At 33.5% G+C, this 115,844-nt stretch overlaps 13 protein-coding genes across 45 annotated transcripts in view; 6 read left to right on the forward strand and 7 right to left on the reverse strand.

Moving 5' to 3' along the window:
- The window catches only part of LOC128197860 (uncharacterized), a 2,355-nt gene extending 1,551 nt beyond the window's left edge, over nucleotides 1-804 (forward strand). Inside the window, exon 3 of the mRNA XM_052880691.1 lies at nucleotides 1-804. This exon is cut by the window's left edge and continues 17 nt beyond it. Within this exon, the coding sequence (XP_052736651.1) occupies nucleotides 1-804 (804 nt within the window).
- Nucleotides 805-15,701: 14,897 nt separating this feature from the next.
- On the reverse strand, nucleotides 15,702-20,668 carry LOC108336295 (uncharacterized). Its single transcript, XM_017572696.2, has 3 exons — nucleotides 20,347-20,668; nucleotides 17,222-17,549; nucleotides 15,702-16,103 (listed from the first exon to the last, which is right to left on the reverse strand). Exons 1-3 carry the CDS (start codon nucleotides 20,492-20,494, stop codon nucleotides 15,893-15,895), a joined length of 687 nt encoding a protein of 228 aa, XP_017428185.1. The 5' UTR covers nucleotides 20,495-20,668; the 3' UTR covers nucleotides 15,702-15,892.
- A 12,317-nt stretch (nucleotides 20,669-32,985) lies between these two features.
- LOC108338270 (alcohol dehydrogenase-like 7) lies at nucleotides 32,986-36,611 on the forward strand. The gene is made up of 10 exons (XM_017575049.2): nucleotides 32,986-33,282; nucleotides 33,424-33,560; nucleotides 33,955-33,992; nucleotides 34,560-34,885; nucleotides 35,026-35,108; nucleotides 35,195-35,270; nucleotides 35,377-35,441; nucleotides 35,530-35,625; nucleotides 35,925-36,089; nucleotides 36,209-36,611. Exons 1-10 carry the CDS (start codon nucleotides 33,231-33,233, stop codon nucleotides 36,323-36,325), a joined length of 1,155 nt encoding a protein of 384 aa, XP_017430538.1. The 5' UTR covers nucleotides 32,986-33,230; the 3' UTR covers nucleotides 36,326-36,611.
- Nucleotides 36,612-36,692: 81 nt separating this feature from the next.
- On the reverse strand, nucleotides 36,693-38,322 carry LOC108338269 (geranylgeranyl diphosphate reductase, chloroplastic-like). Its single transcript, XM_017575048.2, has one exon. The coding sequence runs from the start codon at nucleotides 38,124-38,126 to the stop codon at nucleotides 36,780-36,782; it is 1,347 nt and encodes a 448-aa protein (XP_017430537.1). The 5' UTR covers nucleotides 38,127-38,322; the 3' UTR covers nucleotides 36,693-36,779.
- Nucleotides 38,323-38,464: 142 nt separating this feature from the next.
- Nucleotides 38,465-43,555, reverse strand: LOC108338271 (GDSL esterase/lipase At1g71250-like). 2 transcript variants are annotated; one of them, XM_052880477.1, is made up of 4 exons: nucleotides 43,394-43,555; nucleotides 40,131-40,330; nucleotides 38,835-39,490; nucleotides 38,465-38,738 (listed from the first exon to the last, which is right to left on the reverse strand). In XM_052880477.1, the coding sequence occupies exons 3-4, from the start codon at nucleotides 39,370-39,372 to the stop codon at nucleotides 38,506-38,508; spliced, it is 771 nt and encodes a 256-aa protein (XP_052736437.1). In that variant the 5' UTR covers nucleotides 39,373-39,490; nucleotides 40,131-40,330; nucleotides 43,394-43,555; the 3' UTR covers nucleotides 38,465-38,505. The 2 variants fall into 2 exon arrangements, with proteins under 2 accessions (XP_052736437.1, XP_017430539.1); XM_017575050.2 differs by lacking the exons at nucleotides 40,131-40,330; nucleotides 43,394-43,555 and having other exon boundaries at nucleotides 38,835-39,978.
- LOC108336186 (F-box/WD-40 repeat-containing protein At5g21040) lies at nucleotides 41,247-43,400 on the reverse strand. The gene has a single exon (XM_017572525.2). It carries the CDS (start codon nucleotides 43,134-43,136, stop codon nucleotides 41,445-41,447), a length of 1,692 nt encoding a protein of 563 aa, XP_017428014.1. The 5' UTR covers nucleotides 43,137-43,400; the 3' UTR covers nucleotides 41,247-41,444.
- Nucleotides 43,556-48,749: 5,194 nt separating the features above from the next.
- On the reverse strand, nucleotides 48,750-53,948 carry LOC108343127 (phosphoenolpyruvate carboxylase-like). Of its 24 annotated transcripts, none has more exons than XR_008250573.1 (9): nucleotides 52,959-53,948; nucleotides 51,374-51,440; nucleotides 51,106-51,182; nucleotides 50,956-51,019; nucleotides 50,685-50,765; nucleotides 50,476-50,599; nucleotides 50,289-50,356; nucleotides 49,396-50,175; nucleotides 48,750-49,144 (listed from the first exon to the last, which is right to left on the reverse strand). XR_008250573.1 is itself a non-coding variant. In XM_052880478.1 (3 exons), the coding sequence occupies exons 1-3, from the start codon at nucleotides 53,225-53,227 to the stop codon at nucleotides 50,551-50,553; spliced, it is 405 nt and encodes a 134-aa protein (XP_052736438.1). In that variant the 5' UTR covers nucleotides 53,228-53,946; the 3' UTR covers nucleotides 50,469-50,550. The 24 variants fall into 24 exon arrangements, 1 of the variants encoding a protein (XP_052736438.1); XR_008250564.1 differs by having other exon boundaries at nucleotides 50,472-50,599; XR_008250565.1 differs by having other exon boundaries at nucleotides 50,472-50,599; nucleotides 50,948-51,019.
- Nucleotides 53,949-57,214: 3,266 nt separating this feature from the next.
- LOC108337884 (uncharacterized) lies at nucleotides 57,215-58,595 on the forward strand. Its single transcript, XM_017574480.2, has one exon. The coding sequence runs from the start codon at nucleotides 57,322-57,324 to the stop codon at nucleotides 58,534-58,536; it is 1,215 nt and encodes a 404-aa protein (XP_017429969.2). The 5' UTR covers nucleotides 57,215-57,321; the 3' UTR covers nucleotides 58,537-58,595.
- Nucleotides 58,596-60,265: 1,670 nt separating this feature from the next.
- Nucleotides 60,266-75,709, forward strand: LOC108338109 (protein FAR1-RELATED SEQUENCE 3). Of its 8 annotated transcripts, XR_008250580.1 has the most exons (7): nucleotides 60,281-60,503; nucleotides 61,019-63,293; nucleotides 63,391-63,480; nucleotides 65,783-65,934; nucleotides 69,136-69,285; nucleotides 74,937-75,053; nucleotides 75,232-75,250. XR_008250580.1 is itself a non-coding variant. In XM_017574818.2 (6 exons), exons 2-6 carry the CDS (start codon nucleotides 61,050-61,052, stop codon nucleotides 75,277-75,279), a joined length of 2,649 nt encoding a protein of 882 aa, XP_017430307.2. In that variant the 5' UTR covers nucleotides 60,285-60,503; nucleotides 61,019-61,049; the 3' UTR covers nucleotides 75,280-75,709. The 8 variants fall into 8 exon arrangements, 6 of the variants coding, with proteins under 6 accessions (XP_052736440.1, XP_052736439.1, XP_052736443.1 ...); XR_008250581.1 differs by lacking the exon at nucleotides 65,783-65,934 and having other exon boundaries at nucleotides 60,282-60,503; nucleotides 63,391-63,488; XM_017574818.2 differs by lacking the exon at nucleotides 65,783-65,934 and having other exon boundaries at nucleotides 60,285-60,503; nucleotides 75,232-75,709.
- Nucleotides 75,710-76,045: 336 nt separating this feature from the next.
- Nucleotides 76,046-77,796, reverse strand: LOC108338110 (UDP-glycosyltransferase 92A1). The gene has a single exon (XM_017574819.2). It carries the CDS (start codon nucleotides 77,688-77,690, stop codon nucleotides 76,221-76,223), a length of 1,470 nt encoding a protein of 489 aa, XP_017430308.1. The 5' UTR covers nucleotides 77,691-77,796; the 3' UTR covers nucleotides 76,046-76,220.
- Nucleotides 77,797-95,356: 17,560 nt separating this feature from the next.
- LOC108337669 (UDP-glycosyltransferase 92A1) lies at nucleotides 95,357-97,282 on the reverse strand. Its single transcript, XM_017574240.2, has one exon. It carries the CDS (start codon nucleotides 97,073-97,075, stop codon nucleotides 95,504-95,506), a length of 1,572 nt encoding a protein of 523 aa, XP_017429729.1. The 5' UTR covers nucleotides 97,076-97,282; the 3' UTR covers nucleotides 95,357-95,503.
- Nucleotides 97,283-99,490: 2,208 nt separating this feature from the next.
- Nucleotides 99,491-100,966, forward strand: LOC108336541 (UDP-glycosyltransferase 92A1). The gene has a single exon (XM_017573019.1). The coding sequence runs from the start codon at nucleotides 99,491-99,493 to the stop codon at nucleotides 100,964-100,966; it is 1,476 nt and encodes a 491-aa protein (XP_017428508.1).
- A 2,766-nt stretch (nucleotides 100,967-103,732) lies between these two features.
- LOC108337072 (very-long-chain enoyl-CoA reductase) lies at nucleotides 103,733-106,745 on the forward strand. 2 transcript variants are annotated; one of them, XM_017573514.2, is made up of 5 exons: nucleotides 103,733-103,891; nucleotides 104,262-104,383; nucleotides 104,592-104,631; nucleotides 105,468-106,219; nucleotides 106,461-106,745. In XM_017573514.2, exons 2-5 carry the CDS (start codon nucleotides 104,315-104,317, stop codon nucleotides 106,527-106,529), a joined length of 930 nt encoding a protein of 309 aa, XP_017429003.1. In that variant the 5' UTR covers nucleotides 103,733-103,891; nucleotides 104,262-104,314; the 3' UTR covers nucleotides 106,530-106,745. The 2 variants fall into 2 exon arrangements, with proteins under 2 accessions (XP_017429003.1, XP_017429005.1); XM_017573516.2 differs by lacking the exon at nucleotides 103,733-103,891 and adding an exon at nucleotides 103,972-103,995.
- Nucleotides 106,746-115,844: the final 9,099 nt, after the last annotated feature.

Below are 115,844 nucleotides of genomic sequence, written 5' to 3' on the forward strand. Positions count from 1 at the left end.
GTAACGCTCGGTCAGCTAAAAGAAGATATTATGGAGGGCGCGTCTTGCTTCTTGATCATGACGCATGAAGACCGAGAGAGTGCGGATGAGAATTTTGAGCGTTCGTCCAATAAGTGCACTGAAGGACGAACGGTTGTGGACGAATTCCAGGATGTCTTTCCAGAAGAGATCCCTGGACTACCTCCTATGCGTGAGGTTGAATTCACCATTGATCTGGTGACCACAGCAGCCCCTATATCTGTTCAACCGTACCGTATGGCGCCTGCAGAGTTGGTCGAACTCAAAAAGCAGATTGAGGAACTAATGGAGAAGCAATTCATAAGACCAAGCGTGTCACCATGGGGAGCGCCTGTGCTCTTAGTAAAGAAGAAGGATGGCAGCTCTCGGTTATGCATAGACTACAGGCAATTGAACAAGCTAACCATCAAGAACAAATACCCGTTGCCAAGGATTGACGACTTGTTGGATCAACTGCATGGGGCAACGGTGTTCTCTAAGATTGATTTGCGCTCGGGATATCACCAAATCAGGGTGAAGGAGGACGACATCCAAAAGACCGCATTCAGGTCGCGTTATGGACACTACGAGTATGTAGTGATGCCATTTGGAGTAACGAACGCTCCTGCAGTATTCATGGATTATATGAATCGCATCTTCCGGCCATACCTGGACAAATTTGTGGTCGTTTTTATAGATGATATTCTCATCTACTCTAAGACGCAAGCTGAACATGAAGAACACTTGAGGGCAGTGCTGAGCGTGTTGAGGGAAAAGGAATTGTATGCCAAACTGTCCAAGTGTTAATTCTGGATGAAGGAGGTGCAATTTCTGGGACATATTGTGTCCGCTGGAGGGATCTCGGTAGATCCAGCAAAGGTACGAGCGGTTAGGGATTGGGAACATCCGCGTTCAGTCACGGAGGTGAGAAGCTTCGTTGGTCTTGCGGGCTACTATAGACGTTTCATAGAGGGATTCGCCAAGATAGTGGCTCCACTTACCCAATTGACTAGAAAGGATCAGCCGTTCGCATGGACTGATCTGTGTGAAGAGCGTTTCCAGGAACTGAAAGTGAAGTTGACGAGCGCCCCTGTACTAGTTATTTCGGACACGTCTAAACCGTTTGAAGTCTATTGCGACGCTTCTCATCAAGGTCTGGGTTGTGTTTTGATGCAAGAGAAGCGAGCGGTAGCGTATGCGTCTCGGCAGTTGAGGATTCACGAGAGGAATTACCCAACGCACGACCTGGAGTTGGCAGCGGTCGTTTTTGCGCTGAAGATCTGGAGACATTTCTTGTATGGATCCACGTTCCAAGTCTTCAGTGATCACAAGAGTCTCAAGTATCTCTTTGATCAGAAGGAGTTGAATATGAGACAAAGGAGGTGGCTTGAGTTCTTGAAGGATTATGATTTCGAGCTGCTCTATCATCCAGGAAAAGCAAACGTGGTAGCGGACGCTCTAAGCAGAAAAGTGGTGTATATGTCGTCTATGATGGTACGCGAGCTGAGCTTGGTGGAGAGTTTCAGAGATCTAAGGTTACAGTTTGAGTTAGAACCGAACCGCATCAAGTGTTGTAACCTTAGAATATCTAGCAACGTGTTCGACCGAATCTGGATGAAACAACGGGAGGATGAAAAGCTATTGGAGATTTTAAGCGCGCTCGGTACGGATCAGGCCAAACATTTCAACGCTGGAACGGACGGCATGTTACGTTACATGGGTCGGACGTGCATTCCTAATGACGGCGAGCTGAAGCGGATCATACTGGAGGAAGCGCATCATAGCCGTCTTAGCATACACCCCGGTATGACTAAGATGTATCAAGACCTCCGGAAATCATTTTGGTGGCCTGGAATGAAGAGTGATATAGCTCGTTTTGTGACATCTTGCTTGACCTGTCAGCGTGCAAAGGCTGAACACCTAAGATCAGGTGGATTACTTCAACCATTGGAGATTCCAGAATGGAAGTGGGATAGCATCTCCATGGATTTCGTGACTCATCTACCACGAACGGTTAGGAATCATGACTCAATCTGGGTGATCGTGGACAGACTAACGAAGAGCGCCCATTTCCTGCCCGTGAACTTGAAGATGTCAATGACCAACCTAGCCAAGTTATATATCAAGGAGATCGTTCGTCTTCATGGAGTGCCTTCAAGCATCATTTCTGACCGAGACACGAGATTCACATCTCGGTTTTGGCAATCATTACAAGGCGAGTTGGGGAGCAGGCTGCAGATGAGTTCAGCATATCATCCGCAAACGGACGGCCAATCCGAACGTACTATCCAGACGCTAGAAGATTTATTGAGGACGTGCGTCCTAGACCACTTAGGCGCATGGGATGAGGTCTTGCCACTGGTGGAGTTCACGTACAACAATAGTTTCCAGTCTAGCATTGGAATGGCGCCGTTTGAAGCTCTCTATGGGCGGAAATGCCGAACTCCACTTTGCTGGTTCCAAGAGGGAGAGAACGTACTAACTGGACCTGAACTCATCCAGCAAACAACCGAGAAGGTTAAGTTGATCCAAGATAGATTGAGGACGTCTTTGAGCAGGCAGAAATCCTATGCGGATAGAAGAAGAAGACCATTGGAGTTTGCTGCAGGAGACCATGTGTTCTTGAGACTCAATCCGATCACTGGAGTAGGCAGAGTCGTTCGTCCAAAGAAGCTGTCCCCCAAGTTCATAGGGCCGTACCAGATTTTGAAGAAGATTGGACCAGTAGCCTATGAGCTTGCCTTACCTCCTCAGCTATCAAACCTGCATCCGGTCTTCCATGTGTCTCAACTTAGGAAGTATATAGCCAATCCCTCTCATGTCTTAGAACTGGAAGATATTCAACTTCAACCGAACCGAACGCTGGAGTTGCAACCCGTCCGCATTGAAGATGTGCGCACCAAGCTATACAAGAAAAAGAACATTCGATTAGTGAAGGTGGTGTGGGATGCCAAGACTGGAGATTCAACGTGGGAAGTGGAGAGTGCAATGAGGGACTTGTATCCGCAGCTATTCACGGGTAAGTTCTAAATTTTCGAGGACGAAAATTTTTGTAGATAGGGAGAATGTGAGACCCATAATAATTAGCCTCAATTAATCCTGACACCTCACCATTAATGCACGCCACGTCATTTCCAGCCATTAAAAATCCACTCTCTAATCTGATCCCATTCCTCTCAGACGTGCACGAAGAACCACGCCCATCATTTCTCTGAACCATTTAAAACGCACTAAACTCTGCATGCAAGCATGCCACTTGTCACTTTGGAAGTTTCTGAAATCAGAATGGGGGTTGCAGGTGTCCGAAAATGAGACGCTCGCTCGTCTGGAATTGGAAGGAACAAAAGTAATTTTTGAAAACCCTTCCGCTCACCTGCACCATTCATCCTCTTCCTCAGAACTCACCCTTTCAACTTCTCCAACCTCTCTCTAAAACCAGTAAACTTCTCTCTACTGCAACTCCTCATTTCCTTCTCCGATTTCAATTTCAGAACCGTAGGAACGTTCATCCGGCTGTGGTCTTCCTTTGGAACCGAACTGAACTGGAATCTAAGCTGGTAAGTTTTCCTTTCTACACGTCGTCTCCTCTGGTTTCATGCGAACCCTGGTTTTGGTTGCATGCATGAGTTCTAGGTCTGAATTATGTTGATTTTTGGTGTCTTAGATTTACGTGGGAACTGTTGAGCGAAACCTGGGTGTAAGACGTGGTTAGAGGAAACCCTAAAATCTTGTTATTGGAAGTACACTGCTATCCAGGTAAGGGAAGCTTACATATATTTAAATTTATACGTGTATGAGTGTATGAAAGCATGATGTGGGTTGTCTGTATGAAATTTCTGTATACGTGTTTTTCTGGATCTGCATGAACGAACCCTGTTGTGCTGTTATGGATGTTTGCTGATATGATTTCTGGGTTGTTGAACTGCATGCTGGTTGAAACGTATGAGTGATGGAAGAATACTATAATGTATGAATTGTTAATATGTTGATTTTTGAATATGAATTAATCTGGAAGTGAAAGTATAAAGTTCATCGATTTGAGATTCATTTGAAGTATAAAGTATAAGTTAAATTGTTGAAATCTGGAAAATTGTTAAGGTTGAGAAATCTGCACTTAAATCATGTCTTTGATAAATGACGCTCGTCACTGTACGGTCTTAAACCGTTCGGTTTCCTCTTAAAATAACTTAGAATGGATTCCTTCATTTGGAAAGAATTCTGCTCGTGAACGAGCGTCCCTGTTTGGATCTTTGAGAGCGTTCGACCTTATGTCGAGCGTTCGTCCGTTAGAGCGTTCGACCTCATGTCGAGCGTTCGTCCGTTAGAGCGTTCGACCTCATGTCGAGCGTTCGTCTGTGAGAGCGTTCGACCTCATGTCGAGCGTTCGTCTGTGAGAGCGTTCGTCTTTGAGAGCGTTCGACCTTATGTCGAGCGTTCGTCTGTGAGAGCGTTCGTCCGTTAGAGCGTTCGACCTCATGTCGAGCGTTCGTCTGTGAGAGCGTTCGACCTCATGTCGAGCGTTCGTCTTTGATAGCGTTCGACCTCATATCGAGCGTTCGTCTTTAATATCGTTCGGCCTTATATCGAACGATCGTTCTAAATCGCGCAAGGTCTCCTATCAAGCGCTCGTACAACTGAATAAGTATTTGATTTTAAACAGCGTTCGTCCTGAATTTGAAATAGCGTTCGTCCTGATCTCAAATAGCGTTCGTCTATACAGTTAATTAACGTTCGTCTTTTAGAGAAGTGTAATTGAGAATGAAAATGTGATGTTGAGGAAATTATAAAATGGACGAATCATATATGAGGTGAAATTATGATATTGATATTTGAACGAGCGTTCCAAGGAGGAACGACTCTGATTTCTATTGGATATGAAATTTGGTAAAGTATGACTGTGGATCAGTTAAGACTCGCTGTCCATCCTGATGTTCCGTGATACGCCTCTTCAAGTAGAAGGGGGTATTCATGTGTGGGAACGGCAGGAGGTCCTTAGTCCATAAGTTAACATGGGCGACGTAAGAACGGACTTACCTCGAGTGGCAGCTGTTTGGTGTATCCCAGTTACTACATCACTCGGGTGCAAGGACGCTTGTAACTACACAGATTCATACAGTCCGGACGGTCGGTCTAGCATTAGTATATTTATGTTTGATTGATGTTATGCGTATATGAGTTGATTGTATGATGGTTTGAATAAAAATGTTGAAGTATAAATTTAAATTACGTAAGCTTACCCTTTCGTTTTTCCATTGTGTTGTCCACTGTCCATGTACGTTCGTCCTGTCTTGCAATGATCATCCGTTGTGGATGTGAGCAGATGGTGGTGCATCCCTTGAAGAAATGCTGGAAGAAGAAAATTTGGACGATGCCAATCTGGTGGAAGTTGAAGTAAAGGCCGAGCCTTAGAGCGCTCGTAGATGTTAGGTTGTAGATGTTAGCTCATTTTTGGACGTTCGGTTACTTTTGTAAAACCGTTCGTTCTGATTTATTTTCCTGTTTCTCTGAAACGCTCGTTATTTTGTACTGTAGCCGTTCGGCTTTGACCCTTGAACTCTGTTTAATCTTAAAGACTGTTTACTGTACTGTTAATTGTAATTAATCCTGATTTATGGTAATTATGGTATTTTGGGATGTTACATTATAAAAATATGTTTAGTATAGTTTAACGTAAGTGTGTGAAATAAAAGGAAATATCATAATTAAATTTAAGTTAGGATCATGTTATATTATTTAAATTATTATATGATGTATAATGAGAACACTAAAAAAGAAAGTTAAGATGGCCTAAATAGTTTTCTTGTCTAACAAAGTGGTTATGCTAGTTTAATAAGGAATAACTTTTTTTTAAGTTGTTAAAAAGACAAAAATTAAAACAACAAAATAATGCTTGGTAGAGAAAATGAAAGAGACCAGATGAATGACAAAGATGCAAGGAGTTCGACAACGACTTCTTATTTTAATTTGATCACTTTTTCTTTGTCATTTTGTCATTTTTTTTTTATAGAAGTAGCTTACTCTCTTGAGGTTAAATATAATTAATCTCATATTAATGTAATTCTTTCTTTATGATAGAAATTTTTATGTTTTCTCTTTGTGTTCTATGTTATATAGTTGATCACTTATGTCTTTTTTATCGAAACATTAAAATGTTTTTAGGATTTGATTTTAAAACTGAACAACTTAGAGATTTGATGGTAGAATCTTTAGATCATTCTAAACATTTATCCTTAATGTAATTATTATATAAAAAAATTTAAGGAATTAATATTTTCACATCAATATTTAAAACTTGGCTCTCAATAATTAAGATAAGTTGTAGTGTGAATGTTGGGATTATATTGAAGATATATTGTTTAGAAACTTTCTCATTAAATTGAGTTTATGAAATTCAACCTTGAATGCTTTTATGTTTTAGTGTGAATTATATATAAGAATTTGTATGAGCTAAACACATAAAATCTTTAAAAATTATATTTAAACTTTTTCAATTAAAAAGTTAATATTTTTTATTTTTGAGTTAAATATATTTTTAATCCTTTAACTTTTGGTGAAAATTGGAAATAGTCTCTTTTTAAAACTTTTGGTATAATTTAGTTCCCACACTATTAGAAATATGTGTATTTAGTCCTTTGAATTAAATTTTCTTAGGTTTATTTGATGTTTCAAACACATTTTATTATAACATTTAACTTGTTTATACCATTTCACATATTTTCGCTTCAAAGTTAACTAAGAAATACATTTAAAATATCAAATAAACTTAATAACATTTGGTTAAAAGGACTAATTCCACGCAATTCTTAAGACAGAGACTAAATTGGTACAAAGTTTTGAAGAGAGACTAATTTTCATTTTCAATGAGAGTTATGGAACTAAAAATATATTTAATCCTTTATTTTTTTATATAATGAATTATAAATAAATCTTAAAGAAAAATCAATTTCTAGCATGAAAAATAATTAAATAATTATTTTAAAATAATATAGTAATCAATATATAAAAAATATTATTAGGAAATGATGGTTATAAATGAAATTGTAACCATATAAACTTTTAATAACAATGTAATTACTTTTATTATAATCATATCTCTTTAAATCAATCTGTTAGTTTATCTTTAAGAATAAAGAGGTTATACAATTCTAAAAAGAGTGAATTGATAAAACAACGTTTAACAAAAATTAATTAGTTTTTTCATGATTTTTCTCGATTCATTTAACAACAAAATTTTAGAAGCAATTTCAGAAGAATTTTAAAGACTCTTGAATACTAAGAAATGGAGAGAACACTTAAAAAAGATTTAGAAAAGCATCAAGATTTTTATACTGTTTTTATTATCTTAAACATACATTATTATTGAAAATCCACAAAGTTAGATACACTTTACCACAAATAATATTTAACACAAAGAATGTGTATTTTTATTTTTAAAACTCATCATGAACACCCAAGTGTTAAAATCTACTACACCAACACATTAAACTTCTGTACAAAATTCAATCAATTAAAATCAAGAATTGGAGAAATATCAACTAAAATTCAAATAGGAGGTATTTACTGATATTTAGCTTCTAAAGGGGGGTCTCGTTTTCTCATTTTGCACAATTGACAATTTTATTTATTTTATTATTATTTTTTCTTAGAAATGTTTTTCTTAACATAACGATATTGAAAGACGTTGTACTCAATAAATCATAATAACTTAAAAAGATAAGTAACTCAGTACTACACATGCTTAGAAGTTGAACAGTAGTACAAATAAAGTATTAATATACTATCAAATTACTAATACAAAATTTTGATGCTGTGAAGGTTGATGTGTTTATCAATAGTAACATATTTGTGAATTACTTTTCTACTCAAGATAATTGTATTTATACTCTGTTTGTAATTGAATTACATATTATAGGTTGATTAAAATTATTTAATTTAAAAAAATTAAGGGATATAATATGAAATTAATTTTTTATGATAAGAATTGAAATTGGATATTATAAAAACTAAACTTTATTCAATTTAACATTATTAGGAATACTCGTTGGATTGGGTTAGCCTATAACTCAATCCAACCTGATTTAATTAAGTTCAATTTTATCTATAATTGGGTTAAATATGATTTAACTGCACTCAAAATCTAACTTTTAAAAAAAAAGTGTTATTTTTTTAATTAGAATGATATTTGAAAATTATAACTTTTAACAAAAAAGAAATGGAATTTTTTTTCAAAATAATAACTCAATTGACCCAACTCAATTAAATGGTTTAATATTGGTTTGAATTTAACATAAAAAGTGCATAAACTTAATTTAGTTCTATCCAACTCAATATTTCCTTAATAACTTGAGCAATGGGTTTGTTTAAATCTTACTTTGCAAACATCCCTAAAAATTATATATGGTCAACCATTAAAAATTATTGTTGTTGGAGATCTCAAACATTAACTATAGATAAAATAAATTTAAAATATATAAGTAGGTGCAAACTTTACCTAATAAACTGATTGATTTAACAGGGTTAAGTTAAATTTAATTATCACTTCTTAACATGGTATTAAGGCCATGAATTAGAGCTTATCTTAATAAGATTTGTTATTTATTAGACTTAATATGTCATCTGCTATCGAGATGAGTTTACAATATATATGTGGAGGCAAACCTCATATTGGGTTAAATTAGACTTAAATTAACTTTTTTATAACTTTTAACTAAAAGTAGAATTTTTTTTAAAATAATAACTTAATTAACTCTATTTAATTAAAATGGTTAAACACGAGTTGACTTTAACATAAAAAAATTATAAACTCAATCAAACTCAATCCAACCCATTATTTTCTCAGCATGTTGAGTAACGAGTTTGTTTAAATCTTACTTTACAAACATGCCTAAAAATTAGATATGGTCTATGACACAAAATTATTATTATATGATTTTTAACTTAATTATTTTAAATTTTAATACATTTTTTACATATCTCTATATATAATTTGTTACTAAAAGGAAACTTTAAAGTATTTATAAGAACACGTAGGTATGCTTCTACAATAAAATGATTTTTTTTAGCATTTATGTACTTTTGCACCGCTTCCGAAAGTTGGAAGGTGAAGACAGTTTAATCATCCAAATCAAACAAATGAATATTTATATCTATTCTAAAGTTTTGCCATATGTTTTTTGAGGATTAGTAGTTTGTTGAACGAGACAAAAGAAAAAAAAAAGAAAAAAAATTGCACATATATATATAAAGGAATATTTAAAACTGAAAAGAAGAAAACATTCAATTGTATGAGAAGGAGAACATGAGAAATGCATAAAGAGATACATTCCTATCGAGAACTAAAAGCATACATAATTGTAATCAAAGACATTTTAACATTATTAATCCAAAGAAAAGATGTACAACATAGCATTCAAATGCATAATGAAAGATCTAAAATTTTCTTATCTGTATTATCTTTTTCATGTTGGAGGGTAGAAAGTGGATGCTCCTCATCCTTAAAAAGAAGTAACTCTTGCAATTGCTTTCCTTTTGGCCTTTTTGAAGCACTTGCTATGCTCTCAATGTCTTCAAATTCACACAAGGGTCGTTTCATTGCTCTCTCACGACTTAAATCTTTCATGCCATGAAAAATGGTGTTTGTGAAAACCCTATTAGGGTTTGAATGGTTTAACATTAAGGGGTTATTATTCCTTTGATGATATAGAGAAGTTGTTCCATGAAGCTGACTTGAAAAACCACTTTTTTCACCTTGTAAACCAACATCACTCAATGTTAATTTCTTATTTGAGTGTGATGGAAAACCTAAACCCCACCTTTTACCATATGAACTTGATGTCATTAATGATGCATTTGTCGCGCTGTTGAAGGACAAACCATAACCTCCCATCGATTCAGTCTTCGAATCTACAACATTGTTAATTTTGTTGGTAATTTTCATCATTTCATCCCAAAACTTAGATTCAAATCAAATTAAAAAAAAAAACTAGACCCAAGACTTTAATGAAGGTTTAAACATATTTCAATCTATAAAAAAAATTGGAGTAAATTTGTTTTTGTCTCTGAAATTCAAATGTAATTTGAAAAAAAAAAACTCATTTAAGTTGTTTGGTCTCAAATAACTTGACTATAGATTATATATAAATCATTTATCGACAAACGTTTTACCGTGAGTTTGTTTTTCAACGTTGGGAGAAAAAACATTGGGACGACGTTGTAACAAGGTTTTTCTTTATATTAATTACAAAGGCTAAAAATACAATTTTTATATTCGAGATTTAACTAAAAATTGGAGAATTAAAACCATATTTATATTAGAAAAAAAAATTGGTGTACCTTGCAGAAAATTTTTAATTGGGTGTATTTGTGAAGGAGGACTCAGAAAACTACGATAACCAAATTTCAACATTTGATCATATTTTGTTGTTGGTGTTCTTGATGCATGAATGTTGATATTTCTGCTTGAAGAAGATGCATAAGGAACCATAGATTGAGTTTTGACATCTTCAACACCTACATTAAACACATAAAAATAAATTCATAATCTTTAACACAATACAAGACTTATGAACTTTATTATGAAAATATGAAAATTAATAAAAAAAATTAAAATTTGTACCTTGCATGAAATTGATGAGACGAGGATAATTGTTAGATCTGGGTTGAGGTGCCTCTGAATTAACTCCAAGAGATTGATATTTATTGTTTCCATTCTTTTGAACCATTTCTCTCTTGGGAGACAAAAAGTGATTCATCATGAATGTGAAAAAAAAACAAAAAATTTAGAGAAAAAAACTCAGAAAGAGTTATTTTATTATGAAAAATAATTTGCAGGATTATCTCTTATTTATATTACAATGTTCTTTTAAAACATATACAAAAGGAAATTAAATTCTTACTCTTTACTCATTTATTTGCTTATTTGATAGACAAACTATCAAAGGAATAACAAAACGCGTACTTGGTTAATCTCGAATTCAATAAAGTTGGAATTAATTATAATAAAAAGAGAAAGACTTCAGAGGATAATTAACTGATTATCGATAATTTGCTAATTAGTAGTTGTAAGTGTATTCCCGTAAAATGCAACAATTCATTATACATAAGTTAGATCCAATATAGTGATATTAGATTCTTTCTGAATAAGGATGCAAAATAAATAAATAATTAATTAAATATATAGGGCAAAAAAAATTAAAGAATATTATGAGTGCATGAATTTTTCAAGTTTTATTTATTATATATTTAATTATATTTTATGTGGTAAATGTTTTAAAGTGACAATAGAAAAAAGTTGGAGTAACACAACAATAAAATTTTATACATATACAATATATGTAAGAAAGGAAAAAAAATACAAAAACACTTATATATAAAAAATAAATATTGGAAAATATTTTTGAGATATCCTATAAAAAAACATTCAAAATATTTATTATTCAACCAACATAAAAATAATGACTTGTTGACTATGCAGTTGACTAAAGTAATGGGATAGACTTTGTGTTATTGATACAATTTTTTAATATAATTTATGATTTAACACATGTGTTTGTAGATATAATTACATTTATCTCTAAACAATACGATATTATTTTTTAAGTAATATCGTTCATTTTTCTCCTTATATGATTAAAAAAAATTGTTAGTAGACCATCAAGAAACTATTAAAGAAATTCATTTTTAATAATCTTTTGTCTAAAATGGAAAAAATTAAAGACGAGTATATTAAGTTTTTATAGTTTGATTTAAATTACTCTTTTCCTTGAATATTAATTTAATGTTTTAGACAGCATATGCTATCGATTACATAACATTTATGATTTTAATTATTTATTTGACTATTTATAGTAAAAAATCAACTTCCTATATCACATGCATTAATAAAATATATTAATAAAGGTATCAGATTAGATTAAATGTTATCATATTTGATTTGATAATACTATTAATGTTGATTTTATATCATATTTAATCATACTTCAATTAATAACACATAACAAAAAACTTATTCATATGAAAAATACATTAAAAACATTAAACACTAAATTAATATTTGTCCTCAAGTCTATTATTTTATTCACTGCTTTAAAATATATTTCTAAGCAACAAAAAAAAAGATAATGAATATGTTTTATGAATAATAAATAGAGCTAACGATTTTTAAATTCATAATTAAATTTAAAATATAGCATAACAGTTTACATAAAACAATATAGAATTTAAGTTAAACGATACTATGATAATATGTTCTTAAAAAATTTTCAAATTTATTTTATAATAATAATAGTAATAGCATGAATATGATTGAATATTTATTGGTATCAAGTTTTGTAATAACTATGTGTATTTTTTTATATTTGAAATAGATACATATTGCACTAATATATATTTCAACTTTTATATTTTAAAACATGTTTTATATAATAATTTTGTCAATTTATATTACACTTTGGATTAAAAGTCTCAGTTTATAGAATACTTTTTAAATATTAAAAATCACTTCATATTTTTAGTGTATAATTTGATTTTCATATATGTATTAAATACGGTAACGGTGATTAATACACTTTTCATATACATATAATAATATGAAATCGTAAATTTAATTATTGAAGTGAATCAATTAATATTGAAATTAATAAAATTATATGAATTTATAATAATACTAAAATTAATTATGTATCATACTTAATAAATATAAAAATTAATAAAATATAATAAAAATATTAATTTATTGAAACAATGAAGTATTGACATTAATTAATAACATTAATTAAATATCATGTTTTATTAATATAACAATTAATAAATAAGACAATAATATTAACTTATATAAATACTGATTTAATAGCATTGATTACTTTGATGTGTGGATGCCGGTACAACTGTCAAACTATGTGCCTTATCCAAAACAAGGCAACATCAATTTCCATAGTATTTTATGCTTAACAAGGTAGATTAAGATATATATTTTATATTAATATATATTTCAAGTTTTATAGTCGTGGCAGAGTGTATGAGGGGTCTTGCACTACAATTTTTTTATTTTACATTGTGAGTTAATATGTTAATAAAAAAATAATTTTAATATGTTTTATATATTTGACATTTTCCAAGTTTTTTGGTATATTTATAAAAATATTATCAACATTATCAATAGATTTTTGTTAAGATCCATCACTGTTTATAGTATAAAATATGATCAAAATAATAGTTTATCGATAAAAGTATGAATATATTATATTAAAATACATATTAAATTTTCAAATTTAAAATACACTTTACTTTCAAAACGATAATGAAATTAAAAAAAAAACTTGTAATGTGTCATTTAAAATAAAATATATAGGTATTAATTGTTATTATTTATTCAAATCTAATAATTTAATATACATGGACTGAAAAAGTAATAAATTTAATTAATGCATTTGCCTAATTAAAATTAACCAATATACTCTATTTATAAATATTATTAATGTTAATTATCAATAATACTTAGTAAATACAATAATTAATTCATTAAATATATTTTTAATTTTATGCATACTACATTAAGACTTTTTTAATAAAATAGATTAAGTGTTTCATTTAAATAGATTTGACCAATATTGAAAATGAGATAAATTTTCTTTACTATTTTATATAATATTAATTAAATTTTATATATTAAATTTTTAAGATCGTGTGATACTTCACACTACAAGCAAGCTGCAACACTTACTCGTTCTTCTACTTCGCTTCAAAGTTATCATTTCAATTGCATTTGTGTTTGTAGAGATAGTTTATTGATTTGTCATTGACTCACTCTGGCTGATCGAGTTCACGGCTCGTCTCGCATTTCCGCCGGGTCACAATCAGCTTTGCCTTAGGATTCGTCATTCTACAAATGTTACGACCACTGTCGTTGAACAAGTCGGTGCCTCCACCTAGAACCTAAGTCATCAAGATACCCAAGGATCAAGTCCATTGCGTTTCTCTGGCTGAGAATGCCCGTTGATACGACCAATACACTCACCGGAAGCATCGCTGGAGCCGATGTTGTTGCTGAGATTATTATTCATTGTGTATATTTTAAATAGCCTTAATATTTATTTTGGTCCCTAATTTTGGTAGGTGTGTTCAAAGTGATCTTATCTTTGTTCAGATGTATAAAGTTGTTCCATATTTTGTAAAAATGGTTCAAGTTCTTGCTTACGGTGTTAAAAACGCTAAAGGTGTAATTGTCCTAGTCAAAAGTGAATAAGTTGTCTAGTTATTGAGTGCATGACACGCTAAGGTCAATTGAAATATAAATTTTAAAAATAAAAGTTAATATAGTGAAAAAGTTATAATAGAGGATAAATGAAACTACATTTAGGTTAGAACCAATTCGCGATTTGGGGTTAAAGAATATGCTGAAATTGATCTTGAAATTGGGTTCCTGGTTTGCTAAAGGTGCATTTGAAAGAATCTTGTCTGCCTGATCCACCAGATCACAAGGGCTAATCGGCTAGAACCGCAACCCGTTTCAGCATTCATAATCTCCCTTTCTTCATCAATTCAACCACAACAAAAGAGAGAAGGAAACCTACTGCACTTTCCTCGCCTCGATGTTAGTGTAGAAGCTGGACGTGATCGCCAATGTTGCTACATCTTTTCCAAGGCGCGTAGTTGACCAAGAGCTCCACCAAAGTTACTAATGACCCTTTTTCTCAATTATTGTTCAACCTTCTTCCTCCTCTTTGAATGAATTTTTTCTGGTTATGAGTGTTTGAGGTGAAGAAGAAGACAACGAGGGGGTGATGGTTGTCAAAATGTTGGAAGAGAGTTGATATTTCTGATTTTTTTTAATTGCAAATTGATAATTAGGGTTTTTTATTTTGCACATAATTTTGTAAATTATGAATTAGGATTCTGATTTTGAAAAATGTAATTAAGGATTCTAATTTTACACATGATTTTTCATTAACCTTCTCCTTCTACCCAATTCCACATACCTTGTCAAGTCAATTCATCTTAAACCGTTTTTATAAAATGAGACATAAATTACATAAATAGTTGCATTTATTGATACGCCATGAGTCTGAGATTTATTTGGTTTTGCATTAGACTGACTGTTTTTATTATAAATGTTTTCAGTTTAGTATGTTTTTGCTTAAGAAAAAACATCAACTTTTTATTATTGACTTAAAATTATTAAAATTATATATTTGGTGAATTTTGTTTATAACTTTATACTATTACTCAAGTTTACCTTCACAATAACTTCTTTAATATTCCCAATTAAGCATTAAACTTTACCTTTTCTACATTCAGATTGGAAATCATTTATTAAATGGCACTTTCTTTGTATCAGACAGACTTGGCATATTTGGTGAGGTAAAATATCGAAAACATGCTTTATTTTCTTTTATTGAGGAACAAAACAAATATTTACAAATTGAAGACCAAGACCATAATACATTAAATTTTAAGTTCTAAAATGGCTTCGTATATACCAAAGTGAGGCTCTAAAATTACGTTGACGAGACTTTGTTGAAAACAATAAAATAAATAAATTATAAAGATTTAAAATAAAAACAAGTAAAACGAATCAGTACTGATAAAAAAAATGTTTATCTCAATTATAAAAACATTTTGATTTCAATACAAGGTTTAAAAGCACAAGTCAGAGGACAGTGAAAGTGAAATTGGGGAGTGGTCATTCTTTCAGAACTAGACTAAACTAATTGATAATTTGAATATTCATTAACTTCTCACAGTAAACTCAGTATACAAACACTTAAACTTGACCAAGGTGATCAATTCTCCTGAACAGAAACATCTGTTTTCCTTCTTTTCTTTTCCTTCTACTACAAGATGAAAACACCACCTTGACGATGCTCAAAAACATGTAATTACAAAACATTTATAGATCTCAAAAGGAAATAATCTTCCTATGTGAGTGCTGCTCTCCAATCGAAATCACGTCTCCATGATCATGATCATGGAAAAGTAGGGTCAAGACTCCAACTAAACAAAGCACTGAACCAACAAGAAGTTTGTCATACCGCTCCACCCAGTGAAACTTCAGCTGACTGGCTCCGTAAAACGACAATGCTACCAGCGAAGTCATCACAGTTATTGTGCTGTAAATGCGACAAGGGTGAAGCTTGGTAAAAGTAATGAATATTTGAACATTTTTTTAACTTGATTGGCATCTAAACCAAACTAGCACCAGACCTGATTAAGATATTATGGATCCTAAAAGAATTTTTTATTGCAGAACAGCATTAGAAATTATGACAAAAGACCGCAATCTTATTAGAAGCCTTAGCATACATTGTTATAAGAAATGGTTTGCAAGATGTCATGTTATTATAACTTGACATTCCATGTATTTCCATGCATTTTAAGCAAATGTTCAAGCCATGGAGATTTTGTTGTCGGATTCCAGACTAAGCAGTCCAACCAGTTTTAACCATTAATTGTTCACTTGTTCAATTATAATTCAGTCTCAAAACTGATTTGACAGTCAAACATCTTATGTTATGACCTGTTAAAATCACTTAACCTGGTTTAACCTAACCTCCTGTTCACATGTCCTAAAAAGTTGTATAAATTTTATAATGTTTCATGGGAATTACAACTTAAAACTCAAGTATTTCCTAACGCTGTTGGCAAATGTTCAAGCAACCCAATTGGTCTAACCATGAGTTGTCACTTGTCTGATTATAATTCAATCTCAAAACTGAGGTGGTGGTCAAACAACTTCAGACAACTTTAAATCACTCGACCTGGTTTAATCAATTTACTTTTCCTAAAAGCTTTTTTGAATTTTATAATGTTTCATGTAAATTATTCTAACGATGTCCTAAAGATTCAACCAGCTAGTTAAAACAGATCAACATGAACTCGAATCTCCGTAATCCCAACCTAGCACTTTTTTGGTTCACTTTTAATAACATTGAATAGAATGTATTTCATTAGCTTCTCAATTGTGAAAACACATTTTCATGATCGCGAAGTAAAAAATTTCTTGGGGACCTTTGCTTTATTCGATGTCAACGTCAACATCAGAATTTTTAACATTGATAATCATTGATACCGTTTTCCAATAAATAACATATCACTTTAAATAACAATAGGTCAACAAAGATCCACGAAACATGCATATGGAAGCAGAAGACGAGTATACACATTTGAAAACAAAGCATAAAATAGCAGGACGGAAAAAATCCTATTGTTTGAGGCAATTAACTCATACCTGAACAATAGTACTACGATGGCAAGCACCATCATGGAAGATGAATTTCCAACTGCGAGAAATACTGGGAGAGTTGTAGCACAAGGAGACAAAGCGGGAACAAGAATAAGTCCAGCTACAGCCATTTTCTCCATTGGTTGGTTGTGTGAATGACTATGGCCACCCTTTCCCGTCAGAAACAACAGTATATAACTACCACCCAGAAATACAAGCAAAAGTGAAGCAACCTTATGCACTGTTTCTTCACCAGCAATAGTGTTCGCCATGGTAATTGCCGTTATACCAAGCAGTGAAGTGGATATTACATGCAAAATTGCTCCAAGAGCAGCTGCATGAAACAAAATGAATACGGTTAAAAACCTTTATCAACAGAATCCTAGAACAGTCAGCTAAGTCTTACTATAAATATAAAGGTAAAATCAAACAACATAATAAGCTACACAAAAGTAAGAATACCACGATGCCAATTGCTCTAGAAGTCCAGATATGAAAGGCATTTGAATGGGATTCCAAAACAACTTTCCAATTCTTATATTAATAAATAGTCCTTGATCATGACAAGGAAAACGCCCATTTTAAGTCATGTGAGCACAATGATCCAGCATCAAATGCAGCCATAAACAAAAATATAATTAAATGACCTCATGCGTGACCCAGCCTTCTCAGCTGCATTTTCCAGACAGCAAGCCGGATTCTTCTGTATACAATCTCTATTGCACCGTTTTCCCCTTTTGTTGCTTCTTTTCTATTGCTCTGTTTACCCACTCAATGTCCAGCAGGCTGGGAAATGGGAACCAACTCTCTTGTCAAGTACGTTCTCTTTTCTTATAATTTTTCTGTGTTTTGCTGTTTGTAATTCATTTAGAAGAAAATTCCTGGTTATTTGGTTTCTGGTGTTGTTGTTGACTTTGTTTTGTGCTCTGTTTTTCTATATATAAAGAACAGCAATTTTTGTTTCTGAATTCACATTTGATTTTCTTTTCTTTTTGTTCTTATGATTTCTAGCATTCTGGCCCATTCCCTTTTTTGAACTCCGAATTTTTTTAAAGAATTTATGATTCAAATTGCTCTATCAGTAACGAAGATAGGTAAAAAGAAATTTTTGCAATCACTGGTTGAAGATGAGAGTGTCAACTTTACCATCCATTACATCCAGCAAGTCATTTTCCAAATCCTTAGTTCTTTTACAGCTATCCAAGAATTGATCTTGATAATGAAGCGACAGAAGGCACTTTATAAATGCAATGGTAAGTTTAGTTAAACTGGAGAAATCATAGGCAAGACTTTAAATAGATGATAATGTATAAGATAGCCAAATTGCAAGTAGTCATAATAAAAATGCTCCTAGTAAGTGAATGTTCATTTTTTCAAATTTAAGCAATAAGAAAAAAACCCATGTAAATACTAATGCAAATGACGTTTGCACTAAAGTTGAGTACGGATCACATATACCAAATTTGTAAAGACTTTCCATTACTGAGCTTGACTTGTAGTTTGCCATAATGTGAATATGTAGGTTAATATTAAATGATTTAAATTTATAAAATTTAGTATATAACATTACGAAACTAACATTCTTTTTTTTTTAAACTGTAATATAGTTTATTCAAATAAGAAGTAGGATTGAGCATAAAATGTTGCAAGACTCACGTAAGAGATCTATCAAGGATATCACAAACTCCAGGTAAAAATCAATCAGTATTTGCTAACAGCAATGAAACAACGTGACAACAACAATTATAATACTTATAAGAAATATGGAATATAATCCACTTAGGAGAAATCAGCGTAAAAGTGACTGAGAATGACAATGGCAGCTCAGAGAAAGGAGTAAAGAGTCCATGTCCGCCTACCCTTTTCCCCAACCTTATATGTCAAATATATCACACATAGTCAGCAGCATATTTTCAGTTAGTCTCTCTCTCTCTGTTGATTGTTTTCATCCCTCATTATTCGGATCAGCAACCACGCATCCCATTGTTTCAACCAAATCATTTTTACCAGCTGAACTGCTGTAGCTGCTGCTATTTTCAGTCATAAAAACTTGGTTTGTATTGAGTATAATATAACCAAGCTAAAGAACACTTTGAATGTCATGGTGTAATTGATCTCATTCTCTTGAATTATATTGATGATAGCAACAAGCGGTTAGTGAGAGAAAAGGGTGGAGATGGCAAAGATGCAGAAGATGATTTGATCTTTAACATGATACCACGACTTAGAAAGAATCTATAAATGCAACTAGCGCTGGTAAGCCTTTAACCTACCCTAGGCAGCAAACAAGATTGAAGCGGGCAGCTACATTTAAGCTTGCAAGCACTAGGGTAAAGGGAAAAGAGGTGATAATAAAACTCCAGTTGATGAAAATGATAATAAAATAGACTTAAATCTTTAAGAGGATGATTGAAGATTCCAATTAACAACTTCTATTGGAATGTAATGTTTTAATTACTTCAAACCTTAGACACTTAAACTTGCTTATTACCTTATTTTTGTTGCTGTACTTGTTAGTTTTCTTAAAACATACAAATCTTATTGTTAATTATGAATTATGAATATTTCCTAAATTTGACTTCTTCTGTTTTACTTTATCTACAGCACTGCTATAATTAATTATCTAATATCAACATAAAAGCTCAACAACATTAATCTCCCCATCTTGCTATCACATTTCTGCTCGACCTCTTCAAATATCTGAGATTCAATGATTGTTAATTAAGTTCCAAACACATATAAGACAAGGAAATGAACAAATACACACAAACGCACAGAAAAGCGGGAAAATATGTAGCACTTCAGAAAGCCGTATGCATTCAGATTCCAGATAATACCATCCAAAGGGAAAAGAGGATAAGGAAACTCAATCGCATCACTAGATTTCACCTTTATACAACTCATTTATGAGAACAAATTTGTCCTCGTCCCATTCACTCTACTCGCATCCAAACAAGCAAACGCCGCAACAGAACAGTGCTAAAGAAAACCGCAATCCCTAAACCCTAACGAAGTTTCGCGTACCATACACAACAAAAAAACATGCCAAAAGAAAACAATGAACTAAAATAAAAATGTCGGTGACCTAAGTTGCGCAATTAAAGAGAAGAGTGATGGAAGGAAGAACGTACTGACGATAAGAGTTGTGGAAAGAGTCCATTTCTGCGCGCGACCTACAATGGAGAAAGGAAGCCAGTGAGTGGGAATGAAGGAATGGAGGAGCGAGACGGTGGCGATTCCGCCGATGGTGGACAGATCTTCAGCGGTGAAGCCACCCATTGCCCACGAAAATAGAGAATCGATCGTTCAGATCTGTTGTGGAACTCTACAAGCATGCAAGCACTGTTTCCGATTGGGATGAGAATAACTAAATCTGAATAAAATGGCGAAAAAAGGTGGGAAAATTCATTCTATATCTATCGGAATAAAATATTGCAGTTTATTTTGAAAAATAAATCATTTGTGGGTACAATAGTGCTATATTACTTCAACCTTATTTTTGAATTATATTACTAGAGGAAAATAAGAAGAAGAAAATAAATTTATTTAAATTTAAAATAAAAGTTGAAATATATTCTTTTTACTATTTTAATTTTTTTTTTATAATAATAAATGTAAATATTAATTCGAATATGTAAGGACAGAGAAAAAATCATATTTTTAACAACACTTTAACATCATCTAAGTGGTATTCTGTTATTGGTTTAGGTTACTGTTTATAATTATTATTATTGATTATAAAGTAATTTTATACCAATCACATAATGATACATATATAATATTAAAATATTATTAAGAAAATATTGTTAAAGTATCATTTTAAAATTTTAAAATTCAGTTTAATGCAAAATTTGGTAAATAAATGTATTAGAATTTAAAATCTGGTTATGTGAACATAGGAGTGAGATTCAGTTTGAGTATTCAGTGGATTGGAAAATTCGATTGAGTTTTAAAAATTCGGTAAATGTGTACCGGATTTAAACACGTTATCTTCTATTAATTACAATTTCGTGAATTTTACTGATATGAGAGTAAGATACATATAGTACTATAGAGAACAGATACGCACCTGTACGAACTCCTTCTTAAGGAAAAGAACGAGAAGGAAAGTTTATTGAATGATGGAAACAGTGCATTGCACTTGGTTAGCAGCGAGGCTTGGAGGTTACAACCATTGGCTCATTCCTGGGGCAAAGTTGCGAATGCAGTGGGAAATTAGGTGGTACTTAAGTGCACTATAGTTGTTAATTTGTCATACTTCATTTACATATATAATATGGTCTTCTTCCTGTTAAATTTTTAGTACAATTATTGATTAACAATTTATAAATTTGTATTCTTATTTCTCTCACCTCTTCATTATAATCATTTTTATTTTATTATATATATATATATATATTCATTTATATGATAAAAGAAATTTATACATAATAATACATGTGAGTAAAAAATGTAGTTTGTTAAAAAATTGATGTTACCTTTTTTTTTCACAATACAACAAGAACTACAAGACTCTAAAAGATAAAGATACAAGATTCTAAAAGACAAAGAGTAAATGAACAAAACATCCCAATCATGTTCCATGGTAATGGCACTCTTAGCTACCATGGCCTTTGCCATATCCACCACTGTCCTTAGCGGCTTGCAAAAGTGCACTAGCACCCCAATCACAGAAAAACATGGTAGTGCTAATGTCTTTGTGATGTTATCATTGATTGTTTTGTGTTGTTTCGTGGTTGGTGTTGTTCCTCTCCATACTCACGGGCTTAAGGAACAAGATTTTAACAAAGATCTACCTTGTTGATGTTATGAATGAATTACATGTGGCTACACAATATGTATTTGTAGAATAATACATAATAAAAATATCTAATAATCAGGATTTAATCATCCCAATTTTTTAGATTAGTAATGCTTAATTCTCTATAAATTTGTAAGAGGTGATTACATTCTAACACTCTCTCTTAAGTTGGAGCATACATGTCATATGTATCAAACATGTTACAAATGTACTCAATTCGAAGGCCTTTAAGGGACTTGATGAACATGTATGTGAGTTGATTGTTAGAGTTGATAAAATCAGTAGTAATTTCTCCCTAGATCACATTTTCTCTAACAAAGTGACAATAAATTTCAATGTGTTTGGTTCTTTCATGGAAAATCGTGTTTGATGCAAGGTGCAACTTGATTATTACAAATAAGCTTTGTTTCATGGATGTGGTTTGGTTGCAAAAATCAACGACAAGTGCATCGGTCGCAACATAGTAAGTTATAAATATTGTTATCTCCCAAGGGACTTTTGCAACACCCAACAACTCTTGCATTCTAACTCACTTAAACCACAAAGTTCACAAAAAACTCTTTTTGGTATTTTTATCAAACAGTTGGTGTGAAAGGAAATGTAACATAGAGTATTTACAATTTGTTAAGACTAGAGTTCATTCACTTCACTCTCATGCATTCACAAACATTTCAATTTCATATTCATGTCAAAAACAACTTACAATCATACTCAAATCCTACCCCTAGTGACTTTGAGCCTATGATAACTTATCAAGTTTCAATTCATTGAATCTTCAACAATCAAACATGCATTAAGTTTAAGAGTCTTAAGATTACTAATGAATCAAGTTATATTACTAGGTACATACATACATTAATTAGGCATTCAATTTTAAGTCTAGATTCCAAAGATATTTTCCAACACCTCAAGAATCACACATCAAGCATGAGAGCAATCCATATCAAAGATTGAACATGGAATTGAATACTAACATGAATTGGAAAAGCATATACCATTAATAGCACAAAATTACACAAGAGTTGCATGTTTTACAACTAATCTCAACAAATAAGAATGGTCTTTCATGGTGGAGAACTTAGAGTTCTACAAGTAGGAGAGATAAGGAAGAAATGGAAACTAAAAAGAAGATGCAAGCCCTCTCCTAAGGTTCTTGACAATTGTTCCATGCTCTAATTGTGCCTCCCCTTCGCGTCAATGCCTCCAACTCATAGCTCATCTCCCTCATCAACCTTAAGAAGGAGAAAACGTTGTGGGTGAAGATTAAAGATCCAAGGAGGAGTGAGAGAGCTTCCCAACACCTCAAACAACCTTCAAGGACCTCTCTCAGTCATTCTAAGTCGAGAGTGAAGTGTGGGAGGAAGAAAATTTTTCAAAGCTCGCGATATACATGTTTAAATACCCCATTTTGACATTTCAGCAATGTCCATATTAGCACCGCTCAACGCAATAGCAGTTAAAATGTGAAAGGGGTTCTTTATCAAACTATTGCTTAGGGTAATTTCACACAGCTCAACCCTAATGCTACTAGACCAGGTGGCGTTCAACGCCAAACTCCTTTGTAGCATTGGTTGCTCTTTGACTTTGCAGCACTAGGCGTGATTTTGGAGCTACTTAGTGTAGGTATTTGCTCCAAAATGATCAATTATTGTCTAAATCATACTCCCTTGAGTTCTAGCTTGTTATCCTCCACCATAAAAGCTTCATATTCACTTATTTTACACTTACGAACTAGGAGATTAGAAATGGAACAAGCATAAAACAACTAAAAAAAATACAAAATATAGTAAACATAAAAATAAAACAAGATTAAAGCTAGAAAAGAATTAATTTATTCATTATAATAGATACATAGAAATAGATAAAAATTGATATTATCATAAGTTCTCTATTTCTCCACCATAGTTTGTTCTCACCACTCAACAATGTAGTAAAGGTCACCACATTGAGTATATATGTACTATTATGAACAATTTTTATCTTTTCAATTTTAATGAACAAGAGAATATTAATTTAAAAATTCAACTTCAACATTTTAGTGGTTATGTTACTAATCAACTTCAATTTTTATCTTTTCAATTTTAGTGAACAAGAGAAGATTAATTTAAAAATTCAACTTCAGCATTTTAGTGCTGATGTTACTAATCATCCATATTTGAATAATTTATCGTGCATTCTTTATTAATGGTAGGAAAGTCAAATACATTTTGATTGATTGATCACTTAATTTATCTTATTTTAAATCTCCTTTTCTTACATCTATAAAAAAAAAGATATATTTATAAAATAAAACTTGCAAAACAATATTACAAAATAAAATGATTTTTTTTACTAAAACTATTGTTATTTGTAACATCCCAAAATACAACAATAACTACAAATTAGAATTAATTACATTAATCAATTAAACAAAGTAGTCTTACATTAAAACCGGGTTCAAAAAGCCGAACGGCTTAAAATACAGAAACCAAAATACAAAACAGCAGAGATAAGAAGAGTCAGGGACGAACGGTTTTACAAAACCAAATAACCGAACGTTCACTAATAAGACTAAACAATTCAAAACTAAACAAACGAGCGCGCTAGAGTTATGCCTTTACTTCCACATCTACGAGGCTCGCATCTTCCAAATTTTCTTCTTCCAGCACCTCTTCAAGTAGCTTACTTCCATCTGCTCCCATCCACACGGATGATCATCGCGAAGACGAGACGGACGTACTAGGACGAGGGACAACACAAGGAAAAACGAAGGGTAAGCTTATGTAATTTAATTCATACCTTAACATAAAAATTCAACAATTCAAACACTCGAATATTTCAACATGAATAATCATCCAAAAACTATTACTAGACGGACCGTCCGGACTGTATGAATCTGTGTAGCTACAGGTGTCCTTTGCACCCGGGTGATGTAGTAACTGGAATAATCACATCAACTGCCACCCGAGGTTAGCCCTATCCAAAGTACCCCTAAGGACTCGGACCTCCTACCTTTCCCACACATGACCTATCATCCTCTAAGTGAGGATGAGTACTCACGGAACATCAGGATGGACAGCCAGCATTAGCATGCCCACAGTCATACTTTACAAAATTCCATATTCATATTCATCCATACAGGAGTCGTTCCTCCCTGGAACGCTCGTTCAAAATCCATAATCATTATTTCATCTCATATATTGTTCGTTCATTACCATTCTTCACTTTAACCTCATTTTTATCTTCCATTACAATTTCATAAAATAACGAGCATTCAACCCTCTTCATAACGAGGACGAACGTGAAAAAAAACGAGATCGATAACTCCTCGTTTCAGAACCGAATGAAACCGACACATCATATTTACCGAACGTCATTTTCTATTCGAATCAGTTGAATGAACTGACTCTAGGAAGATCGGATCCTTACTCAGAGAGTAATTTAAATAGGAAATATTTAGGCCGAATCCAAAGAGATAAAGACTCCTCAATACGAATAGATGACTATACCGAGAACAATTTATTTTATAGACGCCGACTGTCAGTCAATGACCGAACGCGGTATACTGATTTATAGAAATTTGGACGAACGCTATTTCTATCCATTTGGTATTTTAATACTAGGACGAGCGTTCGGTATAAGACCGAGCGCCACTCATAACGAACGCTTTGGGTCGAGACCCATCGCAAACTTGTACTCACAATAGAATTAGAAATAAAGATAATATGAGAGGGTGAAGATAGAATAAAAAAAATGACTAAGTGTCCAATTATGTTTTCAAGCTTCTCAATTCCTCACACAACACTCGAGATGTCTACGTTTGGCCGAACGCTCAAACGTAGCACTAATAAAAGAGGGCGTTTGTCCTCAACTAGGATTTCTTCCGAATGAAAGAATCCCATACCAAATCATTTTCACTGGAGAACCGAACGGTTAAAGACCGTCCAGTAACGTACGTACACAATCATAAGTGAAATTTCTTATCATACTCAATATTATCACATTTCAATTTTTAACATATAGTCTCACTCATTTTCAATCATACCGTATTCAAATAATCATATCTTATATCATCAAATCACAAAAATTTCATACATTTCATACATCATAACATAACATCATAAATTTTCATATCAATTCAACGAACGTTCATGTAACACATAGTCATATAAATTAAATTAATAAGCTTCCCTTACCCGGATTTGTGACTGAAACATTTTACACGTAAGAATTGTGGCTCGTCCAGCTACCGTTTTCTACCCGTAACGGTCACTTAACTCTTCCAATCAAATCTAACCATGAGAAAAAAAGAAATACTAAGAACTTAACCCTTCATGCAACAAGAATTTGGCTTTGCATGAGACAGAAAACGTTCGACGAAGAAGAGAAACTTACCAGTTTCAGAATCTGGAACTGTTCGGTCCAGATTGTAGCTTACTACACCGGAAGTTCACCTACGGTTTCTGAAATGGGATCGGAGAAAGGAGTGGTGAGTTACAGTAGAGAGAAGATAGGGTTTTCTAGAGAGAAGGAGGAGAAATGGAAGGTCCGAGTTTTGGGGAAGAAGAAGGAGCGTGCATGAGAGTGGAAGAGTTTTTTGAAAATCCATTTTATTCTCCCCACGTCCACACGAACGTGCGTCTCTTCTGTCGACACCTACACCCCCATTACTGACTTCCATTCTTTCCTGGTGACACTTGGCGTGAGTTGCAGAGTTATGGAAGTGCGTTTTTAATGCACTGCAGAAGGGTTTGACGAGTAATTAAAGAGGATGTGACAGGTGATTAATAGTGTTTGTTTTCCAAGATCTTACATTATTTATATTAAAAAATAAATAATGGTATTCTAATTTAAATATTAACAAGGTCCAATATTTTAAAATTATTTGCATTAAATAAACGACTGTAAATTTTAGTTCTAACTTAATTATTGATGATTTTAAAAATTAATAGTAACTTTAAAAATTAAAAAAAATAATAATAAAAATTCTTTAAATATATATAATTTATTTTATAACTAGAACTAAATTAAATTAGGGTTAAATATGTTTTTATTCCCTAAACTATTGTTCGTTTTTGGTTTTCGTCCCTCTTCCAAAGTAAGGTACAATTTAGTCCTCATTCTTCTCGAAACGTTCGTTTTAGTCCTCGAAAACTAAATACTGTTTGAAAATTTGGTCCTCATTTAGCAACAAATGAGGACTAAAACCAAAGTTTCGAGGACTAAAACGAACGTTTCGAAAAGAATGAGGACCAAATTGTACCTTACTTTGAAAAAGGGACGAAAATCAGAAACGACCAATAGTTTAGGGACTAAAAACATATTTAACCCATTAAATTATATACACATTTTTCTTGTATTAACAACCATAAATAAATATATAAATTTTAAAATTTAACCATTGGAAAACATTGGTCAAAATCTGCTTAGGATCATAAAACTCAGTTTCATTAAATAATACTTACATTAAAAAACAAATACCTGATAACTTTATTTTTAATTTAATTATTAATGAATTAAAAAATTATTTATATTAAAAGAAATAATTGTAGATTTGAATTTTAATTCAACTATTGACAAGTTGAACCATTTGAAAGAAAAAAGGACAACTCTTTATGTATATGTAGTTTTTTTAATAATTATAATTATATTAAATTATGTATTTTTTTTAGTAACAGTAAATAAATATATAACTTTTAAACATTATTTTAACCGTGCAAAAAATCATTGGTTGGTCGAAATCTGTTAAATCATAAACCTCTGTTTCATTATATAAAATATATTTTTTGTAACCTTATAACACACTTGCTACTGACATTCTGTGATAAAAGTTATGTCTAAAGAAGATCTGTTACATCACTGTGCAACTTGTATTTTATCTCTCTCTGTTTTTAGTTGTTATAATGTCCTATGTAACACGTTACAACAAGAGACATAAATGAATGACATGTGAAGACATAAGTGCTTGTCACCTATTCAACCACTTCTCTTCTAAACATATGTTTTTTTGGGCTGTTTCTTACATCTAAGCCGTTCATTGTTACGAAGCTACAACATGTTAAAAGTGAGTCGCGACATTCGGGTTGACCCGTTAATTTGGTGGATGTATTTAATATTTTAATTAGTGTCGTCAAAATGGATTGAAATCTCTGAGTTAATTTGGCTCATCATGAGTTTGAATCGGATTGGATTAGAAAAAAATGTAAATTTTTTTATACAAGTCAATTTTGACCCGGCTTATTAAGAACTCAGCTCACACGGATTGAACCTATGGTGGATCGGGTTGGCTCACCAACCCACCTATTTTTTTTAATTAAATTAAATTAATTATTCAAATTTTATTATTTTTTATTAAAATCAAATTAATTAAATTAATTATTCAAAATGCACAACTTTTATTTAATAGTAAAGCCTTTCATGCTGCTATCTTTCCAAAAGTTCTCCTTTGCAAATAAAACCCTAAGATTATAGATTTGATAATATTATAAATGGAGATAAAGAAAAACATGCTTCAAGAGAGTATTCTAATTTAATATATGGATAATATTATAGATTGGATAATTCAGGAATATATCATTTGTTTTATCTTATTTTCAGACATATCTACAAGCATAATAGTTTTATCTTGTGTTATATATTTTTGTTAACGGCTATATGTAGTTTCTTGATCAAACGGTTGTGTATGTCTCATTAAACTAAATTGGCAAAATTTTATGCTTGATAGCTTATAATATATATAATAATATATTTCTTTTGTTTCATTTTTTTATATCAATTGATCCAATTATTACTGTTTCAATTTGATCGATCAAAGTAACATGTTATAAGAATTTGAGAAGAAAATGGTGAAAAAAAAAGTTAATTAAGTGAGCCAATGAGCCAATCTGTTTAACTCACCAACCCGTGGTGGGTTGGGTCAGATTCGAATTTTTTCAGCTCACTAATAAATGAGTCAGGTTGGGTTGGCTCACTAAGTAGTCAACCCGTGATGGATTGAGTTGGGTTGGGCCGAGTTACCCGTTTTGATAGCTCTAATTTTAATGTGGCATTTACCCGCATGTGAAAGATAAGCTCGGAGGTTGATTTTTTTTTTCAAATTTAATTTGAAAGATTTAGTTTTGATATTATATTAATTCAAAGATATAAGTAATAAGATTGTAATTTAAATTATTAATAGTTATAACGAAATTTAATTATTAACTATAATATAATAATTTAATATCTAAATATAATAATATTTTAAATTTATTTAAAAAAATTATTAATTAACTCGTAATATTTTAAATTTATTTAAAAAATATATTTATATGATTAAATAATAAAAAAATATGAATTGACTCGTAAGTTTGTTTACCACAAGATAAAATAGGGTATTTAACTTGTTTTAGTAGGATAGACCAACTTGATCTATTTTATTTTTTTTATAAGTGATGATCGAGTCAAAATAGATTGAATTAACTTGTTTTACAACTTACACAAAAATATGTTTAGTTAATAAAAAAATAGAATATGAAATATGGGCGTTACTATATTGTTTTTTTATTATGATTTACTTGCAAAATTAGACATTTGTATATTTGTTTACTTATAAATATGTATGAAGGTTGTTTATTGTAATGGTTAGTAACCGTTTTTTTATATACACGTTTCATTATAAATTTTACTCTTATTAATATAAATATTTTTAGAAATATATTTTGTATATGTTTATTAACATTGTTATTATAATAATAATTAAAATAATTACTTTTATTTTTATTTTTTCATAAACAAAAATAGATATACATGTAAGAAGAGACATGTATTATCACTTATATATTTAAATTCTCTGTTAATGATAAAAAAATTAAGATAATTTTAACTTATTAAATATACTTAATTAGTAATTTATAATTATTTGTTGATTTATGATTTATTTTATAAATTAACTAAGCACTATGGGTTTGGATGAGGTTGGTTAAAAAAATATAAAATTTTAATACGGACTAATTTTGAATTCGATTCACTAAGAATTTAATTTACTTGAGTTAAACTATAGTAAATTGGATTGACCCACCTAGATTGAACCTGCCGGATTAACTCTCATTAACTCATATAATTATTACTTTGTGTTATAATAATATTTAATATTATTAATTAATATTTTTTTTATTATATCGTAATTGGAGATAAAGAATATGGACTTATCCATTTAACAATGTTATTTGTTTTGTTTTTTTATTTACTTTTAGATTGTACTTGTAATTAAAAATAATTTTGATATATATTGTATTTTATTTATTTGTTTCGGGAAGTTAATATTATTTTTAACTGAGATTTATTTATATTTGAATTAGAAAAAAAATTATTATTTTTTAAAATTGAAATAAAAAACTTGTAATTAAACAATTTAACTCGTGGTAGATTATGTAAGATTTAAAATTTTTTAACTTGATAAATAAACTGAATTAAATTAATTTACTAATTAGTTAACCTGTGATACTATCACCCGTACTAATATTTATATGATATAAATAGAGTACGTTGTATGGTTAAATCAATATTAATAGCATTAGAAAATGATTATACGCCAATGTTTAAATTTTTATGTCTTTTTAGTTTTTTTTTTCTTCCATTTCTCCTTCTTCTTCAAGGGTTCTCTGCTGTGGCTGTTACTTTAATAGAAATGTCTTTTTGTTCCAGGCCACCTATATTCAATACCTTTAGTAGAAATGTAATATTAGAAAGAATTTAAAGTGGAAAGTGACTGATGATGTTTATCTAATTTAGTATTTTAGTGATTGAAACCACAAGGAGGTTATCCATTTTAAGAATGTGAACACTAAAAACATGAATACTAGGATAAAGCAAAAAGGTGTGATATGAATGGTTGCAGAGAATAGAAGACTTTTAAGCACATCTACGCTACCATTCTGACAAGATACCATAAAACCTATGTTTCTTCATTCGACCATAGAAAAAGGGAAACAATACGTGGCTCATCTGGATGCCTTAAGATAAGGGAAATGTTAGGCCAATGAAATGACTCAAGCCAACACGTTTTAATATGGAATGACAAGGTACCACAACTTTACATTCATTCATTTGACACAACAAAAAAATATATTACAAAAAAAGTGAATTTTTATTTAAAAGAAAAAATGATACCAAATGTGAAAAATTTGTATATATTAAAATATCATTTTTCCGTTTAAAAATTTCAAAATTTTCATTTTTATAATTTTAAATGCATTTAAATGTATTAAATTCAAACCAATCTTACTTACTACAAATTGTTTATTCTTTGGATGGATTGTTTTAGATAGGCAATTTAAATTTAGAAAATTTTAAATTATATTTGGAGGAATAAAGTATTTTAATTGCCATTAAATCTAAAAAATAGTTAAATATTAAATAATAATTAATAATTTAAAAGTGTTAACATTGATGATGCCTTTAATTATTATTAATTGATATTATTTTTTTTTCAAGATTGTTTTAATTTATATTTGTATAAGTTTTGTTCCGTTAATATTAACTATGATTTTAAACTGATATGATTAAGATTACTTTTACAATGATATTTTGATATTTTCGTTAGTTTTTTTAATCAATAAATTTTCCTAAGTTCACATTGATAAAAAAAATGTAATCCTAAATAATGTTAGCCGAAACCTTTCTTAATTGACATCTCAATGTTTAGGTTGTAGTCAAAGTAATGACACATCCATTAAAATCAAGTTAAAAAACATGAATTAATAATATATAATAATATAATATATTAAAAAATAGTTTTAATAAAAAAAATCAATATAATATTATATAATTAATAAATGTTATCTTAATTGAAGAGACAATATTACTCAATGGTATGAAAATTAAAATTAAAATAAATAAAAACACATAAATTAAATTATTATTAAGAGAATAACACTCAAATATTAATATGTTAGGACCTAATAGTAATAACAAAAAAATTTATAAAAAAAATTAATTAAATCACGTATTGACACATGTCGTAAGTCAAACTTTTAACTTATCTCTTTAGATGAAATTTAAAATTATTTTACATTAAAAAATCCAATTAATATAATGAAATTTTAAAATGCAAATATCTTTAAAAAAATTTAACAAATTTGGCATCAAATATTCCTAATATTTTATAAAAATGAATTATGATATTAAAATCATACGTCAAATAGAAAGCTCTTGATATAAACTTTACTGACTTTTAAAGATAGTTGATTTCGTGTAGATGTTGGTAATACAGCAAATGCCAAACATGATGTTACGAATCAAGTTGTGAGTTGGCGAGTAACCCATTTTTCATATATCAATGCACCAATCAATGGTCTAAATCTACACAATATTTAAATTTAAATACTAAAATAACTTAAAAATATTATTACTGATGATAGTTTTAATTAATATTATGATATTATTCTTTTTTTCAAAGCTTGTTAATTTTTTTTTAAATTTATATATGTAAAACTTTTGTCAATTAATCTTAATCGTGATTGTTTTCAATGAATTTGAATCACGATTATTTAAACTGATATTGATTAAGAAATTTTTTATGATAATATTTAAAAACAGATTAAATAAAAAAACGATTAAATGTAAAGAAACGAATAAAATTAATAAAACAATTATTTTAAATTAAAAAGCTTTTATTTAAAAGATAAACTTGAAAACATACGTAGATACCGGAAAATCTTCGTATACCTGACGAATCAACTAAACTCAAGTTAAGTAACAAATGAAGAGAAAACAAGTGAATTTAAACCTATGAAGAATGTTGACTTCTTACATTTTTTGAGATGAAATTTAAAACTATCTAACATTAAATAACCCAATTAATATAATAAAATTCTACAATTTTAATTTCATAAAAAAAGAAATCCAAATTTGGCATGAAACATTCCTAATCTTATATGAAAATGAATTATCTTATCAAACTTCTCGGTCAAACACAAAGCTATTAAGATATAAAGTTCAAAGATTTTCAAAGACGATTGATTTCGTCTAGATGTCGGTAACTATAGCAAATGTCAAACATGATGTTAGGAATCAAAACATAAGTTGAAGAGTATTATCAACCCTTATCCTAAGCCTCTTCCCTCCCAATCAATGCTATATATTAATGCATACAATTAGTCATTTTCCCTCAGCACGCACTGCTTAAATTTCAGTGATCATTTCCCAACTTTTTGCTGCACTTATTAACTCATTATCTTGATTTTGCTTCTGATCGCCATGGCAGGTAATCTACCAACAGCAACTGAAGGACGCCCCTTGAAATGTAAAGGTATGCCAAGCCATGATTCATGGAAACAAAGTTTCTATATGCTGTCTTTTATTACTTTTTCAGAGAGTTTTATTACATGTTTCAAGATTAGTTTTTATGCTTCATTTGTATAAAACTGTGTTCTTTATTTGCAAACTGTAGCTGCGATTTGCCGCAAGCCTGGCTCTCCACTGACTATTGAGGAGATCATTGTAGCACCTCCATTGCCTCGTGAAGCAAGGATTCGTGTTATATGCACTTCTCTCTGTCATACCGATGTTACATTTTGGAATATGCAGGTTGCCATCATGTTCTTTTCCTTTGTATGATTCTTTATGTCAGAGATTCATCTTTACCTCGTGACAGAGATAAAATCAATCTTACAGTATATAACTGAAGCAAAAATCTTATTTTACTTACAAAAGAGACACAACAGAATTTGTTATTGCTGTAATTGAGTCATGAGTATCTGTTACTTTCTTTTTCATTATTCTTATGATGTTTCTTTCTGGTGTTTGGGATGTTCTTGAATTTCACAACAGAAAGATTCTTCTTAGTCAATGTCTTCCCTTAACCATTTTTTATTTATTCTATCATTCTTTTGATCTGTATTACCTTTTCTTTCTCTTTTGCCAAAGTGGAACTTCTTAATGGGTTTTTTGAATAACTTTTTTGTTTCTGTGTCTTTTGAAGGACCCTTCTCCAAGAATCTTGGGTCATGAGGCTGTTGGGTGAGTGTATGCCTTTTACTCTTTTTGATTCCATAATATTATTTACTGGATAAAGTTACACATGCATAAGGTAAAAAGGAATTCAGTATTCATTTATGCATGTATTGTTAATTTGTATGATCTTTCTGTATTATGAGCAAAAACTTTTTGTGCTTTTAATATATCAGTGTTTGGTCAAACATTACTGCCGTCCTTAATCCGTAGTCCTTACAAAAATGGTTTATATTTTCTATTCCTTATTTCGGTTCTTTTGTGGTGTTACACGTGGAAAAATTGTTTAGGAAGTAGCTAATTTTCTAAACAAAATCCCTTGAGGAAGGATCTGGCAGCTATAAGGCTGATTTTAGTTTTCAGATTTTTAGTATGGATTCAATAAAAAAGCAAAGCATGTCTGCAATATTTCTCCACATGATTTAACAGCAGTAATATAAACATTGCTTTAAGAAAAAATTCTATGACTAATCATATTTATTTTTGCTACCATGAACCATTTTATCTGTTCTGCAAGTTTCATTTAATGCTATTGAAGTGAATGCTGATGTTCCAGCCACTATTGACATGATCCAGGGTTGTGGAAAGTGTTGGAGAGGGTGTAACTGAACTTGCAAAAGGAGATTTGGTTGTCCCAATTTTCTTAGCTGATTGTGGGGAGTGTTTAGATTGCAAATCAAGCAGGAGCAATCTTTGTTCAAATTTTCCTTTTCAGTTCTCTCCTTGGATGCCTAGAGATGGCACATCAAGATTCAAGGATTCAAAAGGAGAGATCATACAGCATTTCATGTTTGTTTCTAGTTTTAGTGAGTACACTGTGATTGACACTGCCCATCTAACCAAAGTTGACCTACCAATACCACCCAAGCTGGCATGCCTACTTGGCTGTGGAATATCAACTGGTAATTTCCTAAACTATTCAAACATTAAATAAATTTCCTAAACAGTTACATAATATAAATTAGTCAGAATATCTGGTCACAAATAAAGGTTTTAACAACATTCATCTAATTCAATATTTTGATTAAACTTCCCCTTTTAGGAGTAGGTGCTGCTTGGAAATCTGCGGGTGTGGAGCCAGGCTCTACAGTAGCAATTTTTGGGCTGGGAAGTATTGGATTAGCTGTAAGGATTCCACTTAAATTTGTTTTGTTTGTTTAGTGGTTTATTTATAGTACTGAAAAGCTCATTGCAAGTGAATGGTTTCGTAGGTTGCTGAGGGAGCTAGAATTTGTGGAGCAACTAAGATTATAGGTGTGGATATCAACCCAGAGAAATATGAAGTTGGTAATGCTTTATGTGCTTAATAAGAATGTTTAGATAAGTTTTTCTGTGTTATTGTTGTGATCAAATTATGTAACTGATTCTGAGTTTGTTTCTTTGATCTACTCAGGAAAAAAGTTTGGAGTCACTGACTTTGTCCATTCTGGAGAAAGCAAAGACAAAACTGTGAGCCAGGTCCACCCTCTTCTTGGGTCCAATCTTTGTTTAATTCAACAGCCTTAAGTCTTGAAATTTCCTTCTCTCATGAGTGGTTGTTTAGCAGATAATCATGGAGATGACTGATGGGGGAGCAGACTATTGTTTCGAATGTGTTGGCAAGGCGTCACTGATGGAAGATGCATACGCTTCTAGTAGAAGGGTCTCTCCCCTTTTCTCTCTCTATCCCTCATCCTCTATCTATCTAATTCTCAATCATGCATTGCACTATGGTTTATAAGCAGACAGAAATATGCGATAAAAGCAGTAACTGCATTATAATTTTCAAGAATCATTGTAGCAAAAAGCTTGAAACTCAGCTAAAAGTAGCACTAGTAATAGTGTTCTTTTTGTACCAAATAACTTGAAAATCCACTAGCAGTAGCACTTGCACTTAGAATAGTTTTGAAGAATAAATCATGAAAACTTGTTGAATGTTGTTAACTACTACTTTTCCAACAGGCTTGGGGAAAAACGGTAGTTGTCGGATTGGACAAGCCAGGATCCAAGTTGAGCCTTGACTGTGGTGAAGTACTGCTCAGTGAGAAGACACTCAGGGGATGCTTATTTGGAGGACTCAAACCTAAGACTGATGTACCTACTCTCATGAAACGCTACTTGGATAAGGTACTATGTGCAACATCTTATACTTTTTTTTAAAGTCTATGTGCTCTTTATCTACTCTGTTAATATATTATGTAAAAATAATAGTGCCATGATGAAAAGTTGATCTGTATTGCCAACAGGAACTGAATCTGGATGAGTTTGTCACACATGAGGTGCAGTTTCAGGATATCAACAAAGCTTTTGATTTGTTGATTGAAGGAAAGAGTCTCCGATGTGTGATCTGGATGGACAAGTGAAGTTAGACACTGCTCTTATTGTCTTGGGATGAAAACAAGTTCAGTGTAAAAGCAGTTGATTGATTCATCAATGCTTCCAACTACTCTTGGTGACATAATCATGCAATAAATATTATCTAAATTCCATTCCAAAAAACAAAATAAACAAGGCTAGGCTGCAATCATCGTTCATTACGAAGGTTGCTGCATCAAATATGTGTGTTCGTTAGAAGGTCAAATCAAATATTACATCAGTAAAGTTTGTAAACCTTCTGTTACTTAATTCAAATTTGTATCTTTCTTTGAATCTTGTTATGTGCCTATTTTTTGTTTGCAGTTTTATTTCTTAGATTTTGTAAGAGTTTGTAATCTTTATTTAATCAGACGAGTTTTTTTTTTTCAATTTTGGTCCACTAGAATCATAATACAACATGCAACAAAAAATCATAGAATGATAGAAAACAGATATAAAGAATCATAGAATGAATCTGTTCATGCGAGTTTCCACAACTTTAGACCTAACCATGGTGCCAATGGTGTTGATGAGAAGCTTAGCATCTTCCCAGGGTGTGCCAGGCGCCAACTTCTTATACAAGTAGCTCTCAAACGTCATACGTTGAACGTACTCGTCCCCACATAGCTCCACCAGAGCCTCCCTGCACGCGTTACTACCGTAGAAAACCCTCTGCAACAGATCCAAAAACCTAAACGTCATAGCATACTCCGCGTCCCACGGCTTCAGGTACTCCCTCCTAAGATCACTCTCGTCGATCATCCTCTCCCCACCCTCCGAAGCCTTTACGACACCGTTTCCACACATGCGACCCGATTTCGCCGCAAAATAGATACCCTCACCCGAACACTTCGTCACGTACCCTGCAGCGTCGCCTACGAGTGCCACGCGTCCCTTCACCCGAACCGGACGAGGGTGCTCCGGAATAGGGTGCGCTTCCACTTTGATCACTTTCCCACCGTTGATCTTCGGCATCACTCTTTCTCTGATCCCGCGCTGGTACACCTTAATATCTTTCTTTGCACGTACCGTACCAGTCCCCACTGCCACGTGGTCGCACTTGGGAAAAACCCACCCGTAGAAATCTGGCGACACGTCGCCACCCACGTACATCTCCGCGAGATTTTCATAGTACACCATTTTCTCGTCCGGTAATTTGATACGTTCCTGGAACGCGATGGCGCAGGCGTAGTCACCGGCGCCGATCGACCTCGCCACTCGACTGTTGGCGCCGTCGGCGCCAATCACGACGTCGACCGCGAGCGAGCGCCGGGAGGAGCCGTTGGCTGTGTAGTGGATTGTGTAGGGTGCGGCTGGCGCCGTCGGGAGGTCGAGGCCTGTAACGAGGCCGGCGACCGCGGTAGCGCCAGCGGAGTGCGCGCGGGAGCGGAGGAACGAGTCGAGGACCTCGCGGCGGACCATGGCGATGAACTCGTGCGGCTTTAGGGTTTTGCCGAAGTCAACGGCGATGTTGGAGGGGGAGAAGATGCGCATTTGCGTCACTTGACGGTCTATGAGGTGGTGAGGGATGTTGAACTCTTCCAGCATGCAGAGAGGAATGGCGCCACCGCATGGCTTCGCGACGGACGGGGGGTTGCGTTCGAAGAGGAACGTTTCAACGCCGCCGGAAGCTAGCGCCTCCGCGGCCGAGGATCCGGCGGGACCGCCACCTATCACTGCCGCTCGGAGCTTTCGGCCGGAGATGGATTTGGAAGCTGAGACGGTGAAGGATTTGAAGTAAGGTTTGCGTTTTGAGGTTGGAATGGAGAATGAAGGTAAACAAAAACTAGTTTGAATTTTGGCAGCCATGGAGAATGACGAAATGAGTTTGGATTTTGAATTTGGAATCAGTACCTGTGAAATAGGAATTAGGGTTTATCACTTTACTCCTCCTCCAAGAATATAATATTTTAATACATAATGCATACTTTAAATCGATTTCAGAGAAAGATACAAATGATGTTAGCACCAGATTCCATCATGGTATGGCATTGTAATAAAAAATTGTTTTCAAGATATACTGTACTATTTCTTTATCTTTCCACTGCATGTGGGGTTAGCATCAGCTTTGCAAGTTGTGTTTGATATTTTACTGCTATGCATGTGTTCAAACAGAGTGTATATATTACAGCTACTTCTAAGTGTTCTGAAACTTCAGTAAATTTTATAACATGATCAATAGGAAATGCTAGACTTTGATGCTAGCTAGTTCATGGATACTGATAGGGCGACAAAGATCAGGAATTGGTTGGCCAGACCAGGCTGCATCAGCTAGGATTTTGTTAACTGCTTGTGTAGGGTTAAACAAATCCCACCAAACATGAGTTGAAGCTTGATCACAGGCCATGTCCATGGAGATGCACCCTATCATGGCACCATTCATACCAAGTCCGCAACATGCACTCTTCACGTCTTCAAAACCTGTATAAAGAACACTTGGTATAATTGTTTTAAGATGCTAAACATTCAGCACAGGAAAATCTTCAGTGCAAAGTTATCAAGGGGTGGAAAACATACCATAAAGCCTTGGCTCGTTGATAATCTCCATCATTCCATTGTATACATCACAGAACACCATCTGAGCATCAGGAAATTCTGTATTGAGCTTGTCTATTTGTTCGTCCAGCAATCTATTGTATTCGAAGATCATGTCATTGACATGTTCCACACAACCGTTTTCGTTAGAATCTGCTGCTGATGACGTACTATTCAACTCCCAGACCATACGAGGTGTGCATCCCAAAGGCAGGACTCCCAAACATGTGATTTTCCTTGCATTAGCATTATAAAGATACCTCGCAGCATTTGCCATCTGGTTGACCAAAATGGTAGCAAAATATTCGGCTCCGCGCTGCAACGTGTGGTTGGAACTGGAAGAGTTGTGGAGGAATAGCTCAATGTAATCTTCTTTGCCAAAGGAGAGGAAAAAGATGGAGGATTTTGTAAGTTGAAGAGCAGTGTCCTCAGTCAGCTGCAGTTGCAACAGCTGCATAGTTTCAGAAACCTGGCGTAGTTGTTGGTTGAGAGACTGGTGACTGTAGCTTCCTTGATTCATGATTTTAGCTTGTGTTGATCCGAAATTGAGACCACCGAGAACCTCCTCCAGAGATCCATTTTGACCATAAAATGGCCGGATTGATGTGAATCCAATCTTCTCAGCTGCAACAGTGTGACTCCGGTACATAAATTATTAGTATTGATTGGATTATGGAGGTGAAACTGTGACCATTAAAACCTCCTAAATAAGTTCTGTCTAAGGAAATATGGTTTCATTTCCCTCCATATGACTTGTTTGTTAGAATCATTAAGATAAGAGTTCTTTTATCTTGTAAAAGACAGGTTTAGAATCTTACTATTTCATACATTTTGAATATTCATTGATTCTTATTCGGATGAGTTTTAAATGAGTTTATGTGTGTGCATTTGTGCATTTTTATCGTATATACCATTCAATTATCCATGTTTTTCTTCTTCTTTTTCATCAATTCTCAAGAAAAAATAAAAAAAGTCATGCGAAATTTAAAAAGAAGAGATTGTTTTGAATGACTTTCATATTTTTAATTGTACTTCAACCTTATTATTTGATAGAATTACTATTTATAATTTGAATCTTGATTTGATCTATTTAATACAATTACTACATATAATTTGAATCTTGATTTGATCCCAGATAATCCTGTTTAAAAAAGAAAGGTTATTTCAAATTATAACTTGTTGTGTGTTAAGTATGTGGAATCTCATTTGGTTCTTAAATTACAAATCCATAGTGTAGTGATAGTATAGTGATAAGGAAAAAGAAAGATAGAAAAATACCAAGAAGTTGAGGAAGAAGAGTGGCATCAGAGCCGTTACATGGATACAAAGAGAGACGACCATGAAGCAAGGGATAGAACAGGGTGTTGTCTCCACAGTCAACAGAGGAATCTCCTAGCACATACAATGCCGATACATCTGAGTAGTTGTTCTCATTAGCAGGGGCATTTGCTATGTCTGGGTGCTGCCCATGAACTGTCCTGAGAATGCCAATTACAGCAGCAACAACAATAAACATTCTCATACTACTTCTCTCTCTCCACTCAAATTGATTTCACATTTGTTGTAAATAAAAAACTGTTTTGCTGCAATACCATGTTAGTGTTGCAACTAAACCATTCAGGTTAAGGGAACTTATTTGATCGAATTTTCTAGTGTAGCAAGGATTACACAAGAAAGTTGCAAACTAAAAACTTACGTTTTTCTAAAAAGCTTTCCTATTTGATTATAGACGAGGGAATATAACTTCCTTCATAACACAATGTTGTGAAATGGAAGATTGGACATTTTTCTCCCTTAATGAAATATCACATTTTTCCCATTTCTCAACAACCTTCGTCATCCAATTTATGTTTTCATCCTCTCTCTCTATTTTTTTTTTATTTGCAGAAGGTTAAAACAAAAACATAATCAGTAATAGTACTTTGAAAATTAATGAAAAAAAAACTTCTAGAAACCCAATGCAAATTTGTCCAAATTCAAATTAAGCTTCCGGAGACATGGTCAATATGCTTTATCTAGGAAAATGTCTTTTTGAAAATATAACTTGTGATTAGTTCATTTTAAATATACAAACCAATAAAATAGTAACACATAATCTATTGTTAAAAAATTATTAAAAAAAATTGTTAACATGTCATAATTCATATATAATTGCATTCTTTTGTCCTTCCTTATTGTATAATTATTTTTTACGGTTGCAAATATTGTCTACATGATTGGCACGATATGGCATATCACAAGATTGGAAATATTGGGCCTAAAAAAATGGATTCGGAGAGTAATGATTATATCCATGAACCAGTATTATCCAAGAATATAAATGACTATACCTGTGCAACTGCTTTCATCTATCAGTTTCTTAGAACTCTCAAGAAAGAATAAATCGATGGTCGATACGAGCTATCAAACACACAGAATTCTAATATATGGAAGTAATCACTAGCTACAGACACTACTAATATTATAGTAGTAGAGATAAACATAAAATTGGTCAATTTACCTGCTTGGAACTAAAATATCGTATACATGAATTTTGTAAAAAAAAAGGACAGTTGGTGCAAGTAAAGCAAATCAGATGACCATAGTCAGTATCTATGTTTTAAGCTTTCCGCTGATCCCACGTTTATTGGGCCAGATACAAGTGACAGAATTCTTCTTGGCAGCAACTGAACACTGATCAGTCCGACCACTTTTACTGTTAAGCTCTGTTTGGAGCTTCCGACGCCTCATTCTGTTCTCTAATCGTATTCCTCTTAATGTGCGGACTCTGCGCTCAATTTCCAGAGCTTCAGTGAAATTCCATATCCTGATAACACCTTCTTCGCCTCCACACACAATTCGATCAGCTCCTATACCCACAGAGAAAAGATTGATTTTAAATCCATGCAACATCCTCTGTGGAGGCTCAGCTACGTCTCCATCCAAATGCTTTACCTTTGAAACCCTCTTCCCCGGAGCTCGTTTGTGAGTCCTCAACAGGTTCCTCACATCAATAAGAGCTAGCTTGCCGTCACTTGATGCTGAAACAAGCCATGGAAATTCAAAGGCAAGGGAATACACAGCAGCAGAGTGAGGAACCCAAGTAGAAACATGACAAGCTTTACACTCGTAACCATCACTTACAATCTCATACACGTGAATTGCACCATCTTCACCTCCAGTAAAAAGAAAGTCCCCAGTATGGCTCCGCGCCAAAGCATAAGTGTTACCAACATGAGCATTATGAACGATGGTCATCAAATCCCCACTACTAGTATCCCAAACATACACATCTGAACCTGATGTGCTGGCCACACTAGTATCATGAGGGACAAGTGCCCAGACCCAGTCACTATGCCTCAGCACTGCAATACACTTCATTGAAAGACGGTCCCACACTCGAACAGTAGTGTCCCATGAACCACTGTAAATCCTTGTCAAATCTAAAGCAAGGGAAGTTATAGGACCTTCGTGTCCCCAAAGTCGAACCTCAGTATTTTGATTCTGTGAGGCTCTAAGCTCAAACAGGTGTGGCAGTCCTTCTACAGCCCTCCAACAATGAATAAATCCATCAGTGCCGCCAGCAACCAATAGTTTTCTATCCGCTGCAACGGCTCGAATGGTGCAGCCAAGGGATCTTGATGAAGCAATCGACAACCCATTCTCCATGTCCCACATCCTCACAACAGAATCATACCCAGAGGTAAATATGAGCTTCGAAGAAGCCAATAGGAAAATAGTTCTAACTGCCTCAGTGTGACCAAACAACACTTCCATACTATATCGTCCCATAAAAGTCTTACTCCTAAACTCCCTTTCCATGAAAATTTCCTTCCATGACTTATCATCATCCACAACCAAGGAGGTTGTTGGAAGCCCCCATCTTTCACAATAGAATTGCTTCCAAGCATGGTGCTCAAATGCAACTCTTTGAAAAATCGTCGAGACACACGAAACAATGCCCAGATCTTTGGGGTCAAGGCAATTCAAAATCTCAGATATTAACGCCGGAGGAAGGTCAGTGATGGATAAACCACGATCTAAAACCACATCACCGGGAATTGATGATTGGCTCAAAGCACTGACCGGAGCTTTGATTCCCTTCTTAGAATTAATCTTGTATGCTCCCTTAAGCTTCACACCCTTCCCAGGTTTGCTATCTGGAAAAAGATCTTTGGTTGCTACTCCTTCGGTTAAGGATTTGGAACTAATCTGATTAGTTTCAATTGTGTCTATGCCTGGATTTGCTACAAATTGTGCAAAATTTTGAGAAACCTCAGTCCTATTTGGGCACTCAAATTCCATAAAAAATGCGGATCCTACTCTATGAATGAAAAGGGTTGAAAGCTCAAACCCCAGTGACGTAACAAATGCAAAATTCCCAAATCGAAAACAAGGAAAACACTAAATCGAGAACCCTAAAGTTACCCTAAGCTGAGAAACAATCGGTGACCAAATTATGGGTACAGGAATCCTAATTTTGAAAAAATAATTGGGGAAAAATAAGAATGATTGAAAGGAGCAAAAAGGGTATAAAGGATAAAAGAACAGGAAAGGAATACCTTGAGAATAGTGGTGAAGCAAAGTGCAAGAAGAGATTGAGATAAGAAAATGAAATTGGGATTAGGGTTTGTGTGGTTAAGTCTGAGACTACAAAGAATCGAAATGAGATGGACAGGATCGGAGAAAAGAATATCCAACACAATATTATTATAAAAATAAAAATTTTATTTACTTATTCTTTACGAGACTTTTTCAACTTTTTATAACATGACTAAAACACTTTTCCTTTTGCCTGAGGGGTAACGTGGAATCTAGGTGGCTGCATGTGGGAAAGAGTATAACACTTCAAACATAAATAAATAGTAAATGGTAATGTCACCTAAATACATGTAATGTAATATATATATATATATATATATATATATATATATATATATATAAAATAGAGAAAATATATTTAAACACAAATTTTTTTAATAATATTTTAACATAGTTAATAAATTTGACAATAATTTATTATTTATTTATTATTATATTGATGTATTCTAAACTTAATAAAAAAACATTCCAATTCGATTATTACTTTTCTTCAGTACAAGTGATAGAATCTTGCGTACAAACCACTTAATCAATCGAGAGCTTATCCTTCGGTAAGGAACGCTTTCGTAGCTTTCACATGAGCCTTTCTGACCTAGGGAACGCTTTCGTAATTCCTAGTATCCGTCACTCGATGAGGAACGCTTTCGTAGCTCTCACTTGAGTCTCTTTGACCTAGGAAACGTTTTAAGTGAACTCCTAGAGTTTGTCGCTCGGTAGAAAAACTCTCACCCGAGTCTCTTCGACCGAACAATCTCGCTTGCTTGGTCGTCCGACCTTATAACCTAAGTTATTTTGATATTAGCTTTCTAACATCATAAGTGAGAGTTGGTTTGATTGACTAAAATTTTTTTACAGTTCAAATTCGAATTGTTATTTTTCTTCAGTGTAGATAATAGGATCTTGCATACAATCCATTTGGCCAACTTTAAGCAACCGCTCAGTGAGGAATGTAAGATCCTTGAAAATATTTGTTAGATACTAGAAAAAAAAATAGTGAATAGTAAATTGTGAATAGTAAAAAGTGAATAGTAAAAAAAATTTATTTTTGGAAAGGATAAGTGTTACACGTAGCTTTGAGATCAGAATTCACCAATTTGCAAATAAAAAATTATTTTTGTAATAGTAAAATAAATAAAAAAATGAATAGTAAAAATGAATAGTAAATTTTTTTACTATAAATAGCCAAGGGGGGGAGGCTGGAAATTTACACCAAAATTCTAGAGAAATTGTGATGAGAAGAGAGTTGGAGTAAATTCTAATTAAAGAGGGGAAATTCTGGAAGTTTCCGGAGAACGGTTTGAGAAGAGGAAACTAAGTCTGGAATAGAGGTAAGGGGAGCTAACTTTGAGTATTTCCTTTGTATTATCTTGAGTCTTGAATATGCTATATTTTGCTTTTGTCTGATCTTAAATCTTGAATATGGAGTATTTTGTTTCTGTATGATCTTGAATTTAAATAAGAGTATGCTTTTGTGTTGATATCCAAGTGTGATAGTTGTAAAATGTGATGTTGATTATGTTATGCCATTTGTATGTTATTAGTTGTTTATTTTTGTATTTTGGAAGGATTAGAAATTGTCTAACCGGCTCTGCCAGATTCAATTTCTTGTTTCCCCAAACATTTTATTGCTTTCCTTATTTATTTTTATTGTATTTTGGAAGGATTAGAAGTTGTCTAACCGGCTCTGCCAGATTCAACTTTTTGTTTCCCCAAACTATTTATTGCTTTACTTATTTATTTTTGGAAGGATTAGAAGTTGTCTAACCGGCTCTGCCAGATTCAACTTCTTGTTTCCCCAAACATGTTAATGTTCGTGTTATTTAATTATATTGTATTTTTGGATGGATTAGAAGTTGTCTAACCGGCTCTGCCAGATTCAACTTCTTGTTTCCCCAAACATGTTAATGTTTGTGTTATTTAATTATATTGTATTTTTGGATGGATTAGAAGTTGTCTAACCGGCTCTGCCAGATTCAACTTCTTGTTTCCCCAGAAATTTTATTGTCTTATCTATTTTTTTTATTGCATCTTTATGGAAGGATGAGAAGTTGTCTAACCGGCTCTGCCAGATTCAACTTCTTGTTTCCCCTGAATTTTTATATTAATATTATTTTGATGGTAAGGGCAACTAATTATTTTTGTATGAATTTATAAATATACGAATGTTGAACTGGTGTTCTCTTGCGAAACTGTTTTATGACTTTTATTATATTGGGAGTTATAACTGAAACTGTTAAATTGTACATGTTGAGATGCGATGAATTTATTGAATGAGTTTGTTGGCTGAAATTGATCTTGTTGGAAGGTCTGGAGTAAGGGTTCTGTAATTGCTTATATATGAGTATTAAATAGATATACAGATACTGTTTGAGGTTGTTGTGAGAGGAAGTAAAAAAAATATTAAAATTAGGCATTTTAGATTTAGAGCATAAGACAACAAGGTAGATAAATTAAATAAATAAATTGATTAATTATTGAGGGCCTCCCTTTGTTGGTAGGATAGAGGAACCTTAAAAACCTGAGTTGGCACATCCCTGATCATAGAGCAGCCCTGGCCTGGTCCAGTCAGTTGTGACTAGTCATATGTGCTGGCGTCGAAGGTGAGTTTGATGCGTTCAGACATCTGGGTCCTCTCCGGTGACCAATTGGAGTAAAGAAAAATCTCTACTAGGATGAAAATAAAATAAAACAAGTTGATTGTAGATGCATAATATTATCATGGTAAAAATTTCATATATATTTTATTTATTATTACATTGAGCCCAGACTTTAATATGTAGTTCCTACGATATGTTGATATATTTTGGTTGATCCATGATCTTTGTTTGGTGAAAATATGTTGAGTTATACTCGTTATGGGCAAAATATGTTTATAATATGAAGCATAATATATGGTAATATGTTTAATTTATTGATACCAAAACGGGTTATTATGAATTCTTGATTAAAGAATGAACATGATTGAGTTAGGTGGATAAGAGGGTATGAATTGTTGGTTTTATGAAATGTTGGAGTGGATATGAGAAATCGTTACTTATGAAATGATGTTTACTACCGGGAGTAGTATGTTCGAGTTATACCATGAGAGTTTGGTATGAGCAAAGTAACACCTGAGGTTTATGAAAGCAGGCAGAAAGTGGTCTGACCATAAGGCTTTGACATAAACATATGATTCGTAAGTTATATAGAAGCAGGCAGAGAGGGGTCTGACCATAAGGCTTCAGAAAGTAAGACATAGTATATAAGTGAGGCTTAAGAAAGCAGGCAGAGAGCGGTCTGACCATAAGGCTTCATGAGTAAGCATGGTACACTTGTAAGATTTATGGAAATGGGAAAGATGACTTTGATAATGATGAATTAATGACATCGGAATAATGATATTTTATCAATTGCAGAAATACATGATTATAATATTTTTATTACAAGTTTAATGATTTTATGATAAGGTGGGCTTACCCTTATTTGTTTGTACTATGATCATATAACTCATGTTATATGTGATTAGATAATGTTGCAGATGCGGTTGAACAAGCTTAGAGATGAGAGAGATGCGGGGAAAAACTTTCAGGGATTTTTGTAAAAAGAATAAATTTGTATTGGGAAGATTATGTTGTGTAAAACTTATAAGTTAAAATTTCAATGGTGAAGACTATATTGTTTAAAGTTTGTAAGTTTGGTATTGTACTTTGGATTAAATGAAATAAAGTTGGATTGTTTATAAGAGATATCAAATTAATTTAGTCTCTACTATCAGTAATACCCTTTAAAATAGGAGGGTGTTACAAGGAACATCTCCGTGAACTCTCACTTGAGTCTCTTTGACCTAGGGAACATTCTATGTAAACTCCTAGAGTCAGTTTTTTGGTGAAGAACATTTTTCGTGAATTCTCACCTGAGTTTCATCAGCCTAGGGAACGTTCTAAGTGAACTCATAGAGTTCGCCTCTCGGTGTAGGGAGGAATGAAGACTTAAGGTGCATTAAACATAGACCCCCTAATACCACGTGAACGACCTTTCTCAAGTTCATAATAATCCATGCGCACCTCGTCCAGTAAGGAGTTTGCTTGGGCATGAGGGCTTGTGTACGGTATAGATACCTGTCAGGCCAATGGATTGGGCAAACAAACAATTAACAACTCCTAACCGATTGGTTAAAATAGCCGTTGAGGTAGTTATAACTGATTGGCGGTTAATAAAAATATTAACCATTTATTGGTAATGGGTCAAGCCTAAAGGTAAACTCATTTAAATATATATATATATATATATATATATATATATATATATATATATATATATATATATATATATATATATATATATATATATATATATATATATATATATATATATATATATATGTATGTATGTTTGATCGGAAAAGCAAGTAACCAACTCTGATTACTAATTTTTATTATAATATTATTATGCAAAGTCACTAACTTGAACATCAGAGTGTCTTTGACAGGTACTCTCCTACATGGCTTGGACAAGAAGGAGAGAGAGCAATTTGGGTAATGAAGGATCATTAATAAGTTCATCCAATCTTCATAACAACTTTTAAGTACTTTGAGTAAGGGATCTCAACCTCTACCAAAAATATCATGTAAAAATGTTGTCAAAAAATGTGTTGACCTATCGTTATCTTATATAATATAACCATCATTGTTAGAACCATTAAAAACGCACCTAAAAACCTCTGAACGGGTGTCAAGCTGAGAGGAGTCAGAAATCAAATAGTGGAATACAAGTGTCAGCAGAGGAGCGAACATTCGTCACTACAAGAAAAATCATTATTACATACCGCCAAAATCCGTATATAACATCAAAAATCCGTATATAAAATGATTTTACATACGAATTATATACGGACAAAAATTCGTATATAAAAAAGGCGTAGCTAAATTACATACGAAAAAATCCGTATATAAATTACATACGAATATTACATACGGATAAATCCGTATGTAAATTACATACAGATATTATATACGGATAAATCCGTATGTAAATTACATACAGATATTATATACGGATAAATCCGTATGTAAATTACATACGGATATTATGTACGGATAAATCCGTATATAATTTACATACGGATATTATATACGAATAATTCTGTATGTAATTACATATAGTATGTACATATGTATCTATTGTTTATAACATATTTAATTAGATTGATTTTTTCTAATAGTTATATAATTAATATTAAAATTTTTACACATTAAGACTTCTCATAAAATTATAAATAATTACTACCAGATTATAAATGTTAAGAATTTATAACATATAATTGTGTTGAAAATCAAATAATTAAAACATGAAAATTTTATTTGAATACTCTATAAAGAGAGTTCAAAGAAATAAATACAACTCCTTAATATTAATATCTCATAACACTCAAATTTAACTTTTACAATAAAATATAAAATATTAAGAAAAATATGAAAAAGAGAAAAATATCTAAAAGAATGTTCATAACTACTACCACTAATATTTCAAAACTCCCCACCATGACTTCTTGCTCTTCTAAGTAGTTGTTATTGATTCATTATGCTTCACATCAGCATCTGATGTTGGAAGGAAAGGGCTTGCACCATGAAGAGAAAAAACTGAATACGAAAACCCTTTAACTTGTTCAATCATTGCCCCTGGTCCCTTCAACTCCCCAAATCTTAAAATTGTACCATCCATATAGAATTAACCTGCAGAAAATAAGTATGGTCAAACATGTTATGTATCAATTCGAAATGGCACAGAAGCGTTAGAGAATTTCAAATAGTTGTTACCCGTTACCAAAAAATACACCATATTAAGTACTTTTCTAATTATTAAGAGAAGAAAGACAATTAAATCATAAATATATAACTAGAAAGTAACATGAAGGAAGATTACTCACCTGTTCTAATTACTTTTCTTAATAATCATGTTCAAACACAAAAGGAAGATTACTCACCTGTAAACTTGCCACTCATAAGGTGACCCTTAATTGCAACCCTTCAACCAGTTCTTTGTTTCTACAAACAAGCAAGGAATTTTTAGTAATTAAATACAAATGCAACACAAAAAGATGACAATCCCAAAATATTAAAATTAATAGTTTATACATATAACTATAAAACAGAAGTTAACATGAATAACCCAAAATATTTTAGGCACGCATAGACTGAAATGGTAATATTCAACTAATATTTATATTATCCTAGGTTTTCTAGAGCTAAATACTCAAATCAAAATTCTATATTATCAGTAAATGTTAAGTGCTGAAGGTAAAAGCTTTACCAGCTCTAAAACATAAATAAGCTCCATAACAGTAGCTTTGAATTGGCGAGACAACATTATGAAATCTGGATCTTGTTCCAGCTCTAGATTATAAAAATGGAAGCAACTAGTCTTCAAAGATAATGAATTATATTTTATCAATGGTTGATTCATCATGAAAGAATTATAAAATTCTTTTTTTCCAGTTTATCATAATGCTAAAATGCCATACTATTAAGCTGAAAACAACAACAAAATTCTTAATTCATTAAACTATGTCAACTATATGGATTACACCATTGGGTACAGTCAAAAAACAAATTCTTAGAGAATTATTCCCTGTGACATCCCTTTTAACAACTTCTTCCAATGTTCTTCATGGTCCTCTACCCTCTTCCTCCAAAGAGACAAAATACCAAGTAATGGGTATTCCCTGTGCATGCACTCACACTCCTCTCCATCCATCACAATGCACCTAATTTGGAGGGGACATCCGCAAAGGTAAAAGGAAAAGGTTAATATTAACCAATATAGTCTTTTGAGCATAACAGAGTAACCTTAATTAGTTAACAAGATTTAGCTACTTACCCAACTTCCACTATCTGAAGATCCCAAACTTTCTTGCATATGCCACAATAATGCTTTGATTTTGTTAACTGAAAAACAAAGTGATTTTAGAGACTGGAAAAAAATTCTAAACAAGTCCAGAACTTGAATTATGATGTTTTAGTTCCAGAACTAAATACAATCTATGAGAAGAAAGTGATATACAAACTCTTTTATGTTCTACATAGGAATTGGCCCCCGACCCTTAAATCCTTTTTCTTCTTTAACATCTTATAAGGAATGTTCAACCCACAAGCTTCACAAGGCCACATCTCTTTCTTCTCAAATAAATCCTGCAATGGAATTCAAATCAATGAACCATTGAACTTTGGTAGAATTCGTTATTTATAGAGTAGTAATTACACAATCAAAGCTTACAGAAAAAGCATGCCAAGTCCATTTTGGGACTACAAATGAGAAAAAACTAACAGTGCCAGAGCCAATTTTCAGTGGAAAACTCTGAATTTACAGAAAAAGCATGATAAGTACAAATTTCAATTCTAAGTTTAAAATGTGAGAATATACCTTTGTTGCTACTTCTACTAGATTACATAAAATTGCAAAGTGGTTTTGAATCAACATTAAAATCATCTTTTTCTAAATAAAATATCCACAAATTCACATATTAAATCATCTTAAACCTTCTTACACTCAAAAATCACCAATAAAAACATTATATATCACCCACAATCAGAGAATCCACAAAATCATACCTGCAATGCAAAATTGATCAAGAAAAAATTAATATCGTGGATTCATGAAAATTGAAATATAAAGGAATCCACAATTTTATATGTACCGAGGCATGACTGTTTCAATGACAATTTTATATGTACCATCAGAGCTTATATCCTCACATGAACCTTCCTCGCTAAGCTGACAAAGAGAAATTGACTTCAAAAGTCACTTCCAAAACAATAGTATAATTGTGCTTTATCTTTCAAAGTGAACCCTTCTTACTTTAGAGGAGCTAAATCTATCCCTCTTCATACTCATAAGGATATGACAACCAAGGAAATGAGACTGAGACCAACACGTATGCAACAAAATTAAGTCAGGAGTATCACCTGAAAAACATGTACAATAGGCTTGACTTGCCAAAACAAAAGAACATTATCATTGTGCCTCCTTCATCTACAAAAGAGTTACATTTTACAGAATCAGAACAGTCACCACAGAATGAAGTATCGTCCCTCTCTCTCCATTTAGTGAATTATTCAACATAATTTACTACTTTATTACGCTAATTGTTAAAATACTCAATGTCACGATGGGACCAGAAGTCCTTTTATGCAATTTAGAGCCAATACCAAACACTATGGGCAAACACAACAATAATTTTCGAAAGTATTTAAGTGAAAATAGTTTGAAAAATAGAAAGAGAGTTTTAAAAACCATATAAAGGAGATAATATGACAGGTTTTGTAGCACATTCAATGAGACTAGTCAAAATCTGTCTTGCAGATTCACTATCGACATCCATGTGAACTCCTCTGTAAATTTCTTTAAGCTCATTCTGCCTCTTAAACACCAAATTTTCATCTTACTAGCTTTGACAACATTTAAGAACCCTTTTAAGAAATGTTTATCCATCCCATGAAAGGTTAAAAAAAACTAAATAAGAATGAAGATATTCCTGCATAAACGGCCTTTCTAAGATAATAAATTATATTAAACATTTCATGTTTAATTAGGAAGGAAGCAAGATGAACATATAATTTAACCAATGAAATGATACCTATTTAGATGGATTAATACTCTTAAATGATGGTAACAACAATGGTCGATGTTAATCATATCATTTCCATAACTCCTTAAAAAGGTGCTGCAAAAGATTTCATATTGAAATTAGAACACTAGTGTCAACATTGTGGATATTGTAATATTAAAATTTATGGTAAGAATGCATTTCAACAAAAATAACTTCAAAGATAAAGTTCATATTAAAAGGAAATTAATGGGGTATATTTGCAATAAGCCATAGTTATATTTCCTATGTCTGTAGATTGCACATTAATGGATATAAAAACTAAAATAAAAATTAAAAATCCTCAGCAAAAGTTACTTTGGTTTACATAAAATTGTTTCAAAAGCATATATTTAAGAACTGCTAATTTTTAAAATTATAAAAAGTCATTTAAGTGATTTTTGTTAATGTAAATTATAGGTTTACAAAAGATATAAACATGAAACAAATAAAGGAAAGCATAAAACATCGGTGGACAGGATTATGATATCCAACTTAAGAAGCTCCATAAACACTTCAGAGAAGCTCCACCAATTAGCTTATTTAATACTTCATAATTTCTTCTAAAAACTATACTACTTTTTTTTTAAGTTTTATGTATACTGTTTCTTCTTATAAGGAGAAGAAAATTAGAAATAAGTTAGGCCAAAAACTATCTTAATCCCAAAGCTTGTCACAGCTTAGTTAGAAATTGTTTGGGTTCTTGATCCCGAGGTATCAGAATTTTCAAACTATCTGAGAACTTTGCTTAACAATGAAACGTGCACATGTGACTGCCAAATTGTGAGATAACATCAACAAACTTTGCTTAACAATGAAACTTTGCTTGATGAAATTCCAACCTTGGTTATTTTCTGATAAATCATGCTTAAAATCATATTAAAAAATCATGCTTAAAATCATACCAGATTGCTTGATGAAATCTGGAAACACCATTCCAAATTGTTTCATGGAAGTAGCTCATCCCTGGTCTCAGCTCATCTTGTGGTCTTAGGGGGGTCCTCTTGATTTCATCTGTAGTTGCATTGTTCTCATCTGCAAAATGTCCTTTCTTCACCTTTTTCCTTCGACGACGAGAAATTTGGACCTCCTCAGCCAAGTTGGCCAAGTTAAGCATGTGGGAAAAGGACATGGCAACAACAATAGAGTCCCCTGCATCCAAACTAGTTATCATATTTCCAAATTCTTCCAGTTTCTTAGGGTCACGCTTTTCTTCATACTCAGCTGAAATTTCGTACACTTCTTGAACCTGCACAAAAACATTTACATAAATGTCGAAGAGAAGAGAAAGAACATAAATTCCGGAATATTTTCTGATAAATCACTATAGCCTTCTCCATCGAATCCACCGATTACATCCTCATTTTTGCACCATTTCACCGATTCAGCCGTTGAATCTTCCTTTTCCACCGAACACGTGACCTAATTCGCATTTCTCACCGAACAATCTTCCTATTTTTCACTCCTCTCCGAACCCTTCCCGCTCCTGGAGTATTATCACGAACCTAGGGTGGATGAAGGTACTCTCTCAGCGTCGAACTACGACTCCGAAACGAACGATGAAGGTGATTGCTTCATCAACGAAGGACAACGACATTGCTGTGTTATTATGCGACGACAGTTCGAGAGAGAAAGGGGGAAGAAGCAAGGGTTTGAGAGAGGGACAGCGACAGTGAAGAGGGCTCGGGAGAGGGACAGCGAGGCGAATAGGGCTTGAGAGAGGGACAATGAGAGCAAAGAGGGCTCCAGAGAGAGATGTGAAATCGCGAGGGTTTGAGAGAGAGATCAAATAGGGTTCGAGGGATAGAGAGAAGATCAGGGGTTTTGAGAAGAATAGGGTTCGAGGAAGAGAGAAAAGCTAGAGGGTTTTGAGAAGAATAGGCATAATGGTTCGATTGGCTTCATTTTAATCAGAATTTTTTTAAGTAAATCATTTTTCCGTATGTAATATTGGTAGCTAAAACGTGGATAGAGTTACGTACAAATAATTGGAACTATATACGGATCTATCCTTAAGATAATTTTTTCACCATCACTCGTCAACATTATATACGACTTTTATATACAGATTTGTCGTATGTAAAAATCCGTATATAATTTTCTTTTTAAAATCCGTATATAATATCCGTATGTAATATATATATTATATACGGATTATAATCCGTATATAATAATCCGTATGTAATAGCCATATTTCTTGTAGTGCGTTTTAAGCAAAACTGAGCTTTTGGAAAATTACGTCACACTCTCTGCATGCATCTTCTTCTCCAAACTCTCATTTTTCTCAAATTATCCTTCTTCTCTCTAAAAGCTCTCCCTTCTCTCTACTAAAACTCACCCTTTCTCTTCTCCGATCTCCATTCATACACCGTAGAAGCACTCCCGGCGTCAAGACCTTCGGTTTCGAGTTCTGAACTGGTAAGTTTTCTTCTCGTTAATCATTCGTTATCTGGTACATGCACACCAAGTTCTGGTTGCATGGTTTCGTCTTGTCTGAACCATTGTGGGTTTTTTGTTGCTTGGTTTAGTTTGAAGAATTATTGAGCGTTAAGGGTAGAATGAATTGTAGTCAGGCGAACCGAAATTCTGTCTTTAGGACGATCGTTCACGCTCAGAGGTAAGAGAAGCTTATTTAATTTAATTTATATGTTTATTGTGTTGTATGAATGTTCATTAGTTGACTGAATAAATATGATGCATGATGGTTGATATGCTTGGATCGTATGAAGTATGAAAAGTGATTATGAGATGAATGTATAAAGTGATGAAACTATATGTTAAGAAATGAATTGGAATATAAATAATCCTAGTATGAAGTTTCTATATGAAAGAGTAAGTTCATCACTGAATGGTCATCGACCGTTCTGTATTTCATAGTAAACTTGGTTAGAATTGAATTCTTTCATTTGGGAAGAATCCTAGTTAATGATGATCGTATTTGTTTCAAAATATTGTGCATAAGCGACCGTCTGAGTGGTGCTTGGTCTTACACCAGAGTGGTGCTTGGTCTTACACCAAGCAATCGTTTGAGTGGTGCTTGGTCTTACACCAAGCGATCGTCTGAATGGTGCTTGGTCTTACACCAAGCGATCGTCTCAATAGTGCTCGATCTTACTCCAAGAGCTCGTATATCTTTTATAATATATCTTGATGAAAATAGCGTTCGTCCAACTTCAATGGAGTTTTTCTTTCTCCGTTTTCGGTCATTGACTGATATTCGGTTGTCTTAATGTGAAGTCTTCTAAGTATTATTCCTTGAATGTCTTGAGGTGTCTACATCCATTGGTTCCGGCCTAGAGCCTTAGTACTTGGCATGGTCTTTTCGGTGTTCGATTGGAACTCGCAAGAGTCAGTTCATCAAATTGGCTCACTTTTGAGTAACGATCGTTCGTTTTAGTCGTTCATGTTTATATGATTGAACTCGGTTTCTTTCTCAAACTAATAGTAATCCTCTTGGTCTTAATCTATTATGGAACTAGAGACCTCTCGGTCTCGTCCCAAGTGTTTGTTCTCGTTCTGAGTAAGGATTGAACGTTCGGAATCGGGTGTCCTTAAGAATCCTTGAACAAAGGTGGAATTTAACTGGTTGGTAATGAAAGATGAATTTGAGAAGATTGATAATGAAAGATGAAGAAAATATGAGATGAATGGAATGTTGTGGATTTGAACGAGCGTTTCGGGGAGGAACGACTCATGGATGATTATTGAATTGGTAAAGTATGACTGTGGGCATGCTAAGCTGGTTGTTCATCCTGATGTTCCGTGAGTACTCGTCCTCACATAGAGGAGGGTAGGTCATGTGTGGGAACGGCAGGAGGCCCTAGTCCTTAAGGGTACTTTGGACAGATAGGACTAACCTCGGGTGACAGTTGTTGAGGGCATCCCAGTTACTACATCACCCGGGTGCACGAACGCTTGTAGCTGCACAGATTTCATACACTCCGGACAGTTAGTCTAGTAATAGGTTTTGTATGATACGTATGTTGAAATTTATCTTGTGTGTTTGATTGTTTAAAATGTATGTTTATGCATGGATTAAATTACATAAATTTACCCTGTGTTTTCCTGTCCTGTCTTGTTTTGTATGTCCGTCTTTGTCATTGCAATGATCATCCGTTGTGGATGTGAGCAGAGGGAGATGAGCTGTTGGAAGATGCGCTGGAAGAAGAAAACCCGATCGAGGTTGAAGTTAAGGCCGAACAGTAGAACGTTCGGTTAATAGTTAGTTTTATAGTGAGGTGGTCATTCAATCACCTTTTTCTTTTGATTTTTTTGTATGATCGTTCGGTAATCTTTTTTTGTAAATCATTCAGTCAGAAGTGTACCTTTGTACAGTTTTACTCTATCGTTTTGCTTTGTAAGGTCGTTCGGCCAGAACCGTAAGCTCTTCTTAGTGTAAGACTGATCTGAAATATTATTAAATGTAATTATTCTATTATATAGTTTGTACTGTATTTTTGGGATGTTACAATCATACAAAAAAAATTTCGTATGTAAGTATTTTCAAAAAATTATTAGAAAATTGTAAAACTCTTTATTTAATGAATTTTTTTAAAAAAAGTAATATTTTCTATCAATTATACCACTATATCCAATTTTACTATTAAACATTATTAGCAAATTATCCATTTTTACTTGTAGACATTGTTAACAAACAAGTTAAAATGTACATCATTGCTAACAGACTAAGCATAAAAACTATATCACTCAAATGCTCACAAAATAAAAAAGTCAAAGCCCACAACTCAGTTTTTATCAAGTCCTCCTTCTTTCTTCTTTTCCTCTCTCTCTTATTTTCGTGTATGAAGTTAACTACTTTGAAAAACGTGTTGAATAATTAAATTATACACAATATATAATATACTGATTACAATTTATATCACCCCGTCGAGCATATGCCAACTATTTACCAAAACCAATAATTTTTTAATTAATTCGTATCTTTGACTTATTTCTGTATCATCACTGAACGTTAATCTTCCCAATTAATCTAAAGTTCACCCTGTTTGTATCACATTTCATATTCAAGTTAAAGAACATAATATTAGTATTAAAGGATAATAATAAGTAAATTATAATAATGAATCACTAACCGCGCATAACGCATAACAGGAAGAATGAAAAACATTGCCATCTCGGATCTGAATTTTGGTGCATTGTATTCATATAAAAAATAATATAATATTTTTTCTTTATCGATTATATTATTACAATGTATTTGATTTTCTTTCTGATTTATATTTTTTGAAGTAATTAAAAAGATAAGAAATGTTACTCACTTATTTTGTAGCGAAACATAAGATCCTATTTTGGCTCCTTCCGTTACGTTTTTCTATCTCTCACAATAACTCATCGCTAAACACAAAACTACGTAACCCTCTCTCGATCACACCACACACAATGTCCGGCGACGAAGCCTCCACTCCCTCCGCCACACCCAAACCTTCCGCCACCGCAGCTGACTCCCCGTTAAAACTCAAAACCGCCGTCGAAGCCCTCTCCTCCATCGTCCCCTCTCTTTCAAGGCTCACCCCCGCCTCTCTCCCCACCAGCCCCGACCTCTACCCCCAAATCTCCGCCCTCCTACGCCAGCCCAACTCTGGCGCCGGCGACAACAATCTCTGCCGCTGGCTCTACGACACGTTTCAGTCCGGCGTCGGTGACCTCCAGCTTCTTGTTCTCCGTTTCATTCCCATCATCGCGGGCGTTTACCTCTCACGCGTCGCCGACCGGAAACCCCAAGCCGGCTTCGAAGCCGTCCTCCTGGCCGTCTACGCGCACGAAACAACCTCACGCGCCGGGAAGCCCGTTTCCATAACGATCCCCGACCTCACCCAACCTAGTGTGTACCACGAGGGCAGCGTTAAAACCTCCGGCAAAGGAACCAGCACCCCCAACTCCGCCGCCACCGAGCCCGAAACCGCCGTGGTCTCCCCCGCGCTGGAGCCCCACGGCACCGTGAGGTCGACGCGGCGGGCTCGCATTGTGAGCGTGGCACTGGAACTGTTTTACGCGAAGATCGGGCAGATGCCAGTCTCTTCAAAGATCGATTTTTGCGAGTTTTGCAAGATGTGGGCAGGGCAAGACGGCGAGATGTATAAGAAGTTCGAAGAGGGTGGAGAGAAGACTGAAGAAGAAGAAGAAGAAGAAGGGAAAAAAGAAGAAGAAGCGGTTGGTTCTGATGTGGCGGTTGAAAAGAGAGTGAAGGTTGAGGGCAGGGTTCCTCTGTGTTGGGAACTGTTGCAACCTGTTATGAGGATTCTGGGACACTGTTTGTTGGGTCCCAATAACAACAAAGAGGTTGAGCTTTTCGAGAAGGCTAATGAAGCATGCAGGTCCTTGTTTTCAAGGAGCATGCATGATGTTAACCCTAAAGCTATTCTTCCCATGAGGAGTCTCATGAGGCTCTCCAAAACTGTTATGCCCAACAACGACAACCTTGATCCCACCGAACTACCTTTCTCCGATGTTATTTCTCTCTGAAAATCCTTTCTTTTCATTCCCATTCTCATCAACACTCATTATTTTCTTCTTTCTCTTCATATCACACTCTTTCTTCAGGATAAATAAATGATGTTAAACTATTAAGCTACAATTAATTATTAACCTAAAATCATATAATTAAATCGTTTGTTTTGGAACAGTGAGATCAAGAACTATATTCCTACACACTTAATTACAAATTTTTTTAATTCGATTATAATATAATTTTAATTTTACAATAAATATAATTATCAGTCTTTGGTTTATCTTTGTATTTATAATTTTTGAAATGAGTTTTTAATCAATATCTAGTTATGATTCTAAATATGTTTTACTTTGTTAAATACACTGAATTTATAAAATTAACTTGTTGTTTTTAGAATAGGAACCGATTCAGATGCGATTATATGGTACAATGTTTTGTTTTGTGGTTAATGTATATGAATTCAGATGATGTTTTTTTTTTCATTAACTATCATTTTGTGATATTATAATGACAGCATTGTGTATATAAGAATTAAGAATTAAATAAGTTGTGTTTTGATATTTTTTGTAGTATTTTTGATATGGACATTTTGTAATTACATGAATTTCGTCTAATTTTATTATCGTGATTTACGTGTTAATTTTGGCGTTAACGTACCTTAAAAAATCGCATATTAAATTTAATGTAAAGTTATTATCAGAGTCAAATATTTATAAGATGTTGAGTGTAAAAAAATATGAAATTATTGTGGAGACGTCAATTTTAACGAAGCCCGGTCTATAGATATTAAAAACTTATTTAACGGTTAAAATAATTATATCTAACTATAAAAGTAAATTAAATTGAAACAAGTGAATGATATTTTTAGCCATGGTATTCAATATAAAAATGATAGTATTTTGAAAATGTAACAATACATGCATATCTAGATATACATCAGTTTATATTTTTTGATTGAATTTTAAAGGTGATTAAAAAGAATAATAAAATATATACAATAAATGGTGGAATTTATAAAATATGCAATATGGTTAACTATTTATAAATTTAATTAATAGGAAAGTTATAATTAAAAATGAATAAACTTATGATATAATTATATGCTATCAGAGTATACTGTTAATAAATATTTATTTATTCTAAAGTATATTAAAAGGAAGGTTTAATTGTAGTTTTGTTATCTATGTTTTGTAAAATTCATGATTATGTTTCTTATTTTTTCATTTTTTTAACCCTTTATTTTAGCTGTTGTTTATTTTTCAATTTTTAGAAAAGACATAGAGTTACAAGTAGGTGCTACCTTTTCAATTCTGGAAGAAAATCGCGAGTATTACATGTGTTTTTTAATGTTATTCTAATAATAAAAATTGTACGAATAGTTGAATTGGAAATTTAATAAATTATGAATGGTTAAAACTAAAGAATTAAGAATATGTTAAAAATATTTAAGGATATAACATTATTGAAATTTAAAAAAAAAACTTAAATTTTTAAAAAGGAAGAAAATGTGAATTTTGAAAAATATAGAATGGAAAATTATAATTGGCCTTATAAAAGAATACAATCGTAAAAAGAATGGACGGTGGTAATATTACGTTACGTGGAGCCTGATCGATCGATGGATGATGGACGGTGCACAGTGCACTCAAGAAATCTCACCACAAAAAACAGAAAAATAAACGAAGTTACAATTTTAAATGAATTTCGACCTAGGCGAACAATAACCGTCAGATTTAGATCAACGGTAAATATGACGTGTGCACTCATATCTAACATATGCAACGCTACATCCACCCACTCTTACGCTCCTTCCTCCTCCGTCTCCGCAACCGCCCGGAGCTGCTCGACCACAAACCCTAGCTCTTGCCAAAACGCACCGGTTTCGTTTCCTCGCCGTTCGTGCGTTTCTGCGATTCTTCAACCTGATAAGGAGCACTGAAATTATTGACTGGCTTTATTAGCGCCATACATATTCATCTCTGTAAGCTAGGACTTCCTATCTCTTGTTTAATTTTTATAATGAATTATTTAATAGTTTCTATTTTTATTCATTTTTTTTTATTTCTGTGAATTTTACTGAAAGTTTTGCGACTTCTTTGATTACTTCATCTCTAGGTATGCATTTTGACCTATCTGTGATAACTAATTGTAATGATTAATTGAATGTTAAAATTGTGTGTTGTAGTTAAGATGTTTAGCTCAAACCTATCTGACATTGAACCTTTGTTCCATTGGTATTGTTATTGGCTATACCAAATATCTGATGATGCCTGTCAGTTTTGAATTATTAACTGCACTCTGTGACAGGACTGAGTTTTTATTCGTGTCACCTTATATGACCTTAATTTGGTAAATGGAAATTTTCTTTTAATCTGTTATTTTCTCCTTTCTGTGGTTCGTTTCTTTGTTTTGCAACATTAGAAAACGCTGCATTTTTAATTTTGGATTTGCTTGCTGCATAGGCAAATTAAGGCAACGTATCTTTCTATTTGATAGGATTAAAGCATGCAACTTTTGCTACATACAAATGATAAACATGGGAGAAGGAAGTGACCATCAAGCTATGGCGGATGATGGGAATGTTGAACATATTGGAGGTGGAGTTAATAAGGCTGAAAACAACTCTGGCTCTCATGTTGAGGTTGGGGTTTCTGAGCCATATGTGGGTAGGGAGTTTGATTCTGAAGATGCTGCAAAGACTTTCTACAATGAGTATGCCAGACGAGTGGGTTTCAGCTGCAAAGCTGGTGCAAAGGGTCGTTCCAAAGCCATTGGGGAGAATATGTACTGCGAATTTGTCTGTGGCAGGGAGGATTTGAAAAGAAAGCTTGCTGGCAGTTGCAATGCAATGATTAGGATCGAGAAGAAGGGCCAAAATAATTGGGTTGTTACACAATTTGTAAAGGAGCATAGCCATTCCATGGCAAACCTTAGTAAGGTGCAGAGTATTAGGCCTCGCAAGCACTTTTCTAGTGTGGGAAGAACCATGCCTGAAACTTACCAAGGAGTGGGGCTTGTTCCAAGCGGTGTGATGTATGTATCTATGGATAAGAATGGCATTCCTACTAAGAATATTCACGGGATTAGGAATATTCCTGCTGTTGCTACTATTGCTGAAACAGTTCACCCGGTTAAAAGTCCTTCAATGATGAATTATGCTGTTAGACCACCTATTCAAAGGAGGACATTAGGGAGGGATGCTCACAACCTGCTGGAGTACTTTAAGAAAATGCAAGCTGAGAACCCTGGTTTCTTCTATGCAATACAACTTGATGATGATAATCACATGTCTAATGTGTTTTGGGCAGATGCGAGATCAAGGACTGCTTATGGTCATTTTGGTGATACGGTTACTATGGACACAACTTACAGAATAAATCAATATAGAGTGCCCTTTGCTCTGTTCACCGGGGTAAACCATCATGGTCAGATGATTTTGTTTGGTTGTGCACTCCTCTTGGATGATTCTGAGGCTTCTTTTATCTGGCTCTTCAAGACATTTTTGACAGCAATGAATGATCGTTACCCTGTCTCTATCACTACTGATCAAGACAGAGCTATACAAACAGCAATTTCACAAGTTTTTCCTCAAACACGGCACTGTATAAGCAAATGGCATGTCTTGCGAGAAGGCCATGAGAAGTTGGCCTATGTATGCAACATGCATCCAAATTTTCAGATTGAACTATATAATTGTATTAATCTGACAGAAACAGTTGAGGAGTTTGATTCATCGTGGAATTTTATCATGAATAAATACGATCTCACAAAAAATGATTGGCTTCAGTCATTGTACAATGCTCGTGCACAATGGGTTCCAGCATATTTCCGTGATTCATTTTTTGCAGTAATATCTCCTAATCACGGAATTGAAGGTTCTTTTTTTTATGGTTTTGCCAACCATCAGGCGACATTGCCAGTGTTCTTTAGGCAGTACGAACAAGCTTTAGAGAGCTGGTTTGAAAAAGAATTAGAAACAGATTATGAGACAATTTGCACCACCCCTGTCCCGAGGACACCTTCCCCAATGGAGAAGCAGGCTGCTAATCTCTATACTCGGAGAATATTTTCAAAGTTTCAAGAAGAGCTAGTGGAAACCTTTGCTTATACAGCCAACAGAATTGAAGAAGATGGAGAAAGTAGCATATTCAGGGTTGCAAAATTTGACGATGACCAAAAGGCTTATGTTGTCACATTAAACCTTTCTGAGTTGAGAGCTAACTGTAGTTGCCAAATGTTTGAGTATTCAGGCATTCTATGTAGACATGTTCTAACTGTTTTTACTGTGACTAATGTACTTACATTGCCATCTCATTATATTTTAAAACGGTGGACAAGAAATGCAAAAGTCAGTGCTGGGTCAGTTGAACATGCCGGTGAACTGCATGTACATGAGTCTTTGGCATCACGATATAGCAATCTTTGTTGGGAAGCCATCAAATATGCTGAAGAAGGGGCAATGACTGTGGAAACACATGATACTGCAATTGGTGCTCTTCGAGAAAGTGCAAAGAAGATTTCTTTCATGAAGAGAAGTGTTGCCAAAGTTTCCCCACCCAGTCATCCCGTCAGCGGGGCTGCTTATGATGACAGAAAATCCCCTACTTCAACAGCAGATACAAACCCTCTTCTGTGGCCACAGCAGGATGAAATAACGAAGAGGTTTAATCTTAATGATGCTAGTACTCCTGTTCAATCAGTTGCTGATCTAAATTTACCACGAATGACCCCAGTGTCTCTTCAGCGAGATGATGGTACACCTGAAAACATGGTATGTGAAGGAGAACCTCTTCCCCATTTTTTATATGGCATATTTGTGGGATTGGAACCGCATTTCAATGAATTGGTTCTTGTGTTCTATTCTGTAGGTGGTTTATCCCTGTCTGAAATCATTGACATGGGTAATGGAGAACAAGACCTCAACACCAGGGAATAGAGTGGCTGTTATCAATCTTAAGGTGTGCTGGTAATTATATGAATGATGAAAACCTGGTAGTAATAGTCATTGTTGTAATTAGAGAAAACCTTACTAAGTATTTTTCTATAATTATTTAGGTATGAGGTGCCTAACTTAGGGGTGCCTAACATAGGAGGTGCCTAACTTAGAGGTGCCTAACTTAAGGAGGTGCCTAACTTTTACTCCTATAAATACATTAGTATGTTGTAATAATATGTATTGAAATAAATATAGTTCTACATGTTTCTCAAGATGGTATCAGAGCTCCCGATCTTGGGAGCTCTGTTTCCGCTGCACTGATAAGCTACCAGCCACCAACAACAGCAGCTATCCAGCCACTTCAACTGTAGCAGAAACTATTGGAATCACTGATAGGACAGAAAGGGACGCCTATCTGCAGCAAACACAACATTGCAAATCGCTCCGGAGAAGACGTTGCCACGCGCCGCCACGCACAACCAGCCTTGCCGGCGCGTGTAGCCCACGCGCCTAGTTCCGGCGAGACCCACTCGCCGCCGACGTCACAGAAGGAGTCGCCGGAGCCTCCTTATTCCGTTACAAGGGCCGGTGACAACCCATTTTGGCTCAGATCGGAGTAAATCTGAGTTTTGAAGTACTGCTCCATATTATTCTGTGTAGCCCACACTGTTTTCCACTGCCCAGGCTGTTTTTCCGCTGTCCGACGCCTTGTGCCGCTGTCCGGCACCGTTTGTCGCTGTCCAGGCCGCGTTTGTCGCTGTCCAGGCCGCGTTTGTCGCTGTCCAGACACCGTTTGTCGCTGTCCAGGCGCCGTTTGGCGCTGTCCAGGCGCCGTTTGCCGCTGTTTGGCACCGTTTGCCGCTGTCTGGCGCCGTTTGCCGCTGTCCGGCACCGTTTTCCACTGTTTCGTCAGCAGATAGGGTCCCCAGATTGCATTCCCAAGGATGTCTGAGGTAAAATTTATTCCTTTGGGTCCTAATGATCTTCCAAATATGATAGGTGCCTATCGGTTGGATGGGCGAAATTTCTTACAATGGAGCCAGTACATTCGAAGGATTCTCAAGGGTCGTTCAAGACTAGACCACATAGATGGTGGAGGACCAGAACCAGATGACTCAAACTTCCTAATGTGGGACAATGAAGATTCACTAATTATGACTTGGATGTGGCATTCCATGGTTCCTGAGATAAGTCGAAATTACATGTTTCATTCTTCTGCCAAGGAGATATGGGATGATTTACAAAATACTTTTTCATTAAAAAAGGATTTTGCTGCATGTTATGACATTGAGAGCAGGATATTTAATACAAAACAGGGCTCACATTCTGTATCAGAATATCATGGAATTTTGAATGGTCTTTGGATTGAATTAGATCAATACCAAACAATAAAGATGTGTAAGACAGATGCTGCCGCACATGCTGAAGTCGTGGAAAGAGGAAGAATCTTTAAATTTCTCCATGGCCTAAATCAAGAGTATGACCCAATTAGGGTACAGATCTTAGGAAGAGAAAAATTATCTTCCTTATCAGAAGTATTTTTTATGGCAAGAGGAGAAGAAACTCGAAGAGCTGTCATGCTTGATGGGGGGATCTCCAACACAGGCTCTGCCATGACAACCGGAAAGGGATTCCACAAAGGAACGAGCACTGGAGGAAAGTCATTTGAAAGAGGAAATCGTGGAGATTATTATACTGGAGGAAAGTCATTTGAAACAGGAAATCGTGGAGATTATTGTTCATTTTGTAGAAGATCTGGACATACCAAAGAAACATGCTTCAGACTCCATGGGAAAAGTAATGTTCTAGAGCGTATGAGGAATAACAAAGGGCCTACTCAAAAATGGGTAAATCACACTACCTCAGAACAGGAAGCCACCAATCAATCTAATGTTTCTCCACCACCAGATCTTGACATGAAAGCTTATAAGGAAGAACTCGACCGCTTGAAAGCAATGGTTGAATCAATGAGTAAGCCCTCTGGATCATGTACTCTGTCCATGAAAGGTAAGATTTGTCTCAATACTGTTGGTAATATGACTCAAGGTATTTGGATTCTTGATTCAGGAGCAACTGATCATATGACACCTTGTCGTGTGTCTTTCAACTCATATGATGAAAGCAGTAAAGAACAACTTATTACTGTTGCGAATGGTCAGGGTATACCTATATGTGGCTCTGGGAATATAGTTTTGGAATCATCCATTATATTAAAGGGCGTTTTACATGTTCCACAATTAGCCAATAATCTTATCTCTGTGCAAAAACTCACAAAGGATTTAAATTGTTCAGTAATATTTTTCTCCACTCATTGTGTTTTTCAGGATCTTGCCACGGGGAAGACGATTTTAACTGCTAAGGAGCAAAGTGGGTTGTATCTATTGGAGACTAATGACCAAAGCACAACAAATATTTTGAGTCTACAAGCTACATCTGAGACGTGGGCAAACTCTCAAATATGGCTTCATCATAAAAGGCTTGGACATCCTTCATTTAACGTTATCAAGTCTTTATTTCCCCATTTGTTTACCAATGAGTCTGTTGAGTCTTTTAATTGTGATATTTGTCAATTATCAAAACATCATCGTGCATCTTATCCTATTAGTAATAAAAAGAGTACTTCTCCTTTTGATTTAATTCACACTGATGTTTGGGGACCAGTTGTCGCATCTATTTCTGGAGCAAAATGGTTTGTTACCTTTATTGACGATTGCACTCGTGTCACATGGACATACCTTATGAGCAATAAATCTGAAGTTTTCCAAATCTTTGTTAAATTTTTTCATCTTGTCCAAAATCAATTTGGAAGAAATATCAAAAGAATTCGGTCTGATAATGGTACTGAATATGTTAATCATGAATTCCTCAATTTTTTCTCTCATAATGGTATTGTTCATGAACTTACATGTGTAAACACTCCTCAACAAAATGGGATTGCGGAGAGAAAGAATCGTCATCTCCTTGAAGTAACTAGAGCTCTTCTTTTTCAAATGTCTGTTCCAAAAATTTACTGGGGGGAAGCAGTGTTAACTGCCACATATCTCATCAATAGGTTACCTACCCGTGTCTTAAACGGCATTAGTCCTATAGAGTCTTTATTGTCTTTTGTTCCTTCTTCCCCTTTAATATCAAGTCTGCCTAGTAGAATTTTTGGATGTATTGCTTTTGTTCACTCTCATCACCCTAATCGTAGCAAATTAGATCCAAAAGCCCTTAAATGTATCTTTATAGGGTATCCTTCTAATAAAAAAGGGTACAAATGTTATCATCCTCAGAGTCGTCGCATCTTTATCAGCATGGATGTCACATTTCATGAAACACAGTCCTTTTATGTCAGTTCACCACTTCAGGGGGAGAAAACACTTGAAATGGATGAACTCTCCTTCTTGTCATTACCATGTCAGTCTTCGCAGGATGCCCAAGACCTGAGCAATGAAACTATTAGGATCCATAATAAGGATGAAGAAGAAGACAAATTTTTTGGTCAAAAATATGAAAGAAGAAAACAACCCACTTCGACTCTAGAGCAAGAAAAATTGTCTAATCCGGAGGTGAGAATCCCTGAAGACAACATCGAAGAGGTAAGTATTACTGATGACTTGCCCATTGCATTGAGAAAAGAAAGGAGATCATGTGCTAAATATCCCATTTCTCAACATGTTTGCACTAACAATCTCTCTGATAAGCATAGAAGTTTTATTGCTGCCATTGATGCAACAAAAATTCCTACCTCAATCCAAGAAGCCATGAAACTTGAACATTGGACTCAAGCCATGAAAGAAGAGATGAATGCATTAGAAAGAAATTCAACTTGGGAAATTGTTGACAAGCCAAGAGACAAGAAGGCAGTAGGATGTAGATGGCTATTCACAGTGAAACATAAGGCGGATGGAACAATAGAAAGATATAAAGCGAGACTGGTGGCAAAAGGCTATACTCAAACCTATGGGATTGACTATGAGGAGACATTTGCTCCTGTGGCAAAGATGAATACAGTTCGAGTTATTCTTGCTTTGGCGGCTCATTTTAGATGGGACTTACACCAGTTGGATGTAAAGAATGCCTTTCTTCACGGAGATCTGGAAGAGGAAGTTTACATGGATATTCCCCCAGGGTTTGAAGTGAAAAATGAACGAAACAAGGTTTGTCTCCTAAAGAAAGCATTGTATGGTCTTAAGCAATCCCCTAGAGCATGGTTTGGAAGATTTACAAAAGCAATGATTTCCTTGGGATACAGACAAAGCCAAGGAGACCACACTCTGTTCATAAAACATTCATCTACAGGTAAACTCACCCTATTGCTTGTCTATGTGGATGACATGATTATTGCAGGAGATGACGAAGCAGAAAAGTTGGCATTAAAAGAAAAACTGGCAGCTCAATTTGAAATAAAAGACCTAGGAAAACTTAAATACTTTCTTGGAATAGAGGTTGCTTACTCCAAGGAAGGAATATTCATCTCCCAAAGGAAATATGTACTTGATCTCCTCAAAGAAACGGGAAAACTGGGATGTCGAACTTCAACAATTCCTATAGAACAGAATCATAGAATTGGAAGTGAAGAAAGTGCTCCTGTAGAGAAGACCCAATATCAAAGATTAGTAGGAAAACTAATCTATCTATCACACACAAGACCAGACATTGCCTATGCAGTTAGTGTAGTAAGCCAATTCATGCATGATCCAAGAAATAGACACATGCAAGCAGTTGATAAAATTCTCCAGTACTTGAAGTCAAGTCCAGGGAAGGGATTGTTGTTTAAAAGGGAAGACACATTAGGTATGAAAATATATACTGATGCTGATTATGCAGGGTCTATTACTGATAGAAAATCTACTTCTGGGTATTGTATGTTTCTTGGAAATAGTCTGGTAACATGGAGGAGCAAAAAGCAAGACAGAGTATCTCGCTCTAGTGCAGAAGCTGAATTTCGAGCCCTTGCTCAAGGAATGTGTGAAGGACTTTGGATGAAAATCATTTTGGATGATCTTAAAATTAAGATAGACAGTCCTATGCAACTATACTGTGACAATAAGTCTGCCATAAGCATTGCTCATAATCCAGTACAACATGACAGGACAAAGCACATTGAGATTGACAGACACTTTATAAAAGATAATCTAGACAGAGGCTTTATGATTACAACTCATGTTCCAACAGGTCTTCAGCTAGCAGATATTTTTACAAAAGGGCTACCTCAGGGAAGATTTCAAGATCTTGTAAGCAAGTTGGGAATGATTGATATTCATTTACCAACTTGAGGGGGAGTGTTGTAATTAGAGAAAACCTTACTAAGTATTTTTCTATAATTATTTAGGTATGAGGTGCCTAACTTAGGGGTGCCTAACATAGGAGGTGCCTAACTTAGAGGTGCCTAACTTAAGGAGGTGCCTAACTTTTACTCCTATAAATACATTAGTATGTTGTAATAATATGTATTGAAATAAATATAGTTCTACATGTTTCTCAAGAGTCATGATTTAGTTTCAAGTTGGTTTAGATACCTGTGTTTTTGCATGAGAATTTCCGAGACTCAACCTTTAGTTCCTTTATGCATATAAATGTCTTCTGTAACATTTGATCGTGGTAGGTTATCCTACTTTTATCCTCTTGCATTGTTTTAAAAAATAGCGAAAATGTGAGGATCCTAAGTCCTTTAAGCATATTTCTAATGCAGTTGCAAGATTATAGCAGGAATCCATCAACAGAATCGGAAGTTAAGTTTAATCTCTCAAAAGTTACTTTGGAACCGTTGTTTAACCATATGGTCAACATCAGAGACCAACTTTCTGCACCAACTAGGAAGTTTGCTGTATTAAATTTAAAGGTGTGTGAATTTGTTTCTTTGGACTTAACTTTCTCAAATAGGCCCTGTCCTTATGTTTTGTTACTATTACTACTAGAAAAGCAGGTATGGATGCTGCTTTGCATTTTCATATTAAATTTCCTTGAAGAACTTCTCTTCTTACTGAGTGGCTGTAAATGGGAGTGGTAGAATATATATTTTGATTTAAATTTATAAGGTTAGATTTTATCTAAGGAGCACATATTATTAATTAGGTTACAAAGGAAGAAAATTTTAATTATTTCGATTGGCAAAATACGTAAAGGGGACAGAGCTAGACTGTTGTTTTTCAGAGGCTGGTGTTATAGGTGAATGACAATGATTATTTGGGAAATTGTTTAGGTATGAGAATATTTATATTGGCTATTAAAGAAAGTAGACATCACGCAGTTGAAAATATAGCTTTATGAGAATGATATGATGCTGTTAAGGTAGACAACTTGTAATGTAATGTTACGACAATGTACTTGATTTTTGATTAAAATCTTATAATTGATCTTTACCAAATTCAATTTAAAATATGAAGAGCATACATATGGATAAATACTTAGCTTGATTCCTTTGTATCTCGAGACTGAACAGGAATTGATATTGAGACTGAACAGGAATTGATATTCTAACTTGGAGGCCATATTTTTTGTGCAAAGTGTTAGTTAGTTTTATATTTAAATAATTCTCCTATTTATTAGAGAGAATGAGTCTTTTATTTAGTTGCTTAAGACTCACCTACTTTTGTGCCATTTTATGTTTTACGTGTGTAACTGCTATGCAGTAGTTAAATTCTGTTTTAAGGCTATTTATAAGCCTGACGTTACAGTAAAATAAGATAAGCATTCTCCATACCTTTCTGAGTGTGAAATATACCAGTGATATAACAATTGGTATTAGAGCTCCGTAAGGGGCCTGATACAGTGAGTGTAAAAGTGCAGTGTGTATGAGAGTGTGAGGAGTGAAACACGAGTGAATTTCTTATACAGTGAGGTGTGAAATCATTGCAAGTGTGAGAATAGAACCAAAAGATCAATAGGTCGTCTGAAAAATTTGTTCAGCCAGCCATTCCGAGGTTTGATGGCCATTACAATTTTTGGTCTATGACGATGGAGAACTTTCTACGAAGCAAGGAAATGTGGCCGCTCGTAGAGGATGGAATTCCAAAGCTTGGAATCACGCCTACTGAAGCAGAGAGGAAGAATGTGACCGAGGCTACTTTAAAGGACTTCAAAGTGAAGAATTATTTGTTTCAAGCCATTGATTGGGAAATTCTAGAAACGATTCTAGACAAAAGCTCATCACAAGCAATATGGCAATCTATGCAACAAAAATATCGTGGATCCACAAGGGTCAAACGTGCTCAACTGCAAGCATTGCTTCGTGAATTCGAGTTGTTGGGAATGAAGGAAGGTGAAAAAGTGGACTCTCGGTGTTGTTAATAAAATGAAATCCAATGGTGAAGTGATCGACTCAAGCATGGTGGTTAGTAAGATTCTCAGATCACTAACCTCAAAATTTAATTATGTTGTGTGTTCAATTGAGGAATCAAACGATTTGAACACCCTTAGTTTGGATGAACTTCACGGGAGCCTACTCGTCCATGAACAAAGAATGGAAGACTCTCAACCAAATGAGCAGGTGTTGAAAGTTACTCATGATGACAAACTAATAGCAGGTCGAGGTCGTGGCAAGAGTGGTAGTGGTGGTCGTGGTCGTGGAAGAGGACGTGGAAGGCATATGCTAAATAAAGCACTCATTGAATGCTTTCACTATCACAAACTAGGCCACTATCAATGAGTGTCCTGGGTTGGAGAAAAATGCTCATTATGCCTCTTTTGAAGACACAACAGAGACAGAGGAAGAACTTTTGCTAGTAGCTTATGAGGAAACACAATCACTACAAAAGGAGGATTGGTTTTTGGATTCCGGTTGCAGTAATCATATGACTGGAAACAAACTTTGGTTCACAGAAATACAAGAAGATGGACTCAATAAAATGGTCAAACTTGGCAATGACTCTACAATGGTCGTTACTGCAAAAGGAAGCATACGAGCCCAGATTAATGGCAATTCTCATGTCATATCAGACGTATACTATGTCCCTGAACTCAAGACCAATCTCTTAAGCTTAGGACAACTCCAAGAAAAAGGTTTATCTATACTAATTCAAAATGGTGCATGCAAAATCTTTCATCCAGAACAAGGTCTTATTATTCAAACCAATATGAAGGGAATTTGGATGTTCCATCTGTCATTGGTTTCTCAACACTCTCAGTGCCTTCAAATTGAAGATGTTTCAGAAAAAGAAGCACACTTATGGCATCGACGATTTGGACATCTCAACTTCAAGGGACTCAGTGAACTTGCAAGTAAACAGATGGTAATCGGACTACCATTTTTGAAACCCCTCAAAGAAATTTGCACCACCTGTCTAGTTGGAAAACAACATAGAAATACCAACCAAAGCAGAGCATGTGGCGAGCCTCCACAAAACTCCAATTAATCCATGCGGACATTTGTGGCCCTATCTCTCCATCCTCCAACAGTAACAAAAGGTACTTTCTTAGCTTCATCGACGATTATTCACGAAAAGCTTGGATCTATTTTTTACATGAGAAGTCTGAAGCGTTCACAACATTCAAAAATTTCAAAGTCTGTGTTGAGAAAGAAGCTGGAACCTTCATCACTTGTCTCAGAACAGATAGAGGTGGAGAGTTCACCTCTAAGGAGTTTGCTGATTTTTGTGGTCATCAAGGAATATCTCGGCAATTGACAACAGCCTACACCCCACAATAGAATGGAGTAGCAGAGCGTAAAAACCAAACAATAATGAATGCAGTGCGTGCTGTCCTATGTGAGAAACAGGTTCCAAAACCTTTCTGGCCTGAGGTAGTGCGGTGGTGTGTACATGCTCAAAACAGGAGTCCTACCTCTGCTACAGACCAAAGAACTCCAGAAGAAATATGGAGTGGATCAAAGCCATGCGTGGAATATTTTCGAACGTTTGGATGTGTTGCACATGCACACATTCCAAATCAGAATAGGAGCAAACTGGATGATAAAAGCCAACCATGTGTATTCTTGGGAGTAAGTGATGAATCTAAGGAATACAAATTATTTAATCCTGTTACAAAAAAAATTATAGTGAGCAGGGATGTGGTATTCGAAGAAGAGAAAAGTTGGAACTGGCAAGAGAATCGTGAAAGAAGTAAAGCTGATGTTCTTGATTGGGAAGACAAAATCATTGAAGGGAATGAAAATATAGAACATGAACAGGCACCACAGGGAATAATAACCAGCCACGAGAATGATCCAAGCACACCAGAATCAAGTTCAGAATCTAGTGAGTCTCCAGTTGAAGGGAGGGCAACCAAGACCCGAAAACAACCTGCATGGATGGCTGATTATGAGACCAATCTATCCGTAGAAGAGGATGGTCTGCTAGCAATGATGATGGCTGAATCTGAAGATCCTCAAACTTTTGAGGAAGCATGGGCAAGCCCAAAATGGAGGCAGGCAATGAAAACTGAAATAGAGGCAATTGAAAAGAATAGCACATGGGAGCTTGTGGACCCTCCTGCAGGGGTTACACCCATTGGAATCAAATGGGTCTTCAAGACCAAACTCAATGAAAATGGTCGTGTAGAAAAATACAAAGCCAGATTAGTGGCCAAAGGTTATGCTCAAAGGTGTGGAATAGACTACACAGAGGTATTTGCCCCGGTTGCTTGACTTGATACAGTAAGAGTATTGTTAGCTTTAGCTGCCCAGGGTGCATGGGAAGTGTTTCAGCTTAATGTAAAAAGTGCTTTTTTACATGGTGAACTCCAAGAAGAAGTATTTGTTCAACAACCTGCAGGTTTCATCAAGAAAGGGAAAGAAAATCAAATCTATCGACTTTGAAAAGCACTGTATGGACTTAAGCAGGCCCCGCGTGCTTGGTACAGCAAAATAGAAGCCTACTTTATCAAAGAACAGTTTGACAGATGCTCCAGTAAACACACCCTGTTTACCAAAAAAATTCACGGTAATATCTTAATAGTTAGTCTCTATGTTGATGATTTGCTTTTTACTGGAAATAGTAAACGCATGTGTGAAGAATGTAAAAGCTCAATGAAGATGGAATTTGACATGACTGATTTGGGCTAAATGAGATATTTTCTTGGAATAGAAGTTATACAAAGTAATGCAGGGATTTTCATCTGTCAAAGACGATATGCTCGGGAGATATTAACTCGGTTCAACATGGCAGAAAGCAATGCAGTACGAAATCCCATGGTACCAGGTTCAACACTATCTAGAGATGATGACAGTGTTGCAGTAGATGCTACAAAATTTAAACATGCAATCGGTAGTCTTATGTATCTCACAGTCACTTGGCCAGATCTAATGTATGGAGTAAGTTTGATAAGCAGATACATGGCAAATCCAAAAGAATCACATTGGGCTGCAGTAAAAAGACTCTTGAGATATCTCAAAGGCACTACGGAGTATGGTATTTTCTACCAAAAGGAAACGAAGACTGGCCTCATAGCTTATAGCGACAATAATTATGCAGGAGATTTAGATGATAGAAAGAGCACTTCTGGTTCAGTTTTCTTGATAGGCTCTGGGGCTGTCTCATGGGCTTCAAAGAAACAACCTGTGGTGAGTTTATCTACAATTGAGGCTGAGTACATTACTGCAGCTTCCTGTGCTTGTCAATGCATTTGGCTTCGAAAATCTTAGAACATCTCGGGTCAGAAGAAAAGAATGGAACAAAAATATTATGTGACAAATTTAATTATCAAAGAATCCTGTCTTCCATGGGAGAAGTAAACATATTGCCATTCGGTTTCATTTTCTCAGAGATTTAGTTAAAGATCAAGTAGTTCATCTCAATTATTGTTGTTCTGAAGAACAAATAGCTGACATAATGACCAAAGCATTGAAACTTGATCAGTTTGAGAAAATTCGCCACATGCTGGGAGTTGTAGCAGCCACTGAAATAAGCTAAATATAGCAGCCACATTTAGTTTAAAGGAGGGATTGTTAGTTAGTTTTATATTTAAATAATTCTCCTATTTATTAGAGAGAACGAGTCTTTTATTTAGTTGCTTAAGACTCATCTACTTTTGTTCCATTTTATGTTTTACGTGTGTAACTGCTATGCCGTAGTTAAATTTTGTTTTAAGGCTATTTATAAGCCTGACGTTACAGTAAAATAAGATAAGCATTCTCCATACCTTTCTGAGTGTGAAATATACCAGTGATATAACACAAATAACATATATGCCGAGTAATGATTGTGTTTAATGGATATTTCAAGCATTTTTCGTCGATTTGGGTGAAATCATTGTGGAAATGATGATACATCTATACATTGGTTGATCATGTATAAAAGGCTGTATATTTGTATTTTTCTTTATTTTTCCCCTTAAAGTATAGAAGAGAAGAGAGAAACAGAACAAAAGCAAAGAGTAATTATTGTCATTAATTGTATTATTCTTAGCTTATGGGGGTTTTGTGGGTTTGATGCATCTTTCCTGCTTGTTTAAGATGTTATCGCATAGATATCCCACGTTCTGAAAATGTTCCTTTTATTTTTGGTCTATGTATTTCAACAAACTTTTTGATTGTTGAAATTCTTTTAATTGTTTCAGCTTCCAGTTGCCGATACAAATACTGGTGTGTGTGAAGTCAAGTTTCAGGTGTCCAGGGATACATTAGTTGCTGTACTACGATCAATGGACTATATACGTGAGCAACTATCGGTTCCTGTAAGTTGTTTATGGTAGCCTAAACTAGTGCTACCTGATGTATCAATGTGTTTTTAATAGTGTGGTATCAACCATCCAACTTTAGTTTTCAATCAGGAAACTAAGGCTCTATTTTTTATTATCACACTTGGGTGTTTTTTGTGTACGTAATGTTAATTTGTAGGCTAAAATTTGGCAGGGCGATGCACAAACAGAAGCTGCTATATTGAAAAGACCTCGGAAGTGAAGCAGCGAATTTTTGTTTCATACCCAGATAGGTTGGTGACTATTATTAATCTTGATGGCCACATTGTGAACAGTGAATACTAAAATGGCTTTTAGAAAAGTAGTGTAGTAAAGTCTCTTTCCTTTTTCCTATTTTGTGCGTGTTAAGTTTGTTGTCTAGGATATTTATTTGTACATGTAGCATATCATAGGCAGCATAGTTACTTTAAAGGAACCGTTTGGAAGATCCTTACCTCTTCACGGGGGTGGAGTGGAGGAGCGTTCACCAAACGAATAACGAGTAGAAGAGGATTTAGGAATTTGGAAATGGGAAAAAAAAGGCAAACAAAAGCAAGGGTGGAAATTATATATTAGTTTGGTGACGAAATTACCGTATGAATCCTACTCTTTTTTTTTTCACAAATAGTAATAATAATTGTAGTAGTTCTTTAGTTTGTCAAAGAAACTGAACGTAAATAGCGATATTTGGCAGTGTAAATACTTCTTTAGTTTCAAATGTTCAATTATAATACTTCTGTTAAAAGTCAAGTCATACTTAATATAAATTTTTATTGGATGATAAGTGAAATTTTAGTCAAAATACTCATTGACGCAAGTCCTGTTTGATTGAATGTCAACAATTTCTTTTTGCACTTTTCATGGAAAAACACATTTTGACACAGTTAATTTGTTTTTCTTAAAGATAGTCCTGAATGTGAAACAGGAAAAAAGGGATAGCGGTTTTAATAATTAAATTTCGTTCCTAAAAAGATTCAATATGGACGATGTATAGGCGAAATATTGCGGAGATCGTATTAGCTTTTCTATACATAAAATATGCTTGAGTTAATGCATGAACATCTGATCTTCGCAGTGACATTTTGAAAATTTAGTGGTAAAGGTTACTGAGCAGTTTAACAAGAATGCTTCCATTAGCAACTTCATTGTTATTCAAATTCCAAATCATAGAGGCTTGGGTGATAAAATGGTTGTAACAAGATCATCCATTGCTCTTACCGAAGACCCTTTTTCTTCTCCTTTCTCTGTTGTGGCATCTCTCATGTGAGCTGCAATCTCATTTGCCCTATCCTTCATGTCCTTTCCCTTCCCTTCTTGGTCCATCACTATATCTATAACCTTCTGAACCACCTCTCCGGTAATGGTACTTTCCACAGTTCTAGTGAGCTCCACAGCCACACCCATTTCCTCCACCAACATCTTCACATTATATGCCTGCTCTGCAGCTAGTGGCCACCCAATCATTGGCACACCATGGCCAAGGCTCTCCAACACAGAGTTCCATCCACAATGGCTTAGAAACACTCCTGTGGATTTGTGTGACAAAATCTCCAACTGGGGTCCCCATTTCTGCACCAACAACCCTTTCTTGGTGTCTCTCATTCTCTCCTCGAACCCTTTTGGCAACCATTCTTCCTTGAACTCTCCATCAATGTCAAAACCAACAGGTGGCCTCACAACCCAAATAAACGATCTCCCACTTTCTTCCAACCCTTCAGCCAACGCCATCATTTGGGAGGCACTGATTGTGTTCTGTGATCCAAAAGAAACATAGACAACAGAATTTTCATCCTTCAAATCCAGCCACTCCATGCAAGCTTCAAGGGCTATACCAGATTCCTTTCCTGCACGATGTTTTGAACCCTTAGCAGAGGGTAGAAGAGGCCCCACAGTCCAAACAGGACGTTGAACATACTTCCTCAGAAGCTGCAACCCCAAAGGCTCTATCTCCTCAACCGTGTTGCAAATCCATCCGTCAGAATTCATAGAAAGTGCAATCTGTGGAATGAAGAACTGCGACCATTCATCAGTGCCATCAGCTTGTCTAAGAAATTTATGCAGTTGAGTACGGTGGAAGCGGTAGTTTTGAGGGAACCCCGGAACCCAGAACATGTCAGAGTCTGTTTTCCTGTGAGGAAGGTTGGACCAGATAGAGATGTAGGCTAAAGTTCCATAAGCACCACAAGTGGTGAAGCATAGATTCCTAATACATAAGCTAGTTGCAACGCTGTTAACCCAGCCAAGGAACACGTCAGATATTAAGCAAAGTGGAGGGTGACCCTCTTCTTCTGTGATCTGTGCTATGAGGGAGCGCAGAGGAGCCTCAAGGCTGAGCGATGAATTAAACAATTTGCCTATGTGACTGAGAGGAAGCTTTTCTGTGTTCTCTACGTTTGGTGGCAAACCATGCTGGGTAGAGTTGAAATGTAACTCAGCAAGACGGATTTGATCAGGGGAAGTGGAAGAAAGTGCAGATCGAAGGTATTGAATGTTGAGGGGGGTGTTGGCTATGGTGATGTTTAAGGTTGTCTTGTGTTTGATTTGTCGTGCTAGTTGGAGGAATGGGATGATATGGCCTTGTGCCATGAAGGGTATCATCACGATATGGCCATTCTTCTTTGCTGCCTCTGCCATTGGAGCTAATAGCTTTCTGGTATTCGTTTATGATAAAAAATGTGTCTATAAGCTACAGTTATAGCTTCAGATGAACAAAAACGAAAGGCAAATGTGTGAGCCTCTGCAATCCACGTTTGTAAGTAAAGCAGTGTACTGTGCAAAGCTGTCTTTTCGGTGCGGCGGGACCTTTTCGTAAATACGTATAGCCTCTTTTGAACATAAAAAGTAACATATTTTAGTGTTCTTTTTGTTAGTATTTAATTCAAGATGTTCTATAACAGTTAATAAATGTGATTATTCCATTTGCATTTCACACTCACCTACTTCAATCAAATTATGTTTACTAGCTTTTATTGTGCATAAGGGTTTAGGTTTAGGATTTTTTATACTTTGAAATAAAAATTCAATATTTCAAGAAATACTCACCAAAAAATCGCTTCCCCGCATACATCAATTGTTTTTTACGAATAATTCAATTCAGTCACTAAACCATACTTATTATTAATATAAATTAGACTTAATTATGTTTTAAATTTTTAATAAATTTAATTCTTTTTAGCCGAATCTCTATTAAACTTTTCTAAGCTATGTGTACTAAGAAATTTTAAATTAAAGTCATATTATTTAAAATCATATATGGTTTAAAAGTAATTTCAGAAATATGTAATAAAATTATAAATTTTAATAAAAATATTAATATAAATTTTATATATAAGTTCAAATAGAACAAAATTATTTTAATTTAAAAAAATTAAAATTAAATTGAATCAAAATAATAAATATAGAAATGATGACACAATATTAAAATATAAACAATTTTTTTAAAAATTAAAATTAAAAAACTATCTAATGACATGTCATATTCATTATTAACTATTTAAGTATCTTATAAAAATATCAAATTAAAAAAATTAATGAAAAATTAAGACTTAATTGAAAAGAAAAAAAACTAGAACTACATTAAGAAAAAAAAATCAGATATCAAAATAATATTTAGGTCTTCTCTTCATAAAGTTTCACATAAGCATAAACATAAAATGTAAGCTTTCTAACATGACCATGTTAAAAATTATAAACTTTTAAAATGACCTTAAATTGTAATCTTTGCACCGTAGTGTTAAAAGAAAACTATTTACCACGACCAAAAATTGTGATCTTCCCATGTTAAAAAGTTAAGAACCCCACCATACAATACAAAATCATCTTCATAAACGAGACAACTTGTTTACATGTGTCGCAACCGGAATCGCGACGGGACGACGATCCGAAAAAACGTAAATAAATTTTGACTAAAGAGATTGGAGTCGCCACCATAGTTTATTCTGGAAAACTACGAAAAAACCATAAAATGATAAGGCATGGTCTATTAGAACCAGATTCTTGGTTCGGGAGTCGGTTACGTGTAGGGAAGGTATCAACACCCTACAACGCCTGCCTTAAGGCAGTACCTTTAACTAAATACGCGAATATGATGTGGTTTTCAAAATGTTTAACTTTCCCTTAAAATAAAACTCTAAAGAAAAACAAACCATATTTTTTAGTTTTTTGGGCCCGACAAGGATTGACCTTGCTCCTACGTATTCTCATTCAGAATGAGAAATCATGGTTCCGTAGTTCATTTAGAAAACTGCTTGAAATTTTGTTTAGGAAATTGTTTGATAATTTGTTATGAATTAATTTGGATTTTTGGGGAGAGTGAACCTGACAAAGACTGGCCTTGCTCCTACGTATCTCCACTTTTGATGGAGAATCAAGGATCACGTAGTTCTGGCTAGCAATATTGATTGTTGTTTAAAAATGTGGATGTTTTTAGTTTTTGAAGATTTTTATATTTTTTGGTATTTTTTGATGTAATATTTAGATTTTTTTTGCGTAATGAGCACTAGGCTGATGCGTACGATCGCACGAGCACTCATACGTTTTTTTTTTTATTTTTTATTGTTTTGCGTAATGAGTACTAGGCTGATGCGTACGATCGCACGAGCACTCATACGACTTTTTTTTTATTTTTTATTGTTTTGCGTAATGAGTACTAGGCTGATGCGTACGATCGCACGAGCACTCATACGACTTTTTTTTGTTTTTTTTTATATTTTGGGTAACGAGTACTAGGCTGATGCGTATGATCGCACGAGTACTCATACCGATATTTATTATTACATGTTTTTTAAAGTTTTATATTTTTTATTTTTTTATTAAGAAAGAGGGGTGAGTTGAAATATCTATGACGTAAAAATATCAAAAAGCATAGGATAAAATTGTGGTAGAAAATAGGATAAATTTATAAACTATAAAATGATCAAAATGAATATAAGTAGAATGAAAAGAAAATGTGTACCTTGTTAAAGATTTGAAAGATGAAGTAAGACTTTGCTTGTAATAACTTGTGAGAAGAGGTAGATTGATGGTGAAGAAGATGAATTTGTAGTAGAAATGTGGTATGAGATTTTATATGTATAGAGAGATAGTAAAATGTGAGAGAAAAATGAAGTAGAGTTTTAGGATGAAGAGGTTTGGTGTGTGAGAGAAAGAAGATGGATATTATGTAACTTTTTTGTGTGTGAAGTGAAGAGAATGTAGGTATTTATAGAGTTAAGGATGAAGAAAGTTGATGAATAAAAATAATATAATAAGTTGGTGGAAAATTTAGATGAAATAAAATATAATAAAAAAAGATGAATAGAAAAAGTTAATGTGGAAAATAAGTGAAAGAAATAATATAAAAAGTTTGTGAAAAAATTAGGTGAAATAAAATATAGTGAATAGTAAAAGTTAATGTGAAAAATAAGTGAAAGAAATAATATAAAAAAGTTGGTGGAGAAATTAGGTATGGAAATTAAGTGAAAGAAATAATATAAAAAGGTGGTGGAGAAATTAGGTATGGAAATTAAGTGAAAGAAATAATATAAAAAGTTGGTGGAGAAAGTAGGTAAAATAAAATATAGTGAATAGTAAAAGTTAATGTGGAAAATAAGTGAAAGAAATAATATAAAAAGTTGGTGGAGAAATTAGGTATGGAAATTAAGTGAAAGAAATAATATAAAAAGGTGGTGGAGAAATTAGGTATGAAAATTAAGTGAAAGAAATAATATAAAATGTTGGTGGAGAAAGTAGGTAAAATAAAATATAGTGAATAGTAAAAGTTAATGTGAAAAATAAGTGAAAGAAATAATATAAAAAGTAGGTGGAAAAATAAGGTGGAGAAAAATGGATAATAAAAAATGTTGATGGAGAAGATATAATTAAAAAATGTAAGTGGAATAATTAGAAAAGTTGATATATAAAATTAATATGGAAATGATGTGGAAAAAGTAAATGAAAAAGGTAGATGATGTGGAGGGTGAGGTGGATGGTGATGTGGAGAATGGGGTGTGATAAGAAAAGATGGGTGGTGAGGAAGTAAAAAAAGTGAGATTATTTTGGGCCATTGGATTAAGTGTTCAAAAGAAAATTTAGGGGTGCAAAAAGTAAAATAAATAGTTTTTTCATTTTGGTTTATTTTTGATTATTTTTTTATTTGTTATTTTTTTGTGATAAATTATATTTATCCGGACGAAATTGGGTGTTGACAGCTGCCCCTCTTTACTTAGATATTACTGGATAATATGAAAATTTGATATTTTTGTATTATCGGAGTAAAAGCTAAGTAAAGAAAGAAACACTAATTTCGTCTGGATTTCAAAATGGACAATGAACAACAGGAAAGTAAATGAGGTGTCATAACCTCGTGGAGGGTGTCGTAACCCTATGGAAGTGAATGAGGTGTCATAACCTCGTGGAGGGTGATCGTAACCCTGTAGAAGTGAATGAGGTGTCATAACCTCGTGGAGGGTGTCGTAACCTTGTGGAAGTGAATGAGGTGTCATAACCTCGTGGAGGGTGTCATAACTCTGTAGAAGTGAATGAGGTGTCATAACCTCGTGGAAGGTGTCGTAACCCTGTAGAAGTGAATGAGGTGTCGTAACCTCGTGGAGGGTGTCGTAACCCTGTAGACGTGAATGAGGTGTCGTAACCTCGTGGAGGGTGTCGTAACCCTGTAGAAGTGAATGAGGTGTCGTAACCTCGTAGAGGGTGATCATAACCCTGTAGAAGTGAATGAGGTGTCATAACCTCGTGGAGGGTGTCGTAACTCTGTGGAAGTGAATGAGGTGTCATAACCTCGTGGAGGGTGTCGTAACCCTGTGGAAGTGAATGAGGTGTCGTAACCTCATGGAGGGTGATCGTAACCCTGTAGAAGTGAATGAGGTGTCATAACCTCGTGGAGGGTGATCGTAACCCTGTAGAAGTGAATGAGGTGTCATAACCTCATGGAGGGTGTCGTAACCCTGTGGAGTGAATGAGGTGTCATAACCTCGTGGTGGGTGTCGTAACCCTGTGGAAGTGAATGAGGTGTCGTAACCTCATGGAGGGTAATCATAACCCTGTAGAAGTGAATGAGGTGTCGTAACCTCGTGTAGGGTGATCGTAACGCTGTAGAAGTGAATGAGGTGTCATAACCTCGTGGAGGGTGTCGTAACCCTGTGGAGTGAATGAGGTGTCATAACCTCGTGGTGGGTGTCGTAACCCTGTGGAAGTGAATGAGGTGTCGTAACCTCATGGAGGGTAATCATAACCCTGTAGAAGTGAATGAGGTGTCGTAACCTCGTGGAGGGTGATCGTAACGCTGTAGAAGTGAATGAGGTGTCATAACCTCGTGGAGGGTGTCGTAACCCTGTGGAAGTGAATGAGGTGTTATAACCTCATGGAGGGTGATCGTAACCCTGTAGAAGTGAATGAGGTGTCATAACCTCGTGGAGGGTGTCGTAACCCTGTGGAAGTGAATGAGGTGTCATAACCTCGTGGAGGGTGATCGTAACCCTGTAGAAGTGAATGAGGTGTCATAACCTCGTGGAGGGTGTCGTAACCCTGTGGAGTGAATGAGGTGTCATAACCTCGTGGAGGGTGTCGTAACCCTGTGGAAGTGAATGAGGTGTCGTAACGTCATGGAGGGTGATCATAACCCTGTAGAAGTGAATGAGGTGTCGTAACCTCGTGGAGGGTGATCGTAACCCTGTAGAAGTGAATGAGGTGTCATAACGTCGTGGAGGGTGTCGTAACCCTGTGGAAGTGAATGAGGTGTCATAACCTCATGGAGGGTGATCGTAACCTTGTAGAAGTGAATGAGGTGTCATAACCTCGTGGAGGGTGTCGTAACCCTGTGGAAGTGAATGAGGTGTCATAACCTCGTGGAGGGTGATCGTAACCCTGTAGAAGTGAATGAGGTGTCATAACCTCGTGGAGGGTGTCGTAACCCTGTGGAAGTGAATGAGGTGTCATAACCTCGTGGAGGGTGTCGTAACCCTATGGAAGTGAATGAGGTGTCGTAACCTCATGGAGGGTGATCGTAACCCTGTAGAAGTGAATGAGGTGTCATAACCTCGTGGAGGGTGTCGTAACCCTGTGGAAGTGAATGAGGTGTCGTAACGTCTTGGAGGGTGATCGTAACCCTGTAGAAGTGAATGAGGTGTCGTAACCTCGTGGAGGGTGATCGTAACCCTGTAGAAGTGAATGAGGTGTCATAACCTCGTGGAGGGTGTCGTAACCTGTGGAAGTGAATGAGGTGTCATAACCTCATGGAGGGTGATCGTAACCCTGTAGAAGTGAATGAGGTGTCATAACCTCGTGGAGGGTGTCGTAACCCTGTGGAAGTGAATGAGGTGTCATAACCTCGTGGAGGGTGATCGTAACCCTGTAGAAGTGAATGAATTTGATTGCTGGGCTCGACCATTGCCTTGCAGAGGGCCGAGATACCTATAGCAGAAAGTAAAATATTTTGGTTGTTTTGAATTTGAAATTTTGGAATTTTGGAATTTGTTGAAATTTTGAGAAATTTTTTTTTTTATGATTTTGAATTTTTTTCTTGAGATAGAAATGAGTGTCTTTTTTTTTTGAAATGAGAAATAAAATTTGCATAAGGTTGAAATTAAGAAACAAAGTATTGCATTTTTGTACAAGTATTTGGATTTTGAAACCTCGATGTGCAAGAGAAACATGATTAATGTAAATTTTGAAATTTGGAGAAGAAAACTTTGATGCATTTTTTTGTCTTTTTGAAGGAAGAAAATTTGATGAATATACATGGAGGCAAATTCAAAGTTGATGAAAATATGTACATGATATGATTGTTTGTAATGGAAAACTATGATATTTTTTTTTTTTAGTCAATTTGCTTTCTTTGAAATCATCAAATTTATGACGATTTAGACTTTCATTTTCCTTTTACGCAAAGGATGTCAAATTTTGAAGTCGAATGTTCAAAATGAAGCTTTTGTGCTGGACATTTCTTGGTGAAATACTAGCGTGTACATGCTTGATGTCAAGGGTTGGGACAAATATGTGGAAGGATTTGGAAGGTACCGGGTTGGCTACTTGGGTCTCTTACTCCTTAAAACAGTTACACATGTCAATGTAAGGTAGTAGACTACTCAGGAGCTACTCAAGTTTGGAGCATGGTAAAAAGATAGGTATGGACAAATGTATCTGTGAATTGTGAGGGAATAAGTCATGAATCAGGGAGTGAGAATATCATGTGAGATTTACAAATTGCCCCATTTTTGGTTGCGATAGATTTTTTTTGAAATTTAGGGCGAACCAAGATCATGTGAGGCCCAACAAGGGATGCCCCAGTCTTTGTATGAGCTTTGAATATTCAGATGAAAGATTAACAAAGACGCCCAATATTTTGAATGGGTCAAAACACACGAAACTCACAGAGTTGTCCCTAGTTTTGGGTATAAGTCAATTAAGCGAGGTTCAAAAAGAGGTTGCCCCCACTTTGGGTTTACAAATGATAAGATGGACAAAGCTCCAAAGTGTCTGCCCCTGTTTTGAGGGTGGATTTATGAATTTCAGTGCAGACAAATCTGAGAGGCCCAACAAGGGATACCCCGATCTTGGTACGAACTTTGAAACTCACATAGTTTCCCTGGTTTTGAAGAACAGGCGAAAAAGTTATGAAAAACTTATAAAGTTGCCTCAAGTTTGGGACTCGGGAGAGGAGTTTGAATATGATATGAATGTGTTCAAAAATTTGTGATGGATATGGAAATGATTGGCTTGAAAGGATTGCCCCAATTGGCTTTATTTTCCTTTGTATAATCTTGATTAATAAGGAGTTCCCTTCTTCCGAGGACATTTATTTTTTCATTTTTTTAACAACTCCATTGTTAGCCATTTTGTCTTGTCTCAAAATTAATCTTTATGAAAAATTAAGCAAACATTATTCAATCCGTGTGGACTTTTATTGGGCTTATAATGTGGCTTGGGCTAAAGGGTGTTGAAAGAAAGGATATAAAGGTTCAAATAAATTTTTGGGGTTATTTGATACAAGAGTTACCATCTACACTTTGTATCAGCTATTTGTCAAATATGTTTTGACTTTCCTTACTAATTTGCAAACTTCTCTCTTTGTTTGTCATCACTTTGTGATTCTTTCCGTTTTTGCTTTACTTTTGATGAACTCTCTTCATTTGATCACTAAGTCTGTTCCTTTGCAATTTGACTTCTACTGTGATGGTAACCCTTGTTTGGGTAAATTTGAAAAGAAATTTCTTATTGGCTCAAATTTGGTATCAATGGATATATTTTTTGTTTTTTTTTTGGATGAAGAAAAATGGCCACACGTCATTTCAAATTTTGGTTGTTTTATTTTCAAAAGATTAATTAGGAGACAAGACTACATGATCTCAACAAGAGTCATTTTTCTTTTTTTTTTTCATAACGGATTTCAGGATCTCCCAAATGAAAGCTAGTGGAAGTAACAGAAAATCTGCCCCAGTGTGAAACTCTGTGTTTATTATTTGGGCTCAAGAACATGATTGGGCCAATCTCTTGGTATAGCGAGGGTTGAAAGATGATGTTTTCAAGCAATGCAAGCACAGATATCTCTTAAGAATATGTGGTTTGATCATTTGACTACAGGAGATTATGACATTCATTACACTTTTTTTTTGAAATCTCATAAAATGGATGATTTGCATCGAAAATAATTGACTCAACTTTTGCGTATTTTTTGGTTTTATGCATGAAGAAAAGTAATATGAAATGAAAATGATGATACTAGTTGAAAAACAGATTTTTTTTTTATTTTTTTTTTGTATTTTTTTTTTGAAAATTGGGCTTTACGGACCAGCCTAGAAACTGGACCTTGCGGGCCGATATGGGAAATAGGCTTTGTGAGCCATTGGGGAAATTGGGATTTCTTGGCCAATGGAAACTGGGCCTTGCGGGTCAGCATGGAAGCTGGGCTTTGCAAGCCAGTATGGGAAATGGGCTTTGAGAGCTATTGTGGAAATTGGGATTTCTTGGCCAATGGAAACTGGGCCTTGCGGGTCAGCATGGAAGCTGGGCTTTGCAAGCCAGTATGGGAAATGGGCTTTGAGAGCTATTGTGGAAATTGGGATTTCTCAGCCAATGTGGAATCTGGGCCTTGCGGGTCAGCATGGAAGTTGGGCTTTGCAAGCCAGTATGGGAAATGGGCTTTATGAGCTATTGTAGAAATTGAGATTTTTGGCCTTTGTGGAAACTGGGCCTTGCGGGTCAGCATGGAAGCTGGGCTTTGCAAGCCAGTATGGGAAATGGGCTTTCTGGGCCAATGTGGAATCTGAGATTTTTCGGCCAATGTGGAAACTGGGCCTTGCGAACCAGCATGGAAACTGGGCTTTGCAAGCCAGTATAGGAAATGGGCTTTTTTGGGCCAATGTGAAAATTGAGATTTTTCGGCCAATGTGGAAACTGGGTTTTTGTGGGCCAGTGTAGGAACTGGGCTTTTGTGGGCCATTGTAGGAATTGGGCTTTTGTGGGCCAGTGTAGGAACTGGGCTTTTGTGGGCCAGTGTAGGAACTGGGCTTTTCTAATTCTTATTTTTTTTTTGACAACAAATTTCAAGAAAATCATGCTGATAATTTGGAAGACTGTACTAAAACACATTGTTAACAATTTGTATCTTTCACACTTATGCTGTTTTTTTTATTTGACAAATATATTACTGAAGGAAAATTATGCAATTTACGGAAAGAAATCTTTTTGTATTTTTTTTTTTGACAGAGAAGGACAATTGGACTCAATGGGCTCCAAACCGATCTTTTTTTTTTACTTTCCGACACGGGAAAATCCAGATCGGATCGGACCTGAGGAGAAGTAACATAGAAGGAAGTTGGACTTACCAGGCACATTGACCCAATGTATGAGAGGATTTCACAAGATTGAACTAAAGAAAATTTTGCAACACTACTAGACTCAATGGGCCCAACACTATTCTTTTTACAACCATGACAAGGGTGTGAATTCCTCTATTTTTATTTTTTTTTGCACAAATACTTGTTCACACAAATGGAAAGGGAAATTATGAATTGAAAACACAAAATCTTCATAAACATTTTTTTTATTTTTTCCAGAAATTCAGATGCACTGGTTCAAGAGAAACCGCATATGACAACGGGGCCTAATGGGCTCAAAAACTGTTCATCTTTCATTCTCAGATTTTTACTACAAATTCAAAGAAAATGACAACTTGGAAGATTGTACTCTAAAGACATTGTTGAAAATTTGCACTTTGATACTTTTTTGATATTTTTGGATTGACTTTTATTTTGCAAGACTACAAAGAAAACTAGGTCAAGCTTGGACCTGAACAAAAATCGAACCAAATGCAAAGCAGTCTGAGCTTAACGGGCTGGACGTACCCAAATGTGAGTGCGACACAAGGAATTGAAAATATTTTTATTTTTTTTGTTTTAAAGTGAAGTTTGACATTATGTGAAAATTATGAAACATGATGAGGGAAATATTTTTTATTTTATTTTATTTTATTTTATTTTATTTTTTTGAAAATTATTCCATGAACTCGATAACAAGATAAATGCGAAACAAAATACATATGAATCAGAACATGTACATTTTTATTGCTCTAAATTTTTTACGTTTTTTCTTTAGGTACATTTATTTGCTGTATACAAAGAAAAGATGAAAAAGAAATGACAAAACGATCTCCCTTTCGTGTCTTAATCGAAGGATGGTACTTAAAGTTTTAAGACCACATACATGCACTCACGAGGATGGTTTTCTAATTCTTATATCAAGGCCACCAGAGCTATGGCTCTTTCCACTGTCTCTCCACAACAGTCAGAGTAATCAACTAGATGTGGAGACACAAATGAAGAGAACAGACTCTAGCTGGAGTTCTCACGATAGCTAGACAGGAAGTACATCCCAGAGTGACACCGCTACACAACCCCTCTATTTCTAAGTTGCGCTCAGACCCGGGTATAGGGCCTTACTCATGATATGCATATTGTGTGGAGGGAGATTATATTGTAAAACAACAATTGCAAAAATAAACACAGATAAGTAGAAACAATTATTTCAAACATAAATAAAAAGTAAAAGAAACTCACATGCAATTATTCCAAATATTAAACATAGATAAAGACAAAGGGAATAAAAACACAAAGAAAAACCACATCGAATTCGCTTATCTAATTAAATGGCCTGACTCTCTTTCATTTCCCCAGTGGAGTCGCCATCTATCGCAACCGAAATCGCGACGGGACGACGATCCGAAAAAACGTAAATAAATTTTGACTAAAGAGATTGGAGTCGCCACCATAGTTTATTCTGGAAAACTACGGAAAAACCATAAAATGATAAGGCATGGTCTATTAGAACCAGATTCTTGGTTCGGGAGTCGGTTACGTGTAGGGAAGGTATCAACACCCTACAACGCTTGCCTTAAGGCAGTACCTTTAACTAAATACGCGAATATGATGTGGTTTTCAAAATGTTTAACTTTCCCTTAAAATAAAACTATAAAGAAAAACAAACCATATTTTTTAGTTTTTTGGGCCCGACAAGGATTGACCTTGCTCCTACGTATTCTCATTCAGAATGAGAAATCATGGTTCCGTAGTTCATTTAGAAAACTGCTTGAAATTTTGTTTAGGAAATTGTTTGAGAATTTGTTATGGATAAATTTGGATTTTAGGGAGAGTGAACCTGACAAGGACTAGCCTTGCTCCTACGTATCTCCACTTTTGATGGAGAATCAAGGATCACGTAGTTCTAGCTAGCAATATTGATTGTTGTTTGAAAATGTGGATGTTTTTAGTTTTTGAAGATTTTTATATTTTTTGGTATTTTTTGATGTAATATTTAGATTTTTTTTGCGTAATGAGCACTAGGCTGATGCGTACGATCGCACGAGCACTCATACGACTTTTTTTTATTTTTTATTGTTTTGCGTAATGAGTACTAGGCTGATGCGTACGATCGCACGAGCACTCATACAGCTTTTTTTTATTTTTTATTGTTTTGCGTAATGAGTACTAGGCTGATACGTACGATCGCACGAGCACTCATACGGCTTTTTTTGTTTTTTTTTTATATTTTGGGTAACGAGTACTAGGCTGATGCGTACGATCGCACGAGTACTCATACCGATATTTATTATTACATGTTTTTTAAAGTTTTATATTTTTTTATTTTTTTATTAAGAAAGAGAGGTGAGTTGAAATATCTATGACGTAAAAATATCAAAAAGCATAGGATAAAATTGTGGTAGAAAATAGGATAAATTTATAAACTATAAAATGATCAAAATGAATATAAGTAGAATGAAAAGAAAATGTGTACCTTGTTAAAGATTTGAAAGATGAAGTAAGACTTTGCTTGTAATAAGTTGTGAGAAGAGGTAGATTGATGGTGAAGAAGATGAATTTGTAGTAGAAATGTGGTATGAGATTTTATATGTATAGAGAGATAGTAAAATGTGAGAGAAAAATGAAGTAGAGTTTTAGGATGAAGAGGTTTGGTGTGTGAGAGAAAGAAGATGGATATTATGTAACTTTTTTGTGTGTGAAGTGAAGAGAATGTAGGTATTTATAGAGTTAAGGATGAAGAAAGTTGATGAATAAAAATAATATAATAAGTTGGTGGAAAATTTAGATGAAATAAAATATAATAAAAAAAGATAAATAGAAAAAGTTAATGTGAAAAATAAGTGAAAGAAATAATATAAAAAGTTTGTGGAAAAATTAGGTGAAATAAAATATAGTTAATAGTAAAAGTTAATGTGGAAAATAAGTGAAAGAAATAATATAAAAAGTTAGTGGAGAAATTAGGTATGGAAATTAAGTGAAAGAAATAATATAAAAAGGTGGTGGAGAAAGTAGGTAAAATAAAATATAGTGAATAGTAAAAATTAATGTGGAAAATAAGTGAAAGAAATAATATAAAAAGTTGGTGGAGAAATTAGGTATGGAAATTAAGTGAAAGAAATAATATAAAAAGGTGGTGGAGAAATTAGGTATGAAAATTAAGTGAAAGAAATAATATAAAAAAGTTGGTGGAGAAAGTAGGTAAAATAAAATATAGTGAATAGTAAAAGTTAATGTGGAAAATAAGTGAAAGAAATAATATAAAAAGTGGGTGGAAAAATAAGGTGGAGAAAAATGGATAATAAAAAATGTTGATGGAGAAGATATAATTAAAAAATGTAAGTGAAATAATTAGAAAAGTTGATATATAAAATTAATATGGAAATGATGTGGAAAAAGTAAATGAAAAAGGTAGATGATGTGGAGGGTGAGGTGGATGGTGATGTGGAGAATGAGGTGTGATAAGAAAAGATGGGTGGTGAGGAAGTAAAAAAAGTGAGATTATTTTGGGCCATTGGATTAAGTGTTTAAAAGAAAATTTAGGGGTGCAAAAAGTAAAATAAATAGTTTTTTCATTTTGGTTTATTTTTGATTATTTTTTTATTTGTTATTTTTTTGTGATAAATTATATTTATCCGGACGAAATTGGGTGTTGACAACATGGAAAAGTTAAAGAGAACAAAAATGATTCATTCTTATACAAATTAAGTAAATGAAATACATATAAAAAAATTTAAAATAAAAAACAGATAAAAAAATTAATAAAAGTAATAGAGATATTACTCTTTTTCTGTATGGGTTTGGCATTTTCTTCTTTATTAATTATTTTGAAAGTGTTTTACTGTACTGTCATCAATATTAATGATATTTTTCTCTCTAGTCTATATATGGGTGAGCATGTGATATTTGTAGAAGATCCATATGCTTTTTGGATGTTTCTTCGTAACTTCTATCATATTTTTTAATTAGGCTTAATACCTTATTTTGTCCTTAGTTTCGCTTGCAAATGTCAAATTAATCCATCCTTTAAAAAATGTGTCAATTACGTCCTTACTTAATTAAATCCGTACAAACGACGTTAATTATTTTGCATCAAGATAATTAACACCGTTTGTACGGATTTGACGGAAGGGGTTTAATTGATACAAATTTTATTAAGTGAGGACGTAATTGACACATTTTTTAAATGATGGACTAATTTGATATTTTCGGGCTAAACTGGGGACAAAATAGGGTATTAAGCCTTTTAATTAAATGGGTTGAATTGTGACAAGTGTGGATTGTAAAAAATATAATTCTTTTTTTAAATTTATGTCTTTCAAAATCTCTTTCTCATGTCATTAAAACAACATTTATGTGAAGATACAGTTGAATAATAAGTGTCATATTCTAAATAAAGTTGCATAGTTGCTATTATAATTATAATTGAATTAATTATTTTTTTCTTTTTTCTTTTTCATTTTGCTTTTATTTGTCTTTTTCTTATTTCTTTTATCTTTATATTGTATTTTTTCCTCTTATTTCTTCTAAATTATTTCTCTTGTTCCTTTTTATATCAACTTTTTGTTTCTTGTTTCCATGATCATCTTTCTTTCATTTCTTGATTTTTTTTCTAGTAGTTTTTCTTCTCTTCATATCTCTCTTGTCACAATTATAAAACGGATTTTTTTATAATTATCAAACATTATTTTTTTTATATTTATTAGGAGAATTTCAATTGTGAAAGGAAAACTTTGACATTAAATAGAAATGTGTAACATGAATAACATAAGAAATAAGATTCACGAACTTATGTTTTATTTGCATTTATAAGTCTATTGTTTCTATATTAAGAAACAGATGTATTTATAATTAATTTTTGTATTTATTTTCACTTGTTTTGGTTGATTTACAAGAGCAGATTTATAGGAGAGTGGATTATTCCATTCATACATTTTGGAGGATATTTTAACATGATACACTGTTCCTTTAAAAAGACCAAAATAGTCTTACCTTTTATTTTAAATTATAATGCAAGTAGAATTAATTTTATTCATTGATAGGATATTGATAACCTTTAACAAGTGTACCAATCTGTTTCAAGTAGTAAAATAGTAAATGTAAGTACATATTATCGTTCTTCCAAGAATTTGTGTTATATTATATAATCAAATATGTTATCAATTTAGTAATGATAACAGTTGAATTCATATCGGTGAAATTACGTTAAAATAACAAGAATTTAATGATTATGATTTAAAAACTTAAAATAAGCTTCATTGAATTAAGTTTCATGACTCAAATTAGAGTAAAGTTATGACAATATACTTTGTGTTCAAACATTCACATCATTAATGTATCTTGGTTTAATTCCTTAAAAGAAGCTTTAAATATATATATATGTTAAATCATTAATTTCTTAATTAATCCAACATATATTTTGCATTAAAATATGATGTTAATAAATGACCAAAAGAATTGAAACTATTCATAGCATTGTTCTTTTTTGTTGATTTCATATTCAAATTTACTTTCCAATAAAACTGAATATCTAAATTACATCATACTTCCGTATAATAACAAGTAAATCAAGAAAAACATATGAACACAAAATTATATTGAACAAAAAATTTACATCATAGTGAGTTCATTACATCCAATTTCAACGAGAGAGAATTATAGTTACTCTAAGTCATCTAAAATGTACAAATTTGAAACAATTCCTTGCAGAAATGATGTCTTGATGCCTTGAAGTAGTCTATTGGAGTTTCTAAAAACTTTTCGTAATTTTGTCTCTGTCAGAAGTAACTTTTTTTCTGTCTTTCTCGAACTAAAAACCAATTTAGATTTAATTAATTCGCTCAACGCACAACTATGTATGAGCTGAGCAAAAACTCAACTGCTAATCCTTTAACTGACCCAATTCGCTCAACGAATGAAGGTGTGTTGAGCAAATAATCTTCCCAGTAGCTCAGCGAATGATTATTGGCTTAGCGAGAAACAACTGACAACACTTAAATGATGTATAAAATTCCTTTACAAAGTACTACACAACTTTCCTACTCACTATTACAAGATTTCTACGAGGAAAACACATTGTTTCATGAATAAATACAATTTTGAGCTAATTAATAAGTATGAAAATAAATATTTTTCACACTTATGAAATATGACAATCAATTATGTTTGTTCATTGGTATGAAAAAATCAATTATGGTTGCAAGAAAATTGATTATGTGTATTTAATGAAATGACCATGAGACTAGAATTGATTCCATAGTCTTAAAACATGCAACAAAATTGATTCTATTTTTTCACATGGAATTCTGCAATCAATTATGTTTGCAAGAGAATCAATTTTATTTATTTGATTAAATGATCATTGAAACCAAGCTTGTTGAGCTGAAAATGAGCTTGCCAAACTTGTTTATCGAGCTTGCTGAGCTAAAATTGAATTTGTCAAACTTGCTTACCAAGCTTGAGGAGCTTTTCCTCTGTTTTCGAGTTTGACAGCCTGAAATCGAGTTTGTCAAACTAGAACTGAACTTCTTCTATTTTTTTATATATATTCTTATGTTATTTTTTTCTCGTAACTTTAATGTTTATGAAATATTTGAATTATTATTTTTTTGTTTGAGGTGGAGAACGTCCACCAAATTGGTTCGTGAGCCATGGTGAAGAAGTGGTGGTACGTGGTAATCTTTGCTAAGTGTTGGTTTCCTTTAATATCTATTACTCTTCAATGTTACTCTTCAATAGGTTAGACATGACGATAAGTTGTACTTAATTTAATTTTGTATGATGACATATATATATATATATATATATATATATATATATATTACTTAATTCTTAATTAATAAATATTTATTAGTTATATATTATTATTTTTGTGTTAATAAATAACTGTGGTATTAATTACGGAAATTGGTTTCTGTGATAATTATTTCTTAGTTATATTTATGGTGTTAATAAATATTTCTGTCATATTTATGATGTCAGTAAATATTTGTGTGATAATTATTTATTAGTTATATATAATTGGTATGTATTATTTAATTAGGTTAAATTTATTTTGGTTGGATATAATTCATTAAAATTTAATAATATACTATTTTAGTGTATACAATTTTACTGATGTTTTTTATATTATTTAATTTAAATTAATTGATATAAAAAATTGATAATTTTTACTAGTTAAATTTAAATTTATATTAAATTTATCACAAAAACAAACTGGTAAACATCTATTTTTTATTAATTAAAACATTGTTTAATCTTTTACTCATCATATCATTGACAAACTTTTACAAACTTTCTCCTCAAATCCATTTTTAAGTTTCCTCAAATTCTCTTTTTCATATTCATTCCTTAATCCAAATATTACCTTAATTCATATTCATTTCTTAATCAAATATTAGCTTAATGCTTGAAAGTTTTAGCTAAAAGATTATGTCATGTTTTATAGGTAAAATAAGTTTGACATGAAGGAAAAATTAATAATGTAGGGAGGAGACTCGTACTTGAGAAAAACCAAATACATTCAGATTTTCAATTATAAGGGACATTAGATTTCTTCTATATGGTTATAAATGAATAATATATAAAGAGAAATTTTATGAACCTAATGTTTTAATACATTAAGACTTTAAATTAAATATTACACAAAATTTCTTATATAAATATTGTTTTGGGTGTAGGGTCGAGTAACTCCACGAAACACATCTTCACACTTTTACTCCTTAGCCGCACGGGTAACTATGTTCGTCTTAGTCCAAATTCTCTTTCGCTGACGCTCCAAACCGATAGAGGATACCTGCTAAAGGTACTTGATGCTTAAGTCAGTAATTAATCCAGAAGGGTAAGAGCAAACTCTTAAATTCGCAATAAATGCGATCACCTAGCTTTTACCTTTGATATCTCTTTATAGTTTTCTAGATGGGTTTAAGATTAGTCTAATCACGACTCAATCTCGCCCTATTATACACTAATTAGTACCTATTTGGTCTCTAATCATGTTCGATTAAATGATCTTTATTCTGTTTTGTCCAAATTTGAGAGTTCAAATATAAGTGACCGACCACCCCTCTTTAGTAGTGCAACTACCCGACCATATAGTACAAATATAAATAAACGTGATAAATAATATATAAAAAAAGATATTTACAAACTTAATGTCTTAAAGTCTTATGTTAAAGATAGTTAAATATCGTCTCAAGTCTCTTATATATGAATTGACCCAAGTCTCTTACATATCAATTGACTCAGGATTCAAGACTAGTTAAATTTATATCTCTCTATAGTCTCTCCTATGTTTATATGTCCAGTCCACGTAGCACTCGAGAAACCCAATAAAACAATCTTTCCAATACGTCTACCAACCAATGAAAGGAGTAACAAATAAAAATTTTAGTTTTTATAAATTTGGTAAAAACAAAACTTAATGTTCTTTAAAACAAAACATACATACCTTTCCTTATTTTATAAGCTAAATTTACATACTCATCTTAAGGTCCATTATAATCACGAGTTTCGTTACAAAGTTTCGTGACAAATTACTGAGAAAAACCAAAATTATATCGGATACTCTATCATATCTTATGTTTCATGCATTGCGTTCAAGAATGGGACAATTTTGCTGGGTTTTGCTTCTTGTTGGGCTTAAAAAATAATGGTACAAATTGCTGAAGAGTTTATGACAAACATGCTCACACAAGCAACTTTATTATTCAAATTCAAAATGAAGAAAATCAGAGAGTTGGGTGATAGAATGGTCCTAACAAGATCTTCCATTGCTCTTACCGAAGAACCTTTTTCTTCCCCTTTCTCTGTTATGGCCTTTCTAATATGAGATGCAATCTCCTTTGCCTTCTCCTTCATCTCCTTTCCTTTCCTTTCTTTCTCCATAACTATCTCTATCACCTTCTTCACTTCTTCACCACAAATGGTACTTTCCACAGTTCTAGTGAGCTCCACAGCCACACCCATTTCCTCCACCAACATCTTCACATTGTATGTTTGTTCAGCAGCCAGTGGCCACCCAATCATTGGCACCCCATTGCTAAGACTCTCCAACACAGAGTTCCACCCACAATGACTCAGAAACACTCCTGTTGATTTGTGTGACAGAATCTCCAACTGGGGTGCCCATTTCCGCACCAACAGCCCTTTCTTGGTGTCTCTCATTCTCTCCTCGAACCCTTTCGGCAACCATTCATCCTTGAACTCTCCATCAATGTCAAAACCAACAGGTGGCCTCACAACCCAAATAAACGATCTCCCACTCTTTTCCAACCCTTCCGCCAACGCCATCATTTGGGAGGCACTGATCGTGTTCTGCGACCCAAAAGAAACGTAGACAACAGAATTCCCATCTTTCAAATCCAGCCACTCCATGCATGCTTCAAGAGTCAGGCCAGATTCCTTTCCTGTACGATGTTTTGAACCCTCGAGTGCAGAAGATGGAAGGATAGGCCCCACAGCCCAAACAGGAAGTTGAATATACTTTCTCAGAAGCTTCAACCCCAGAGGCTCTACTTCCTCAGCCGTGTTGCAAATCCACCCTTCAGACTTCATAGCATGTGTAATCTGTGGAATTACGAATCTTGACATGTCATCAGTGCCATCAGCTTCTGTTAGATATCTATGCAATTGAGTGCGGTAGAATCGGTAGTTCTGAGGGAACCCCGGAACCCAGAACTCATCAGAGTGTGTTTTCTTGTGGGGCAGGTTAGACCAGATAGAGATGTAGGCCAAAGTTCCATAAGCACCACAAGTGGTGAAGGTGATGTTCCTAATACCTAGACTATTAGCAACTGTGTTAACCCAGCCAAGGAACACGTCAGATATGATGCAAAGTGGAGGGTGACCTTCTGCTTCTGTTATGCGTGATATCAAGGAGCGAAGAGGAGCCTCAAGCGAGAGTGTTGCATGACAGAACTTTACCAGTTGACTGAAATTTAGCTTATCGGTATTCTCTCTGTTTGGTGGCAAACCGTGTTGCGCAGAGTTGAAGGGTAATTCAGCTAGACGAATTTGATCAGGAGAGGTAGAAGAAAGTGCAGATTTTAGGTGGTGAATGTTGAGAGGGGTGGAAGCTATGGTGATGGTGAAGGTTGTTGCTGCTGTGCGTTGGATCTGTCTTGCTAGTGCGAGGAATGGAATGATATGTCCTTGTGCCATGATTGGTACCATCACGATGTGTTTCTTCTTGTTGTTTGCTTCTTCTGCCATTGGAGCGAGCTGAAGGTGAAAACAAAAAAATTGTTGTTGGTGATAGAAAAAGGATTGCAGAGCTTATAAAGAAGAAGATGCAGAGCTTTTGCAGATTGTGTTGTGACAGAAAGATATAAAACCAGCCTATGAGTGTCACGGGATCTCACGCTTGAAGAAGACAACATGTACGGTTTTTTTTTACTGGACGAAAATAATCTGGATATTATCGATCCAGGCAACTTTTTTTTTTTAATTATGCACATGGAGAAGTTGACGACATGGAGAAGTTGACGACTTGAAGAAGTCGTGTAGAGGGTAGTACCGTCACAATGAAAAAAAGTAAAGTCCAATACTTTTCATAGGTTTCTTTTTATCTTTTGATAAATGATTACAAACATTTATAATCGATAACATGTTAAAATCCTGCAAAGAATGCACAATATGAGATAAATGATGAAATTCGAATTACATGTCTATGTTATAATTGATTATAAAGTGGAAAAAATGGATAAATTAAAATATAATTATTTATGATTTAAGTTTTAATTATAATTGATTATAATTAATTATAATTATAAGGTATCTATTTTTATTTTCTGAATTATGATATAAATGATTATGATATAAGTTTTAATTATGAATTATTATATCTTAATTTATTATATATTATAATTTATAATTTCATTATAAAGTAAAATTATTTTTATAAGTATTAAATTGTATTGTATGACTGTTCGGTCACTTAAGGATTAGATGGTCAACCATCCAACAATAAAATAATTAACGAATAACAATTAATTGATTATTAATCTAAACAATAAAATTAATAAGAATAATAAAAATTATTAATCAATAATTAATAAAAATAATAAAAATTATTAACTGATAATTAATCAATCAAACTTAATTGGAAGTTCATTATAAAGTCTATAAATATATGTTTCACATTAATAATATAGTTTACTTACTTTTCACAAGTCATTTTATTACAAAGTTATTGATCAAAATCACAATATCCACTTCAAGAAAATTTATAAACTATTTGACTATCAAAGCTTAGGAGCATAGAATTATTCAGACAAAAAAACATACACTCAACCCATAAACCAAAACAGAAACTAATAATATATTAGAATTAATTTAAAACTAAAAATATCTAATAAAAATATTAATATAACATTTATTACACTGAAAAATTAATTTTAATTTGAAAAAAAAATATTATTTCATTTTAAAAATTTAAAATTAAACTAACTTAGAAAATAAATATAAAAACTAAAAATTAAATATAAAATAATAATGCTGAAAGTATTATTATAATATCATATTAACCGTATTAACGGTATCATATGACATGACATACATTTATCATGTAGACAAACAAAATATAAACAAAAATTATGGGACATATGACATGACATACATTTATCATGTAGACAAACAAAATATAAACAAAAATTATGGGACATATGACATGCGGTTGATATAGTCATGGCATAAATAACTTAAATTGAATCAATTTTTTTTAAAAAAAGATAAAACTTAATTAAAACAAAAAAAAACTATTTAAATTATTTTAACAATGAGACAAAGAACTAATTTAATTATATATAACTCATTTCCTAAAGTAGCATAAATGTTGATTTTTCAATACATTTCAACATAAATATAGGAGTGTTTTTGAAAAAATATATATAAAATGAAATATAAGTAGAAGTAAGAATTAAATACTTTTGTAAATTTTGAATCAGAATTAAAATTCGTTTTTTATTATAAATTTTAATAAAATTTAAAAATAAATAAATATAATATTTGTAATTGAATTGCATTATTTTTGTTTACTTATTTAACATGATTCTTAGCATTTGAGTAATAACGTATTAAACAGTATAATTATTTAAATATAAGTTTAAAATCTCGTTTGACATAAATAAAAAACTTAAACACTTAAATTAAAAAATATATCTATTTATTTTAAAATTTAAAATCAAATTACATAAATAATTTTAATTTTAAATATAAATTTAAGACTTAAAAGATATTTATGTTTTAATAACAATACATTGGCATCATAAAATTATAGTAATTTTTTGTAATTTGGAAAAGCCATGTTAGATAAAGACCGGAGATGGTGGGTGTGTCTGATCTTGTTAAAGTATACTTTATTCCATCTTCACATGATAAGGTTAAACTTCTGATATTACTATTTTATCCCTATAAAATTTAGAAAATGATAATAAAATGGTTAAAAGTAAATCTTTTGTTTAGTGTATCTTGAATCTAATCTAATTTCATAATTTAGTTATATACTCTAAATTAATCTTATTTATATATTTTAATTTGTCTTTATTTATTTATAGTATATTTCATCTAGTTTATCAATACATTCTGTGTATCAGAAGAAGTCAAGAACATTGGTTTGAGCTACTTCTAATGGCAGAGACAACCAAGAAAAATGGGCACATCGTGATGGTACCCTTAATGGCACAAGGCCACATCATCCCATTACTCGCACTAGCAAGAAAAATCCTACAGTCAACGACGATCTTCACCATCACCATAGCCACCACCCCTCTCAACATTCAACACCTTCGATCTGCACTTTCTTCTTCTCCTTATCAAATCCGTCTTTCTGAGTTGCCATACAACTCTACCCAACATGGTTTGCCACCCAACACAGAGACCACCGAGAACTTAACTCCCACTCAAATAATCAAACTTTTTCGTTCCACACACGCCCTTGAAGCTCCTCTTCGCTCTCTGATATCGCAGATCGCAGAAGAAGAGGGTCATCTTCCACTATGCACAATATCTGACTCTCTCTTGGGTTGGGTTAACAATGTTGCAAAAAGCTTAGGCATTAGGAATATATGTCTCTCCTCTTCCGGTGCATATGGAACTTTGGCCTACTTCTCTATCTGGGCCAACCTCCCTCACAGGAAAACACACTCTGATGAGTTCTGGGTTCCGGGGTTCCCTCCAAACCACCGCTTCCACCGCACTCAATTGCATGGATTTCTAAGAGAAGCTGATGGCAACGATGACTGGTCACAGTGTTTCCTTCCACAGATTGCGCTTTCTATGAAGTCTGATGGATGGGTTTGCAACACTGTTGAGGAATTAGAGCCTCTGGGGTTGCAGCTTCTGAGGGACTACCTTCAACTTCCTGTTTGGGCTGTGGGGCCTATCCTTCCATCTTCTGCACTCGAGGGTTCAAAGCATCGCACAGGAAAGGAATCTGGCGTGACTCTTGAAGCATGCATGGAGTGGATGGATTTGAAGAATGAGAATTCTGTTGTCTACGTTTCTTTTGGGTCTCAGAACACGATCAGTGCCTCCCAAATGATGGCGTTGGCCGAAGGGTTGGAAAAGAGTGGGAGATCGTTTATTTGGGTTGTGAGGCCACCTGTTGGTTTTGACATTGATGGAGAGTTCAAGGAAGAATGGTTGCCAAAAGGGTTCGAGGAGAGAATGAGAGACAGCAAGAAAGGGTTGTTGGTGCGGAAATGGGCACCCCAGTTGGAGATTCTGTCACACAAATCAACAGGAGTGTTTCTGAGTCATTGTGGATGGAACTCTGTGTTGGAGAGTCTTAGCAATGGGGTGCCATTGATTGGGTGGCCACTGGCTGCAGAGCAAACATACAATGTGAAGATGTTGGTGGAGGAAATGGGTGTGGCTGTGGAGCTCACTAGAACTGTGGAAAGTACCATTTGTGGTGAAGAAGTGAAGAAGGTGATAGAGATAGTTATGGAGAAAGAAGGGAAAGGAAAGAAGATGAAGGAGAAGGCAAAGGAGATTGCATCTCATATGAGAAAGGCCATAACAGAGAAAAGGGAAGAAAAAGGTTCTTCGGTAAGAGCAATGGATGATCTTGTCAGGACCATTCTATCACCCAACTCTCTGTGATTTTCTTCATTTAGAATTTGACTAACAAAGTTGCTTGTGTGAGCATATCTGTCATAAACTCCTCTGCAATTTATAATTAGACTTTGACAGTGCCACTGTGAATATGTTAAGTTAACTTATATTAAACGTTTTAATATAAAATGGTGATTAGTTATATGAATAAATTTAGCATATATTAACTTACAACACAACAAAACACTGATACGACATGCACGAGTTATGAATTATTGTGTAGTATATTCTGCTGCTTCGCTTATATCATTAACAATTCTGAATCTTTGTTCCTATTTTCTTGTTCCAGACTGTAATTGTTTACTCACTGTCCCCTTTTCCTTGTTTCAAAATCAAAATCTGCACTTCTTAGTTGCAATATGATTAGTATCTCTCCAATCTGGCTATAACATCACGTCCAGAGAAATATTAGATTGACTTTTTCACTTTTCAAAGATATCAAATTTCTGTTCTGATTGATGAGTACATAAGGGCAAACTTGAGGCCAATTTTTTCACATTTGTCTTGTCAAGAATGAGCAAGATGTGAAGGGTTTTGTTGTTCATCTTTGATACCAATAAGGAGTCATGATTGAGTTGCAGGTTGGTGTTAGGGGAAAAAAATGGAAAAATCCTGAGTGTTATTTTCTTCTATAAAAGTTAAAGTTGACCTGATAGAGATGAAGGCCGGTTGAAGACTTTGATATTGGTGGTAGGAATTTAATGTTTGTACAAGTTCAAATGTGAAGACAAAAAGAATTAATATGCAAGAACAAAAATCTAATGTCAGTCATTTTAACTTCATTAGACTTTGTTTATGCATAATCATGTTGTTGATGAATTTAATCATGCCACTTCTGAGAACTTATGTGAATGTAGATATTGAAGTTATAAAAATTTATTATAAACATGATCACGGTTAATCATATAATAAAACAATCACTTTCGTATTAGATTTGAATAAGGAGGTTAACTGAGAAACACAAATATTAATGAGAGCTGAACTCTAAATTAACCCTCATTCTTATCTAAAACTTTAAGACAAAACTTTAAGACAATGAATCTTTTATGTAGGCTTTGATTTACACTACCATTTTCAACAAGTTTGATCTAAAATAGAATTATGTTAAAGTATAAAATATTTTTTTTCTGACAATTATTTTGTACTATAGAAGATTTGAATTCAGTATTGTTAAATTCAGTATTGCTTTCTATATGGTTATATAATTTTAAGTTCATAATTTTTTATTGTTTACTTAGATCTTTAAAACTTCACAATTGTTCTTCAACATTAATCTACCATCAATATTCTCAGTGAAAATTGCTAACTGCAACACAACTTAATTGATGACATGTTAACACGTTGATGTGTAAGATGTCTTTAAAGAAAATAAAAAATACACCATAGTAATATTTTATATAATTAAAATATTACGTAATATTTGTAATAACCAAAATTTCACAATCATGGAACTTAAAAACTAAATCGCATAATTTTAGATTTTCTCTTACCTATCATTTAATTCATTTTTAAAAAATTATCAAATTAAAATAATGTGCACAAATAATAAATAAGAATTAAAAAAAGGACAAAATGAAAGAAATCTATGGTGTAATTTTGATTATGTTCGATAATTATGTTTTCTTCTCTTTTTTGATTTTTTTATGATTTTTCTTTTGTTTTGCTTTATTTGAATTGTGTATAGGCGTATATTTTATTTTATATTATTTTTTTATTCATAGACATTATTTTAATTTTTGTGACGAAATTAAGTGAGCAGTTTTAGTTTCTATAATACTATAATAGTGTAGTTTTAGTCGTTTAGATTATATTCTATAATTTTGATCCTTTAGTAACATCATATACATGTATGACATTGTAATAATGTCATCACTAAGATGTCATATTAATATTCTTATCTTCTTCTTTTTGTTAAGAAAGCTTGTGGTTAAATTTTAAAATATAAAAATTAAGTATGCAATTAAAAAAATTGAGACTAATGCTAGAAAAGGATAAAACTAAGAATCAAAAGTGAATATAATATTTCCTTAAATCTCCATAACATTGAATAATAAAAGTTATTTTTAATTGCATATATCATTAATTAAGAGATTTATAGGTAAACAAAATGAACATAATCATTTGATTTTGTTAGGCAGAACTATAATGAAGTCTTAGGTAAGCAGAAAGTCGGTAGTAGTTAGTTAGTAAATGCACTACCATCCAACTAGATATGTCCTTGCTACTTTGTTTTTCTTTTATATTTTTAATGACAAAAATATTAATTTAAGAATTTAATAACTAGCATTTTTTAATCTAAATAACCATATGATATTTATCTTTTTCACGTATTTGTCTAGACATTATCTCTCATGTTATAAGAAAATTAAAGATAATAAAGTGAAACTTTGACAAAATGGGATAGATGATTGGAATGTGCCACTGACAACTATTTTAGGTTTCTTCATTTGAAACTTTAGAAAAGAGGATGAAACTAACTCATGCAAAGAATTTGATAAATATTTACACTTTTTTATACCATTCAAACAAAAAGTAATTCTTTTAAAAGAAAAAAGAATTATTTACAAATACAAATTTACTTTTTCATATTTCAATCTCTCAAAATAAAAAATTTCAGTATCAATTTGAAGAACACAAACCAAGTTTGTGGTGAGTTTTAGATTATGAGCTAAAATGGTTAGCTGTCCAACCCCAACTGCATCACATTAATGTTTGAATATGCATATGCATGCCTTCATCTGCTACTCACCACACTTCACATTAATTCATATCTCCCATCTATAATCTTTTTCTATATATTATATATTATATTCAAATTCAAGTTTTGTAAGCTAACATTTCCTTTGTGTTTGTCAGTGACTACAACTGTCAGCACATACATCCCTTCTCCTTCTCTATCTCTTTCCAATTCAGGTGATTCCCTTTTCTTCCTCGTTGCTCTTTTCTTATTTTCCTCCAATTGGGTCATTCAAATCTTAGCAACCAGCTCTTGTTGTTCATTTTTGCCTTATTTTACGGTGACTCACATTCTTTGTGATAATCGAATCACAAGTTTCTTCGTGAAATTTCGGGTTTTTTGCTAGCTTCTTTTTTACGAACGATTACAGAATCTAAAAAGCTTGGAACTTGACGGATATTCCGTCATGATTGATGCAAATTAAATGGGGGGTTTCTTCTATATTAACGTGGTTGTAAATGTTATAGCTTCTAAGAAACAAAATCACACTTTTTGCATTGTGTTTGTGGCTGCTGATGTGAATCTTCATTTGTTTTTTGGTTTCAGACACGTAGTACTGTTGGATCTTGCATATATAAACCCTTTATCCATTCGCAAATATGAAGGTCACTGTGGTTTCTCGTAGTGGAAGAGAAGTGGTTAAAGGTGGTATTCACCTCAGCGATTCTGTATGTCTCTCTTTCTCTCTAAATTTCTTGTTTTTTTCATTTTGTTTACTTTTTCGCTGTCATGGTAGTTCTGATATCGCGGATTGATTATGAGGAATTAGGTTTTTGTCTATACAATTTCCCCATTTTGACCAAATTTTCAATTGGCAAACGGGGACTTTATTTTTTAAGAGTAATAATTTACTACTATGGTTTATCTTTTGTGTAGGCTACTGTAGCAGATCTGCAGGAGGCAATTCATAAGCAAAGTAAGTGAGGAGCTTGTTCTTACTACCGTTTTTATGTATAAATTACTTTTTTAAGGTAATATTTTAGATGTAAAATGACTAAAATCGAGTTAGCCTGGGCTTAGGTCGGGATGGTGCTACTATAGTTGTAGTGTTGTGATGTTCTTTCCGTTGTTCTGGTGATGGATTTAACTTATTGCATAATGTGATGATAGTTGATAACAGCCTTAGATGTGCATTGATGTTTGTCATTCTTACTACACACTGAAGAAGCCTAATACATAATAAGATCTGTGTCTATTTAAACTTAAAACTGTATTCTGAGGTTTTCATCTGTATCTTAGCCATATCAGGTAAATTTGTATTAAAAAGTATTAATGAATTGAGGCAAATTGAAATTGGTATGAATACTTTTGCATTTATGAAGTATGTGGACTGCATAAATTATAAGTTAATTTAACTTATGAAGAAACTCATTTCATTTTGTTCTCTCTCTAAGAAGTTTTACAGAGATGTTTTACCTAACAGGTCATTAGTATCTTTTATTAGATTATCAGATCTGCAAGTGTTTTTCAGTAACTTCTTAGTTAAACCTATTCTAGGTTGTTGAACTTGAAATATTCTGATGTTCCTCAGTTTATGAAACACAACCCATGTTTCATTGGATGTGAAATCAAATGAATTATTATTGTTGTTGATAACACTAGTTCAACCCTGCATATAACTCCTGTTATTATTGTATGGCTTTGTTTTTCCATCTTAGTGCCTCTCTTGGAAGAAAAAAAAATGCTTATCTGTAACTGTAACTCTGTCTCTACTTACCATTGGATTAACATGATTTGAATGTTCACTTACAGCCAAGAAGCAGCCATCAAGGCAGCGTTTGACACTTGCTGTCCAACCCGGATCAAAGGAAAGGCCTGTTGTGCTTAATTACAAGAAGAGTCTGAAAGACTATACTAGTGGAAACTCAGAAACCTTAACTGTTGTATTCAAGGACTTGGGCCCTCAGGTTTCTTATCGAACACTATTTTTCTGCGAGTATTTGGGACCTTTGCTTCTCTATCCAGTCTTCTACTATTTCCCTGTTTACCAATATTTTGGTTACCAAGGTGAACGTGTCATCCATTCTGTGCAAACATACGCCTTGTACTACTGGTGTTTCCATTATGCCAAACGAATTCTGGAAACGTTTTTCGTGCATCGCTTCAGCCATGCAACCTCACCCCTTTCCAACGTGTTCCGTAACTGTGCTTATTACTGGAGTTTTGGATCATACATTGCTTACTACGTGAACCACCCTCTGTATACTCCTGTGAGCGACCTTCAAATGAAGATTGGGTTTGGGTTTGGAATACTTTGTCAAATTTCAAACTTCTACTGTCATATTATACTGAAGAATCTCCGCAGTCCTGGCGGTGAAGGTGGATACCAAATCCCAAAAGGTTTTCTCTTCAATATTGTTACCTGTGCAAATTACACGACCGAGATCTATCAGTGGCTGGGCTTCAACATCGCAACGCAAACTGTGGCAGGTTATATTTTCCTTGTGGTTGCTACTTTCATCATGACCAACTGGGCTTTTGCCAAGCACAGGCGTTTGAAGAAGGTATGTTTCCTTACCTTTTACAATTCAGTTCATCAATATGGTCTACAGGAAAAATGTATACATTTCACCACAAAGTTTTCTTGTAAAGGATAAATACACATAGTGTATGAAATAAATTACTTGGCCGTGTTTTTTCCTTTGTAGCTAGCTAACTTGATTTTTAGACTCCTTGATATTTCTTCTCCTGCCATGTTAAACATGTGGATTCAACTGTTGATCTTGTTTTTGGTTGAACGTGCAGTTATTTGATGGAAAGGATGGGAGCCCTAGGTATCCTCGTCGATGGATAATATTGCCTCCATTCCTGTAGAAGACGAAGCTGATCAGGTCGCTACTCTCTGCTCACAGGATTCTGAGATTTATAATTGTAGCATAATGAAATTTTCGTCATCTCTTTTTATTAGATATGGATTTGTCTTGCAATGCTTTTGATTATGAAGTTGATTGCTAAATTGTTGAATCAGTGTTTTGCAGAATATTTATAATCATTTCAAGATTGTAGTACTGAGATGCATGTTTCTTCCAAGTCTTCATATTGTGATAACCGTGTTGATTTTGCTGTTTAATATTTGTTGGCTATTTTAGTGTTTCCAGATTAATCATTTTAAAAAATGAAAGCTCTGTTTTCTAACTTATAGACGTAGCAGTGACCAGGCTTCATATGTCACAACTATTAATCTTCCTTCACACTGATGCTCATGTAATACATAAGTTATTATTCTTAATGGCAAGATTTCTCTCCTTTCAGAAAATATAAAGAAAAAAAAAATACTTACAAGGTCTGGAAATGTGTTAATATAAAAATTTCTTCATACATTATGTTTGACACTAGAAATCATCAATAATTTTAGTCTCTAATGTTTATGGTATGTCAATTTGATTTTTAAATTTCCCAATGATAAATCATTTGAATCCCTGCTTTTACAAGTCAATCTAATCCGTTGCGTATCAGTCAGTAGCATTTATTACAAACTCGATGGTTTAACTCTAGTTACTAACAACTTTTAATAATTTAATGTTAGTTTGTTGTTTTAACATATTCATAAAACAGTTGTCTTGACAATTCCAAGCCGTTGCAAATACAAGATTTGCCCGTGCCTTGAGCGATCGAAATTTCACCCTTTACCAACTACCATAAACAAAGATAAGGTTTTTTTAGCATGTGCCACATTCTCACTCCACTGTTGACTTTCATAGACGTAAGAAAAAAAAAATGAAATCACGTATTTATAAACATACAAAATAATAAATAGCTGACTGAAAAATGAATAACAAGATGCAAAATTTCACACGAAGCTCAAGTCCCATCATCTGCCATGCAATAATTATCCCTCCCAAAGTATAAAATGGTCGTGAGACTACTGCTCAAACATTGCTACTTGAAAATCCTAGTTTGATCAGATGATGTTACCAGTAGCTATGTTCTCCATACGCCGAATTGTTCTACGTCGTTTCACGACCACTAGAATTATCTTTGAAGGACACAAATTTAACCTCCACCTTTATGAGTTTATCAAAAGAGTTCTCATTCTCACACATATGATTGTTTGACCTGGTATCTATATATCATATCGAGTTGGTAGAAATCTCATTTCAAGTATGTTCCAACATCCACCTTCTTTATCTTCTTAAGCTCAATCCTCTGTTTATTCATAATTTCATTAGCTTCATCTAGAAGCCTTCCTATCCGTTGAATCTCTTCATCTTTTTGTTTGAGTTCTTTTTCCAGGTTTTCCTTCTCTACAATTGTTGCATCCTTTACTAAGATCACTCATCCATTGTTGGGATTTGGCTCTCCATGTCCATTGCATCCGAGCTCTTTGCCATCAACAGGATTCCACATTCTTCTTCAACATCTTCAGTAACGAGATTCGTCTCCCCCTTTGTCTCGGTCTTGCAATATTTTACAATATGGCCTACCTTACCACAATTATAGCACTTGCTTGATCTACACTCGTTTGCATAGTGACCATACTTGCCACACTTAAAACACTCAACTCCTGACAGATATCATCGGCCTTTCCCTTGTCCTCGATCACACCAATTTTACTAATCGATTTGCTCTTCATCATTCTCAAAATTACCTCGACCACGTACACCTCGTCCTTGGCTTCCTCGCCATCTGCCACCAGGACCTCGGTTCTGAGTAATCTGACTTTTATTCGAGTCAAACTGTACCTATAGTGCTTGGTTGTCGGGTTCAACCTGATTATCCCAACTCCTTCTCCTTTCTTCGTGGGCTTCTAATGACCCAACAAGTTCATCCATTGTGAGAACCGACAAGTCGTTTGATTCTTCGATGGCGCACACAATACTTTCGAAATCTTTTGTAAGAGATCTCAAAATTTTTCCCACAACCCGGCTAGATGACATTTGTTCTCCATTCCTGCCGAGTTGGTTGGCCACCTTCTCCACCCGAGTTATGTACTCGGTTATATGTTCTTTGGGCTCCATCTTCAACTGTTCAAACTCTCCTTTGAGAGGTTGTATTCAGACTTGTCTAATGCGGTTGTCACCTTTATACGCAACCTCTAATATCTCCCAAGCTTCCTTTGTTGATTTAGCATTCGCTATTTTTTCGAATCCTGACTCATCTATTGCATTGTAGAGAAAATATAATGTCGACCCATCTCTTGCACGTGTTTTCTTCAACAGGGTTGTCTGTGCCACGGTCTGATGTTCATCTTCATCAGGTTCAACGTATCCGTCTTCCACCATATCCCAAACGTCTTGGGATCTCAATAATGCTTTTATCCGTAGAATTAAAAAAAAGGACAAAATGAAAGAAATATATGGTGTAATTTTGATTATGTTCGATAATTATGTTTTCTTCTCTTTTTCGATTTTTTATGGTTTTTCTTTTGTTTTATTTTATTTGAATTATGTATGGGCGTATATTTTATTTTATATTATTTTTTTATTCATAGACATTATTTTAATTTTGTGACGAAATTAAGTGAGCAGTTTTAGTTTCTATAATACTATAATAGTGTAGTTTTAGTCGTTTAAATCATACCCTATAACTTTGATCCTTTAGTAACATGATTGTAATAATGTCATCACTAAGATGTCATATTAATATTTTTATCTTCTTTTTTTATTTGTTAAGAATGAGCTTATGGATAAATTTTAAAATATAAAAACTAACTATGCCAAATCATTTAAAATTAATTACCTTAATTTTAAAATTAATTTAATGTAAAACTATTTGTCATATTTAAATACTGAATTGGCGCGATTCCTCATTTCTATATTTTGGGAGCCTAGTGCACTTTCTACAGAGTAAGTTTTCTTTATTTTCTTCCTTCTTTTTTCATTATTTCTATATTTTGGGAGCCTAGTGCACTTTCTACAGAGTAAGTTTTCTTTATTTTCTTCCTTCTTTTTTCATTTTTTTTATCTGTGCATTTATATTAGTATGTTGTTTTTTTTTCGTTTTTCTTTTTTTTCTTTTCTTTGTTTTTTATAAGTGTGAAAAAGAATTGTTTTTACACTTATAAATGAGCTCAATCTTGTAATTATTCATGTTGTTCTTCATTGAAAAGTTGTAATAGATAATAGATTGTTATGTAAAATATTGTAAGGATGTATTATTTAGACTCTGTCAGCCAATTTTTGCAAAGCGAAAGCCAAAATTTGTACTGCCAGAAGAAGGAAATTCGCATAGCGCACCAGTACCTGTGCGTTGAGCGAATAACATCAGTTAAAGTGCAGCAGTTAAGAAAATTCACATAGCGCACTAGTACATGCTGAGCGAATTAATGAAGTTAAGTAGTTTTAAAAGACGTGACAGAAAGACAGAAACATTCTTTTGACAGAAGTTCCGGACAAAAAAAAGAAACGAAAACATCTCAGGAACTTTCGGAGACTACTTCAAGGCATCAAGACACCATTTTTGCAAGGGATTGCTTCAAATGTGTAGGTTTAGATGACTAGGAGTAGTTTTTCTTTTGTTGGAATTGGATGTAATGAACTCACTGTGATGTAATTTTCCTGTTCAATATATCGTTGTTCGTTCAAAAAAAATGATAAAAAAAAAGCTCAAAATGAAAAAGAAGGTTGAGTTGTAAAAGAAAATGGTATGTGATAAAAGATATATTTTGGGATTTGAGTACTGGATTGGGAATTGAAGTTGTTCTCTTCTTAATAAGTGTCTTTGAATCCAAGAAAAACCATCATTCTTTTTCTAGCCAAGCCAAGCCTTAACCTGAAAAGACCTTTGGACTTAACCAATAGTGTGTGAATCAAATGAAATGCAAAAGCTTATGAAGTTCTATGTCAATTCTACTGTCATGTGAGGACAAACACTTGAGTGTGAGTAACGATAAATGTTGATTTGGTTGTTCATATTATATGCACAGATGATTTTGTGAGTGATACACCATGTCATACTTGTTTGAAATTTTTGGGAATGCATGTGATTATTCTGATATGCAGAGTCATTTTATCAAAATGTCAAATGTTTGTTGTGATGTTCATTTTCTTGTGTGATTTCATGAGGGCATGAAATAGTTCAAGTTTCGGGGAGTTGATAAGTGTGAAAAAGATTGTTTTTACACTTATAAATGAGCTTAATCTTGTAATTATTCATGTTAATGCCAAAAGAAGGAAATTTGCATAGCGCACCAGTAAACATTCTTCTAACAGAAGTTTCGGACAAAAGAAAGAAACGAAAACATCTCAAGAACTGCACGCTTAACCATTCTTATGGGTTAGGCTACCGAAAAGCAAATGCATTTTGGTGATATGAGTAGCCAAATCAATCCCTTTAAGTTATCCTTCAACTATATAGTCTCATACCTATACAGTCTCTAGATTCCTCTCATTCTAGTGTATGTTTGATTCATTCATGTGTCCCTTCCACTGGAAGCCTGCCAGGAGCCGTTCCTTGTCAGTGCCCATTGCACTTCGTGCCTCTTGCACCGGCGATCACTCCCCGCCCTCGTTAGTGCCCGGGTGTCACATGCCCACCAACTTTCGCTTGGTTCGTCCTCGAACCACACCGTACTAGGAGAGGCTAGGCTCTGATACCATAAATGTGGCATCCCAAATATATAATAACCACAATCATATAACTTAGGCGTCTACATTCCAATAAAGAGAACAGTCAGAGTAGAATAGTAGTTCAGTAGCTGATATTACAGTCATCCACAAAAGGACAGAACTTAAAACTTAAACAGTTTAAAGTACTTCAAAATAACACCAACTTAAATTTAGAAATCCTAAAAATACTATAATGCATCATCAGCATCCTCCAACTTTTGCTCCAAGGGAACCTCCTCAACAACATCTGCTCCCATCCAAGTGGATGATCATCGCAAAGGAAAACATACACAAGCAGCACACAACAAAGAAGCAAGGGTGAGCTAGATAAACAAGCAATAAATATCATCGTGCTTAGCTACGTATAAAGAACAATCAAGGCATACCACTTTAAACCATGACTCAAACACTCACACGACTCATCCGGATTAGTATACTTGTCGAACTATTGGTCGTCTTTGCACTTGCGTAGTTCAGCTGACACTCCCCAACACTATGCAAGGTAAATCCCCCATCTGTCTATGTCTAAACTCTAAGACTATAGACGAGAACCTCCCTCTACTCTCACCACTTACACTGCTCTCCTCTATTTGAGCATGAACAGTGCTTCGAGTGTAGGAATAAATATACCAGTTTAAAGCTCCATACAATTATACAGAACAACAACAACACCCCACACATCATTTTCAATCATCTCACCCTAAGATGTCCACTTCATACTCAATTACATCATTATAGTTCACATTCATATGCTTTACAACCACTCAACAACACCATACATACATCCTCACAATCAAATAACATCAATCAATCCAAACAAAAGAAAAAAAATGAGTGAGATCTCCTCCATGCACTAGTTTACATTCATATATATATATATATATATATATATATATATATATATATATATATATATATATATATATATATATATACACAAATATATATATATATATACAAATATATATATATATACGTATATATATATATATATATATATATATATATATATATATATATATATATATATATATATATATATATATATACATATACATATATATATATACATACAAATACATATATATATATATATATATATATATATATATATATATATATATATATATACAAATACATATATATACAAATACATATATACACATACATATATATATACACATACATATATATATACACATACATATATATATACACATACATATATATATACACACATACATATATATATATACACATACATATATATATACACATACATATATATATACACATACATATATATATATACACATACATATATATATATATATATATATATACATACATATATATATATATATACATACATATATATATATATACATACATATATATATATATATACATATATATATATAAATATATATATATATATATATATATATATATATATATATATTTATTATGATAACAATTTATATCATACGTTTTATATGTTAATATAATATATATCATACTTTCCTAATTTATATTTTCATAAAATTAATAATATATATATATATATATATATATATATATATATTATGATAACAATTTACATCATACGTTTTATATGTTAATATAATATATATATCATGCTTTCTAACTTATAGGAAATAACATTTAATAATATACATACATATATATATATATATATATATATATATATATATATATATATATATATACTATGATAACAATTTATATCATACGTTTCATATATTAATATAATATATATATCATGCTTTCTAACTTATAGGAAATAACATTTAATAATATATATATATATATATATATATATATATATATATTATGATAACAATTTACATCATACTTTTCATATGTTAATATAATATATATATCATGCTTTCTAACTTATAGGAAATAACATTTAATAATATACATACATATATATATTATGATAACAATTTATATCATACGTTTAATATAATATATATATCATGCTTTCCTAACTTATATTTTCATAACATTTAATAATATACATATACATATATATATATATATATATATATATATATATATATATATATATATATATATATATATATTTTCAATTGGTCACCGAAGAGGGTTCAGATGTCTGAACGCATCATATTCACCTTCGCCGCTAGCACATACTGGACCAGGCCAGAGCTGCTCTATGATCAGGGATGTGCCAACCCAGGTTTTTAAGTTTCCTTTATCGTACCAACAAAGAAAGACTTTTAATAAGTTATGGTTTAATTATCTAAGTTATTAAAACTGTCCTACACTATTCTAGACATCAAATACCCAATTATATATATCACAATTCCCCTCACAGTAACCTTAAACAGTACCTGCCCATATACATGCTATCACAAAGCCCTTACTCCAAACCCTCCAACCAGAACAATTTCAAGCAAAGTGGATTAATTTCAACAGAGACACTTACAAACATAATTGCCACATGTACTAGTTCAACACCAAAGCATAAATTATTTAAGCACAATTCCACAGTCTTAGTTATAATTATCCAATAAAAATTGACATTGTAGAACAACTTCACAAGAACACACCAGTTCAACATTCAACCTGCATATATTTGTATAAAATAAATTCATACAAAAATAATTAGCTCCCCTTACCTGGAAAACTTCACAGTTTCAGGGATGATCTAAATAGTGCTCCTCACAACAAAATTCAAAGACACCCTATAAATCACCCAATAGTAATAGAATTAGCTTTTTAGGCTAGAAGTCCTCCTTTATTAATTTTACAGGCCCTGAACATGCCGATGGTTGCAGAAATGAATCCTGAATCAGGATTTATGCACAAACTACGATCACGTATTAAATTTATGCATAAGTTGTTCACCAAGATGGATGTGGATTTACCAAGATTAGCCAACTTCTTAACTGATATAGGTGAGTCTTTGATTCCTTTATCAAATTTCTGTAATAAAGTAGTGTATCTTCTTGCCTGCGTCATAGCTTTCTTCTAGGGTGATCAGATGTGATTTCGTGACACTGTTTTCAATCATTTGGAATTGTATTGATAATAAATTGTATCAATTGTAATAAATGAATTGTAATAATATGAGTATCGAGATGTGTATTGTTCTCGCCACTTCTACCCTGAACTAAAAATGCAAGGGTGTTGAATGTGTTCAGGGGCTTAAACTGCATATTATCTGCATATTCAAAAGCTTTTTACACACACCAGAATTTGACCAAAATGTAGATAACGCAACATACATCACATAAAATCATATATATATATATATATATATATATATATATATATATATATATAAATTCATATGTTAATGTGTTAGCTTAAACTTTTCTCCATACAAATTTATATTTTTATTAAAATAATATAATTTATTTGGAAGAAGCCAAAAGAAAATTAAATGATTATTTTGGAGTTCAGATATTATTAGTTATTGTTAAATATTAAATAAGTATGTACTTTATTGCATAATAAAATTGTTTTAATTTAATGGAAGATAAAATAGTTTTATTGCACGATGATATCAAAAACAATTTTAAAAAATGCTATATTTTCTTTTCTTCTATAAAATGTTAGGATATGAAAAATAAGACGTAACGAAATATTTAATATATAAAAAATAAAATAATGCATGAATTAAAATAAAGTGTAACAAAAAAATATGTTATTAATTTACTTTTCGTGTAAATTTTTCTATGTTACATCTTTATTAAGATGTAATTTTTATTTCAATATAACAATCTTATAATACTTAAATTTTAATAACTTTTACATTTAGTTAATAATTTTTACTTCTATAATTCAAATTCTTATATATAAGACTATATCAGCATATTCGAATGTCATAAACTTTACTCATAATTTAATAAATATTTATTTACACTACAACTTCTTAAAACTTAAAAATAAAATTATTTATTATATTTAATTATTATTTTAGTATTATTATTATGTACGTATTGTTCCTTCCTATATTGTTAAGATAAAGAAATATTTGATATTGAGATGACTAATACGATCAAACTATGTTTTTCAGATTACACTGCTCCGTAGCTCCTCCTCGTCAGAGGGAGACGCATGCATACATATATCTAAATAAATCAACCAAACGTGGCCTTGCATGCATTGTCATGTTTTACTTATTATTATTATTATTATTATAATAAGATATCCAGTTCCAGTTCAATGTTAATTGATACAACAGGAACATGGTTTTTCTTTAGTAATGTCATTATCATTAAGTGGGAACGACTTCATCAATATAATATTTCTATTTATAATGTAATGTCTGAAGCAAATAAAGAGTGAGATATCAAGTAGACTATTTTGAATATTTTTCTTTTCATTGCGTCTTTTCCTTATAATTCTTCCAACATTCTAATAAAATATTATATAAAAGTGAGTAAATTTAACATTGTATTTAGAACATAAACCATTTGACACTATTTTTATTTTGTTTTGTTTCATTATTTTATAAAGTTAGCTGTTCCACATAGAATATCATCCATTATGACAACATATAAATCCATATCGAAAGTTATGTTTC

Source organism: Vigna angularis, chromosome 7 (assembly GCF_016808095.1).
Source record: "Vigna angularis cultivar LongXiaoDou No.4 chromosome 7, ASM1680809v1, whole genome shotgun sequence".
In the NCBI taxonomy this organism is placed as follows: domain Eukaryota; kingdom Viridiplantae; phylum Streptophyta; class Magnoliopsida; order Fabales; family Fabaceae; genus Vigna; species Vigna angularis.

Coding starts and splice junctions, on each gene's coding strand:
- LOC108336186 (XM_017572525.2), bottom strand. CDS start 43,136: ATGGAATTTGAGTGCCCAAATAGGACTGAGGTTTCTCAAAATTTTGCA.
- LOC108338110 (XM_017574819.2), bottom strand. CDS start 77,690: ATGGCAGAGGCAGCAAAGAAGAATGGCCATATCGTGATGATACCCTTC.
- LOC108338271 (XM_017575050.2), bottom strand. CDS start 39,501: ATGTACCGGAGTCACACTGTTGCAGCTGAGAAGATTGGATTCACATCA. Junction 38,739..38,834: donor CAACGAGCCAAGGCTTTATG/GTATGTTTTCCA, acceptor TTCTTTATACAG/GTTTTGAAGACGTGAAGAGT.
- LOC108337072 (XM_017573514.2), top strand. CDS start 104,315: ATGAAGGTCACTGTGGTTTCTCGTAGTGGAAGAGAAGTGGTTAAAGGT. Junction 104,632..105,467: donor GGAGGCAATTCATAAGCAAA/GTAAGTGAGGAG, acceptor GTTCACTTACAG/CCAAGAAGCAGCCATCAAGG. Junction 106,220..106,460: donor AGCACAGGCGTTTGAAGAAG/GTATGTTTCCTT, acceptor TTGAACGTGCAG/TTATTTGATGGAAAGGATGG.
- LOC108337669 (XM_017574240.2), bottom strand. CDS start 97,075: ATGGCAGAAGAAGCAAACAACAAGAAGAAACACATCGTGATGGTACCA.
- LOC108338109 (XM_052880480.1), top strand. CDS start 61,050: ATGATAAACATGGGAGAAGGAAGTGACCATCAAGCTATGGCGGATGAT. Junction 63,294..63,390: donor ATGGTACACCTGAAAACATG/GTATGTGAAGGA, acceptor TCTATTCTGTAG/GTGGTTTATCCCTGTCTGAA. Junction 63,481..65,782: donor TGGCTGTTATCAATCTTAAG/GTGTGCTGGTAA, acceptor TGTGTTTTTCAG/GATCTTGCCACGGGGAAGAC.
- LOC108338270 (XM_017575049.2), top strand. CDS start 33,231: ATGGCAGGTAATCTACCAACAGCAACTGAAGGACGCCCCTTGAAATGT. Junction 33,283..33,423: donor ACGCCCCTTGAAATGTAAAG/GTATGCCAAGCC, acceptor TGCAAACTGTAG/CTGCGATTTGCCGCAAGCCT. Junction 34,886..35,025: donor TGGCTGTGGAATATCAACTG/GTAATTTCCTAA, acceptor TTCCCCTTTTAG/GAGTAGGTGCTGCTTGGAAA.
- LOC108337884 (XM_017574480.2), top strand. CDS start 57,322: ATGTTACTCACTTATTTTGTAGCGAAACATAAGATCCTATTTTGGCTC.
- LOC108338269 (XM_017575048.2), bottom strand. CDS start 38,126: ATGGCTGCCAAAATTCAAACTAGTTTTTGTTTACCTTCATTCTCCATT.
- LOC108336295 (XM_017572696.2), bottom strand. CDS start 20,494: ATGGGTGGCTTCACCGCTGAAGATCTGTCCACCATCGGCGGAATCGCC. Junction 17,550..20,346: donor TTCCACAACTCTTATCGTCA/GTACGTTCTTCC, acceptor TGTTTCATGCAG/CTGCTCTTGGAGCAATTTTG. Junction 16,104..17,221: donor ATCGTAGTACTATTGTTCAG/GTATGAGTTAAT, acceptor TCGCATTTACAG/CACAATAACTGTGATGACTT.
- LOC108343127 (XM_052880478.1), bottom strand. CDS start 53,227: ATGATAACTAGTTTGGATGCAGGGGACTCTATTGTTGTTGCCATGTCC. Junction 52,132..52,958: donor AGATTTCATCAAGCAATCTG/GTATGATTTTAA, acceptor AATCTTTTGCAG/CACCTTTTTAAGGAGTTATG. Junction 50,600..52,044: donor GTATTAATCCATCTAAATAG/GTATCATTTCAT, acceptor ATTCCATTGCAG/GATTTATTTGAGAAGAAAGA.
- LOC108336541 (XM_017573019.1), top strand. CDS start 99,491: ATGGCAGAGACAACCAAGAAAAATGGGCACATCGTGATGGTACCCTTA.